Source organism: Cygnus olor, chromosome 15 (assembly GCF_009769625.2).
Source record: "Cygnus olor isolate bCygOlo1 chromosome 15, bCygOlo1.pri.v2, whole genome shotgun sequence".
Taxonomy (NCBI): Eukaryota; Metazoa; Chordata; class Aves; order Anseriformes; family Anatidae; genus Cygnus; species Cygnus olor.
Window position 1 is genome coordinate 497161 of NC_049183.1, and position 109698 is coordinate 606858.

The following is a 109698-nucleotide window of genomic DNA, read 5'->3' on the forward strand; positions in this document are numbered from 1 at the left end:
TGGTACAGAATGGGTAAGAATCCTTTGTAAGAAATATAAAGGTGGATCTCAGCACCAAACTGTTGGATATGATCCTTCTGAGTTGCTCTAACATTACAACTCTCAGGGTAAGGATGTGTGCTTGCCCTAGGGTGTTCATAGGTTGCTTCTTATTATTTCATGTTGGGTTTGTGGCAATTGAAGAGCAGCAGGTCTGTCCTGAGCTGCACACAAATTTTCAATGCTTTTCAGTAATCTTACCTGTCATTACAGGATCCTCAGAAAATGTAAGTTCTGGAGCTTCCTGTTTTGCTGATTGTGTTGGTGAGTAACACAAGACTGTATTCAGGCCTTGTATGTGATAAGGAAAGAGGGATTTGAAAACTTCCTTCTCTTCAGCAGGGATGTTGATTTATTAGAAGAATGATATATATGTCCAAGTGATATGCATTCACAGAAGTATCTGAGAAGTCCTACTGAACTTTACCATGCACAGACTGCCTCAAGTTCACATTCTGTGAACTGAGAAAACTCATAAACATTAGAGCTAAACAAACTACTAAGCCAGTGCAGGACAAAACCCAGCCATGTATGAATGTCTTTTTTCTAGCACCCAGTGTTAGCTCCTTTCATACTGAAATGGGCATGAAGAAAGACTTCTCCTTCAGTGACCATGCACAAAACTTCTGTTCTTTAAAGGACAGACAGACAGGAAGGTAGGATATTGAGCTGACCTGGAAAGGTTTGGTTGGATGGCCTGAAGTATAGTTTATAACTTTTGCATCTGATTTACATTGCCAGCAGGTGCTTGAATGTGCAGATTTTTATTTTTATTTTTTTATTTTTTTTTTTTAGTGTAGCAGGAGGGAAAGCATGTGGATATTCTGCTCACAAGATCTCACCCTGGCCTCTTAGCTTCCTACCCAGACAGTGCAGCTTAGAGACCCTTGGTTTGTTCAGCATTATTTCATCCTTGTGTGGCTTTGTCATTGAAAGTGCTTGAGTGTGTCAGTGCCACTGTGAGGCAAAGAAAAGGAAGCTCTATTTTATGGGAGTCACAGTGGTCATTTTTCCCGCGTCTTGTTGTCTTCACCTGAGGGAAGAATGTGTATTTTCTATGAATCTTTCCTCTTCTGCACTTCAGTGGTCCTAGATAAGGCCATACCATACTATCTTCTAGGGATATCATATTTGTTAAAATCTCACACACCACAGCCACCAAAACTTTTGGCGCTGAAGGTATTATGACTCCAATCCTCTCCTCCTATGAGGATACATTATCACCTGGTCTAGAAGAGAATCTCCTTCAATTAGAGGAATACAGACACTATGCAACATGCATCAGGGTGTCTGACATTATGTTCTCTAGAGGACAGTGCTGCTAATGGACGTTGCAAGGTCATGACAATGTCTTCATATACAAACATGAACAATCCCTGTCTTCCCATGCTTTCTTTTCCTCAGCCTGGATCTTCTAGGGTAGGTTTTCAGAACCAAACTTCTTTAGTTTGCAAAGGTCCAGCTTTGCTGCTCTCTGAAAGGTGTCAAGAGAGCATCGTGCCACAACTGCATTGCATTCTCTTTCTGCTCTTGGAATTAGCTTCCTGCCTTGATGGGAATTGTGAGGCTGTGAGCATAAGAGAGAGGGAAATTCTCTCCACCTTCCATATACAAGCTATCGCTTGCATGCAGGGTGCTTTCAGAAGCCCAGTTCTTTCAGTTGTAAGCCCAAGTGGGAAAGGAACATTTTGAAAATTTAGCCCCTTACTTATCTGTTTTTAGTGGTGAAAAGATTAAAAAGTATTTTAAAAAGAAAAAGGAGGAAAAAAACCTGCAACAGACAAAAGATTTTTGTTGTTTGTTTCCTAGGACACAGTGCATCATACTTCCCCCAAAGAGCTAGATACAGCTACAGGTATTCAGCAGTCACCAACACGTTCCTGCAGGGGAGTATTTATAAAAGCAGTGGCATCTCTTTGGAGAGCACGGTGATCATTGAAGTATTGGGGAACTGCCAGATGGTTTTGAAAGTGAGTATTGTCATAGTCTGAGTGATTGGGATGAGCTAACATGGAACTGTATCTTTCTATGGGATTACTGCTACATTTAATACATTTTTTTTTCTTATAATTAAAAGCCAGTTAGATCCTGGATCTCATAATCAGAGTTGCAGATTTGCCTGGATGCAACACAGCTTCAAATTAAATAGCTTAGAAGGCAGATTAAACAAAACATTTTCTTTCCTAAGTGGCCTGTTTTTGTTTTCATAAATTTCATTGTTTTGTTACATGAAGTGCAGAACTAGATAACGAAATGCAGAACTAGATATGAAGCTAATCCCTTTGAAAGGAATTTGTTTTATTTTTAATTACTTTCATATCTGTAGCTGTAATTTAAAAATAGCAAACTTTTTAAAGAGAACTTGAGAAACTTGTATGATATGCTGGATTGGTGCCTTTCCTAGCACAGTGTAAAATTCAGTTTTGTAACACTCCATTGATCTCAGTAGGAGATCTCTGTCTCAGTGACAGAGCAACAGACCATTTTCAGATTACAGACCTCTTCCTTGGGTGAGCCCTGTGGTAGGCAAGCTGAAGAATTACAGTTCCTAACAGGGGGAGCATGGAAAATAAACTTTCATCTGCCTTGATTTTCTTTGGGTTAACAAAGGAGCTAATTCATGGGTTCTGTGGGGGAGTTGACATACGTGTGCAATATACAAAAATACAGATGAAGCCAACAAAGAATAGGATAGTTATCTCTGTCCGAACATGGCCATGTGGATAAAATTAACTGGTCGGTGGTCCCCTGGTTTTGCATAAAAAAATGAGAATTTGGTTACTGTCTTCAGGTTGAATCATTGAGTTCTGCCTTTTTATATCTGTGTCTGGACTCTGCTACTTCTAGCTTTTTGTCTTAGTTGAGGCCTCGTAAGACATGCAAAAGAATCTGTAGTTAAATGCTTGTCTTTACAAAAATAAATCAGAAAATATTAGGGAAAAAAATCACTAGTGGTTGTAATCTATGCTGTATTTAAAAGGGGGACAGAGGAACACCATTCTTGTTACATCATTTGAGAACAGTTCTTCCTTAGTACTACCAGCCAAATTGGAAATCACTTAGGCATGCGTTTTCTTCTCTGAATTCAGTAAAATTAAACTATGAAATGGCTAATGAATACTGAGCACTTTACTGGGTTTAGTTGCAAGAATCAACCAACGTAAGTAGTCATTTTGCTTCTCCACAGGAGTAGAAAGGACTTATATTTATCCAGGCTCCTACTTTACCTTAGAGTAGGTGATTGCTTCTGGCTTGAAAATAAAAGGGTATAATTGTGCTGTACAGAATGCATTTAATAATCAGTGAAACTTCTTTGTAGAAGAAATTTCTGGAAACTGTCTCAGATATGTACCCTGAAGATGTGGCTATTGCAGTTGGCTTGTTTGCAGCACTGAGGCTTTTTTTCATAGTCTTCTTCTTCTACTTACATGTCCTTATGTAACAAAGTCCACGTGTTCCTAATGACATTGATATTAATTGCTCTATAATCTTTACTCCTAGGTGCAAGATGTACAGATCAAGAAAAGTCTTGCATCCAGAGAAGAGTCTCTGAAGGAAATGGACAGTCTAAGGTGGAAAAAATTCTAATTTGGCTTAGTTGTTTTTTGTTTGTTTGTTTGTTTGTTTTTGTTTTGATGCTGTATGGTTTAGCAGCAGATAAATCTGAAGACCATCAGGAAAATGGGGGTCATATGGTCCAAAAAGATTTTTTGAACTTATTTTTCATCCTTTGTATGTAAAAATATTTGAGGAGTAGACAGTTTAAGTGATTCTGGGTACAAACTATCAAGCCTCTTGCTGCCTAGCAGCATGTATGGATCACTCATTAGTTTTCTGAGTTGCAGTTATTACTTGCAAAGACTCTTGAGTTTTGAACTCCATTTTAGAAGTTCTGAGTTTGGAGGGGACTGTATTTCTTGTGATGTAAAATTTTTTTTTTCCTCCAGTGAAAATTCCATTTTCATTTAAATTTTCATTTAAATTCCATTTATTATTCTTCTAATGTCATCTTCTTCCACTTATGGTTATACTAGCTTACTTTTAATATACTGTCAGTGTGTAGCTCTCTGACAGGCAAAGGTATAGACACTTGTGAAGAATCCTATATAAAAAGAAGCCTCTTCTAACTGTGGAGGTCTGGTATTTTTCCAGAGAGCTGATGCTTCTTGTATTATCCAAAAAATAAAAATAAAAAAGGCATTTCTGTTGTCTGGTCTAAGCTGAGCCTCATAATCTTGTCTTTGTCCCGCTGCTTGGATTCTCAGCCTTTAAACAACACTGACAAGTGAGATAATTGATTCAATTCAGAGTGTCAAAAAGAGCAAGTTTGGAGTAAATGTATTGCTTTTTATGTTCATCAAGAAGAGCTCTGTGTTCCAAAATAAGAGTAGTGGTATTGGAATTCCAATCATTTATACAGGCACACATTCTTCTATACAGATATTTGTAGGACTTTCTTAGAGATAAGAGCAGTTGTCTTATTCTTTGCAGAGAAGTGAAAAAAGAGGTAGCAAAGAAAGCATTCAGTGAAGTCTGGCTATTGAAAATAATTATTCAGACCAGTGAACCTTATTAGCATTTCCCTCAGCCTATTGTGAATAACAGTGGTATAGCTTGTCCTCTGAACATGCATATAATTTCCACAGATAGTAACAAAAGCAACCTCATTTGCCTAGGAGTACAGAAACCCGTATCCCATGTACAGTCTCTTCTTCTGGAAAGACTTTCAATGCACTGACACCTGGATAATATTTTCCTCTTGCACTGTCTTTATGAGTTGGCTTGAAATGAATGGTTAGTTCCAATGTTAATGTGCAGAAGAACTGTGTATCTCCCTGTTTGGGAGCTGACCTTTGGAATACTGCAGAATTCTTCCTTTAGATGGCTTATTTTTCCCTGTTGAGAGGGAAAATAGATTATTAGAGTAAAATAAATGTTCAAACACAGTCACTTCTAAAAGTGGAAAATTCTGTACTCTCAGCCTGGGATAGCAAAGTTACTGAGTCAGACAACAAGGACTGGGGGATAACACTGGGATAGAGCCCAAGTATGTACACCTAGCAGAGCAGGAAGATAAAAACAAGGGGTTGACTGGAAAGCACTTAATCATGGTTTTGTGTGTATCACAGCAGAAGACAAATGTTTAGGAGTACATACAGCTGCATCACAAATGAGACATGCTCACCAATGCTGCAGGCACCCTGAATCATAAAATAAAATTGCTGTTTTACATTAAACAATACTTGTTGCCATTAAGTATAATTGCTTGTAAATAATTTCACAGGAAATTGCTTTACTAAATGTTACAGTTATGTTGAAGATGTTATGATTATCTTGATAGTTCTTTTTATTATTATTATTTTTGATTGTTTGTTTTGAAAAGGGGCTTTTAGGGTCAAAGCTAACTCATGAAAAGTAGAGGTTTGTTGTAAAGAATGGAGATACAGAGTAAGATGGATCCATTGTGGGGGAACAACTCTGTTCAGAAAATCTGAATCTAATGTCATAAACTGACTGGCAACCACTGTTTTGAAGCAAGAAGCATTGTTTAATTGCAGGGAAGTACTAGAACAGCATCCTCTTCACTTTTCTTTCCATGATGGGAAAGTTCTGAAGCTCTGTCCTGTAAGGAGTGAACAGACTTGGGCACTGAACATAAAGCGAGGCATTCTCAGTGTCCTGCAGACATCACAAACATCCACTGCTCGTGCTGTTGTTGAAGAGGTAAGACTGTTGGTAGAGTCATGCTCTAGACTGACTGTTAGCCTTTGTGCCTATTAAGTCTATCTTGTTGTTAAACAACTACAAATTGTTACAGCTTGATGACAGGCTAGCAGCCTATGGTGCTTGTCTGATTTCTTTTAGGAGTTAGTGTTATGAAATTATCTGTAATTTGCATTCTTGTTGGGGTTTGGAAGCCAACACGTTGTTACCTGAGCATGGTGTGCACTTGTTCTCATGCTATTGCTACATAGCATTGTTTAAATAAATGTTCCTTTATAAGGCACGGGTCATATGCAATTCAATTTCTTTGAGTAGAGTAGAAATGTTCTTCTTAGTTAATGCTTCTCTGCAAATACAGAAAATCTGGAATGAAAAAGCATATGTCTATAAATGATCTGATTAAAAATAACACACTGAAGTTAAACAAACCAACAAACCCTGGCTTTTATAAAACTTGTCCAAGATCTTTAAAATGATTGGGCTTTCTGTGGCTTTTGTATCAAAGCAAGTGTCCTGCAAGGTATAATTTATGTCTCTCCTATCTCATTACAACAAAGCAATGACTTTAAATCATTGTAATAGGCCGTAATACTTCCTAGTATTGTAGCATGCATGTGTGATTTCACACTTTACATTTGTTACCAGATGGATGTGCTGGGAATATGCCCAACCAGTTATCAGCGAAAGGGTCCTGTTCTTGTCAAAACAAGGGACTTAAACCTCTGCTCTCATCGATATTCTAGTTTTACTTCTGTGCAGTCTGTTGCTCTTCCTCGTATGTCGGTAAGTGTTGGGAAATGACATTGGTTCTTTCACAGGTCCTTTTAATTTCTTTGAAGAGTCTAAGGACCAGGTTTGCAATTCGTGTCAGGTACTTCTACTGGCAGGAACATTTTTAATAATGTAAATGAAAACATTTTGAGTAGTTGTTTATGCTCAATTACATTTGTGCGTGTCTGCCCAAATTTGAATCTTTAGCAAAGAAACGATTACTGTTGTTGTCCTTTTAATGCCTATTAACATAATCTGGTTTTAATGCAGATTTGCATTGTAGTTGTTGAGTATTATAGAATAAATGCAAGAGGTTACTATGGTGCCTGTATTAACCTCTGTCATTAAAATGTTATAGTGGAAACTGACAGAAGACCATGAAAGAGGGGAATAGAAAGAAGGAAAAGAAAGCTTTTCTAAAAGCAAAACTTACAATTTTTCACTGTTCATGGCAAATACTGTTAATGTTTGTATTTTGTATCACTTTAGTTAGGTGAAAAATAATTGTTCCATGTATTGTACTAGCTAGTCATCATTTACCAGCCTTTTCTTTTTCTCAACTTACTTGACCAGAAGGATCTGCTTAACAGCAGTGCTTTGCAAACTGAAATGAATTGAGACCATTTGACACTGAAAGTTAGTAGCAGTTGCATTTCAGTGAAGGAAAGTGTAGACTGAAAAAAGAACACATTAACCTACACAGGCTGGGGGCAATCAGAGGTCTAGACAGAAGACTTAACTACATCACAGAACTGGAAACCTCCATGAAGTCAGGAGTGAAAGGACTGGGCAGCCTGACATAGGTCATCAAGACTTTCCCTGAAGTATCTTTTCTTCTCAGTCTGAGCAGCAGATCCTGTCTTCTAAACTGGAATGTGTTCAGAGAGTTAAGGATGGAGTCCTGGCAGAAGCCAAATGTACTGAATCCCATCTCGTTGCACCATTCTCTCAGAAAGGTGGCAGGGCAAAGACAGAGACTCAGTCTTCGTTGAAACTCTTTCAAGTGGAAGCAGAGACACTGTACAAAAAAGGTAATAGGATGTTTCTGCTTTATCAAAAATAAAATTATTTCTTGCAAAATCAAATGATTTCCTAGAAGAATCTTGGGACTGCATCTTGCCTGTGAGAACTCCAGATATTTCTGGTCAAATATTAAACTATGTGGAAGGTAATGTTTGTACAGTCTGGGCTACTGACAGCTGCCTATTTTTTTGAAAGCTGGAGAGACTGATGTAACTGTACTTTGAGTGGTTATCTAAAAGTGATAGATTGAGCTCTAAATGTGAGGAACCTTTTTTTTTTTTTTTTCTGCTTTAAATATATATATATATATATATATATATATATGAATTTCCAGAATACTTTTTATTTGTATTTGTACTGATGTAAGATGACATGATCTTCCTCCTGAGGAAGAACCTTAGAGTCCAGCTATGTATTATTCTTGGCACCCAGATCTCCTATTGAATTTTGGAAGGCTGGGGTATGGGACAGAGTAAATGATTATATAAAACTAGAAAGGGCAATGATTATAAAGTGGCAGGGTCATTGTAAAAGGCATATTTATAGCAAATGGGATTTTTTTTTTCAGATGTATCTGCTTTGTTTTGTTTCTCTGAATTTCTTTCACACCACATTTGTGTTTAGGCCTTCATTCTATGACATTCAACCAGAGTACAGGCATACATATTCATCCCTTGGCTTTACTGAAACTATAGAGATTCTTACATGTAGAAATAAATGCTGAGAGTAACATTTCCCTAAAATTTGGTGTTAACCAAAGCAAATGGCCAGCAACCAGGTGTCTGATTTTTCCTTATGTCTTTCCAGTGGACTCCAAGGATCTGTATATGACCAGCATGCTCTATGAAAGGGAACAAACCAAGAAGGAGGTCACTGGTAAGGAAGTGACCGACCTATTGTGGAAGCTTTGCCTAGCACATAGTACGAGTTTTGAGGTGAGCTTTTACATGTAACCTCAGTTTCTAGTGGTCTTTTTGTGGTCTGAGAGTTCTACACAGACAGATGGTGACTTCCACTGGACAAGTTTAGAATCACTCTGGCACCATTCCTGTGTCCCTTCATTATCCTTCCGTAATCCATAGCATCAAACCTGTTCCTATGGGAATTGTACAATTTATGATGCAGCAAGAGAGTGTAACAGAAAGAGGGAGATGGGATAGTAAATGTAGTAGCCTCAAGGTTATGGAGGTCACTTATTTTTTTAACTGGGTGAATCCAAGTGTTTGAAAGCACTTAAAAAAAAAACTAAAACAAAAAACCAACAATGTTCTTTTGCTTACTAAACTGACTGGCTTCTTTCTACTTACCTTTTTCTATTACCTGCATGCTGTACTCACTGCCTTTGTTCTCCTTTCCCTATTATGATTTAACTGCATGTTTTAGTTGTATCTTTAAAACTTTGTATCTTTACAACTTTACAACTATCTTGGTATCTTTTGGTATCAAACATACACAAACTCTACTGTACCTCAGACAACTTTATATATAGGAGTTTAAAAAAATCTATTTGTGGTGCAGATTGGCAAAAAATTTTAAAAGCTGAAACATTGTGTAAAATGGAATTTGTGCATAATGGGTTGAAAAGTTTCTACGCTCTGTTATTATGAACAGATTTTCAATCTTTATTCCAAGTTAGTCGGAATAGAGGTAGCGAAGCAGAAAGATATGTCCCATTTCTGGAGTATGCAGGTAAAGCCCAAAGATGAATATTTACATTAGCATTTAGCATTGCCGTAAATTTCTAGTTATGTGGTTTGTTTAATATTTAAAATACCTACCTAACATATGAAACTAATGTGAATTTCCAAAAATATGTTTTTAAACATGATACATCTCTCCTGTGTCTTGTGATTTTTCACTGTTCTTGGGTATGGATTTATTGTTAGACATGTCAGAAGAATACTGGCTCTAGGTCCTTCCTCTGGTAGTTATATGTAGCATGGGCCTGATTCTAAGAATCAGCAGAAGTTTGTTCTAAGTAGCTCTGTGTGTTCTCCTAAGAGAACACATAGAGCTACTATGTTCTGGCTACATTATGCTAAATAAAGAACAGTTTTTGTAGCAAAATATTAAATTCAGTAGAAATTGTAGTTTTGATTTTAAAGGGCAGCAGTTTTGAAAATGCTGAAGCCTTGCATTGTTTTGGGAATGTATTAGTGTTGGATTACAAAAAGATAAAATGCTTTGAAGTGTCACTTTCATATATAAACAATAAATCAGACTGAAAAGATGACTTAAAAGGTCGTAAGACCACTGAATATTGGGCAAAAGCAATTTTGAACTGTATAAAAAAGTCTGGTTTGGGTTGACGCTGCAGTTTGTACAATTCAGCATCAAAAACTTTTTTCCTACATCTTTACTGGGAGATACTGCCCTTGGTAGTGCTATTGTTTCCACGTTTATTTGAGTTCCAAAGTTCTTCTCACATTGCCTCATTCCTTCAAAACGGTTTGCACATGAAACCCTTGCTGATGAGTCTTAAATGGTTTGTTCATGTGTTGCTGATGAATTCTAGTAATAACTATCATATTTTTTGGGGGTGCTGCTTGGGGCCAGAGGGAATCTCTTCTCACCTAAACCATTTTCACTGGTGATTGCTGCTAAGGTAGGGTGGAATCATGTAGTCACATGGAACATACAGTACCTTCATTTTTTTCTGTGATGGCCATCATTCTAGATGAGGGTCTGCCTGTCTTCTTAGATTGTTCAGGTCTTGACATTTTTATTGATACTGGAAGCAACTGCATCAGTTAGTATTTGTCACTGTCTTTGAAATGAAGATCCCTATCTTCTGTGAAACTCTGAGGTTATCAAGAACACCTGTTATATACAATAGAGAATGATCAGCAGATGATGGTGCTTAATCATTGTTGATGGGAGAGAACTGATGGCAAAACCTAAGAGAGAGAGAGAGAGCACTCCAATATCCCATTATCCTTCAGATTGAATGGTTCTTGCTGGTAATGGAGTTTACATATTGAGCAATCTGGAAGAAAAAAATAAATAAAAGAGAAGAACACAGTTCTTGTTTAAATCATTCATGGTCAGCATGTTACTAGAAAACTGTTATGGTCTAGTGGGGAAAACACTGAATTGAGCCTTGGTGCCTTCAAAAAGCTTCAGTCCTAGCCTAGGAGAAGGCACTCCACCTTCATTTGTGTAAACAAACACTGTCCCCATCTTCCTTGGGAAGAAGGGACACAGATACTCCAGTATGGGTACAGATGGCGTACAGGCTTTACGGGGACTGGAGAAGAAAACCATGGTGGATTAAAGCTCTGCAGGGTAGTGGTGTCTGTTTAGATATGAATATACTGCATATATTCACCTTTCTCTTAGTTTTAGCTGTGATTAATGAGCACAAGTAGGTGTTTGTGTAATGCGGCATGAGACTTATGGCAAAGACATAATATGGAGAAAGAATCACAGTCACAACCCCCGAAATGGGCAACTTTAGTTATCTATGATAAACGACAGCCCTAGGAGTTATTCCCAACCTACTAAATGGTGATCATAGCCTGACCTTGTATCACAGCCTGACAAAGACCTATAGCACTGGGCTGGGGAGCAAGCAGCAGGTGGCCTTTCTGAGTGCTGTTCTATGGGACACATTTCTGTTACTGAGCTGTAAGCAAGTCTGCCATCTTTTTAGCATGTGTGAGGGAGACTGGTGCTAAAGAGAGATAGCAGAGCTGTAAAAATAAAGGTTCTTGATATGTAGAATAAAATCAGCCTCTTTACTTATGATAGTGCTGAATTCCATGTGACTGTCATTGTAAACACAATATATAATGGCATTTAGGAACAGACTAGAGTGCTAAATAGTGTTTGGAAAATGCTGAAAAAAGAAATCATTGCAGTGAACCTGAGAAACTTTCTCTAAATCCTGCCTTCTTTTGAACACCCATAATTCAATGTCTTTGAAGGAATGGTAGATGATTTTTCCCAGTAACAGAGGGATGTCACTTCTGTCTCAAAAGGGGCCCCGCTGGCTTCTTGTGTGGGAAATTTGTTTTGTAAATTACTAGGATTAGCACAAGTGGTTGCTGTCTGTGTCACTGCCTAAAAGAGAGGTGAATTATTCATCGTAAGGCTGTCCCAGCACAGGGTTCGATTGGTCATCGGCTGTTTTCACTGTTCCAGGGTGTTCCTTCTTTGTGACAAGGCATTTCAAAAGGGATCTGTATTATCCCTCATTCCAACCAATAAAACGTCCTTTGGGCCAGGAAAGAAGTTATGGGAATGGCGACAGTGTTGCTTGGGAGACAGCTCTGCTGTTATGCATGTATGGCTTGTTTGTCCCCTTATTGTCTGACTGTGAATGAGGCAAGATTATGCATCTCTTTCAGGACCCCAAACAAAGAATAAATAGATGGGAGAATCTCAAACTCCAGTGAAAACAGTGAACAGTGGAGAAAATGGAGGTGGAGACTGTGTCATTTCCAAGGAAGCAAAGCTGTTTTTTAATTTTTTTTTTAAGCTATTATGAGACAAGATTGAATTTCAATGTGGATATAGATTAGCTAATGGACCATTAAGTGGACAAGCTGCATACTGACAAAGAATGGTCAAAGGGATATGGGGAGAAGTGACCCTCACTTGAGAGATTTGAAGGAAGGCTGTCACACAGCTTCTGCTGGGGGCTGCATTTACATATGGCTGTCTGAATTTTGATGCTGAACTGGTAGCTCTGGTGAATGTAGCTGTGTGCGCGCATTCAGCAGCATGGGCGAGGGTATGTCAGGCTCACTCACCCAACTCCTGTATCCCAGTCTGAGCCAAAAATGTTGACATATAGGGCATAGTCTCACTATTTGTTTTCTGTATGAGACATTCTATACACATGCACTATGGACCCATACAGTAACTAGTTCTTCCCATAAATATCCCACAAAAAGTTTTGTACAAACCCCAAATATTCTTCCCCTGCTTTCCATAATTAGCCCTGGTGGACTAATTAGTTCTGCCAGTAGACTTCAAAGAGAAGATTGTGCCACCTCCATGTGATATCAGACCTGTCTTTCAATTAAAGGAATAACTGGTTCTTTAGCATATGTGTAGTTGAAAAAAGAAATCAGCTGAAAAACAGAAGTACAGAAAAAAGACTATGTAATTCCAAAGAGGTATATTAAATTTGTTGGAGAGAAGGGCTCAAACTTTTACTGAGAACACATATTGGTAGGTGAAAAAAAATACGTTCATTGAACACATCAGAGTAACTTCCCTTGTGATTACATGGGGTTTATACTTGGAAGCAAATAAGGTGTCAAGCTTCCAAACGGTAAGTGCTCCTGTACATCATAAACAGAAGTATTTTATTGGGAAACATCTTACTACTATACCTTCTGATTTAAACTATAACATATCTATGTTTTCAGAGGAAAAAAAAATGATGGACATACAGATAAGTCTGCAGATAAAAGGAAAAACAAACTCCTGAGTACAATAAAAGCCGGGCTTCTTTATATTTCATTTAGGCTTGGGAGTGGTAGCCAAATTTGCATGTAGTTTCTGGTTCTGAAAATGCAAATAGAGGAATTTACAATGAGATTATTGTTTCTCTGACATCCCAATTTCAGTGCAACTTACCTTAAAAGTACAAACAGCCTACTTCAGCAGGCAGTTCATTCCAAAGCTTTATTTTGTTAGGAAATAAAAATAGTTGTTTCCCTGCTAAATTTTGTCCTGGGGTATTAGATTAGAGTTGGTCTAGTCAGCAGGTGTGAAACTGAATGAAGTTTGTCTACAGTCTAAAATTATGTTGCCTCAAAATATATCAGTCTGGAAATGATACAGGGACTGTGCTGAGGGCCACCTGAGCCAGGCCCAGTGCGGCCTACACCCGGCAGCAGCTGCACACGCAGCTCCTCACGATGGCCTCCACGAGGCCACGCACCTCCCCAGCTCCCCCCTTCAGACTGCCCACGGTGTGCTTACGTGTATAAAAATGGACATAAGGCCTGAATTTTACACATACTTTTGAAGAACTTCATTAAATAAAGTTTTCTGAATTTTACAGACTGTGAAATGTAATCTATTTCCCCAGCTCCATGGTGCTCAGGGCTCAGTGATTTGTTTTTAAAGTGGACCTTAGAGCTAATGCTGTAATACATGTTTATCTAGCTGGATTTTAGCTAGGAATTATAAATATCATCCAAATTAAATCCCAGGAAGTGTTTCATGTACAAGAATAAATGTCATTTTGATGAAATCAATACATTACTGCTGAAAAGAAGTCCCAAAAGAACAGAAGCATAAACAATATTTATATTGGATCTGAAAAATGATTTCCTTAGCCTATCAAACAACACAGTAAGAAATTACTCTGTCTTCTTACTGAAAGATAAATTCTTTTTACTGAAAATGTCTTGGCAGTCTTAAAAGAAAATTAAATGTTGGCACTGGGTTATTCCAATTTTTTATTACTTTTGGAAGCAGCTCCTGAGAGGAAGGTCAAGAAGCCCAAGTAGGTCTCCCCCCAGACCTTTGGAACTGTGGCTTAGCGGAATTGACTCTGTTTGTATGATATTTACACAAATAAAAAATTTTTTTCATTGGAACCTGAGCAGTAGAGCTGCATTTAAACCTTTCACATCTGAAGTGAATAAACAGTTGAAGTGAATCTTCACGATGTGGAGCATGACTAAAGCTTGCACACTGTGAAGTTAGATTAAAGTGAACATATAAGCTACTGTATTTAACATTCTCCTAATTTTTCAAGTAATGAGACTTATCTCCCATCTTGAACTTTAGAACAGGTCTCAGAGGAACATGTCTACATGCTATTTAGCCTTTAAATGCTTTTCTTGCCATTCCAAAAGCTTCTACTGAGACCAAGATAACGATGTGATAAATAATGTATATGCAAAAGAAAATAAATTGGGAAAATGAAAGAGGCTCCTCCTTTTCAGCAGAGGACAAGCTGGACAGGTATTATAGAGCCTGGTTTGAGTCAGGATGACATTGGCAGGTTTGTACTGCAAAAAAATAGGTTCATGTCCTTGGTAACATGTTCGGGTCAATTCAATTATTAATTTTATTTCCAGCATCGCATTTCAGAAAATAAAAATTATTGTTGATGTTGTAATACACATCCAAAAGTACCTTGAGATGGTAGTTTCTAAAAAATACTTGTTTCAGCTCATAGGAAACTGATACTGACATATAAGTTATGTGGTTTTGTGTCTGGTATTTTGGATGTGAATCCAGTACAGGTAGCCACTTCACTTGACATAAAAGTGTGGGTTAGATCTAAATTGCCCTTAATTTCTTTCAGCCAAGCACGTGAAAATAAATTATTAAAATTATTCAGCTCAGATTGAAACTTTTTAAAGTAGTAACCATAAAACATGTTCTTCAGTCTTATCTGCTTCACAAGAGCAAGGGGTAGCATGTGACTAGAGGGCTAGGATTTATGTACACTGACAAGTGCATGAGAATAACATCCTGCAGGTAAAATAGCAGCTGTATGTAGTAGCAATTCAGCAGAGAGGAGAGCAGGTATGTCTGGGGAAAAGCCATTAAGATGGGATATTGTCACACAAATATTAGCCAGAGCCACTTAAGCAAAACTTTTAAGTGTTGGTCCCCCTTCAGTTAAATGATCTTTCTCATAAAGTTCAGATTAAAATAAAGTTAGCTTGACTGTTGTTTCATTTTGTCATAGTTACGTCAACAGTTCTGGTCATGCACCAGGATCTCAAAAAGTCAGAGAAGATTACAGTCTTCTCTTCCAGATTGTTATTCATTTGTTTGGAAGTGGTGTGCTTAGTGGTCACTGATCACTGTTGCTTCAGGGACTGAGTGGTATCCTAAGTGAAAGCCCTTCTCCTTAGATGTTTGCAGCCCCCAGAGAAAAGTTGGGAGGGAAGGAAGACGGGGGCAAGCAGAAAAGAGGGGTCTTTGCTCTCAGGTTATGTCGCAAATTAGCAGCAATACTGTCACAATCCAAAGTCTCTTCTTGTTGTGTTCCGTTATCTAAAGCTGGTTTCTGCACAGCAGTAATACTACCTTTATCCTTGTGCTGTTTTGCAGGCTGCGGACCTTTTCATGACTCTCGTGTTTGAGCTTCGACATCTTTCTCTTGAAGCCTTAAAAACACTATGGCAAAGATCTTCGTTTAAGTGCAGAGACAACTGGTAAGATCCCTTTAGTAACTTCATTAAATATACATATATTTATCAGACAAATGTTTTGTAAATATTTTAAATGGATTAATGATCTAAACCTATGTCCAACTGTCGGATTTAAATTTGGAGTACTTTAAAGGAAGAATGTGTATTGCAGATCTTGTTTATGTGACAGACATGATATTCCTCCTTACCAAATTAACATTGTATACAAAATAGACTTTCCTGTCCCATGCATATTCCCAAAGACAGATTTCCTGTTTCAGGAAAAATGTGAACAGGAAACTTGAGTCATGGCTTAGCTGTAAATTAGTGCTGATGGTTGTGAAAAACTACTGCCATTTGCCACAAAAAAGCTTACCTGGTTTAGTACCTTTAGTGCCCTTAGTACTGGCTGAGGAGAGGAGACAAAGGCTTGGCTGGGAGTTACAGACCTGGTGGAACCATGTCATTCAGTAACAGCCTGGTCTCAGGATGCTTTATACTGATATTGAACTGCCAAGTTGAAGTTCAAGGTCCCCGCTCCTCTGCAGTCAGGAGTAATTGTGATCCAGTGGTTTGAGACTTTCAGGAATACTAATCTAGTATTATTAAAATCAGTACAATTTCTTTCTTCTTCTGAAATCAATGTCCTGAAAAGTGTATACAAAGAGATAAGTTTTTTACTGGTTTCAGTATGAAATGTCATCAGCTTATTTGAAATTCACCTAATGCCAGGCTTTTTTAACAATATTTTGTTTGTAACAATATTTTAATATTTACTTAACACAAAAGGGATAGATTTTTGTTTGGCTTAGGTTTGTTCTCATCTTCTGAGAAACAGTCATGTTAATATTATATATTAGAGAGCAATCTGAACTACTCTGCCTCTTTCTGTATTAACTTGAGACTTACTTACTCAGGACAAAGTCACTGGTTTTAGGAACTAAGAAGAATTCCATGTAGACTACTCTCTTATTCCGATAAAAGTGCTTTTACCCAGTTCAGTTTAACTGCTTCCTAGTTAATGTGTGTTCATCCACCAGTGTGTTAATGTGTGCTCATCCACCAGTACAGGAGGTAGGTGCAGACGTTTTACAGAAGGACTCCTAAGAGCTGAAATGTGTATTGTCTGATTGTCATGCTGGTGTAATCTTTCCACTTAGATAAGGTCTAAGACAGTGCAGGAAGGTAAAAAAAAAAAAAAAAAAAAAAAAAGTTAATACAGTTTTAATATTTTCATTTGGTATCGGTGAAACAAAAGAAAAAGAAAAAAAAACTTAATATAAAATTATTACTTTAAGATACTTTAGTCTTCAGAATTTTGGATCTCTTTGGATGTCTTTTAACTTAGTTTTCAGAGAAAGCAACCAAATATTTTGCTTAGAATCCTGGTTACAAAGAGTTATTGAAATACCAAAACATTTAATCACATCTTGGCTGAAGCTTATTTCCTTACAGTCACCAATCCAAAGGAAAATGGTGATTTCTATGGAATCTGCCAGTGGAGTGGACTTTTATTTACTTTGAAAGAAGCCGAACCTCAATGTGTTTGTTCTTTTATTCTTGAGTATTCTGGTCATCTTAGATTTGCTGTACTTTTTTCTTGTGTTACAGGCAGCCCTTAATAGATGCTCTCCCATCTTGTGCTACAGAAGCATGTGTTATCCTAATGAAAGAAATTATAGCTTCCAGAGAAGTTGAGGAAGACAAAATGGACTATTTCTTCTGGTCATTTTCATTCATTCCTAAGCCCACCTTGGGCATGATTGAATCTCTTGCTGTGAGCAGATCAGTTTTTTTTTTCTTTTTTTTTTAATACATTTATCATCAATATATCTGTCTCATAATTTTTTTATTTTACAGTAATAGTCTTTTTCACAGATTTACACAAATCTCCATCTGCAGGGGTTGTTTGAGCAATGTGGTGAAACTACTGGCTATTTTAATTTTATTTTCAAAAGATAATCAAGTCCTGTTTTGTCACTGGAGCTTGATATTGCATTTGTAGTCTAGAGACTTAAGAAGCAAAAACAAAGCAAAACAGAAGTGTATGAACTACCCTGTGGACTCTAGAGATGGGTCTGGGTTAATTAGTTTTAAGGTTCAAGGTCAGGTCTGTGTGAGGATAGGATATTGAAATTTGGCATTTGCAGGTTTATGGGACAGATATAATTATTTTCATTTTAAAATGGGTGCATTTACTAAGTTTTAAGTGCTTTTTGTGAAGTTTTTAGGTGGGATTTAGAGAAAATGTATACTGATGATGGTTTTAGTATTAAGCAAGGAATAAACCCAGCATAGGTTGCCTCAAGGGCATTGATCCTTCCGTTCCATTTATGACTTACTTATGTGGTTGATTGCATACAGCAACAGAAGTTTGCTTATCCAAATGTGTTAGTTAAATGCTAGCCTGCTGCCTTTGCCATTGAAATAATTTTTATATTACGTGTACACATACACTCTAAAGTTCATATTTTTTTAATATATATATGTTATACTAGTGGAAAAATTCAGTAGTAGCCTTGAAGAATACACCGCACTAGCAACTGCCATACTGCAGTAATAAATGGTGGAACTATCCTCAAATACTTAACTTAGTGTGATTTTGCGATGTGTTACAATAATGAACAGTGCCTAAAATCACAGATCTGCTCACTCTGTGCATTTACCTTTGTTACATCATATCCTCAGGCACCACCAAAGCAAGCATGGACTTTTAATAGTTTTACATGTACATGACCCACCTTTCCCTCTGTAAAATGCCCGTTTTCTCCTTCATTCCAGTGGCTTTTATTTTTATGTGGTCGTGGTACTTATTCCTCTGTCGTGCTGCTCTTCACTTTTCATCTCTTCATCTCCTCTTCTCTGTTTCCTGCTGTTAGCTCTTCGTCTTTTCCACTTGGGATTATAGCAGCTGCCCTCAATTTGCTGGCTAGACATGCTGTTATGGCAGCTTGTAGCCTTCTATTAAGACAAGAAATTGGACAGAAATTTGAAAAGCTGATAGTTAGGCTGTTACTGCATAAAGTACAGACAGGAGCAGCTTTGGTTGTGGTGAGTGAAAGAAGACTCTTTCACCAGATAGAACTTATTTGTTGTTATTATGTCCCAAAGTGTTTGAAAAGAGTCTGGCTGCTAGGTAAGATGTATATATTAACCATGTATCTTTTGTACAGCTACAGATGGCATGTTGTGAGCTAATGTAAAATATAAAATCACTAAAATTGTATGAAATTTGGCAGGTTCTGCAATAAATATAGGTTTTCCTTTGTCCTCCACCCTCCTTCTCATGTAATTTTTAGGAAGACAGGAGACTGTCCACAGATTTGTCTCCAATTTGGAATGTAAATGATATTTAAAATATTAATGTTTTCAGTCAAACTGGAACTGAGTTTTTGGCCAGCTCCAAGGATAAGAAAGCCCAGACTACATGTATGACAGGCATGAATGTCACAAATGCTCTGCAGTAGAGCATAGTAACCGGTCATTCCTGTTGAATGTAAGTGTTAGGGCATTGATTAGAGTTACAAGACTTGGACCTTGGAAAAGATACGTAACTACGAGATCCATAAATATCCAGTCTGGCTAATCTATCATTCATGGATGCCATATGCAGGTTACCAGTTTCAAAAGCATGTGCTACAACTATAAACATGTCATTAGATTTTATAGATGTTTTCAAATACTCTACTGTTGGACTAGGTAACTAACAATCACAAATAATTTAATTATCTGCTAATTATTTACAAGTAGCACAAGAGTATTACTTAAAAATAATTATTTATGGAAGTCTTCATCAAATCACAGCATATTGCGTAGTTGTGCTTCCTTGCACATTTTAATGCTAGTTTTTACATCCTCTTCTAAATTACTTGTGTGTCACATTGGGGATACTCAATTCATCATTTTGAGCATCCTGGAAAATAGTTTAGATTTGTTTTCTTACCCTTTCCTGAGCACACAGGGCATGATTTCTCGTGGAAAGAACTGAGGTCTGTGTCATACTGACATTACCTTAGCCCTTCTGTTTACATGTGAAGGTGGAAGAATTTTCCATTATTTCTCTGCAGGGTAGTCTGTTTTCTCCACCCCCCCACCCCCCCCCCCCACCTTTTCCCTCCCTTCCCCCCCCCCCTTTTTCCCTTTTATTCCTTAAAGGGCTGTTTGAAAACATGCATTGCTGAGATTGAGTTTTAGCATGTAAAACTTTGGATACATCCAGTTTCTCTTGTGTGTTATAGTAATTATAAGAAAGACTTTTCTGACGCAGCCTGTTTTTTTCGTGCTTGTTCACAGCCTTTGCTGAAGTCATCAGGAGCAAGCCAGAGCTGCTTCTTAGGAGTAACTGCTCTCTTACATAGGTTTTGTTCAGCTCACAGCTCCTGTGATGGTGTGCCTGCTGTGCAGAGTGTGATGAGGACACTTGGAGAATTTTTGGGAGGAAACTGTACCGTGCAAGATTCAGAAGGTTTGAGCCAGGTATCGATCATATAGATACCAGCATGTGGTATAATGCTTTACCACATTACCATTATGATCTAGAATATATTTGATGGAAATAGCATTCAGTGGGTTCCCAGAAAGTCATGAATACAAGTTTTTTTAATTCATATTCTTGAATAGGATGAGCAGATAAAATTCTGTAATCCAACAATTATTTCTGACCGATCAGCACAGACATTCATGTGTATTTAAAGAAGGAAAAGTCTTGGGTCTTTTCTTCTGATGAAGCAAACTTCATGACTTGAAATATGGAAGAACACCCATCACTCCCCTGTAAAGTGGCATGATGATGAGAGTTTCCTATTCTTTGGTGACTTCCTTTGGACATGGATTCATGTACAGTTGTTGTTGGCTATGATGTCACTGGCTAATAATTTCTATTGAGTCACAATGTTACTGTCTGTAAGCAAATTGTGGTTTTGGGAGAGTGTAATGGGAGAGCGTGTGATTTTTACCCATTTGTCTTCCAACAAATCTCATTAAAATTAGCCACGAGATTAGAGAATCAGAACTGGGAGTTGAAGTGCAGCCTCTTGAAACTCAGCAGCATGTTGCAGTGACATGCATAGGTATCTCTGATGAGGACAACTTTACTGAAAATGCTGAGCATTACAGGAGAGACCTGCCACCTGAGCTCTCAAATCAACAGTAAATGGAATCTTTGACCCATACTGTTATGGAAGATTTTAGAACATTTTCACCATGTTGGCTTCAATGTGGTTTCCAGGGGACTGCTGGCCCATATTACATAGAACTCCCTAGGCTTTAAAACTCTGGACTTCAGTACAGAGCTTTTAGCTAAAAAATCAGATTGCCAGCAATTAATATGCTTTCTGGATTCTGAAATGGCACAGGTTTCCTGTATGTTCAGCCAAAAAAATACCGTAATATTATGGCATCTGGTGATGAGTTATTCTTTTAAATCAGTTATTGTTTCCTGAACTCCATGTTAGATCACTAAAAGGTCCAAATGTCTGTGATCAAAATGGACAAAATATCAAAGTAGTTGAAAAACTTTTAGTGTACATCAAGTCCATGACTTCTGCTTTCCTATTGCAATGCAGGTTGGTTGGTTGCCAGATTTTACTTGTGTTACATGACATTAGAACACCAGTCCCAGTCCATATTCATAAAAGGTCTTGTCCATACATTAAAGCCAAGTATACCTGTTACAATAGGGTCTGCAAGGAAACCTCCCATATGAGCAGCAGTTATTTTAAACAGAGATTTTTGCAAAGAAAATGTTAATGCAATAAGTTTTCATGTACAGCTGACAAGATATGGAGAATTTTTTATGTTCTGCTCTGTATTTACAGATGCAACTGGTTCTAAAAGCCATTGGAAATGCAGGACTGGCAGCAGCTTCGCTTGCTCCTGTTTTGAGCCTGTGTGCTTCCCTCCAAAGTAATCCAACTGAAATTCGTCTAGCTGCTATCCAGGCATTCAGACGCATTCCCTGCTCTGTCAGGGTAAGTAATTTATTGCCAGCAGGCAAATGGTGGCTTCCTGGTACAGTCCCAGAGTTTGGACTTTCTGGAATAGGTAAGAAACACGCAAGCAAACAGGAAACAAATCTAAATGTGTCTTTCAGCAGAGCTTCTCTGCTGTTGGAAAGGTTGGTACAGCCACCTTAAAAATTGGACCTGTGGTAGGTTTTGCAAATAGCTGAGGTAACATATCTAGTGACAGAGATAATGTTGTGTGGCTTATGTCTATGTGGGTTAATGGTTAAAAACCCACAATAGGTGATTTTTCCTATAGCCTGTTCCACTGTATCTGTGAAATGCTGAGTACTAATGTGAGAAGCTTGCTGTGATTGACAATACACTGTCATAGTTGGAACATTTTGTTAATTGTTTAAGAGAAGAAAACACAAAACTTGTTTTTTCAAATATCTTCATACTAAAAACAATGGCAAAGCCCAGAGTGCTAGCCTGGGCAAAGCTGGCAGTTCTCCAGAAGTACAAGAGATTTGCACATGGATTTGCAGTTAGAGAAACATTTTGTATGGCTTTTTAAAATCTAATCCCAGCATGTGTTGGCGTACTTGTTCTGTAGTTATGAAGCTCAGCATTGCTTTTTAGAGTTGATGAAAATACGAAGTCTGTGACATCTATGATACACCCTATCATTGTCTAGCAAATGAACTGCTAAACCAAGACCCTCTGGGTGGACTGTGGATGTCAAATGCTAATAGAAATGTTACTGGTATTAGTCCTAAGTCCTTAAGTCCTCACAGTTCACCAAATAAACTCTTATTTGTTGATATCAGGGAAGTATTGAACAGAATAAATTTGTTACAGTCCTATACTTTGAAACCAGGAGTAATGATTTTAATAAACCATTAAAAATGTAGCCACTGTTGTCTGTGGCAGACGTGTGAAATATAATAGAAGAACTCTCCCCTGTGGTAGAGTAAAACTATCATTTGTACTGCGAGCAAAGTGAGGCTGTGTATTGGAAGCAGTCCTGCATCCTACCCTGAGTGGGTGTAGGATTCAGGTCATAATGACAGTTCTGGAAATTTGTGGATAGAGCAGTATAAAGAATACATGCATACATTTGCATACATATTGCATGAAGTGACTTTGTCGAATATTTATAGTCATGGATATCTCTTTCAGAAAGAAAAACCCGCCTATACCTGAAAGTGCTCACATGAGGTGTTTTAGGGGTGTAAATATAATAACTGTCTTTTTCATTCTCTCTCTTTTGTTTTTTTGGTAATCTTTTTGTCTTTCTTTTTCTCTTAGAATGCTGTATTACTTGAGCTGTATCAAGCAACTAGTGAAAATGTGGAAATAAGGATTGCTTCTTACTATATGGCAATGAAATGTCCAAATGAAGAGTTGCTTAAACAAGTACAAAAGAGTTTGCTAAAAGAAACTTCCAGTCAAGGTTAGCAAAGCATCAACTGAAATCTTAGGCATTCCTCAATGATACTTTGGTGTAACGTTAACTTTACAGGTGTAATGGTACCAATCTATTTCAATGTTTATTTAATTTTAATACTTGGTAGGTTGTTTTTAAAAGATTGTTTGTATGGTTGTCCCATTTTGTATTAACATTGTGATGCTGTTATTTTAGCTTTGTGAAGTTGTTATTTTAGCAATAGTGACTCTATTGGCACCATTTCATTAACTTAATGCCAATAAAGAGATGCATGGAACTTCTCTGATGTTTAGTGCATCCCAGATACAAATGAAGAACTACAAATTACATTTTGTTAAGTTGTGAAAGAAGCAAATGGCAGAAAAAAATATTGCAAGCTGCAGTTATTAATTAAACTATTTCTTAATTATGTTTTAATGCCTCTAAATCTCATATTTCCTATTAGTTTACTATATATAATATTTATTGCCATTATCTTTGTTTGGTCTTGTCCTCATTTGCAGTTATTTTATGTGTTTTGGTATGGTTTTAATATTGACAGCAGTTTAAAGATAGCATTAGACAGAAACTAAGCAGATCTGAAGACAGCAAAGAAAGGCCTGCTGATTTTCATCTTAAAATGCCTAGAAACTTTCAGGCTTCCCTGCAGTTAGTAAGAGACGCTCCATCACTGTGCCAGCAGTAGTTCTTCAGGTCAACCAACAGTCTTCTAAGGATCACAGTTTAAGAACTGTGCATCTAATGGCAAAAAATAAAAAAAAGAATGGTGTCAAGAAACTGTTTATAACACAAGAAAAAGGAAAATGTGGCAACTGGGACATATTTTGTTAGAAATGCTCTGAAAAGGATTTTTTTGAGGGGCATTAATCATATATCCAAACATATTTTGCTGGGCAACAGTGTAACAGATATTTGGGGAAAAAATTAACACAGTTAATAACCTCTTAATCGTTCATAGTTTGTTCTAATTAATGCTGTCTGCTTGTCTGGCTGTGTGACTGATTATTGCCTAATCTGAGACAGATTTCTGACATGAGAGACTGAATTGAGAACTGATGCCAAATAGAAAATCTTCTATGCTATGTTTAAAAATAGTATTTTAATGTAAATAGCTTATCTGAAGGAGAAGCTGTTTGGTCTAGTATGAAATTAAACTGTAGGTTCTATAAAAGTAAAGAATCCTATCAGCCCTTTATTACCAATGCACAGGGATTATTTAAGATAGTCCAATATTTTGTATGAAGAAGGGATTTTTTCTCAATAGTTTCAACACATTCAACAAAGAATAACTTTAGACTAATCTTTGGCTTTTAAATCTGTCAAAAACATGAAAGGATATCTATAAGGCAATTTGCAAGCAGATGAAAGCAGGCTCTGTTTGCTCTCTGGACCCCAGTGCCTGGACTCTAGCCAGCTCTGAACTTGAAGCTGTGTATCCATTTTGTCAGGATGTTGTGTCCAGACCAGTAAATCCTGCAGGGATTATGAGTTTAGGCTCACTATTGTGCTCACCTGAAGATATAGACTGTGGTTTGGAGGGGGCTTACGTTCCTTTTTTTTCAAGTTTAGACAAAAAGAAATTGCATCAGCCTGCAAAATACCATCAAGGCGCACCCTTAGTGACTCTTCTTCCTGTTCCATGTGAAAAATAAAATGTCTGCTAGCTCTGATTTACGAAAAAACTCTACAAGTTCATCTAAAATGTTATGTTTGAACAATTTAATGCAGTATTCCTGAATTTTGATAATTTCTTTCGTCTTTGGTTGACATAATAAATAATTCATATAACAGACTTTTGAGTAACAAGTGCTTTTGAAGGCATAAAGCACATTATTTTTTTTAGTTTCCATGTTCAGAAAAAAAAACAATATAAAGAAAGAAGTTGTATTGTGAAAAAACAGTTATATCAGTGTTAAGTGTCTGTGCGTTGAAATATCACTGGAGCCTAACGTACATTAACTTCAGGAGAAATAAAACCTCTGTTTGAGAACCAGACTCCAAAACACTTGGAATTTGTTTGCCCCCCACAATGCAGAACATAATGCAGCCAAGTCATGAATCAGCACAGTGTTGTGCAGACATAACTCTAAATCACAATCTAAATCACAATTGTGTATGCGCTTTTTTTTTTCCCCAAACTGTTTTTTGGAAATATGCTGCATTGCACATTGTAGAAAGAGTTTTCGTATTTTAATTTGTTTGCTGTATACAAAGAAACTTTCTTGCCAATTTTCTCTTACAAATTCACCTGCAATTCCATTATAAACCTCAGGGTACTTGGTTATCATTTGCCAAAGTTTATGTAGGGAATCTGATAACTAGAATTCCCTATATTTAAAGTTGCTTAATGCTTGGCATTAAAAGGCTTTGTTTACTGCTGCTTGTAGTTTTTAACTGTTTAAGATTTTTCATGTGCTTGCTGTCTATCCCAGACTTAATTTTCATGTTTCTGCACACTGGGTCAATGATTTGCTAGAACAAAATGAGCATTACTGCCAAAGTGAGAGTGTAAAACCATATTTCAAATAATTCTGTTGCATTTGTTCTTTGGAAAAGGGACAGAAACAGCCCTAAATTATTTGAGCAGCACAGCCTGCCTCTAATTTCTGTATGTATTGTATCTTTTTTTGCAGCACTCATTTGGATGTAGTATAGAAGACCCTTTGCAAACAGCAAATAAGTAGCTTAACATTTCTCACTTGCTTGCTTAGTTAGCTGAGAGGCATAAGTGAAATTAAGGAGTGAAAGGCCAATTACATTCCATACTGGAAAACAATAAGACAGTATCTAAATGAACTGACTATGGCAAAGATAGATGCTGAAAATGAGTGAATGCTCTTGTGATCAGGGGAATTATTTAGGATTAATTCTAGTATAAATAAAAAAAAGTTTCCTGTATCAGTCTTAAGAACAGTTTTATTTTTTCTCTAGTTCCCAAATGCTTTTCTTTTTCTAATTTAAGTGGGCTCCTTTGTTTGGAGTCATCTCTCTCAGCTCCTGGAGACAGATGATCCACTGAAGGAACACCTTCGAGATTCTATTCCCGATGATATCCTTAGCAGAGATTTTGACTGGGAGACATGGAAATACTCCTCATATTCAGATGTCACATTCCAATCAGGTATGTGGAGTTTTAGAACTTGATGCTTTGGAGCATATGAACTATTGAAATCCCATGTCTTTTTGGGTTCTTTACACCTTGGTGTGGAGATTTTTAATTTCTAAGAGGTAATGGAACCCAGTACTCAAATGGAGGCTTGATTCTGCTCTGACCTTAATTGGACTATTACTACTATCAATTGTAATTCCAGTAAGCCAGATACCATGCAATTTTGCGCACGTGGTTTGTGAGAGAGGAGAACCAATGTGGTGGTTTTTATTTATTTCTTTTAAAATAATTTTTATGAACACCAACTTTTAATTCCTTAGTGAGCTTCCTCTGCAGCAACAGAGCATTGGGATGTGTTTTTTCTTCTGATATGTGTGTTTTTCTTGTTGTAAAACTCAGATTCCTTCCTGTTTTATTATCTATTCATTCTTTGTTTTCAGGGAAAAATCTAGAGAATATTTTTCAGAGTAACATTATGATTCATCCATCTCTTCCAACATAGTTGTGTGAGATATGTGTTCTAAGTACTCTTTTTTAAGGTTAGATAACAGGCTTTCAGTCATGTCCATTAAAGTCTTTGCTGTACTAGAGTTAAATAATTTGTCTTGCTGTTCTAATGTTTTACTCACCACCATCTTAAAGGGCAGAGTTGCAATTTCCCAAAGCATGATAAGACTTGAAAAGTATATGAGAATAGCTCATCTCTGACTGACATCTGATATTTTATGTTGCAGCTGGTGCAGGTGCAAATATGGAAGCATCAGTGGTCTTTTCTCCTGAATCTTTTGTACCACGATCAGTCATGACAAATTTGACTGTTCACCTTATGGGGCAGGCTATAAATCTACTGGAGGCAAGTTCTGGGAATTTTTTTATCCCTCTACTCAAGGGACACTTGGTGTATTGAAGTACAAAATATTTCCTGTTTTCCCATTACAGTTCCTTTACCAAGCTATGCTTTTCATTGCTGCAGCAAAGTTGCCTTCAGACTCATGACTCCTTTGCATAACGGACTTAGTCACAATAACACCACTGTTGCTCTGATAGTACTGTATACCAGTATGTATGCCAATTGAGTTATATTCAGTTGTTGTTGATTCAGTTGTTGTTGTTGAAATAAAAGATGAAAGCCAGTGCTGTTGCTTTCTGAAACACTGGTCTTAGCTCCTGTTTAGGATGGTAGGAATCATCTAGTTGGTTTACAATGGAAAATGCATTAGCTTGGATATGCCACTCCATTAATACAAGAGATAAAGAGTTTTATATTTCAAAGTGAAGTAACTGTTCTGGTCCCACTGGCCGTACTATAGTTGGGATATTTAAATGGCCTGCCTGCAACCTTGTCATCTTTAACTGTGCCTCTTCTGTGCCTCTAAGAGAAAGGAATGCTTGGCATATGGACTCTTTTTATTGCAATTAAAAATGTGTACACAAAAGAGAGAATTTAATTTAACCTTCAGATTTCAAGTGAAGCTTGCATATTCCCTGGATTTGTATGTGTTAGTAATACTATTTTAGTGAAACTTGCAAGCAGAATTTTGTTTCAGGAGCAGAAAATTGGTATTTTTTTGTCATAACAACCAAATTACTGTTTGCAAAGTGATAAAATAGAAATAGCTAACTGTCCTGTCATGGTGTAAACGAACAAGTACCTGAATACAAAAGGATTTTTATTTTGTACTGAGCTTCACATAGTCAACAAACTAAAGTGTTTTTACTAGTAAGATTTAGTACTGAAATATCCAGTATTGGATGCTAAAAGAGGTAAGATACTTTATAGACCCCAGTGATTTTGTATGGCAAATTCTCGTTTGTACAAAAACCTAAACATTTCATCTTGATGTATTTTTAGTTGTGTTTCTGCCTGTAGAACTGTACATTGCTTATGCATCTCATTTTCAGCCTTTGAATGCTGTATGCTTTCCTGTAGGTTGGTGTACGGTTAGAGAATGCTGAAGCTGTCATGCAGAAGATTTTTGGGCAGAAGTTTGATACTTTTGGTGACAATTTTTTTGCAAACAGCAATGAAAGAAACCACAAGTCAGGACGCCCCATGCAAACAACAGGAAAAGTCAAGCAGAGGAAGCTGACTTTTAAGCAATATAGCCCTGCTGATCATCTCGTAACTACGGCTAGCAAGCCAAAGTCGAGAAAAGCTAACCAGAATTGTCCACGTCAAAAGTATAGCAAGATGAGTGAGTTAGTGAAGAAGGTAATTGACAGTGTCATGACTTGGAAAAATTCTTAACATTACCCAGTTAACCATAGGTCCCCATCTAGTATTGAACGGTTGTTTTGCATTAATATGCCTCCCTTGCAAAAAGCATACATACCCTTTTCCATTCATACAGCATTTAACAAATGCATAATATACAAAGCACAAAGGGCCATATCTTCATTTTTTCAGATTGTGTTATTGTCTCCAAACAATGACTCTCAGCCACAGGAATGTATTGCCTGTGTTTTGGGCTTCATCTTATTTTTTTGAGTACTGATAGTCTCTTTACTGATGTCCTTTTGGCTATTGACTTCTGTGGCACTTTATACAGTTGCTTGATCCTGAGTCATGTTGTTTGTGATCTGAATTCCCAGTTTGTGTCAGATGTTACATTGACCCTTTGTGCAATAACTCATGAACAACTAATGTTTGGAGAGAGCTATGTTTATGACAGGGAAGCTTTGGAAATTTACTTCAATTGTTGATGTATTGTCTGGAAAACTTGGGGGCTGTGATTTCTTTAGTTTGTCTTAGACCATCTGTCCTTTCAGGATTCATCTTCTTAGAGTTTCTTCTTACAGTGTGATCTCATGTTCATGTTGTGTTCCTGTTGTATTAATTCCTACAGAGGGAAAATGATTTTATTTTTTTTAACCTTTTAGTTTATTTAGCAATCATGTTGCTCATAATGGTATGTTAACTGAGATTGTATTCCCTGGTATTTTTTCAAAGTTTCAAATATCTGAGGGTATGTACTGCAATACTTATTATTTTGTTCAGTCATCTTAGGACTAGATGTTACCTGTGTTCATAGTGGAAGTCAGCTTGTGTGGTATAGAGCCGAGATTTAGCTGGAAAGAGCAGGTATGGATCAAGGGTCTTAAGTGGGCTTGAAATATTTATAAAAGGCAGCCTAATGTCTGCTTATTACTAGCCTAGCCTGTACTGAGGAATTGTTTATTATAGACTTGAAAGAAATTTAATATAAACATCCTTCTCTTCCTGATTTATTTATCATGTCAGTTCACTGAGAGAAAGGTGAGAAAGGAGGAGATGAAATGTGAGCTAAGCATGAAAATCTTTGGAAATGAAGTTAGCTTTTTGGATTGTGAAGATTTAAGAAAGCAAATGAAACATTATTCTTTAAATCTGGCTGAGCTTGCTGTCAAACTTCTGAAGGTAAAAGGAACCTTTTTGTTATTTGAAAGTAAATGCTTTTAGAAAGTACTTTCTGACAGATACATGAAAGATACAACATATTACTTATTGTTTCTCTAAACTGAGCTCTAAAAGGCACTAGTATATATTGGGTTTAAACTGTGTATGATTAATTAGGGAAGGATTGGTTCTGCTGTCTGATGGTTCTTACCTCTTATTTTTCCTGTTCCAAACCATCCGCGTTTAAATAGAAAATTATTTCTTTAAACAGGATAGAACTAGTAGTGAACTCATGCCCTAACCAGATGCTGGCTTTGGGCTGCTTTCTACCTAATTTCCAAGATCAGTTCAGTTTAAAACAATTTCGCAGCAGAGAAATGTGTTGGGTAGTTATGTCTGGAAAAAAATGTGCATGTTGGCTTTATTATGCAAAATAGAATTCTGGGATTTTGCATGTGTGTATGGTTTTTGTTTGTTTGTTTGTTTTTCCACTACAGGGGCAAGAGATCCAGCTTAATAAAAGGCTTAGTTTGGCCACGGAAGAATTGCAGTTTCCAGTAATTTCAGGCTTTCCTGTTCAACTGGCAATCAATGCCTCAGCAGCAATCAATGTTAAAATGAAAGGCAATGCAGAGTTCAAAGAACAGTCAAATTTCTTTGTAAATGGCTATATCAAGCCAAGGTAATAGCTGCTGCAAATGCATGTCACTTCTACATATTACTGGTTTTAAGTAGTAGCTCCTGACCTGAAAGTTCTGTGTGAATGCCATTGTAATCAGTTAGGAAATTCTTGAAGAACTTGAACAGTCAACCTTACATTGCTGGGTGGTTTCTATGCAATAAGGACAGTTGTGATTTCCTATCCTGCCAATCTGATTTTGAACTTCATTGCTGTGCTTTTCCAGATCTGTTTCAAGCTGACCATTCTTCCTACCTCTAAATCAAATTCCTAAATGTTTGCATGCAGATGACCTGTATGCTTTACCTGCTACAAGGATAGCACCTTGAATTTTTCTCAGGACCAGATATACAGTTACAGCTTATGGATCAAGAACCAATTGGATGATTTAACCCTACATTTCCTTACCTGGCTATTGTAGTTTTTTGTGCATACTGAATACATTTACTAAACTTCACTATGGGCAGCATAATATAGATAAATATAGATAGGTAAATATAAAATATAGATAAATATAAAAGATAAACTTACACCAAACCACTTAGTCCAAATCACTTTCCCTTACTTGATATTTCATGCTGAAGTCTGGGTTCAAATCCTTTAGGACACATATCTCACAACACTTAATTTTACTGTTGTTCTTGTTAGAAAGTGTGTGTCTGTGTACACACAATATCTTAAATTATTTCCTGAAACAAAATACTCATTATGATTTTAATTCTAGAATATACAGTCTAGAGCACCAAACACTATGTATTTACTGAAGAGGATAAGAAGACTATGGTTTAGATTAAGCGCTTTAAAAATAAAGTGCTCTTCATAGAATAATGTATACCTGAATTTTTCAACAGTGCATTTATCCAGATTTCTGTTCAAATGGGAACTATGGGGACTGTTGGACAAGCTGGCCTAAGCTGGTTAACAGGAATAAGGACATCTACTAGTCTTGATGGGGGAATCCAGGTTAAAAAAGGGCAAGAACTCAAAATTGTTTTGAACACCCCAGAAGAATCTATGGAGATAATTAATTTCAGGTAAGCAAGGTCATCTTCCTAAATTAGTAACCATGATAACTTTCTTGAATCAGAGCTTGACTGGCAGGCTTATTAACAGAGCAGAAATATATTCTGTCAGCAAACTGTTTCAGTCTGACTGTTAGTCCAAATCCGCTATTCAGAAGAAAAGGAAGGGGAAATAATTCTGTGTTTTACACTGTTTTAACAAAAAAAGTACATCCTTCCACTGAAGTAAAATGCTCAAATTAAAACCTTGTGATAAAAAGATGTAAATTATTTTTTTCCATACTGCTCAGTTTTTCCCTACTGAACGTTAGTGCTGTTTCTGGAACCTTACTCTTAAAGTAATCTCATTCAGGGCATTAAAGTGGTGCAGAGAAACCTTAGCAATACTTTTTCTACAGATGGTATTAACCAAACCCAGGTATAAAATAATATTTAGCAAAACACTGGAGTAATTTGGAATATAGTACTAATGAGATGTGCTCATGCACTTCTGGTGAGTTTTTACTTAGGTTCTTTAATGTTAAGTAAAGATTAGAGGTTACAAATACATACTACCACAACTGACAGATGTTAAGCAAATTAATTACTTGTGCTAATGCAAGCTGTGCTTTTAGGCTCTTGGTTTTTCTTTGGACTTACAGCTTTGTTAGAAGTTCAGCTAGAAGGCACTGAGGTCATCAGTGTGATGACATTGAAAACCACATGTAAACTGCATGGCTCTTACGCATGACTATGGAATCATGAAGTGTTTTCAGTATGTGGATTGTCATTCCTTTGTGCTTATTTTAATTTTGGACATTGCAGTGCTACAGGATATGCAGTTCAGGAAAGACTGTGGAGTTTAAATTTAAACCATCCATTTCTTTAGGACTGCTGGAAACTTACTGATATAATTCTGTTTCTGTCAGCTAGGATGAATGACAGTCCAGAAGAGTAAAAGTCAAAGTAATTACAAACCTGTTTTGTCCCTTATTTGAACAAAAGTCTGTCTGTAGAGCCTACTGGATATTTCACTAACCCTCTTGCTCCCAACAAGGACAGATATCGTGGTTCTTGTACTAGCAGTTTAGTGAAGTTTTGAAAGAACTTCAGGACTGGAACAAAATTCATGTCTGTATGTACCCTAAGGGGAAAAAAATAATAATAATTAAAAAATAAAATCTAGAAGCCAGAAGGTAAAGGGATTTGCAATAAGCTGACCATACCAAATTTCTCAGAACAGAGAGCTCTAATTGTGACTGTAAAAAGATAAAGGATCCTACAGAAGGATCTCATGATAGTAAGAAATTAAACATGGAAATTGTGGATAAAAATTAGTGCTAATTAGTGGAAATGTAGACTGAGCTTAGTAGAATTTGATTTTTCTTGTGTTTCTTATGTGGTACAAGATGACATGTAACTAAGAATTCTGTTTATATATTGTTGTAGCTTTAGCATAATTGGTTTTAAGTGACTGTTTGAAATTCTTGGTTGTAGCTCTAAACTCTTCTTCATAATGGTGGATGAGACTGAACGTGTTGATATTTTCCAAGACCACACAGAAAGCAGATCTTGTACTGGGAAGGAAGGTAGGTCTAACTATCAAGTTTGTCTGAGAAATCTTGATCATTCTGAAATATCCACAACAGATGTTTTATTCACTAGAATTACTTCTTTACCATATTACTTCTAGGGGGTTCTTCAGTGCTCAATGTGCAGTATTCATTTGTATGTTTTCTTTGCTTGGTGTTCTAACTGAGTGTTCAACTGTTGTTTTCCACTAGTGTCTGAGTTTACTGGTTGGCAGCTGTGTTCTGAAATGTCATATCCTGACCCAGCTAGTGCTTTGTTTTATCCTCTTGCTGGACCTTCAAGAGTGGCTGTCACATTAACTAAGCAAGACAGAGGCCTACAGCAGTACATTGTAGAAGCTGCATATAACTATGTTCCTCAGGTACCATTATGCTGTGTTTTCCTTGGCTTTTGTAAGTTTATTAGTTTACTTACAGTGATGAATGAATGGTATATCTTAGCACTGTATATTCAACTTGACTAATTTTCAGTCTGTGGTGTTATTACTTTAATTCCCGTTATATTGGAAAAAGATGTAGAAAACAACTAATGCTGACAGTGGGTGAATATTATTTTCATATATAAAACAGTGCACAGGTTTTGTTTTGTTTTTTTTTTGGTTAGATGAGAGTTACAGGACTAAAGCATCTGGCATCATTTTGATGACTTTTTTTCTGTTTGTGACAAAAGACAGAACAACAACAACAAACCCTCCCGAATTATTAGTTTACATTAACCACCTTATTTAAAAGCAAAACTTAGGCTCCAGTGGATCAATTCTAGAAGGCTGCCAGTTATTTTAATGTGTTCATCTGGGCAAGCCCATGGAAGGAGTTGTTTTCACTGTCTGCAGGGGACAGCAAAAATATATGGCTTTTTCTAAAATAGTGTTACATAGTTGTGGACTTAGGTGCTACACCTGACCTATTATCATTAAATGGACTATGAGGGGACTAGCAGCCTTTCAACTACTGTGTGCCACTGGGCCATAGTGGGACAATGTACCCCTAAGTCATCTGCCACAGGGGCTACATCTGTGGTATGGTTGCTGAAAAACTTGAAAAGCAGATAGCTGAAAATGCTTTATAGCTGTAAAGGTCGTTAGGATCATATGATGTAACTCATTCTGACAGACTGTTTTGTAAATGCTTTGCCACTTGCAAACGTGGTTATCCTTTCTTTCTTTCAGGAGGATTCATGGATCCCAAGCGAAGCTGTCCTTCACTTCTTCATTGGGACTCCAAAGTCAGAATTGAAAAGGGATGTTGGTGTTGACCTAAACTTTAATGTCCCGCAGAAGAAATTTAGAATCCAATTCATACAACCAAAGAAAAAAATTGAGATCGATGGTAGGTTTTTTCACCTAAGAACCAGATCATCAGTTAATGTCAACTAGGAGAGCTTCGTTAGAATTAATAGAGAAATGCCAATATATTTCAGTCAATAATCTAATGCTAAAATTAAATTATTGTGTGATAGTCATTCAGTTTACTGCTTTAGATAACACTCATTCCCAGTGGTTTTTGCATTTCAGACTTCCTATTTTTGAGAGTCAGCTTTTCAGTACAGGGTTCACAAACTCACATTGTATTGTATTCTGTTAGTTACGGTGTGAAATTACTTGTTGCCAAATGAACTAAGTACTGATTATAATATTGCTGTGCATTATAATCAAAAGTAACATTTCAATCATAGTGTAACAAAAAAAATAAAATCAACAAGTATATAGATGAAATATGAAGTGATAAATGTATGGTAATAATATAGGCAATATATTTCATCTTCTTTGACATGCTGGTCAAGACATCTAGATTTATACAAAAATGTACTGTCTGCCAAAGTCAGATTGATTTATTTTTTTAAAATTTTTATGTATTTTACCAAATCACATATTTAGAATTTGTTTGCCCTTCCAGATTTTATTTATTTTATATTTGTAATCCCAGTTATTTTCAAATGGTTTGCACGGAAGATTAACCTATACTCTGCAAAGGTTTGGGTGAGAATGTCTCCACAGCACAACACAGCTTATTAGTCTTAACAAAGGCCTAAAGGAAGTGTGTAAACCACTTCCAGAACTAAGCTGGTTTATTGGAGACAGCTTGGTTGCCTCTTCTCAATGAGAATTCTCAGAATGTCCTTTCAAAAGGAGGTATGTATTCTGAGAATGCTTTGATGCCTTTGTAAACTCTGTTCCTAACTTTTTTCCTTTGCTCTGATATTTATTACATTTTTGCAATGTAAATATGTTGCTCACAGAAACGGCAACCAACATTTTGGAATATGTTTTTATGAAGCATTGCTAAATGGTGTATGTCCAGAAAAAGTAAACAGTTTTATTTCTCTCTAAGGGAAAATTGATTCTTCTAAATATTCACGAATTGGATACCTGGAGTTGATAGTAGATGACCAAGATGTATATTACATTAAGGTATGTTTTCAGATCGTGAGCTGTGGTACTAGGATGAATACTCAAATAAAAGCATGGAAAAGAGAGGAAATTAAATACATGTGTTTAAAAATAGTTTTGTGAGCAATCTGTCAGAGAAATTAACAATACTCTTTATTACATATATTTGAGATAGACTCTGCTAAATTGCTCTTTTTTTTTTTTTTTCTAAAGCTTTTAAAGCATGGCTTCTGCAAGTAACCCAAAAAAATTTTTTTTACATTCAGATGTATTCAAAACCTTTGGGTTGCTTCCAATGTTAAGTCAGTAGAGAAGATCATATTGACTCCTGTGGACTTTGGCTCATTATGTGCATATGCAGTCACACAGTTTTTCAGACCTGTATTCTGGCCGTGCGTAGAGACTCTGAGTAAACCTGGGCTAATATCTTCATGTCTGTGGAGTCTATAGATAGAAGAATATATAGAAGAATCTGTAAGATATTGTTCTTTATATCATATAAAATTTGTATTTTTTTTAAGCATTGGGAAATAAGCAAGAGCATGCCAGTGTTCAAACTCAGAGATGAAAAAGCAAGGAAAAATGCATGTGGGAGTTAATAACTGAAATTCTACTAGCATTTTTGTTTCTATTCCAGGACTTGAGCAATTTTTTTAATTATGCAATTGACAGCCACAGCAGCATGCCATGCATGTCTTATGTGGGCCTCCAAAGTCAGTTAATTTCAAACACTGTGTTTTCCTACAGTGAGCACATTACTTAAACAGATTTTTTTTTTTTCTTTCTAGAATAATGTTGATGTTTCTCCTGGTCTTCAGTAGAATAACAAACCCAAACACTAATTAGTGTTGCAGATTGTTGCATTTGCATCTAATCCAACCTAAATCTGGTTCCCTACTATGAGGCTGCCAATATTTTCAGTAATACCATATTATTTTTTGGCCCAGTGTTACAACATTCTTTGTGATTTCAGTCACTACTGAAACCAGCAGGAGGTGAAGGAAATCAGCATCTCACACCACTGTGATTTTTGTATAATGGAAAAATAAATAAAAATAAATCCATCCTCCTTCCCCATTGCTTGCTAATGACAAATTTTATGCTGTTTTTGTTTGTTTATTTTTTGTTTATTTGGTGGGGTTTTTCCCCTGGGGTGTTTGTTTTTCCCCTGGGGTGTATAGGAAAAATTCTTTTCTTCTTCTCTCATCTCATTTCTGAAATGCCCAAGTCTTCTCAAATCTTAATCAGTTTCTAGTGCTGAGTGGCTTGGGATTTTGTTCTTCGTTTGTTTGTTTTAGGGTATGACAGATTTGCAAATACTGAATGGAGAGCAGAGATACATGACCCAAGTGGAGTTAAAGCTGATAAAGCAAAGCAGTCCTATCATTCTGTCAGGAAACATCACTAAACAACTTGGCAAGAAGATAGCTTTTTCAGTATTCCTGAATAATTTGTTGAAGGATGCTGCATTTCTATCAGGTTAGAGGACAATAAGTATTTGCCATATAAATGTAAATTCTGGAGCCCTTATATATTAAGATTGCCTGGGCTTGGACATGCATTTCTAAAGTCTCTTTCAAATCAGTAAGACTGCTTTTTAAAATGATTTTCCTTTATAAATTAGTGCTAGTATGTATTTCAGAATAATAGAAATTGTAGAATAAATTATAAAATAAATATCTGTTTCTAATTACTGTTGAAGAGGGGGGAGAAAATAAGTTGTAAGGAAGCACTTAAAACAACAAAAACAAAACATCAAAAATGGTTCTCACAGTATTTTCTATTGTTCACTTGTGTTAGTACAAAGCAGTGCAGAGATGCAAATATGTAGCTCAGCTCCAGATACTCTCTATTTAGAAAATCTTAAATCTAAAAATCTTAAAATCATTTTTTTCTCAAACATACAGTAAGAAGAAAATGTAAGAGAAAATACCAGAAAGAGGACTTAACTATTTATATGACATCAATTCATTAAAACGTAAATAAATACTGTGAAATAAACCAGTGTCATAAGACTAAGGCTCTCATTTTATCCTTAATATTTCTTACTGTAGTCTCCATGTGGCAAAGACATTGCAATGTTTTACCCAATATTTTCAAATAAAACTATCTTTTAAGGAATGGATTTAGGAAGATCACCCTTTAGTGAAATATTCACCTTAACTGTTACATGGAGTGCCAGTGACTGCATCTAAAAATGGTGCTGATCTGATTTAAATTCTTATCCCCTGAGAACTAGTTGCACCAGCTCTTCTGTTGCAAAGCCACAACCTTGCTCTGAGTTAATGTAGAAGTAAATCTCCACGTTAGCTGTTAGTTAATTAAAAGATCAATCTCTTAGAATTGGTTCCCGTTTAGAAACAGCTTTGGCTGGATTCATTTCACGAAACTTTAAGCAGTATCTGAGAAATGTAGTCTATGTAAGCTGTATATGTGTTCAGGGAAAGAGTGTGAACATCCAGCTCTCTTTTTGTTTACTACACAGGGAGTATGTGGGATTCCTCAGTTAGACTGGGTGAAACAGGACACATTTGCGTTTTCCCCAATGTGGTATTCCATTTTCTAGCTGAAGTAACTACATATCCCACCAGTGTATCATTGCTCCTCTCTTTTTGTAGCATTTCTGGAGAAAAAGTTTGATGATAAGCTGAGGCAATACTCATTGGAAGGGAAGACATACCTTCCAGGTGTTCTTGGAGTTCACGTCACTGGTCTTCTCCAGCAACGTGACGGCTTGTGGTCTCATGATCTGAGGATAAAATACGGACTTCTAGGTACAGTGAAAAGGAAGGAAAGTAAAAACATTCTGTTTTTCACATTTTTCTGCAATTAACTTGCATTCAAAATTCACATAAAATGTGTTTTTCACAAGTATGTCCAACATTGATTTAAATTTCACTTTTTAAATAGGAGTTGTTCCTAATTAATTGACATTCTCAGGTGCTTATGCAAAGCAAATGGGTGCATGCATTCATTTAAAAGTATGAGGGGTTGTTTCCAGGAAACAACTGTGTTTTCTTGGCCACAAGGTATAAACTGTTTTAATTTTATTGGACAAAGCAGGTAAACATTAATACAATTATATCAAGATATTGAACAGTTGTAGTAGCTGGTCATGATGTGCAATGTAGGGTGACTATATAAGTAAAGTATGTTGCACATTCAGAGAAGATGTATAACAGTATGAGTAGTAAAGTTTTCCTAAACCTACACAGGTATGACCCCATCATTTTGCTAATAATGGCATGCTGATTAAAATATTTTACACACGCAGACAGAAACATATGTGAACACTTATAACAGTATTAGGTGATGTCTAGCTATAGCTGTATAATTATGCTTTTATGTACTTAGAGCTTAAGTCATATTTTGATATATGCCCAGTCTGGCAACTATTCAGCAGTCAGAAAGTGTTTTCTTGTAAAGTACTAGATTTTTGAAAAATAAATTAGTCCTCATACTCAGTGGTTGAAACTTCAAATTCATTATTTTAAGCTCTTCTCAGGGGCCACAAAGTCTAGAAGTTCATTTCTGTTTTTTGTTTGAGATATAGTGTCATGTCATGATGTCAGCAACTGAGTGGTAACAAAAAATCTTCGAATATTGTGAGACACCAAGAAAAGTGCAAAAGTTAAAAGTGATTAGTGTATACCACTTTTGTTTCACTTAGCTAAAAAACAATGTAAATAATAAATCTATTCTGTTTTTAATATATTTATGTATTTAATTATTTACTTCTAAAGGAAAAGTGAAAGAACCTGCAAATGTGGCAGAGTAAACATCTAAGCATAGCCTTTGCTTCTTTTAAACAAAATCAGCCTAAATCATTGGATTATATTCATTCCATTCTTAATGTAAACTATCTGTTTCCAATTGCCTAAAATTGGAAATATTTTAATTTTTTATTAGAGTATAAAATAAACACAGGCCTAAACTCTTATATGTAGAGCCTGTTGCTAGGATTTGCATTTCTAGTATAGCTTGTGGGGGAAAAATAAATAAATTGTAACTGATAATACATTTTTTTTCCCCAAAGTCTTATAGCATGTCTGCACTCAGCAGTGCAAAGCTGTTGATTGTTGTTAGGTTGGATATATGCTGACTAGCTGGAAAATAAGCTCAGGTATCAGAAACAGCGTTTTAACAGCAATATTGTAGTCTTTAAAATGTGTCTAGGTCTTAGGCAGTTATTGGAGATGATTGTTGAGCTGAACTTCATGGTGCTGCTATTATACCAATATTGGTACTGATCTTCACAAACTTTGGTCAGTACCTTTAGGCTGCAGAACATACTGCCAGACCTTTTTACATTAATTAGATATGTACTTGACTTTTGTTCACTACTATGGTAGTGTTTTCATTTTCATCATGTAATTCACTCATTAAGTCATCTAGCAAATATAAACTCACTACTCTTAAATGCAGGTTCATTAAAGGTGTGCTTTCCTTTGGATTCCTAGGATAAATCAACAAGTATTTGTCTGTGAAAACAGATGAATTTCACTTCAATATTTTTTGAGGAAAAAAAAAAAAAGAAACATTGAAGCCAGCTCTAGATTTCTATTATTAACATTTATATGCTTACTTTTGAATAATTTGAACAGATAACTTTGTGATTTAACTTGAACAGGAGAGGCAAAAACCCTTCATCACGAATGCAGGATGGGGCAAAAAGTTGAAGAGAAGACAGGTGCACACGACTTGTACAAACTTGATGTTGGCCATGAATTTCATTGTATGCAGACTCCAACCTATAATCACAAGGTAGAGGTACTGACCAAAGCACTTGTTTATATGTGTGCTGAGTAAATTTTTGTGTCACTCATGTACTGAGGGGCTTAAACAGAGCAATGTCCAAGATGTCATTTTTGGATCAGTCGTCTTCTTCTCATCTTTTGTTTCTTTTTTCTTTCTGTATAGACATAGGCATCTAGTGATGTTGCTAATTTGTGCAATCCATTGCAGCTGTAAGTGATGGAACTGTTCAGTGATGTCATTTTTAATGTATAAATGCACAGAGCTTCTGCAGAATGTTTGCTGTGGAAGTTTTTGTTTTATGTAAAACAATAGTATTAATAAGTTTGTGATTTATCTAATTTTTCAGTACTTGTAACTAAAAGTCAGAAACTCTGCTTATTAGAAGTCCTATGTCTTGAAAATAACCTGATTTTTTATTAGTTTTCTGGTTCAGATCTGGATTTATTCTTATAAATTTGAGTATGTGCCTCTGATGCAGAAAAGCAGATCTGTTTAAAATCTTTGTTTGCAGACTGTACAGAGACAAAGGTTAATGCAAAGGGAAATTACCACTAATGCTGGATATTCACTGCAGATTAGAGAGCTGGATGGCAAATAAGCTTCTGAATTAAAGGGAAATTTTGTATCCTTTCAGCTTTGCTTTTCATCCAAGTTGGACTGAAGCCCACGAATGTTAAGATTTCCAATGTAGCAGGATCTTGCCAGACTCTGCAGCTGCACAGTGAATCCATGCAGGGCAGTCCATTGGGAGTGCAGTTGCCTTAGCTTTTGAGAATAGCAATTTGAGAAGCAGTGAATGGACAAAAATTTTTGGGATTTGTAGTCTGAATTGACATATTCTGATGGAACTTGATTTTTGCTTTGGAAAATTTGCAACCCTTTCTTCTTTAGCCTTGCTTGCTACTTGAGAATATTTCTACAGCCAGTTAACAACAGTAACTAAATGAGAAAGCATGGTTTACAGGAAAAAGACAGATTTTCATTCTTCAGGTTCACCTGAAACATGATGCGAGTGCATCTTGGCTTTCCTCCCAGATGGAAGTGAACTATGGGAAACACTGGAACAAAATAAACAATAAGAAGAAACTACTGATCAGCCAAACATTAAAGAATAGTTCCAGTTTTTCACTAGTCAACTATTTCATGGAGGTAATCGTGATTGTTGAAGAGTAAAACCTTCATTTCTAATATTTAACAGATGATCTTCTTTCAAAGCGCATTCTATGGGCTACCAACTGAAAGAAAATAATCATTTATATTGGCATATCCTGTGATGTTTTATTCATAGGAAGTTCTTACAGAAGCTATTCATGTAAATTTTTGTGTTGTTTCTTAAAGTAGCAGATCTCCTCTGTTACTGTATTAGAATAGATGATAGTTTTCTGAGGAGGGTTGTCATTATTCTATTCCCATAGAGAGCACCTAAACATAAATTTTATCTGTAATCACAATATGGGCTGACATAGAATTATGGACATTATTGTTTTTAACCAAGTAAGTGATCCAAAATTTAGTGGAAAATATCCTTTTTGAATCCCCAGTAGATAAAACAAATGCACGTTAAAGAAATTTCAATCTGTAATTCATCAGCATTCATGAAAATCTGTAAAATGAATGGCAAATGTCAAGAGCAGAGGTGGCAGTTGTGACCTTCCTGTTACTGTGTGTGTTAGCTTAGATAGCTCTGAAGATGGGATCCTGTTTTTATTTAAATTTGCTTCACTTGTTTTCCAGTTTACTGTGCAAGTTGTGGAAAAGCAGATGAATTACAGAACCCAGCTGCAGCACTCGCACAGCTCTCAGGGTTATTTGCAGAGCAGCACCAACTTTAAGGTGCAGTATAATGACCGCATGCCATTTTTGGCTGGACTGCAATGGAAAGATCTATCCAGAAATGGCCTGAAGAAGTGGGAAGGTGAAGTACCACAAACCATTTCCAGTCTGTGCTTAGAAAAGCATGCATGCAATGTTACAGCTGGGATTTTATGAGGTAGTCACATATGGGTGTAACAGAATCATTGAAATATTGGTTGGACAAGGCAGACCCTGGAGGTTATCTTGACAAGCTTCCTGCTCGAAGCAGGACTGTTCTTAACAGCAGATCACATCTGCTGTGGCTTTGTCTAGCTCAGTTTTCAAAACCTCCGCTTTTCCCCAGCCTAGCTGACTTAACCTCTTCCAGCAGTTCCTGAGGCTCTCAGTGTGCAATTAGTGGCCATTGTCCTTGTATTGTATGCCTGTGTTGAAGGGTTTGTGTTTCTCATTTTTGCCATTTGCCTTCAAGATAGCTGTAGGCAGCTATCAGATCCGCCCCATCCCTTTGCCAGACTAAATAAGCCCAGTTGCCTCCCTTCTTGTCACAGGTCTTGTCTCTAGGCGTTTTATCGTCAGAGCAGCCCTCTGTTCTGTCCTGTCTGGTTTCTCACTGTCTGCCTGGCTCTGGGTGGTCCAAAGCTAGATTCAGTGTCATAGGCAGGGCTTCTCTGGAGCTTTGCAGAGGGGAATAACTCTGTTTGATAGCCGTGCTCCTAATGTAGACTGGTATTGTCCTAGTAGCTTTTGACTGAGCTAACTGACCAAGATGTGAGCCATGTTTTATTTATTTATTTTTTATTATCAACTTGATTTAGAAATAGTGATTGGATTTGTAAATACATTAGAAAGTGGGACACTGAGATGAATACTAATGGTATATCTTAAGCTGTAAATTAAACACCTGTGTATGCATATGGATGTGAAAATCACATTTCTTTTTGGTCTTCGATTCATAAAGTACAGCAGGGAGTAGACCTTTATTATTATAAGCTATATTTTACATTTTTGGACTTCTTTCTCAAATAGAGATTAAATTACCTGTAGCATGCCAAGAATCAATTTTCTGATATTTAGTGCTTAAAATGGATTGAATGACACTACTATTTTATGCTTCAGTGGATTACATGCTGTACAAATCAGGGCAATGATCGGCTCAGTGACTAGATATGCTATTGAGATACATTTTTCAAAGCTAGTATATACTATGTGTGCCAAAACTTGGATCCTTATTAATGCAAAACAACGAGCTTGATACAGTAGATTAATTATTAACTGTTGTGCTTTTCTGCTTGTTAAAGTGAAATGAACTAAGGTCGAATTAATTCTGAAGTCTTAAAAATGTGGAGATTGTGAGTGACTGTCATAAAATTGTGCGTTTCTGAACTATATTGCAGTGGGTGAATGGCATAATTTGATAAATAACCAGTGAAATTTCAACAGTGAATTTTCAGCACCTTGTCAGATATAAACATTCTGAGCTGTCTGGAAACTAGTTTCCAAAATAGCCTACCAATCTTGTTCAAAATTTATGTATTGCAGAATTTAATTACTATGTTGGCTTGTGTTGAAACAGCTTTGATAAAAGCCATTATAGTAATTATGTGAATAATAGCTACAGAATTGCAGTTCAAGTAAAGATTCCACATATTGTTGCAGGTCATGCAGTAGAACACTTTTCTGGTGTAATTTAAGTACCAAGTTCCATAAATTTCCATTCTTGTAAATGGCGCTGTGTGTTAAACTACGCAGTATGTTACATTAGTGCAGGACACTCATTTAACTATGTACCATCCAGAGATTTTGACAACTCTGAAGCCAATAGTAGCAATTAGTCTCATTCCAGAAACCCATCTTTGTTGCAGAATTAGAAGCCAGGTAGCTTGAAATCTCACATTTCTGCCACCTTTAATTTATATATTCCTTCCAGGAGAATTAAGTATGGACACCCCATGGCTATATCTGCATGCAGCTCACAAAATACATCAGCCTCAGCATTCTGCTTATTTATTGACTATGGAACTGACAACTGGCAAAGTTCTCTCCATTAAGAATCTTGTAGTGGAACTATTCTGTAAAGATCAAGGCAATGAAAAGGAGGGGAAATTTCACGTTTACACACCAGCAACCACATACCTGCAGGTAAGTAACATGATGTTTCCTATAGTGTAGAGCTTTGATGATGCAGCTTTGTGACGGGTACCTAACTAAACTGTCATCATACTGGAATAACACTTGCTCAGCTTGTTATGTGAAGTAGCTTGTTTGAGAAACTAATCCACTATGTGCCAACTTATAAGAGAGCATCTTGAAAAGCCGATGTTCATCTCTTTCTTGTGCTGGAATGACATGCTATTCTTCCTCTGGGGGCAGGCAAGTCAAAACAGGCAGGGTCTCTTTGCTGTCTTTGAAAATGTTAGGGCCCGCTATCTCTGCCTCTATTTGGAATGGAAGTCCATTTATTCCTGCACAAAGCCCAAATATTTCATGTCAGAATTCTACCTAGGAGTGTACAAACAACTAGAACTATTTTTAAGTTCTCTCTCCTCTCCTTCACTCCAAGAAAATGAAAGGTTATTTCTTTTGTTGTGACTCAGTTAATTCAGTCTCCCATAATTCTGTGTGAGAATTTTCACTAGTAGATTCTCAATGGGTAATCTTCAGTCTTTTTTATAGGAATTCTTCCACCTTCTGTGAAAGGATTAGATATCCCTTGGGTGGAATCAGTGTGCCCTGAATCTATGGATTCTAATCTTCTTCCTAACTTATTTTCAACTGTGCCATGCAATGGAGATTTTAAAACCAATTTCATCACCAGCTGCTATGAATTAACAAATAAGGTTAACCTTTGTCACCATGCAAGGTGTAGATTTGCCTCGGAGAAGCTTCATTATTTTCATTGAGGTAGTCCTTATCTGTCTCTGTATAAATAAGAAGAGTCTAGAATTTTTGCCTTTCTTCTAGACATTCACAGTAGATTCTAAATCTTATTTTGGTTTATCCTTAAGGTTTTCCTTTATTTTGAACTGCAGCTTTCCCTTGTTAGATCACTGATGGTTTAGGCACAGTGAAGAAGATTGTGAGAAACATTCTTCAATGAGAAAGGAAAAAAAGTGTTCATCAACTATTTTCTTTCCAACTACTTAGCTTTCTCTCTCTCCCTTGCTTGAGGGGATAAAATAATTTTTGAGATCTTTATGGAAATTCAGATTATTTGGATAATGGAAAAGCTGATGCACTATTTCTAATAGTTATTGTAATGAACTTCTCCAAGACAATGCATTCTTTTCAGCTCTGGCCTGTGATGCTGGCACAATAGGATTTTCTCTGTCCCAACTCAGCCTGACTACTATGTTCCCCTTTATTTTTAGGCCTCCACATTTAATCATCTTGAGAGAAATGTTCTGCACAGCTATACTGAAATGGTATCTTCGTGGAATCAGCCTGTGAAGAATGAGATTCATTTGGAGAATAATGAACAAGCCAAATTTCTTTGCTTTAAGATAAAGAGCACAAAACAGGACTTTAACTTCACAGCCAGCTATCAGAATATGCCAATGGTAAGACAGAAGTACAAATGCACAAAGGTAATTTCTCTGACCCAGTGCTGTGTTTTTCAGGTCTGCCACCTTCCCCAAAGATGTCTTTGCTAGTGGTGAAGCTTAAACACTTCCAGAGCTCCTTCTTTTTCATCTGTTTTGACAACCTGCAGTGTAAAGCTAAGTTTAAAAACAAAACCAACCAACCATACCCCACCCTCCAACGTCATCCCCCACAATAGTTTTGAGTCCTATGCACCTATCTGGGATGCCAATCACAGACAGAAGGGCAGGGAGGAGAGAGCAAAAAGATATATGACTAGAAATAGAGCTATAGATGTGATTGCGTACATTCTTACATTTTGATACAAATGGCAGGTATGGAAGATTATACTGTCATAGGGAATCAGCATGTTTTGCCTATGAGCGTCCATAGTAACAGCCTTGGGTTATATGTCGTTCAAGCCTCTGCATCCTTTCCAATTTATGATAATGCTTAAAATCATGTTTGCTTTGCTTGGTGCCTACAACACGGGAAACGTAAAAAATAGTTTGTCTCCAAAGAGGAGTAATATATTAGTAAGGATGTTTGTTGTCTGACACATTCAGTGGTTTACTATTAATGTCACTTTTATTCTTATGTAAATTGCGATCAGGATTTAAAGTGGTGCAGAAAGGGGATGTTCTGTGAAATGACAGTCTCACTGCAGCCTGTTAAGCTGCGTGGTTTCTGTTTTGGTGTTCCTGAATATGAATGCAGCAAATCTGATGCAATTGTCCTTTTCTCTCCTGGTGTCATGATTTGACTGCAGCCTATGAAAACAAACTTCTCTGTGAAGGCTGTATGGACAGATTATAATAGTCTGCCTAAAATTCTTCAGTTTGAAAGTCAGATAGAAGAGCTGAAGAAGGAGAAGATGCTCTATCAAAAACGTGGAACCGTTTATTTCAGGTTCAGTAGTTTCATTCCTATCTCTGAAGAAAATTTTGGTCTAAATTTAATGTGTATCTTGATGCCCTCAGGAAAAAGTTGTGGGCTTTACAAGATGTATGTGTCACATGCACAAAGCCTTAAATCTTTCCCACCCGTCTCTGCACTTCCTTGAGCACACTGCCTCCATGGGCTAGTTATTTGCATCCACTTAGCTTTCACACCCTTTCTTGAAGTGGTAGAGAATAAAGTCGTCAAGGGAAACAGGCAGTTTGTGCTGTGACAGTGTGTTTGTTGGCAAATCTGTTAGACTTAGAGCCTTCTTTAACATCAGAATTCATGGTGTCCAAATGTCCAAGTGGTGAGAAGATCCAAAATCTAGATCTGATCCCCTGTGCCATTCAGATATGGTAGGAATAATGGAAGCATTCTAAAACCAAATATTTCCCTCTTAAAACACATAATAAATAGTCTTATTTATGTTTTAGAAAGTATTTCCATTTGGTGGTGAGAATGATTGCACTGCATCTAGATATTGGCTGTCTCCAAAGTTTCTCTTATTTTTGAACTCATTATCGAAACATAGCTTGAAGCCTCTGGTAAAAATGTGTTGTCAGACCTCAGAAATCTGTATCATCTCTAGAGATATCTCAGCTTTCTTAAGGAATAGTAGGGTCAATCGGAGTGCACAGGCTCCCTTAGGAACCACTGTGCATCTTGGAAATAACTTCATATATATATATATATATATATATATAAAAATAAAAAATGAGAAATGTCTTTTCAGTGACGGAAAAAGTATAGAAATGAAAAACGATAAGGTATACCAGACATCCAGAATATATAAAGGCAGTCCAATATCTGATTATAAAAGTTAATGCATTTTTCCAAGACTTCCAACTAAGTAAATGCAGAGAAATATTTAAGAAAGTCCATAAAATGTTGCACTGAAGTAGTAAATTGAACTATATATTGGCTGAACATCTGTTGCATAGAATTCTTGGCATGCAGTTATTGTTTCTGCAGGAAGCATGAAAAGTGTTTGATAGCTGATACTTTGAAAGCTGCCCTAAGCTTTTGGACACTGTACCTGTTTGAAATGAAGTCTTGGCCATGCAGGTTTATAAAACATATGTACTAGTATGCATGTCAGAATTTTAGATCATCCTCTCACCTGGTCTTCCAAGCCTTTCCTGAATCCAGGCTGGAAACTCTATCAGAAATTCTGGTAAATGGGTATAGTTTGTATGAAGTTGTAATTACACGATTTTTCAGAGGTCCTGGCTGCATGTGTTTTGCTTCTGTATCTGACACCCTGATGGCATCTGCAATTGAAGATTTGGGAATTCTAGTTGAACTCTGCATAATTTCTCATTGTGGCTGTCCATTAAGGTCTTTTATGGTTTGTTCATTCCTTGTTGTGCTCCAGGCATCCTTTTAAACTGCCGATTTTGCAGACCTTTCTTCTGCAGGAGACATTTACTGTTGACAAACAGCAAAAGCACTACTTCTTGGAAACAAAAGTTTTGATAAATGGGCTGGAGGAATCAATTCAAACTCTTATACTTGGCTACCAACCTGAAACCCCCTATGTGAGTTATGTAAGAATTTTTCTTCTTCTGGCATGCTGGAAAAAGCCAGCAAGTGAGTGATTTAATGTACATATCTTATGTGCCTTCTATTTTCTCTGATTTTTTTCTAGATTTGTGCTGGCTTAGCTCATCCTTATAACTACAGTTTGTTCCCCAGAGATGTTGAAATATGCATTTTAACTCGAAGTCACCAACCTGTGAGTAAAATTACCATTAAATTTCATTTAGAAAGAGACATTGATCACCTCTCTCTGTAGATTTCCAGTTTATTGTCCATTTAGACCAAATTTGCTCTAGGTCTCTAGTTACTCACCAAGTAAATGCTGTACACAAAAAATTCATAGCACAATGATGTGCTTTGTGGCTGACTAATACAGTGTTTCATACAATAATATATAATGGTTTGTATGGTAATACATAATAATCCCTAATGTGATCTTTCAAAATGAATTTTAAGTATAAATATCATTATAATTAAAAAGTGCGGGGAAAGAAGGGATTCTAGTCTATATCTAGGTGTATCTGTTCATCTTTCTTAACAAATGCTTTTTTTTTCTTTTCCCTATTTTTTGCTCATTTTTCATTCTGTGCCACAACGTAATAGCTCTAAACTGCAATGACTTCTCTCATCTTTCATAATATGTAGGGTTAATACCTGATGCAATTCACTTATTCACATTCTTAACACATAGGTGAAGCATGAGGTTGAGACTACCTTGAAAGTCAACAAGCAAGATGTTCTCAGCTTTCTGGGAAGATACCAGGACAAATCCAGTGATGTAGACTTCAGACATCTTTTACACGTGAATATGAGGCACTCATTCCAGGTATTGATGCTGAAACTGGTTGTTATTTTACAAATTAAGGAGAAAATGTGCCTTCCTCCTTTCCAAAGAACAATTTCTCCATGTTGGTTTTATTTATGACACTTTAATTTTTATGTCTTGGTGGCTCTTTTACTGCATTGTCTTTAGAATTATAATTGTTTTATGCATGTAAGAATCCAAATTCAATAAAGGTCAGGTTCTGACAAAGGCTGCTGGGTGTATAACAGCTGATCATCAAATCATAATTCCTGTCAATAATGTCTTGTAAGAAACACAATGAGCATTTGTTGTCATGTGTTTTTTGATGCATTTGATTTATTTTTCTGTGCCTTTGGGTAAAATTGATGTTAAAAAAAAAATTATATACACATGAGTTTATGCTCATCCTCCACTTCATGCTAAAACTTTAGATGGCAAATCTCTTGAAGCAATTGCAGTAATTATGCGTTTTACTTTGTCAAATAGCTTGAATATCCACAAGCAATGGGCCTAAGTGGGGAGCTATTTTCTAGGCAGACCAAACCAGAACACTTCGATTACAGCGTGAACGTAAAAGCCATCATCAACAAGACCGTGTCTTCACAGGTCAGTTCCCTATTTACCACAGTCTCCTTGCATGAACTTTCAGGCAAACAAATTATTCAATTTAATTTTTTAATCCCTCTGACTGAAGTATTTTAATGGGTTCATGAGACTATCAAACCTTGTTTCTGCCTACAGTCTTATTCCTCAGAATGGTATTTCAGTATGATTTCATTATGTTGTTGGTGTTTTATTATGATTTGGGATTCTTAATGACCTGTTCTCGATTTTCTCTATGCATAGGCCCAAGCAGCACTGAAGAGTTATGATGAAAACAAGCTCAATGGCTCTCTTTACCTTCATTCTAATGAAAGGGATGTGCTGATGCTGGAAGTTGATATGAACAAAGAAAATAGGAAGAACGCTAGAGGTGTTGAACTGAGGGCTTTCTTCCACCAGGCAATCCTTACAAACCCTGAATCAATACAGCTCCAGCTCATGTGCAAAACGTTTCCATCGAGGTAGAGAAATCAGAATCTTGGTTAACAGAGGAGCTGAACTGTGTTCTGTGATAAATATCTAAATGTAACTATCTTCATATAGCTGCAGTATAAGCCACTGCCATTTCATGCATTAGTCCTGTTAGTGAAACACTCTTTTTTTTTTTTTTAAGAATTGATAAAGGAAAAAATTCAATCTATACAGTTTTCAGTCACTGACCAATGAAATGAATATTACTTTGCTGACATGTAGTTCAATTCTATCCAACAAGTGAATTTTTGTTAAGGTTTTACTTGTTATCAGTCTTTTAAGAGGGTTCAAATTTTTAGGAAGGATCTCAAACACTCTGAAAATAGGATTGCCTCACCTTAAGGTATACTGCGTAGTATACTTGATTCCAGAAAGTCAGATATTTCAGTGGACAGTTTGACAGAAATTTGCAAATTGTGTCTGTCTTGTACTTGAAACACTGAGAACTGAACTTCTTGTTTTTCCAGTAGATTTCCCTAAAAAGATGTGCTATGTTTCTCCAACACCGTTCAGCTCAGGGCTAAGATGCAAAGAAATGATTGTTGGTTCATTTACCAAACCCAGATGTTGGTGGCTGTTGTGGTTTAACCCGGCCGGCAGCTAAGCACCACACAGCCATTGGCTCACCCTCCCCCCTCCCTCTCTTGGATGGGGGAGAGAAACGGGAAAGTGAAGCCTATGGGTTGAGATGAAGACAGTTTATTAAGACAGTAAAATAATAATAATAATAATAATGATAATAGTACTACTAATAATAATGTGTACGAAACAAGTGATGCACAATGCAATTGCTCACCACCTGCTGACCGACGTCCAGCCTATCTCTGAGCAGCCGGCCACCCCCATCCTGGCCAGCCACCCCTATATATTGTTCAGCATGACGTCAGATGGTATGGAATACCCCTTTGGCCAGTTTGGGTCAGCTGTCCTGGGTCTGTCCTCTCCCAGCTCCTGCTGCACCCCCAGCCTGCCCGCTGGAAGGACAGAGCGAGAAGCTGGAAAGTCCTTGGCTTAGTGTAACAAGCACTGCTCTGCAACAATTAAAACATCAGTGCGTTATCAGCACTCTTCTCATCCTAATCCAAAACATAGCACCCTGCCAGCTACTAGGAGGAAAATTAACTCTATCCTAGCTGAAACCAGGACAGTGGCATTTCAAATTATTGTTAATGCTGAATTCTCAATGATGAGCTTTATAATTCTGTTTCTAAATCAGCATTGAAGAGAGATTTCACATTGTGGCAGAGATTAATTCATTTCCAACTCTACCTAATTCTGTCCAACTCTATCTTCTTCTTCCATCTGCCAATCTTTTAGACTTTATTGAGTATTTTTTTTAAACATTTGGTGAATATCACGTACTGTTCCAATGCATCTGACTCACTGATTCACAACACTGGAGCAAATTGCCCAGAAAGTCTGCAGAGTCTCCTTTGTTGGAGATACTTAAAACCTGACCTTACACAGACCAGAGCACCCAGCTCTTGTCAATCCTGCTTTGAACAGGGTGGGGGTGATGATCATGAAATAAGCATTATAATGGGACCTTACTGGCAGTTTTTATCTCTGTCTGTTTAGATTTCTGATATCTTCTGTGATAAAATTTAATGAGAATGGGCTTCATGTGGATTTCATGGGAGCCAGACAGCAGAAAGTTGGTTTTGTCTTGTCCCTAAATGGAAGAGTCCAACACACATTTTCTGGATTCAAGACTATACCTCATCTCCTTTCTCTGAATGGATTACTAAAGCACAAAAACAACATTCACGATGGTATGTTCTTACTTTGTGTTTTGCTGCAGCTATCCAAGAAAACTTCTTAATATATTCCTTACTGAAGTGCATTTGATGCAGAGAGTATTTAACAAGCAAAATGAACTATTGGTCGTTGGGTTGAAACTACTTCTGAGTGAATTCACATAGATGCAGTTGCATTTTTTTTTGTTTGATAGTTTTCATATTTTTGTTAATTGAAGGAAGTAGTGGGAGGCATCCTTCCTATGCAGTCCTTCTGAAACACAGAGGGAGACAGACTTGGGACCCTTACTCCTCTGAATGGTTCATGGATGCAATAGGTCACTGCAGAGTTCCAGAGGGATTGTTTAGCTTGGAGGCATACGAGTAGCCTTTGTGATAGGTCACAGTCCCTGTGTAAGTTTTCCCTCAGAGAGCACTGATAGTGTAGTCTGTGGCCTAAAGGGTCAAGGAACTTGGTGAGTAAAAAGAAATGGTTGTCAGAAGTACCATTATGTAATTTGTTTTAAACACAGACACTTCTAGTAGTAGATACACTCTCTCTCAAGAATAAACTGTTTTCTATCTGGATTCGGGTAAATTATCTATTATAATCAATGGAAATTCATTTACTTCCTCCTGGTATTAAATAAATGTTTAAGATGTTGCTCGTCAAATCCTGGTTACTTCTGTCCCAAAGGGCACCTGTCTCCAGTAATCATTTCTGCTCATTACAGGTAACATCAATCTGATGATCAACGATGCACTGTATGGATTCCATCTCAGGAGCAGAAATGTGTTTGGGAATACCACCATACGCAATATCACTTTCACTATGTTTCAGAATGGCAGTCAGGCAATCCCAGTGGAAGCAATACTGAAAGGACAACTGGAGCTGAGTAAAGAGATGATAAGAAGTCTAGTTAGCTTCCACATGGATGAGAAGGCCCTTTTTGTAGATTTTTCCAAAGTCATGAGTCACGGACACAATAGAGTCACTGGGACTTTCACACATAATATCAGCTCTTTAAAAAACGCAGGTATGAAGAAATCTCTGACTTGATGGTGTGATGTAACAAGATGTGAAGGTGGGCTTGTCTAAATGGATGCAGATCTGTAGAAGTAGATGAGTTGCATTTGTTCACACCAGAATAAAGTTTGATTCACTCTTGATTTAGCAACATTCTTTTTCATGTTAAGAATATACAATAATATGTGTAAAAGAATATTTAAAAACTATTTGAACTGCTTCAGAGTAAATTATTTCTCATTTGTACATCTGTATTCCTGCATGCTGATCCATTCCTCTAAGCATATTTTTATGTCCGCTTTGGTTTGGGCCATAGTTGAAAAACTGAATGTCATTGAATAAATCACCCAGTAAACTATTTCAAGTGCTGTTTACTAAACAAAGCCAAGAGTTTTCATGAACTGAAATGATTTTGAAAGGATGAATTGTCTTTGTCCCTTTGTACTGAAGAAATCAGTTTTGAAATTTTCTAACAGATGATTACTGGAGTTGCACACCATACACATTGCTAGATATCCTTTATTAAAAAAAAGAAAAATCATTTACTTCTAAAGTGCATGCCACATTTTAATTTAATAATCCTTTTTTAATGTGATTTGTATATGGTAGGTAATGTCTTTTCTTATTGTAAATATCAGAAAGTGCAGCTAACTGGAGGATAGCACTTGAAAAATCTGTTTCTTTTTATGAAAAATGATAGCTCTTCCTTAATCTGTAATACAGTTTTTCAGTACAATGACAACCCAGCAGTGTTGATTTTGTTTCCTTCCCTGTCAATAGGATTGCCCTCGGATGGCATTCTCACCATGATATATGAGCACGGAACAGGAAATCACACAATTACTGTAGTCCTACAGAGTGGCAGTGAAAGAATTTCTGCTGTGTTTGGAGGTCACAGACGGTCCACAGAACCTCCTAAATCCCATCTGTCTGTGAGCTTAAAGCACAATGTCACAAAGATAAAAAAACATGGGATCCCTTTTATTGTGGAAGCTGCTGGCTATTATGAGGTAAGAAAAGTTCAGCCTATTATTATTTAACTTCTGGCAGAACCATTTCTAATAACTGTAGTTTATTCCTGTGCACATTATTCCAAATACATCTGCATTTTTGAGAAGTACTAAGTTAATATGCGAAGCAAAGGTGCATGGATGGTTTCTTGTCATACGGTGTACCTGTTGCCCGATGTTTTGGATCTGAATGTAGACTAAATGAGATTTTAAATTCACTTCTGGTTTCAGTGTAGTGCCTTGCTACTACAAGGAGTATTGTACAACAGGAGTATTGTCCAATTTTATTTTTCCCCTATAACTGTGAAGTTATAACTTGGAAGTGAACAGGGAGGCATTAATGTATGTAGCCATCAAGTAACTGTCAACAAACCTCGCACTGCATTGCATCTTGTACTGGGATTTATCTAATTCTGATGTCATCCTTTGGATGTTGCTGAAGAGAGGAAGAGTGCTTAGCATTTCTTTCCATTTGGAAATTTCTATCCACAGCAGCATCACAGATCATGTTTCCTGGTACGGTGTTGCTTGTCTACTCTTTTGTCTATCTGCATTTCTGCTGTAGATCTGTGAACAAGTTATAGCTCTCTTGTATCTCAGATTATCCTTTCATAAAAGAAAAAAATAAAAAAGTTCAAATATTTTTCTTGTTCTTATGTATGCTGGAAGGCTCAAGTCACTACTATACTTACGTTTGTGGTGGGTTCAGCCACTGTGGTACAGTGAGCCACAGAGTTGTGCAGAGGAAGAATTTTATACCAATCCCCCTGGCCCTGCTGACCAGTAATTTCACTGGTTTCATCAGGTATGCCTTAGGACTCAAATCTTCCTGTGTACTGAATGCTCTCAGTATGTTTTAAAGCCTGAAGGCATCATTGGCACACAGCATTCAGAAGGTATAGTATGACAGGAAAATCTCTCTTTGAATTGAAGCTATGTTCAAGAATTTGTACTAGTATTTTACCAGTGCTGCTGCCCTGACACAGGCTATCATGTTTAAGCACCGTGAAACAGACTCTGCCTTTGCCAATTGTTGCTGGGATGTTATTTGTTTCTTCCCATTGTTTGGTTTCTTTTGTGCTTAGAATTTCACCACAAAGATTGCTGCAGGGCTAACAACCACCATAGAGACAGAACAGCTCAAAATTGAAATAGAGATGAAAACCACTGGCAGTGCCATGGAAATTTCTCTTTCACTTCACCACGATGTGGGAGGACTGATAAACATCGTTCCATGTGTACTACAGGTAAGCAGACATCCTGCTATGTGGTGTATTTGATCTAGCTTTCTGTTGTGTGTCAACTATTTGAATTTGCGTCGTGAGAACAAGCTAGCAGGTCAGAAGAGAGGGTGAATTTTGTCAAACAAAGCTACCACAGAAAGCCTAAGAGTTGTTTGCAAACATGCGTTTTACTGCTAAGTAAAATGTGGTGGATGACAAAAGTATTAATGTCATGAAATCAGAATGGGCATATATCCAAAAGGGTGCTTGCCCAGGGCCAGTTATACGCAGCCCCTACTTTTCCATCTTGATACAGCAGGGTTTTCAGGTGGATCACTTTACTGTTTGTGGGTGTGGTGGTGCTGATGGCAGAATGAATAATAGCAGTAGTTTTCATGCAGCCAACAGTGCTTCCCAAGGAATTCACTTTCTGCATTTGGAATACTGAACATCTATTTGTGACAGTGGTATTTTCCATTCTACAGATAAGAAATACCATAATCTCCTGCTAAAATCGAAAGTCAGAGTATCAAAAAATAGCTCAGTCTAGCCAGTAGTGGTTTCCTACTGTTTGAAGATATATTTCTGTCTTTATCTATACTGATAATATTTTGGCATGATAATGTAAAACTAAAGGTGTCATTTTCCCTTAGATCCACTAAACTGTTTCTTTTTTGAGATTTAAAAACTTTAATCTTATACATATGGTTTAACATATGCATGCTCTTTATCCTGAAAGCTGCCTTTTACCTCACTCCTTTGTATTTTAGTCCTCTCTGCTTTTCTCCTTGCTCTGAATGTGCTTTTTTGGTATGCCGACAGGTTACTTGCAGTGGAGAATTTAACAAACAGGTTTGTGGCCTTTGCAATGGAGAGATTGCATTTCATCATTTTGAGGTACTGGCTTCATTCATAAACTCTGCTGTCAACTACATCTTCTTGTAACTACCAGTAAGGGAATCTAAATGCTGGAAGGTGTCAGAGATGTAGAACTGTAGCTGGAAGTTTTGCACACACATTAAGATATTCTTAGTTCCTTAATATTCACAGGTTCATACAGATCAGATTACTTGTTCATTAAAAACCGAGTAAGTCCATGGGGAGGGTTGCATTCAGTTTCATGCACTCTTGCAGAACGCAGCATATATGGTTTTACTCTGTTGTTGAGCAGCCAACCTGAAATGAAAGGAACAAGCGAGCATAGGAGACACAAGCTGAGAATTTCATAGTTTACTTCTTACTCTTTCTGCTCTTTCTCACTAATAATTTGCTTGTGAAAGTCCCTATGATACTTGAACTGTTCCAAAAAGATACACTTTATAATCTGACATTTTCTTAAGAATGTGTTAAAAATGTCTCCTGTGACTGATGTTATATAAGATTGTTTGTCTCTAAAAAGATAGTAACCATAGTGACGGAGATTGCCATGTTTCTTCTAATGGCAAAAAAAGACAAATGCATTTCAATTCTGCCCTCATGTAACGTGGGTCCAACCTACATAACACTAGTCATTCCTGCTGAGGTCTGGGGGAATAGAACACATTCTCACATTGCTAGAGCTGTATTTGTTTATAGTAAAAACAGAAGTAATGATAACAGAAACAGTAGTAGCTGATTTTTCTCATATTAATAATTGTTTGAACAGGCTTTTTTTTTAATTTTATTTTATTTTCTTTTTTCTGTTATTGTTATTGTGGAACTCTAACTAAAGGTTTTCAGCCTTTTCTCCATTTGTTTAGGTATTTATGAATATGTAGGGTGAGTACCAGTATGTTGGCAGGCTAGTAGGGAAATAGTTCTCTTTTAGTAACATGCACATTTTTAAAAAGTATATGATCTGACAGGAAAACAAATTTGACAACATTTTTTCTGTAATTTTTCAGAATCCAGCAAGGGTTTCCCTGAATGGATCAATGATTACCAGTGACTTTACTGTCATCATCTCTGGACGCATTTCCTTTAATGACATGTTTGCCTGCCTGCAACTTCATGCCACCACTAACATCCAGCCACATTTGGAAATTGACTTCCAGCATTCCTTGCCTCATCTTCAATCTCTGGGTATTTCCAAAGAGAATCAAGTGAAAGTGTCAGCTATCAGAAGTGACAAATATAAGGGAATTATTGATGTCATCCTCGGGCCTTGCAGTTTCAAAGCTGATGGAGAAGTGAGCCTGACAAGCAATGAAACAGAAACAGCATGGGTACTTACTTTTACAAACAAATGTGTCAGCCTAGAGGTAAGCATCAATTGTTTTCTGTATGGTGTTATAGCCTCTCTATTTCAAACCATCAGGAGTTACAGAGAACTCTGTCCTGATGCAGGAGTATCTTTAATGACAGTTTTGGTCATTAAAGTAGTTCTGGTACAGCACTGAGTGAGAGTGCTTGCAGGGGGAGTGTATTTAAAGTTGAGAATTTAGGGTAGTACAATGGCAGATGTTACTGCAGTTGCAATAAAATAGTTGCTTAATCATAGTGTTTTAATTAAAATAAACTTTTGTTTTGGAATCTAATGAAAAGCATGTACTTTCTGTTTAAAATTCTGGAGGCTGTCTTTGGGGTTATGAACTTCTTCTACAGTACTTCTTAAAGGGTTGTTTTAGCATTTTTTTTTCCATTCTGTTTATTTTGGGGGTAATTTCTGATTTCTCTGTGAAAAAAGCTGTCTTGGATGGTCCTTTCCAAAAGCATATTGGTTCAGAACGAAATGCTTTCTGATTAATTAGGAGGACAGTTTTTAAAATTTATTTGCTTTAAATAGTGTCATCTTTTCTGTTTCAGAGAGCGGGACTGCCGCATGCTGTAGCCTTTGGGGGCTCATTTCAACAGAACACCTGCAATATTGGCTTGTTGATGAACCTCCAGTGTGATGGCAAAACAGTTGATGTGCAGATGGATACTTCCTGCGAAAACAAATATGCCTTCCAAGGGATGCTCAGGCATTCAGTTCCCTGGATGAGTCAACTTGGGCTGCCTTTTGAAAACTCTGTCCTGTTCTCTGCTTCCACAGACTCCACCACTGAGGGCATTTTGTTGCTGCAGGCTGGCAAATGCAAACTTAAGGCTAGAGGTGATCTCTGTATTCAGAATAAAGCTGAATGGACACTGGAAACAGAAACAGAATGTCAGCTTCTGCAGGTAGCTCTTGGAGGCTTTTAATGAGAGACTTGGGATCAAATGAAGGCCATGTAGGGATTTAGCTAAAACAACAGTGAGTGTTGGAAAACCACTCTAAAGACATATCTGTCTTACTGCATTAGGCAAAAAGGTATCTAAGGGATCCTGTTGTTCATAGATGTTCTCTGTAAGCTAAGATTATTTCAGTGTCTTTATTGCTTGTTGTCCTGGCAGGCTGAGACTGCCCTTATAATTCTATAGCTGAACAGCAATTTTAGTTTTAACCATTTGTCAGAGAAATGCTTTCTCTGGTGTCTCTTTTTTATCATAGTAGAAGTTGTGAAATTTCCTTGGTTTTCACATCGAGCATCTCTGACTGCATTAGAAAGAATGACTATTGTAAGACTGGGGTTTATTTCCAGATGTTCATAGGCATTTATGTTTTGCTTTTAACTCCTCAGTTTTAGCTTACTCAGCTGCAAAGTAGCAAGATTAAAATAAAAATGATGGGAATGTGTTTATCATTGTATTTTCATAGTCACGAAGAGGGAATGTAAACCACTTAAAAAATTAAAAATAGTAGAGTTTTCAGTATCTTTGCAAATATTTCAGAAAAATGAGAGGAAACATTTCATTTGGGATGTTACATAGGACAAACTTGAAGTTTTAGTATAAAAAAAATCTTGGAACACCGGATGCAAGAAAATCTGTTAGGCCTATTATTTTGTGGGTGTTAATGTGTTCTGAAAATTGAGATTGGTCTGGTCTGAATGAAGCAGAGGATGGTCAATAAACCTTGCTACTCTGAAGAAAGAGGCATTTTGCATTTTTGTAAATGTGTAAAATTTCATATAAAGAAAGAATTTGTAAATTTTGCAGGGCAGTCCAAAAATCTTCCCTCAGACTTTATTCAGGCCAAATAGTCACCTTATCATTGGGAGTGAGAGAAGCAGGAGTGCAGGGATTGCAGGTTTTGTCTCTGATTTTGTAGCATAAGATCTCCTTCCTTGTGTGCTGAAGGGAAAAGAAAAATTAATCAAAATTGACTCATCTCAATGTGTATGTATAATCAAATGGATAATTTTTTTTTTTTGTATCTTGGTAGGATCTTAGTATTCCAACTCAGTCACGGCTTGCAGGATCTGTTCAGAAAGACAAGTGCCAAGCAGAACTTCTCTGTGTCCTTGAGACAGAAGGCAAGACTGCCCATCTTGAAGTAAGAGCAGAGTGCAGACCAAAGATCACACTGGAAATTCAATTCAGGCATGATCTCCCTCAACTGAAGGATGTCCCAAGGGAAAATAAGCTGTCCATAACTTCACGAAAACAGTTAAACTATCAGATCGGCTTGGGAGTGAAATCAGGTTCTTGTGAGCTTCAAATGAATGGGGACTTCCACCCTGAAAAGAAGCTTCAGTGGAAAATGTCTATAGAAAATAAATGCAAAACAATTCAGGTATAGGAAGGAATTTTTTGTATTACTCTTGATTTTATGCTGCTAAACCAGAATCTTTGCACCTACTAAAGTAAAAAGAAAATAGTCTAATGATTTCAGTGGTAGCAAAAAAACCAAACCAAACCAAAACAAAACATTCTCTTAATGTTACATTTTACTTTTAGAGCCAATCATTCACAGTAGAATGCCTTTAAAAGGTTTAAGCCAAATTTTATAGGAATCAGTGCCTATGGTAAATGGACTTGCTTGTACTAGCTCTGGTGTATTTTTTTAAAAGGATGGCTGAGAAATCTGCTTGATTTTAATCTTGAGAGAATGAGTATTCAAAGTTGTCCTTGGTCTCACCTGTGATTGTAATTTCTCAGCAGTTTGACAACAAATCTCTATAGTAGTTTAAAAATATATCAAGTAAACTGGGAAACAAAATGAAAATATAATTTAAATGAACAATCTTAATGTCAGAAAATTTTCATTCAGCTTTACAGGAAAACGAATTTGTTAGCAAACTGATGTGTAATGTATGAAAAACATTGTGTAGGACACACAGAGCAGAAGAAAACCACAGCATTAAACAGCAATTGCAATTTCCTGGGACACCTTGATTGAGGAATATTTGAGGGGAATTTTGGTTGAAAATCAACAATGACATTTTGAACAAGCTGTTTTGGACTGCCCTGGTGAGGCATTTTTCTGTGGTAATTCTTGAAAAGCTGGCCATACAGTTACCACTGAGCTGAACCTTACTATTTAGAGTGCCTGACTAGCACCGCCAAGTCACACCTTCTGCTTCATTAATGAGATTAAACTTCTAGGTGTGGTGAGAATCTCACTATAGACTCTAAACAGCAACAGTAGTAGTGTCTTTGTTGAAAAGATTTAGCTAGTAGACATATGTAATGAAAACTGGAGATCTGTGGAATGACCTCATATCGCACACTTGAAATGTTGTCCATCCTTTGCAGTACAGTCTCATTGCTGTACAAAGCAAAGGAAGGTAAGCCCTGTCCTGGGAATAATCCACCTGGCAGGCATCAGACATCCTGGGAGTCCTCATCTCAGAAGGAGTTCAAGTGCTGGTGCCTGGGAGGTGCTAAGAGAGCTGGGCAGTGAGGCAGGTTTCAAAGCTCCCTAGGTGAAGAAAGGCAGAGTGCTGTGACCTTTCTCAGCAAGTTAGTGTTGCATGCTGAGCACATTCTGCCTTTTGATGGCGGTGTGAAAAAGTGGCACTTCTTCCCTCAGTTCTTACTCATTAGTTTGTTTTCTCAGACTAGACTGTTGTAGGAAGGTGGAGGGGGAGAAATTCTGCAGCAGGATTTCCTGAAGTAGCAGTTTTAAACGTAGCTGGATTGAGCACTGAATCTTCAGACTGAAAAATTATATTGCTGTTTGAAATCATTGCATTGTTATACTAGGCCTCTCACAGACCCCACCAGTTAGTGCTGCACAGCCAGGAAATGGAAGGGACAGAATTGTGTGGGGGGAAAGTTTTAGTGAGATGTTATCACAGAATGAGCCATGGATTCAATATGCACATCAGGGTAAAATGGAACATATAAAGATGAGATTTACCTGCCCTCTCCTGAAAACAAAGCTGCCGTAATCAACCTGTGTAAACTGTATGGTTTCACTGGATTTATGGATGCTTTGTGTCCTTGGAGCAATGCAATGCATAGGAAATTAATTGACCGTTCACTCAGGTAGGAAGATCTGTCAGGTTGTCTTGTGTCCTATTTATGGTAGCTCTCTTATTGAAAATATATCTGACATCTTCAGAAGAAAAAAGAAAAAAGTGGATGGGTATACTACCTGATGTGCTAGATTTAGAGCTAGGTGCTATTATGGCTACTTAAAAGGAATAAAAAAAAATCTCAGGTATATAACACCTGTGGGTAAGCATAAAAGGGGTGAATTTTGGTGTTTTGTTTAGTGTGTGTATTTTTTTTTCATTATTTATTTGTTCATTTTACTTCTACAGGATCTTGGAGCACCAGTAAAAATTGATGGTTCAGGCTATGTTTTAATGGATAAAATGAACCTAGATTCACAGACATTCATCATTGTTGATGAAAGTAAATTACAAGGACTCCTTATACTAAACATCACTGATGTGAGTATCCTGCAGACTATTAGATTGCATGTGCAAAGTACTGGATGACATACTCTAAACTATTTTATTGGGAACAAATAGACAAGCTTTAGTAACAAATGCCAGAATAAAAATTAAATCTTTGGAAATTTGACACCTGTAATATACAGTAAAGCACATAGGATAATATGATACAGGCTGTGGCACTTCCTGAATAATTTCCTTATTATGTTCTTTGTCTGCATATATTTTTTTATATTATACTATTTGGTATTTGTTATATTGTACATCAAATATGATACAACATGCAAAAACACAGGTGCTGATCACACCCCAGGTACACAACAGGTCCTCCCAGTATTAACACTCTTCATTCATCATGGAAATACACAGCAATGCACAAGAAGAAAAAAGGCTGTGATTTATAGAGTGATCACTGTGATTCACAGTGCAAAATAATAGGCAAGGATTAATTGTGGCACTGCTGTTTGTTTCTTCAGTAAGACAACAACACAAGAAAGGCTGTGAATCTCTTGCTTTCCTGTTGACAATTACAAGTTTGACTTCTCTTGTCACCAGTGCAGGAGAGAAGAGTACACACAGAGAGAAGTACATGAAGTTCCTTTTGATCATTCTCTTGCTTGCCATAACTGGTAATTCCTGGGTATTTTGTGCTGTAGAGAAACAGATTGCTAGTGGAAGTTTTTGACACGAGAGGGAGACGTTTGCACTTTTTGTCTTGTAATTGAAAACTGTTTTTTATACTATCTGTCAGGCTTAACTTTTTTTCTATTCCACCCCCCCCATCCCCACCCAGTGTAAATTCCTTAATTTCAGTGCAATTGGCTTTAACTAGTGTTAAGTGTAGGACAGACAAATATACTAAATTCCTGTTTTGAACTATATATGGCAGCAAGCTTTGGAATCTACACATATTTTTCTATATATGTTGTGAAATTTTAACAGGAAAGACAAGAGCTGGATGTCATGCTAACCCATAACATTCAAGAAGCTGCTGACATTGGAATTCCTATGAAGATGTTAGTTGATGTAATATCAGAAAAAAATAGTGACTTCTATAGAAGACTGACTTACTTCTGTGTGAACAACGAGCAAGTGAGTATCTTCTCCATGTTAGGAAGATGTGAAATAGAGGTTAGCGTGAGCTGATTGGTATGGTAAAAATTGCTTTTCCACTTCAAATAGCTGTGCTTGAGGCTCTCCTAGGAATACTCTTCAGGGGCTGGTTCAGTTTTAAAGGTCTTAAATGAAGCCACTGTCTTTCAACCACTCCTGTGCCAACTGTTTTAGCAATAAATTTGACTTCAGCAGTGATCCATGATTCCCATTTGCAAACTGTATGTCCTGGTTTCAGATGGGCTGGAGTTAATTTTCTCCATAGTAGCTGGTATGGTGCTGTGTTTTGGATTTCAGATGGAAGTAATGTTGATAACACGTAGCTGGTTTAGCTGTTGCTGAGCGGTGCTAACACAGAGCCAAGGACTTCTCTGCTTCTTGTACTGCCCTGCCAGCAAGGAGGCTGGGGGTGCACGAGCTGGGAGGGGACCCAGCCAGGACAGGTGACTCAAACTGGGCAAGGGATGTCTCACACCGTGTGGCCTCATGCTCAGCAGTAACACGGGGGGACTTGGCCAGGGGATTGCCACTGATTGCAGACAGGCTGGGCATTGGTTGGCTGGTGGTAAGCAATTGCATTGTGCATCACTTAATTTTTAATATATATATATTTTTTTTCAGTCTTGTTAAACTGTTCTTATGTCAACCCACAAGTTCTTGCGCTTTTACCTTGGTCAATTCTACCCCCATCCCACTGGGGGGAAGTGACCAGACAGCTGCGTGGTGCTTAGCTGCCTGCCAACTTAAACCACAACACCATGTCAAACCTTTCTTTTCAGGCATCAGCACTAGGTGCCTCATACTCCCTATTGCAGTACAATAATGTGACATAAAAAATTAGACACGTCACCTTAAATTTTTGTAATTTTACTCTAATGTGTAATTAGTACAATAATTAGAAATAATCAGGGCAGTGCCAATATCAAAGATGCACCACAGTTAACTTTTGTTATATGTTATTTGTGCATAACAGATTAGAGAAGAACTGAGCCTTGTCCAGAAGTTGGGTGTTGTGTCTCTGAACTACAAACTTACTCATAACATAGAAGCACTGAAGGCTTTGCAGATAGAAGACAGGATTGAGTTGCAGGTGAGTTATCAGACACTGACAGGGGAGACACACACCTAGTCTGGAATCAGGCCATGAGATAGAAGCAGTAGCTGTGGAAGTCAAATAGCAGGGGAGTCCAGAAGCTCACTTTGTTCTCGAGGGGCTGGAAGAACAGCTTGCTGGACCCGAACTTTTAATAGGAATAAGAGCTTGGAGGCTTGTTCCCAATCTATGAACAACCCAAGCCACAGATGAGCTTGCAGCATTCCCTACCTGAGGAGAGGCAGTGAATTTTAGCATATGCCTTGTCTGTCTGATAGATCTTTGGTGTGCCATGTATAGACTAGACAGAGTTGAGTACTAATAACAATTTCAAGGTTTACATTCCAAATGGTATTTTCCTTCCAGCCACTGATTATCTGACATATTTTTATATCTGAGATACACAAGCCTACAGCACAACACTAAAGCTTTATTAATCACATAACTGCTTGAATAGGGTTAAGGCATGGCCATGCTGCAGAATACTTGTTAAAATCTTAAATTTAAAAATAACAGGTAGCTTTCTTCAATATTTCTAACTAGTCTGTGTTACAAAATGATATGAGATGAATTTTTATTTACACGTCTTTGAGATTGATGCTACCTGAACCAAAGATGGAAACCTGATAACAGGAACTTTGCATTTTACAAAGCTGCATTTTCACAAATTATCATTGTTGTTTGCAGGCTATTTTGAACCTGAAAGTGATCAAGAGCTTGAGTATTAAAGTGCATTATGGTGCTCACTTGACAGTTCTTGAAGGGCATATCCAGGAGTCTGAAACAAGTACCAATGTAACAGGGAATTTCGAGCATACTTGGCCATGGTTGATACAAGCCAGAATCCCAACATCTATACAGGTAGTTTCAATTTAAAAAAATGTAAAAAAAAAATAAAATTATTATCCTTTATTGTAATGTATAGACCATGGCTAAAATGAGAACTACAATTTTGTAAGATGAGACTTTCTGATATTAAATAATATGGATGGCTAAAATCTGGACTACTGAAATAGAAAATTTATTATTAACTAATTTCTGGACCAGGTTATTCCATTCTGATCAGTGTTAGTACAATGTGTTTTACAAATATTGCACATCAACGGCAGTATGGCATCAGCACATTGCATTGTGAATTGGAATATTGCTCCTGATTTTGTTAATAGGAATTTAATACTTAAAGAAATAATTATTTAAGTACTCTTTCAGGGAAGTACTGGAGTACCTACTCTCTGGTAAACATTGGCAGTATGCATGGGTCAAAGATTCTTTATATAACAGGAGTCATGTTTTTCATGTTTTTGTGGGATAAAAGAGAACTAACGAGAATTTGAGATAAATAAATGAGACTTAAGTGATTCGAAACTCAGTTGAACAGATTTGCTATGGGAAAGTCATAGATGATTAATGAAAGGATAAGATTTTTTTTTCTGCTAATGGATAGATTTTTAAAATAAGTATAGACTAAAGAGACTTTTCACTTCCATTTGTCTTCTGTTTTAAAATGAAATGACATTTAAATGGTATTTCAAAAACATATCTACATGTTATTTTTTAGGTAGATGTGTTTTTTCAAGGAATAAATGCTACTCAAGAAAGATATATGCATATTGCAGCTGGAGAAACATCAATCACATACATAATAAACTCTTATTATGTTGGTCACCAAATGGATATCTTTTGCCAGAGTGTTCATAATAATGAGGTGCTACAGGCATCTGGCTACCCTAGGGCAATCAGTTTGATTCTCGGTTTACAGAAATCAGGTAGGTTCCTGCTGTTCCATGTGGCATTCTTGTTGAACAATAACTCTTTGAGGATGTTTCAACTATTTCTTCAACAGCTACAAACTGATTAATATTTTCTCTACTTAAAAAGGGTCCTTTTTTTTTTTTGGTATGTGAATAAAATTGTCATTCTTAAACTACATCTGTTTTTAGTTATATTGCATTTGTTTTTTTAATTCCAGGAAACATCTCACGGGGTACAACACCTGGTAAAACTGGTGATCCCCAGGATACTTAACTGCATAAAATAAGAAACTTCATTTTCCAGATCACACAAAGAAACTGCTACAGAGCACAGAAATATGAATTCCAGTGTAATTTTATGCAGTTTTTGAAAATAATTATAAATGGCTTTTATCTGTTGACAGAATCATCCTGAATAAGCCAGTCTGTCCTTAAAATGTGTCCTGATGTAAATCCTAACTGCATTTTCCTCAGCTGGTGATTTCCTTTCTGATCAAGTAACTCCACTGCCCACACAGGAGAATATTTGTGGTGGTAGTGGCAGACAACTGTGTAAATAAAACCATAGAGCACCAACAAGTAGGAATTATTGAGGCCAGCAGGCACCGGATCAATACTGTTGTTAGCTATTCTGAAAAAAAAAGCAACAGCAAAAGGTTTTTGGGACAGCCACCAATGATGACTGTATGATTACATGCATGTCTGTGATCCATTTTCTCCTAAAGATTTTTGAGATTTCATATCTCTCATCTTATTTTTATTTCTTAGCAGTCTGTATTTTCTCCTTTTTCAAATACTAAAAGCTGGTAGCAAAATGGGAGAAAGGTCTTAAGTTGTGCAGTTTGATTAGTGTTGTTTCTCCTGTATCTGGAACTCAGTCCCTGGAGATAAAAACAGCTCAGAGCTCTTCACTAGAGGGAATGGGTACTATGTGCCAAGTGCTATGCTTGGTTGTATAAGCTAGTCAACTCTAGTCACAAAAACACATTACTGTTGGGAACTGACTTGTGACTTAATACGTGTTCATGGGTACATGCTCTGTTAAGACTGGATAAGTTCAAGGACATCCAAAAAACTCTGAATTTTGCTTCACTCCTCGAACTCACAGGCTGCAGCTTATGTTGTCACAAATGGATGACTTCTTCATGACGAGTGTCTCAATCCAAAAGCAGGATGGATTAATTTTATACAGGCACTACTGAAATTCCTTGAAAATGAGCCCTTCAAAATGACACTATTTTGTTATTGCTATTTAGAAAACAAAACCAGGACTATCTGTGAAGTCCAATATGATGACAAAGATATAACCATGAATATGGATGTTGATACCGGCTTTGAGCTCTATGGTTTATTTGAATTCATGGCAGAGGTGAAGCATTCAATATCACTTCTCCATCATCTGGGACTCCCCTTCTTCCTTCAGGTAATAAACCATAGATCATGTACTTTGATTAGACCTGTCAGTTAAGTTGCACTAGCATGAATCCAGAGCACCTCCAACAGACTCAGTGAAATTACTCCAGGTTTATACAAGGTGCAGATGAGAGACAACTTGGTCCAATGTATCAGAATCCTTCGTCATCTTAAGTACAAATCTAATGGTCTCTTTCTAAAGAAACTCAGGAGGTACCTGAAATCACTGATTTCAGGATCTAATCATTTCAGGAAGGCACTTGTTTACTGTCACTTCCTGGCTGATTTGGGTTGCTAAAGTAGGAGCTTTAGCAGTAGTAGCAGCTGTCCTTCATACACTATACATAGAGAAGTCCCGAGCTCTGTTAAACCATCTGTAGCACAAATACCTCAAATATTTCATTGTTGCTCAAAGCACAAAGTTTAATGAACAGAAATAGATTTGTATTCCAAACTACCTGACAGGATCAACAAAGGCTGTTCCTGTTCATCCTTTGGGAGAGTTGTTAGTTGAAATGTCTCCTTGCCTTTTGGTGGGTAGTGTACAGAACAGCACATCCAAGTCATCCACCTGTCACCTTCTCTTCTAATAAGAGGATATGTAGCTAGAATACAAGATTAAAGGTAGACTCTTCTGAAAATACATGTTATATCAATATTAAACCTGCATATTAAGTGTCAGTGTTTGAAATGTATATTTAATGCCAACATTTTTATTAAAAGGTGTTAGATGTATGCCCTGCTTCTCCCACCTTGATCATTAGTGAAATGTCTTTTATCTTCTAAATGTTTGAGTGAAAAAAAGAATAACAGAGATGTTAATTCATTAAATGCCTTATTCATGTGTAAGGTACAAGTGTAATCAAGGGACTTCAGAAATTATTGTTTCCACACACTTTAGCAAACACGACATGTGTTGATATTTAAGTGAGAGACAGTAATCATCTTCCCCAGGGGGAGTCTTTAGCATTTCAGGATAAAGCTGTAGATGCGCCAGCAGCTGTGGGAGAAAGAAAATACACTAGAGTAAGAGGTTTGTGGAGCTCCGCCTGTTTCATCAAAAAAAGAAGGAGAGGCAGTTTATTTACAGCATATGAAAGACTGGAGGAGGCATAAACAAGAATCTAAGGCTTTAGATTTAAAGTAGACAAGGGTACGTTAAAAGTAAGGTTATTTGTCAACGGTGCAAATAAGTAGCTATGGAAACACAGAAATAAAGGAAGACATCTCTTTATCGTTTTGAATTAAGTCTAGAAAGCATCTGGAAGGCCTTTCGGGAAGATAAATTTTTTTGGTCAGTCAAGTGACTGTGGTCAGGTTAGGTCAAATATTGTGTGGAATCTATGGAGTGTGGTTTTTTATTTGCTTCCTTGTTGTTTTTTCTTCCCTGCAGATGACAATTAAAGAAGTCCTGACTGAAAATGAATTTGAAGGAGCTCTGAAGCTGACCTATGAACAAAACAGAAACTTCACCTTTACCATTAGTAGGAAAAATGACCAGCAAGGGTAAAAGGGTCATTCTAAGCACTGAAAAAATGTCATTAGACCACTGTAATTCCATGGAAAAAATTACTGCTTTCTTTACCAAAGCACTCTGTAAGTTTATGAAGAGCTGGAGATGCCCAGCCCTGCAGTTTGGGGCATGCTTGTCTTTTTGCCTGCCCCCACAGCATCAAAGTGCAGCAGACAGTGAAATAATGCAGGAAACTCAAGCTGAGCAAGACAAGAACTTAGAAGTATACCTTAACTTGATGTTGCTCTTCAAATCTTAAGTCATTCTAGCATAATTGAACCATGTAAAATAATGGAGACTCTCAGTTTTGTAAATTGTTATCAGTAGGGCTGTATCTGCTGTGCTTTATTTCCCTATTTTTTCTTTTAAAAATTTAAAAGTTATTTCAAGAAAAGAAGAATGAATAGAATATGCTGCAAAGTGTCTGATAATCGATGCCTAAACAGAAAAATTTGGTATAGCATATATATATATATATTAAAAAAACACAACTGTAGGCTTTTGAGGACGTTTAAGAGATGTAATATTTTGAGCTTTACAGTATTTCAGGTATTTCTAGATTAAGTTTCTAGTAAAAGACCTTTGTGCTGAAAAGTCTTGTAAGTTCTGTTAAAATGTCTAATAATGGTAAATTCTAAAGCTGGAAACCATGGCAATGCTTGCAAAGTGAGATTCCAAAAATATATATATAATTTTAAAAGAGCTGATGCATTTACTATGACAGCCAAAATAATTTTTGATCCAGCAGGCCACATTCTGTCCCTCAGATACATACACAGGTTTTTCACTGAGGTCGGAGATGGCACTGCTCTTTAGTTTCCTTTCCCTTTGTATGAATACATCAAAAAATGTGAGCTGGGTAAACTTTCAGTGGAAGGTACTGCAATTTTTAACTTTTATAGCTGTGGTAGACTCAGAGACTACTCAGCTGAACTTGTGCTGTCAGTGAGAATAGACTTTCTGAAATACTGTTGAACAAAAGTCCATTTCTTCCCTTTAGTGAAGAGTTGAATATAAAAGCACTCCAGAATCTTCCCTTCTTTCTACAGTACTTCCCCAGTGCAACAGAACTATCTACTAAGGTAAGTATGTGCAAGTTATCTATCACACATCACCACAAACTAGACTTACCTAGTATTTTTGGAGTCAAGCTGTATTATTTCTAGTGCTACTATCTCTGGCCTTCTTGTTGTTGAGGACGTTGATGTTTTCAAAGATGCCAGCAGTCCTGATGGAAAGGCTTTGTTCCATTTGACTCGCTTCCATGCATCTGCATAAATTACGACTTCTGACAGAATCTCCCCCGGAATTTTTTTTAATTATTCTGGCTACTAAGAAAAGGGAGACTGGGCAGAAAACAATGTTGGATATTGGCTGTTTGCAGTGCAAAAGTACACAAGAGTCAAGGCAGATGAATGGGGTTATTTGTCAGTCACAGAATCACAGAGGTTGGAAGGCACAGAGGTTGGAAGGCACCACTGGAGGTCAGCTGGTCCAACCTCCCTGCTCTACAATGGCCAAGTAGAGCAAGTTGCCCAGGCAGCTTTTGAAGATCTCCAAGGAGGGAGGCTTCACAACTCTCTGGGCAACCTGTGCCAGTGAAGTCAAATGCAGAACACTGTTACTCCTGAAATAACTGGTCACATACAAACAAAGTTCTTATGCGTGTTATTCAGTATACGCTATTTTGTACCTGTCTTCTACAATGTGAACATAAGGGAAATTGACAAGTCAGATCTGTCTAAGGTCTTGAGGACCATAACATAATATACTGTGACAAGAATGTGAGCACAATACTCATCTCTCTCTCTCTCAATCTCTCTCTCTCTCTCTCTCTCTCTCTCTCTCTCTCTCTCTCTCGCTTTGGGAACTTTAAAAGGTAAATTCTGACATGACTGAAGCAAAAGGCAAACTCTACCTCAGTATGGAAAAGAGGGATTTCAATGCTACAGCTAAGCTAACTTTCACTGGAACCAGCTACACTAATGTCATTGAAATAATACAGACAATGTCCCAGGTTGGTACCATCAACTCAAATGGCAAAAGGCAAGCTGTGACTATCTTATTTCTAGAGCATGGCAGTCAGGATGCTGGCTGCCAAACCTTGAAGGACACATACAGCTCTAGTTGCTATGAGGTGCTTTGCCCTTGATTTCTTCAGTAGCATGAGCAAACAAAAATTTGAATGACTGGATTAGCTTGCGTGGATGACAAATGATATAAATTGTTGTTTGGTTTGATATTTGTGTGCTTCTATAGACAGAGTATGTTAATACACAGATACCTAGGAAATAAGAAAAATCATATATTAAAAACTGAACTATTGCTAATTTTTTATTATACAGGTAATAAAAGGAGTGATCAGGCATTAGGGTATCATTGTGCTAGACCTTTTACAAACACATTTCTAAAGCTAGATTCTAAACAGGTAATTTTGGGTATAAGCTATAAACTCCAATAGGTTTTTAACTTTTCAGAGAACTTGGGATTTAATGTTTGTCCTCTTTCATTTTTAGTTAAAAAATCTTCCAGTGCAGCTTGTGTTCATGACGGTTTACCAAAAAGGCAATAGAACACGTATGCTGAGGCAAATTGCTCTGTGGGATGGCAAAGAGGTAAAGATAACAGGCATTTACACTGGACTCTTTCCAAAGTTGCATGGAGGTCATGACATTCAGGGTAGGTTTCTAAATTCTTTTGTTGATAGCAGACTATACAATAAACTGTCATATCCATATTCAAATTGTCTCAGTCCAGGCCTTACAAGATCTTATTTGCTTCAAATTCTTGAGAAGTTTGGCTGTTAGAAACGTCCACTTCAGAGCCATATTTCTGCTTTGTGAAGCATGTGAAACTTCAATAACCTTTAGTAGTGCCAGGAAAAAGTTTAGCCAGACTGAAAAGTCGTCAACAAATACAAATGTCTATTGCTATTTTACAATAAATTTCAGAAGTGCTCTGAATTAAATGAAACATTTGATCTTATTTTTTATATTTGCTTTTGAATATTTTAAATATTTAATGAAGATCAAAAACATAGGAACTAGTATTGGAGACATAAACAGACTTAGATACCATTTGTAAACAGAGAAGAGCGTTAAAATATTGCAGCTACTTTCTTTCTAGCGAGGGCACTAGGACACATAGCTGGGAGGTGGCCGACTGAGGTTTGCATCTACGTTCTGCCTCATTCAGAGTAGTGATTTGAACTAGAAATCCCTGTTTAGGTGTTGGGCTCTCGCTCCCTTCTTCCTAATGGTTCCATTTTGAATATAATAGCTCCTTAATTGTGTGCCAGTGAATGCCTCATTTTTCACAAGCACAAGCAACCTTGGTGGGAGAGATGGAGAACACGTAGTGTGAGCAGCAGTACACTCTGCAGTGTACATCAGGGTCTTGGTTCTGTAGTTTTACAACTTAAGGATACAGTTGAAAAGTACTGGAAAAGAAACATATATATTTCCTTCCTAGAGAAATCAAGGTGCTGAGGAGAAGCTTTATAGGATCTGTAGACTTACAACTCGGTGAGGTTGTCATTACATGTGTACACACGGGCTTGCACGGACATGCTTGAGGAACATTCAGCCTCAAATGCCCAGTTATCCAGTGGCGAGGGTTGCTCACTCTGAAGTTAGTATATAAATGCAAGTCTTTCACAACTGAGAGAAGGAAAACATTTCAACATCTCAGATGTGGCATATAATGACTGCACCAGAGACATATCCTGCAGATAACATTTTTTCTGAAGGCTGGCCAAGTACCCTTTTGAATTTGTAGTTGAAGCATTTTGAGTTCATTTTTGTTTATTCTTCTTTCTTCTTCTTCATGTGTTTCTTTTTCTCCTCGGATAAAATTCTAATTTTTGTTGTTTTATTGTCACATGGTTCTGAGGCTTCTGTCAGAAACTGTAGTGAATTCTGTTACCCTAGTGCACTGGATTGCTGCAGGGAGCACTGGTGATACAGGCCACTACCTTGAGGTGCTGAATCTGTATGCTGAGGCTGTGTTAACTGAAAATAGAGAAAATAACTGCACTTACTTGTTTGAGAATTGTAAACTGTTACATAATGGTAAAGTCATCCCACCTCCATAAAGATGACTTCCCTGGCTGTTACTGCGGGAAGTTGCTTTGGGTGTAGATATCAATCTTCTGATGATTACGGATAATTACTGATTTGCTGGTAAATAGAAGACTCTTCATTTCCCTTATTATTTTTTTTCGTATTCTGCAGAAATCAGCACACTAAAGTCACTATGGCTGTTGGGTAGGGGTGCATGCATGTGTGTGAACCAAGACCATGTTTTCTCTGTGAACCAATTGTTGCCCCGTTCCCTTTGGGAGAGCATATCCTGTACCTTCTTCTTTATCAGAAAGTAAACAGTCATGATTCATGGTGAGGAGAACTTACTTGTGTTTTTATTGTTGGTGGTGTGTTTTCTTCTTTTTTTTTTTTTTCTTTTTTTTTTCCTTTGTAGTGGAGCTTTTCCATCCTCTCTCCATTACCTTCCCGTGGCATGTGAGGGTGAAGTTGTATATGAAGCATTCAACACGCAGTCACTGGGATGACCTGACTGTCATCTGGAAGGAGAAGGACCAGGTACAGCAGTCCACAGAAGATATGTGTGTGGGGAATTACAGGAACTATGAAGTTTGTGGATTTTTTTTTTTTATTATTATTATTTTTTAAGACAGTATTAAGCAAGCCAAAGAATTCAAGTAGGAGTCAAACTGTCCTTCTCAGATGTATAAAATGCTGTGACTATGGAACATGAGAAGGCCATATACTTGTTGGGAGTATTTTCAGGCCATAGTATTTTGTTTGCAGTAACCCCACAGGTTGCTGCATAACCAAAGGTAATGAAATACATATTGTAACTAACTATGCCAACTTACATATATGTCTGAAATACAGCATCTTGGCTGAGTATTACTTTTTTTTTTTTTTTCTGAATAATGGAAAGAGGAAAGACAACGTGTAAAATGTGTTACCATAATAAAACATAAATGTGCCTGCAAAACGAATCAGAATTCCTTTAACAGGATCCATTTACAAAGTGCTAAAATTCCAAATTTTACTTTAGAATTTGTATAGAATGTATTTTTGTGTTACTGTTCAAATTACCAAAACTTTAAATGCTGCCACTACTTAAATTATCACAAAAAATATTTTCAAGTAGTGTATGATACCTCCCAGCAACATTACAGAATTTAGTTCCTGACTCTGCAAATATTTTTGTTTGTGCTTGAATTTGCAAGCTCTGACTAATCATTCTGAGGCAGTGGAGCCCAGTGTGCCTAAATATGAGATCAAACTTAAGCCTCAACAAACTTAAGCATGGTTCATCATCTTCATAACATGCATAGAATAGTATTACTTTCAGATGTGTCATGTAAGAAATTCAAGTAGCAAGAATGTCCTTATTTAAACATCAATTTGCCTAGCTACTTTAAAAATGACTTTATTAAGCACACAGTTCATCTCAGGAAAAGGTACAGAAATATCTTGCTGGACGTATGTTTGAGGTCAATATATGAGAGGTATTTTATTTCACAAGCTTCTTTTACATCTGTTTATATTGATAAGGTATCAGTGTCATCTTCTCTGAAGTTTGGAAGAGACCGTGTGAATTACAGAGCCACTGTTGCCCAGCCATTTAATTACACTTTGAGGCAACTGGAGGTTCATTCCCTGTCAGAAAGAAGAGCCAGAAAGTACAACCACCAGGTGAGATAATGTGTAAGAGCTACAAAATACAAAGCTGAAATACTATATTGACTGTTAGTCTTCTTTTCATCTCAAAGAATTGCAGAACCAGATATCATCTTGAAAAACTGAAAAAGCACAAAGTGCTATCATCTACTTGTGTTCAAAACACGAGTGTTATTTCCATTTGTAAGCATAACTGTTGCTAGCTGACAGTATCTTTCTTGCCTTAGCATTGACCCACTTTGGATGGTAAGAAGCCAGAAACACACGAGAGCCAACCTAGCAATGAAATAAGGCAAATTTTGATGAACAAACTCCCATTCTTACAAATAAATAAATAAGCTAGAAAATAAGCCAGAAACCCTTTGATAAAGTTTTTTGTTTGTTTGTTGTTTTTTTTGATAACCTAAATTTTAGTACCATGTAGGAAATTGCAACACAAGTGTGAAAATGTGTGAGACCAGAAAGGCTTTAAACTAAGATTGTTATGTATGCTTGCAAAGCATAAAAGGGGCAAAAAGATGAAGAACTCCTCAAATCATCCTTCAAGTTCAAAGATGACGGAATACTTTTTTATCTGAACATTGTATGCATAATGCAGTACCTGTATGGCATGGGCCTGGACACTTCAGTTGCTGAGGCTGAAGACTTTCTGCTCAATAACAAGCTGCACAAACTGTGCAATGTTCTGTTTGTTCATGTGAAATATTTTGGTTGTCATAGTCGTGCCATCGAGAGCTCTCAGTAAGCCAATATGTCTCAAATGTCATGTTCAGTGTAATAAATTCTCTTGTAATGTCATTACTCCACTGTTACCATTAATTGCTATGCATGATAGACCAAATGCAGCTTCCCGAGAAGATAACAGAAAAGCTTCTATTGCTTCAGTTGTAAAAGTGCAGTTTCTCTGTGCATTTTTCTAAGGCCTTCAGCTTCCAGACCACACGCAGTTCAATGGAGTCTTAACACTTTTCTCTAGCAGTTTTAATTGTGTTGCTTTTTTTCTCCACTGGCTGGAGATCATTCTGCTACATTGCCATGAAGGCTCTTCTGCTAGTTCTAGTCCTGCTTCACTAGACAAATCCTTGTCTTCTGGTTTCAGCTGCAGCTAACGTGGAATGGTGGGCAGCCTACTGACATCCAACTGACCCTGGAGGATAAATCAAGGACAAACATCACTGCCTGGGATGGGTGTGTGTCAGGCTCTTCAGGACAGGTATGAATCTTTGAGTCAAAGAAGGGCAGGGTGTAACCGATACTGTTTTTCTGTCTCAGAATGATTTTTTTCTCCACCTGTTATTATATGAAAACCTTTTAACATTTTTTTTTTCCTGCTGCTGCCTCGAAGGAAGAAAAATAAAAGCTCTGAAGAGTTCTGTTTCATGTTGCCAGATATTTTTGTGTTTGGGATGCAGTTTTTTCCCAGGATAGGATCATCAACCTCTTAGAGACTAGAAGAGTATTTTATAGATATGGACTGTTCAGGGCTTCTCACAGGGATGTATTTTGCCCAGAAAGCATAGTCCTCTAGAAAGGCTGATAATACTGAACACAATTTTTTTTTTAATTACTAATATGTCTTTTTTTTTTTTTTCCTCTTCCAGCTTCAGAGAGTATTAAGTATAGAACACCTTCATGCATGTGGGTCTCTAGAGCAAACATCAGCATCATTTAAGGAATATCTAGATCTGAACTGGGATGACAAAAAGTTCAAACACAATTTAACTTATGAGGTAAAAGAAGGCTGGTGTATCTGCTAACTCACCATATTTTTCATGGAAGTTGTTCTTAAAAGATGGAAATTTCTTTAGTTTTTATATGTAATTTTGAATGGCTTTTAATAAAGCTTATGTAAAGCACCATGTTCTATGAAATACCACTATTTCATTTTACCTTTTACATCTTTCTCTCCATAGGAAGAAAAGTGAATGTAAAATAAGTAAGAAAAATTGAGTTCTTATAAGCCATACACCTCACTTGTACCCTAAATTTGCAAAACTGTTGAGTTAATTCAGTAGGATGGGGCCTAACAACTGTGCTGATAAACCAAAACATTGCCAGGTGGAAATGTTATGTAAAAACACTGAATCTGAAGTTGAGAGCTCAGGCAAAAGGGTCACTGAGGAGTGTCTAAAGTTCTGTTGTCATATTTTAACTTTGCTTTCTCGGTTAATTGCAGAGAAATCGATTCCTATATACTGATAAATTTCAGTTAGAAGCTGTTATGGAAAACATTTTCCTGACCTCATGCACCAAACAGAATATTCTGGGTAAAATAGAAACAAACTATTCATCTTGCCTGGACTATTACATGAGCTTTGAGTTCTGCGACATTCCAAATGTAAGTCTCACATAAACATATTGAACCTACTTCACTTTAAACTTAATTTCTGGTTTGGAGACTGAATTTTCCTCAGCCACAATTTTTCACAAGAATTGCCTTACTTACGTAATTTAACAAACCATAAATAAACAATGCATTTTGATGGACTGCAGAGAAAGGTTATGTTTGCCACTGTAGTGTTACTTCTTCTTAGTGTTACTTCTTGGGGGGTTGGACCCGATGATCTTTCGAGGTCCCTTCCAACCCCTACAATTCTGTGATTCTGTGATTCTTTTTCTGTAGGCCCTATTATGGTTGTAAGCATTCCCCTGTCCTCTATGTTCTTTCTTTTCTATTCCTCTCTCAAAGGTCTTTTAAAAAATTTCATGTTTCTGCAGAATACTAAAACAGGCTCATGTGTGATCAAAAATGAAACTAGACCTTACCCTGTAGTCAAAAGTTTACTTTTTATTTTATTTTATGCCTGCTCTGCTGGTAGTGATGGACTTTTGAACCTTATAGTTGTCATTTATTTTTATGTTACTCAGACAAATTGAAAACCCTTCCATGACCTTCCTTAGGTGCAAATTTTGACACCAAATTGCCCATAGATAGTCACAACAATAAAAATCTTTGAACTTGCAAGAAATGTGGTCTTTCTTTCCAGTCCCCAGTGGCTAAAACACATCTCAGTTTCCTCATTTACTGTCAGAGCATGTCACACCCTTTTGGGAATGAGAAACAGCTGCCAAATTCTGATGCTAGTGAAAAACTTTTTCCAAGATCAAGATGTGTTACTCCTTGTTTATTATGGGGAAAATGTATATATGTGTCACTTTAAAATCAGGTGCCTCTTTATTTTTTGGATCCTTTTCTTCAAAATACCTACATAGGGTAGCTGAGAAGCAAAAAGGCAAACATAAATTTGTTTTTAATATGGTTTTAATGGAATTTAGTTACAGTACAGCTGTTCATCATCTGAGATTGTAATCAGTGAATATGCATTATTGTACCACAAAAACTGAAGATGTAATGAAGTAAGCACTGGGAGGAGGAGGCTGTGTTGATTTCTGAAATTACAAGTTTTATTCATCACTACATTGTGTAATTTCATGGGAATGCCAACACCCATGTACAGCCTCTTATTACTCTACGAAGAACCCATTTCTTTGACAGAATTAAGCTTTAACACCTTCTTTGATTATACTTAGGTAATTGTTTTCTCTGGAAAACACCAGCTCAACAAAGGAGACATCATTTTGCAATCAGAGAGCAGATTCCATTTTTCTGATCATGGGAGAGATGAGGGATTGATTGGAGTATCCTTAAAAAATCAGACCACAGCTGATGTGAAAAACTATTCTCTGGAAATTGAAGTGAGTTTTTATCTTATTTTATTGGTAGTGGATTTGCGGGGGTTTTGTTTCCTAAAGACCTACTGCCATCTATCTTCCAAAGTGCTCAGGTGCAGCCAGTGGCTTGTAAAACAGCAGGAAAGTACAGGCAATATAAAGTATTCTTGATTTCTTCAGTTCTGTTTTTAAAGGAGCAGTTATGCAATGTACAAGCAATATGATCAAGACAGAAAGGAAGGCAACAACATTAGTTATCTGCAGAGCTCAGTGACAAATGTAGTAAGTGTATATCAGCTGGAGTATATAATTTTTTCAGAAGCTGTGTGTTGTTATAGCTCACCTTCTTCAGCATGATTGGGCTGTTTGGTAAGGCATGTAAAATCACCATAGCAAAAAGAAAAAGAAAAAAAAAAAGAAATGAACTGTAAGATTCAAAGCATCATTTGCCAGAAAAAAAAAGAATTGGCCTTCTTAAAAAAAGGCACAGAACAGCTAATACAATGCTCATCTTGAGGCAAATCTCTTCCTCTTTCTCTCCTCTATTCTGCCTTTACTCTTAATTCTCTGTGATATGAATAACATAAACAAGGTGATGGTAGCAAAAGAGTGGGACAGAGGAGTGATGTGGTCAGCACTGTCCAAACTCTTCATTAGGAGGAATGTGGGTAGTTAGTCATAATTAACTGAGAGAATAGGCCATCCTTTAAAAAATAATCATGATTTAATAAGTAACAGGCTAAGACAAATACTACATAATTTTTCACTCTCTCTAAACTTGCTCTGCTTAGCCTTTCTCTATTCCTCGTTTTGGAATAAATCGCACAAATTAGCAGCCTTACAGGGAATTGACTGTCGGAGTATGTTTCTTTCATTGCTACCATTAAAGGATTGTCCACAAGCCTGGTCCTATCCAGTCATTCAGCTCTTGAGCCAATCATCCTCATGCCTGTGCCTCTCTCGGTAACTCCTATGTAAGTGCATAACCATTGGGAAACATTTCCCTCACCACTTACTTACCCCTCTGTGGGAAGCACTGATAGTTGGGCATCATCTCTGAACATGGCTTCATTAATTCTGTGTGGTGGCTTTGAACAAATGTTTTTCCTTTATGGCTGCAGTTAAAAGGCTCTGAAGACACTTGGCTAGGCCTGACAGGAACTGCTACTTCCTCAGCTGTTCAGAGCCGAATCCTGGTGGAGGGGATTATTGATCAAAAAGAGAAAGTAAAAGTAGCTGCTTCTAAAGGAAAGGAGTGTTTGCAGTACTACATGGGGTATTTGAAAGGTATGTACCTTCAGAGCTATCAATGGTATGAAGATGCAGGAGGAAAGGTTGTGTCTTAGTTTGTAGGGCCAAGCTAGCTTCAGTTTCATGGCAATCCAAAGCTATGGTCTTTCACATGATGAAAAGCTGAAGTTTAGAACTTGTTACACAGAGGTCAGTTTGGTGGAGACTTTTGTATGATTACTGCCCAGGGAAGGATTATAACGGTGACTGAAGATAGGATTCATTTCACCTTGATTTAGCCATCTTACAATTGTGTGTCTCATTTAAGATAGTCCTTATATTCCAATTTCAGTGAATGGAAAGAGAGAGGCACCTTTAAGAGGCTGGCTCAACCCCATGCTGAAACAGATGTATGAAATCACCCTCTGCAGGTCTTCCAGTCAGAAATCATTAGTTCTGACTGACCAGGGAGAGGAAACAGGGCTATCTCAGACTGTGCTTGGCTTTCAGATGACTGAAGTTAGGTGAAATGAGACCTGCTGCAAGTGCTTCCTGTTGTGACTCATCCACCTTTTGGACTGTATTAGATTTATTTATGTGCAAACCAGGCAAATTTGGTGGTATGACAGTTGCCTCAGGCTCATTTTGTTGACTATCCCAGTCCTAGTTTCTGTTATGGATTTGCCTTCACACGCTTCTGTTCGCATGCTTCTGCAATGGAATTGCTCTCATGGTCATGTCCTCACTTGTAAGTGCTGTGATCCATTTGCGATGAAGACCATTAGTTTATGGATTGTTGAGGTCACAAGTTTGTAGAAATAATTCAGCTCAGGTCTCTATACACAGATTCTGTGCACACCTCACCAGCTGTTTCTGCTTATTAGTACTTGGGCAGAAACGGGTAGTTGACTGATAATCTCTTAATTTATCACTTTTAAACTTCAGCAACAAAGGATAGTGGAAGACTAAAGTAGAAAAAGGCCTGTGAATCACTGTCTGAGAGGATTATTTTGCTTTATAGTAATTAATTGCTTTCTTTGCAGTAGCAAATCTGTACTTCTAAAGCATTTACAAGCCACAAAGAGGAGAAAATCAAACATTGATGCTGATCTAATTTTCTCATGTTTATCTCTTTTTTTCCCCATGATTACCTAACACTCAGATACTGATTTATCAGCTAAGTAATTAAAAAGCTGTCTTTGAAACAATGTCTGTCAGTGTTGTTCCCGTAAATGAAGTGCTCCCTTTTAATTTTCCAAGGGGATCTGGAAGAAGGAATGGAAGTCAGTGCTTGTACTGATGGGCAACAGATGGCTGCCATTAATAGCTATCTCAACATTAATGGTGAAAGGCAAGAAAACATGGGACAAATTACTCTAACAGCTGTTAATGAAAGCTTAAATTTTCTGGCGCATGGATGTGGGGATCTAATTCTTAAGGCTGAGGTAAGAACCTTCAGTGGCAGTTAATTGTGGTGTGGTTTTTCCAGAATAGTGTTTAATCTTGTCAGTTGTAGCATCTTCTAGGCAGGCTTCAGTTGTGAGTTTTAGTGAGTAACCAGGGGAATATTGGTTTAAATTTTAAATTTGTAATAATATTATTTTACAATTTGGTGTGAAAAGATACCATGTTGAGAATTAAATAGTTCAGCTACACCTAGAAAGCATAGAAAATATAGTACCCTTTCTTAAAAGGTCTATTCTGTGAAAAGGGTAAGTGAAGTGAGAACAACGCTAATTTGCCAGGGCTGCTCAGCACATTGGTTACAAAACTGGGATTAGAATTCTAATAGGGTTTCACATACCTACTGCTTGGAGGACGCTTTACGGTTTTTCATCCTTAGACTCTTCTGATTCCATTTCTAACCATTGAATAACACAAAAGTCATTTCACCCTGATAAATGGGAGGCCATGTGGATTTTTGCTGGTGTTGAAACTATTACAAAATTTAAGTGATTTAGACCCAGTACAAGCATTTCTAAATCATAAATTCAAAGTTTTTGTTCATCTTCTCATAGGACAAAATTAATGAAATTGGGAGTATTCTCAAAGCCAGACTGATTGAGAAGATAAAGAAGCTTGATGGATATATCTGGAGACTCAGGAGATCAGTAAGTACCTCCACAGCATTTGTGAAAGTATCATGAAATGTTCATTCAATGTTAATAAAAAATCATTAGGTTGTATACAGTTGTTTTGGTTTGCTCAAACATTTAAATGGCTAATCAGGTGCTAAACTGCAATTCATACATTGGCAAAAAGAACATTTCTTGGTCAAGACCTTATATCTCTGCACCTAACACTGAGAAGTTCAGAATTGCCTTGGAACGGAGTTAAAGCTTTGCTTGTGATCACTGTGTATTTTGATATTTCTTCTTTATTGGGAACCACTCCAGGTGCAGCAAATTGATTTTCTGTCTGAAGCAGCTGGTTGGCCTTCAATAGCCTCACAAAAGATAGCAGGATTCCTCCACCGTGTTGGTAGAGCTTTCACCCAAGTGTGGAAGCAAAGTGGAATCAAGCAGATACTAAGAAGCAAGCTCCCACTTTACCTGAATAAAATTCAAGACGCTGTCCAGCAAATGCAGATGGAATTGCAAAGTAAGTAAAACCATGCAAAGCAAGGAGAAAAACTGCACAGGGCAATGACAGTGCAGGGGGTTATGGGGGAAGGAGTATAAAAGATGCTGAACTGCACAAATGTTTCTATTTTGATCTAGCAAAAGTGACCTTTGCTCTTACACATTACAGAGAACGAGCCTTGATACAATCAGCTCTAAGTAACCCCAGCATGGCTATCCTTCTAATGAAATCACTGAAGAAGCATTCTCTTGGTCACAAGAGTCTAGGTTCAGTCAGATGAGAACAGAGACCTAATTCCTTAAGCTGAAGCAGTTATACTAACGGTTCCCTGGCAAGCATTCCCTCCCAAAGGGCTGTTCATATCCATCCTTGAGTTTTGAATGCTTGTACTAATCAGATTTCACTTGACCTGTTGTTTTCAAGTCTATCCAGTAGCTAGTATTTCTGGATTATGGCCCATGTTGAAACCATTGAGAAACATGGTCAGCCATAATTATCTGTGAGAACCTTCAGTTTTCAAAAATAAGAGTAACATCTCATTTTGAAACATCTGACACTAGACTCTTTCCACTCAAAAACAGGATTTAGTTGATACACCTAATATAAGATGTATAAGTGGAACAGGGTTATAGCTAAATGCCCACTTCAGTTTTTCATGACATGGTGTCCACACACACACAGATGTGAAATATGCCTAACTGCTTAAAGCTAAAGCTGCCTTTTCCTGTTTTCTGTGTCCCTCCTTATGTTCGAAGCTGCAAGGATTTAAAATTAAAAACCAAATTGCTCTTGGTTATCACTTTGTAACATGTTATTTAAGGATTGTTTCATGTAATGTTTGCTTCAGACCCATTAGCAACTTTGAAAGATGCCTACTATGATGTAACCTTGAAGCCACTGGATGAAGTTTGGCAGGAGAAGACAGAAGAGTACATGAAAAAAGTCCAGGCATTTTTGCCCAGGATTATAAAAGATGTTTGGCTAATGGAGCCAATCCAGATGGCATTAAGGACTGTTAAAACAGGCTTGGATATGGTTGGTATAATTAATTTCTTAATTTTTAATGTTTTGAAGGAAAAGGCTTACAAATTTAAGTCTTAGCTTTGAACTGTGGATACACAAAAATAGTTAATGTTTTTATTTATGGAATTGTGTGGTTATCTTCCCACATAACAAGCTTATGCACAGCTAATGTACTGTTCCTGAAATATCTAACTTGCTTTGACAGTAGTGCTTCAGTAGGACAATAGGAGAAGGATTTGCTTTACTGGTTTGGTTCAAATCAACAGCAGTGAACTGCTGCCATTCATGTAGCTTTTGCATTTTCTGTGCAGAGAGGAGGGATTGCGATTCCAACGAACAGTGTACAAACAAACAGGTTTGGGCTCCTGTAGTTGAAATGATAAAGGACATATCATGACAAAAATTTATATTAAGAAAGATATCAATCCCTTTTTAAGCCCCTGTAGCACATTAACTCTGTGAAGTATTGGTATACAGTAAGTAATGTTCTTTTAGGAAAGATATATATTTCTGTCCACTATTTGTTGCTGGAATGACTAAAGTCTGTCTTCTGGATACTAACCACTAAATGAAAAAGTGCTGTCAGGCAAGTGATAAATGCAAGAGAGGTTAAAGTGCAATTTCACTGATTGTTGCTTTAAAACTCATTATCAAGTACTGACCCCGCACTAAAGCCGTACAGAAGAGTTTTGTAATCTCCTTTTCTGGCTCTCCAATAGACCACACAGCAGATGCTCAGGTGGGCAGAGGCCATGGTTTCTAGAGCTGTGAGCAAGATTCGGAAGCCCTTACTCAACCTTTACAGTTTTTCAGCCAGGTAATTGTTTTATTTGGAGGACGTCTGCTGCTGGGTACCATTCTAAATGGATATATGTGTAGTTAATCTTCATATTAGCTTATATGCTTCAGGCTGAAGATAGCAACCTGGCCATTCTTTGCTGTGGGCACATCATATCATGATGTTCATGTTTGCTGTCTACTAGGATAGTGTGCATTTCAAAAGAAACTACTCAGCAGCAAACAAAATAGCAATAGCTATGATAACTTGGCCTTATATGGCATGTTTTTTTGTCGGTCTTAGCAATTGTACATCTTTGTTTTGCTATTCTAACCAGACTACAGTTCTTATGAATATTTCACTTCCACATTTCTAATATAGCAACTGCATTTCATCAGTTTAGCAGTTAAGGAGCACATGTTGTTTTGCTTGTATTCTGCAGGAACTGTTCAGTGGCAGTGAAACTGCCAGTACTTCCTAAAGCATACTGCTCCCTGGATCTGGCAAATATTACTAATTATCTCATTGAAGAAAAGCTAATGAGGCCTCTCAAAGATCTCTACAACATCAACATGGTTGCAGAGTATTACAGATTCAAACGAAGGATGATGGAGAGTCCCTTTGAACGTAAGCCCTTTCAAAGTGATGCTTTTGTTTTTTAGCTGGGTCAATTTCCAATTCATTCTAGTCTACAGATCCTATCTGGAATAGTGGTTTACATAGAGATGGTCTCTAATTTATAATTTGCCTTTAAACTTCTTTATATATAGTATTTCTTGTAAATCAGTGCTTGTATGTATGATATTCACATTGTGGCTAAAGCTGTCACGCAAGAAACGCTCCTCTACTTAACAGTCATGCAAATTTTGAAACTTCACATTTCCTACTGTTGAGACTATAAATCAACAGGTGGCGTTAATCTGTCTTAGAATCATAGACTGGTTTGGGTTGGAAGAGACCTTAAAGATCAGCTAATTCCAGCATGCCTGCAGGGACCCCTCCCACCAGACCAGGTTGCCCAAAGCCCAATCCAGCCTGGCCTTGAACACCTCCAGGGATGGGGCACCACAACTTCTCTGGGTAACCTGTTCCAGTGCCTCACCACCCTAATAGTAAAGTTCTTCTTGATACCTAATTTAAATGTACCCTCTTTTAGTTGAAAGCCATTATCCCTTTCACTACACTCCCTGATACAGTCTTATCTATATGTTCTTGTGATTTGATTCTCCAGTTCAATGCTAGTCATAGAGTCATAGAATGGTTTGGCTTGGAACATCATCTAATTCCAACTCCCCTGCCATGGGCAGGGATACTTCCCACTAGATGAGGTTGCCCAAAGCCCCATCCTGCCTGGCCTTGAACAATTCCAGGGATGGGACATCTACAGCTTCTCTGGACAACCTGTGCCTCACCACCCTTGTAGTAAAGAATTTCTTCCTAATATCTAGGAAGAAATCAATATCAATTCAATCTATATCTACCCTTTCTTAATTTTAAACCATTACCCCTTGTCCTCTCACTGCACCCCCTGACAAAGAGTCCCTCCCCAGATTTCCTGTAGCCCCCTTCAGGTACTGGAAGCCACTATAAGGTCTCCCCAGAGCCTCCTCCAGGCTGAACAACCCCAGCTCTCTCAGCCTGTCTGCACAGGAGAGGTGCTCCAGCCCCTCGGTGGTCTTCATGGCCCTCTTCTGGGCTTGTTCCAGTATCACCATATCCTTCTTGTGCTGGGGGCTCCAGAGCTGAATGCAGTAAATGCAGTCATACCTTTTGACCCTGGGCCTTCTTGTGGAGGCTTTATCCATACTCTGAATCTGGTAACATCACTTCTGCTGACTCTAGGATGAAAAAACAGCTCTACCAAATCTTGAGCAGCAGTATTGCCTGAAAAGCACTGCTAAATACTAAAAGACTGCATTAACAGTCCCAACTGTCCCTTGTAGATAATGGATCTTCCAGAAAGACATTTTCAATGGCTTCCTTCCAGTAAGCAGACACAATGGAGGGCACTAAGAGTGGGTCTTAGTGACCAAAGAGTCTAAGTAATGTATCAGGAGTGCTTCCGGACTGCAACTGTGTTTGATACTCTGTTTTGGCAGGGTATTTTTTGATACAGTTAATATTCTTGCTCTTTCCTGTGTAGGAATGTGTATGTGGGGGGGAAGGGGGCACTATAACTATGATTATCAAGTAGCATGACTGTAAATCAAGGTGAGCTTTGAATCCTAACTCATATTTGCCTAAACTTTAGGGCACTCATGTGTCTTTATAATGAAAAATAAATCATTAGATCATTTTCTTTCCTGGAGGAATTTTTGTTGCAGAGCAACTTTTGACTAATTAAAATGTAATAATAGCTTGGAAAATTCTTTTATGAGTAAACCAGTGAGAAGCTGGTCATGTTGCGATATGCAAGTAGCAGCACTTGCTGCTCTGTGGACAATTCACTGACATTTCTTCTGAAATATCTTTATCTAGATCATGCTATGTTAATAGGTAACAGGCACCTTATGACTTTTGATGGAAAAATTTATGATTTGGCAACAAAATGCAGTGTGCTTCTTGCCAAGGATTTTCTTCACAATACTTTCGCTATAATACTAAATGAGGAAATCGGTGATTCACGATCACTGTATGTGGAGATGAACCAGAGAGTGATCAATATCTATCCAAGACTGAAGGTAGGAGGGCACAGTCACACATTGTTCCTTTCTAGACCAGATATTATCTTCCACCTCTGCCCCCAAAAAGTCTTTGAAGTATTAAAGCTCCAAACATAGATCAGAACATTTCTTGAACATAAGTGCCAGGAAGTGCACTGATTGTTAATCAGGAAATAACTCCCCAAATCAAAACCACTTTTAACTTAGGGGCTGCCTCTTTTCTGTCTTGGTATTTAGAATGAGAGAGGCTTGGTGAACTTTCCAGCTTTTCTCTTACCTGGTCTAAGGGAATAGCAGTTAAAGAGGTCTGACAGACAAACTGGGCCCACAGCCTCAGTATACATGGGAGGCTTTATGCTTTCCTGCTCTCTCAGAAGATTAACACAACCCAATTCTTATTGCCTCACTCTGAGCTGAGCAAAATTGACACCACCTAACCTGCAAACACAGTCTGAGCATGCCTTTCATTGGACTTCCATTGTGCCATATTTGAAATTGCATTTTCACTTTAAAACAGATGTCTAAGGTATCTGTGGTAGAGAACTGCCAAGGACTGGATCAATCCCTTGAAAAGAATATCACTGATACAAGGAAAGAAACCAACAAAATAGAAATATCTGATCACAAAGGAGTTTCTGTCTCTTGTGACTTTCAGTATGATCTCTGTACTGTCACTCTGGCTGGATGGCACCATGGTGAGTATCAATCATTCAGCTTGTCAGCTGTATTTTTCTGTACCTCTGGAGTATCCTCACCTGTACGGGGGTTGTCTTTCCTTTGCTTTTCCCCATTCATTTATACAAGCCCAGGAAATGGCATTCAGCATTCCCAGTTATTATCAAATAAAGCACTATATATGTCCCTCCAGTAAGGACAGCAAGTGTTTACCCAGGTTACACTATTTCAGCACAATAGAGCAGCAAGCAATAGGAGTTAGATGTAATGCAGTCAGCCCAACCTCAAACCTGTCTGAGAATCACTGTTCTATAGCAGGCTTATCTTGTCATACCTGTAAGAGCACAAAAGAGGGAGGCCTAACATTCTCGGGGAGGGGGGGGTTGGAATACATTCCTATCCATGTGCCTCACTCTATTCTAAAACTCACTCCGCTGAGATTAGCAGAGAATTAACATGATGTCTTTATCTGGTCAGGAGAAGCAAATGAACACCTAACAAATTAAATGCCATTGCAGTTTGAGGAAAAATCTGTAATGGATGCTTGGGCATATTTACCCTCTTCAGCATTGCAGCTGAGCTCTGCTGTGTGGAATAATCAGAGCCCAGAGAAAGCTTCTGAAATTTTCCAGTGTCTACTCGTGACAACTACCATTTTACACCATTTCAATTTAATTCCAGGTATTTCAGCTGGACTTTTTGGTACCAATGATAATGAAGCTGGAAATGAATGGATACTTCCTAATCATTCCTTCACTGATAATGTGCAAGAATTCACACAGAGCTGGCAGGTAAGGAGCTGAAGGGTTTTTTTTTTACGCAGATTACCTATGGTGTTGGAGCACAAAGGACAACATTTTACATGCTGTTTTGTCTTACCTAGATGAACTGAAGCTAGACAGAGAAAACAGCAGCATACCCTAGATACTTTGTTTTTTCTGTGTTTAACTGGGGCAAAAGTTGCATATATTTGCTAAAAGCCATCCAAGAATAACCAATGCATAGGTATTGAGCATTTCTGGCATAAATGGTAAGGTAAAACATGGAGGTTGCTTCTGCTGTTAGAAGAAGAAACTGATGTTGCAACCAAGTATATTTGATGTTTTCCTGTTTACAACACCTCTGTGGAGTACAGAGCCAGGTGGTACTGAAGTTTGCTGTAAGTACCACAAGGCCATGGTTTGTACCAGGAGCCCTCTTACATGATGGGTCTGAAGTTTTCTCCAGAGCTGGATGTTGTTGCTGGCAATGCTGAGACTCTTAATCATTTTTTGGTGTTCCTGATTCTCATTTATCAAGAAACAAAACTTTAGAAACCAGTAACTGGTAAAGTTGTTCTCTGCCCATGTGCCATTAAGTGCGAAGTTTTTTTCCAGAGGGTTAGCAGCTACTGATTCAGTTATTAACTTACATTAAAGAACTTTCTCTATTTAAGAAATTATAACATTAAGTAAATAAGTTTTACTCTCTTACCAGTAGTTTTATACCTTTTTGCGTCAAAGAAACTTAACCTTAATTCATGTAATGTATCATCAGATAAAAATAATCTAAATATGAAAAAGTGCATGTACACATGTGAATGCAACTGACCAAAATAAAATCCTAGTCTTAACACGCTCTCAAGCCATGCTACAGTTCTTCTAAATCCCTTCATGCATAATTTGAGAATCTACTAGAAACAAAGAAAACAACATTGTATTGCTATTAAGATTTTCTGATTCTGTTTACTTTCGAGAGAAAGGACACCAGAAAGTGTCCAAGTTCTGGGCACAGAAATACTACTATTCTCATCTTTATTTCAGTACTTTATGTTAAAAAACAGGATTGCTTCAAGTCTCTTGTACTTTTCCCTGCTATTGGCTAGTTATATCTAATAAGTTTGCAGCCTGTGCCTGTGGGACCATGACATGACCGACTGTTGATATAATTTTCTTAACTGCTACAAAGATTAACTTCTAACATATTCATAAAAATGCAACTATCTAATGCAAAAGTACCTGGAGAAGTTGAACTACAAATAATAACCAATTAAAAACAATACCTAATGAAACTTACTGTCATAAACAAGCTGGGGAGTCATGGATGACGTTCTTTAAGTGGCTGTTGGCATAATGGCTGTGCTTACGCTATTGATTAGTACATTTTATTTGTAGGCCATGGCATATTTGAAGTGCTGTGTACCGCCAAGAAAAATTTATAGATGACTCTAGCTGAACTCTGTGCTGTTTGCAGTCATATCCCGTTCAGTAAAAATGTAATAAAAGGATTGACTTGCCGATAATGTACTAGTGTCATACATCATTAAGGGAATGGCCGGAAATACAAATGTGCCAAGTCAGGAATTCATACAAAGTCTTAGAAACTTTTATAAAGAGGTAAGAAGAGATGATATGGTGGAAATAACCAGTTCAAATAGCCAGCTTTTGCAGATGTGCTGATAAAATAGAGCTTGCAGAAAATCCTTCCTGACCAGAAGTTTTGGCATAACTGTACGTGATGCAGAAAGCAAGCAAAAGAATCAGGTTAAATCTGACCAGGTATCTAAGCCTGAAGAAAAAGCAGTCAGTCACCCTGAATTCCTGGAGTCACCTCACATTGCACTACACACTCAGTCTGGAAACTCACTACCAGAAGCTTTGCTACAGCTACCTCAAACACCACCTTGCAGATAGTCAATGAAGTTCTTGTGTTACAAGACCACTGGCTGTCCAAAATGAGGGGATTAGAAAATTAACTTTGCAAATGTGTGACTCCTGCAGGAAGAGAGTTACCTGAGAGATTAAACTGGCAGTTGAAAACTTTTTTTCAATTGAGTTTGTTTGCTTAAAGAACTTCTAAACTCAGAGACGTGCCATCTATGGAAACTACTGATTAAAAAAATGTGTAAGTTGCTGATTTGATTACGAGTCCTAAAAAGTGTTTGGTCAAAATAAATCATAAGAAATGTTAGTAAATGCTGTTCATTAGCAGTTCTGTTAATATTTAGTATCATCAGCTTTTGACTGGGACCATATTTAAACCATGTACAACAAAAATCCATTCGCATTTTGTTGTCCAAAAATGCTCATTCTTGTAAGGAACTTCAGGTGTGATTTTTTTTAATTTGTTTTCTTTTGTTTTAAACCTTCTTGCTGTTTATTATGTATGAGTAACCCAGTGAGGAGATGAAGATTCCCCCCTCCCCCCCCCCACAAATCTAGTAAAAGCACAACTCAAATCTGTCATATACAATAAAGTTAAGACAAGCCAACTATTTACTGTGTCAGCAGCCACCCACTAGAATCCTTTAGTGAATAACAAAATCAATAGAAAAAGGAAACAATGTCTGTAATCTGTGATATTTATGAGACACTTTCTTCATTTATGAAGAGTACAAGGTGCTTCACAATATTAATGAAAAATGGATGTTATTGAGGGCTGTGTACTGAGCTGCCCATATCTTCCTTCAAATCACTTCACATTGTAAATCTGAAGAATTCACACTACTACACTGATGTTTATATATATATATTATTTTCCTAGGTGAGCAAGTGCAGTCTCACACAGAAGAATGTGAAGCCATGTCCAATTACAGATAAGGAAAAAGTCTGTAAGGAGTTTTTTGAAGAAGCACATTCTTGTCTCAGGAACTGCTTCAAAGTTGTAAGTATAACTGTGTCAACCAAGGACTACCCAAGTACTCAAATGTCATACTTCAGAGCAGTACACAGAATTATTGCAAGGATATAGAAGTTTAATTGCAGATAACTTTAGAATTAGAACAATAATCCAGACAGGAGGAAAAAAAGAAAAAGTTGTATCAGCAGAAACATGGAGTGGGGTCCTTGAGATCTACAAAATAGTGACACGACTTTGCAGCACTCTTCAGCATACTAGTTTAGCATTTGTAAATACAAATAAAAGCCTCAAATTCAGGATGAGAATAAAGATTTGTGAACAGTCCTTACAAGGGAGAGCTGGGGGGAGGGAACCAAAATCCAAATTTCCTTTTCAATTCACTTCCAGGTGTATTGCCAGATCACTCTCTCTAGAACAGATGTATGCTTGTACGCTGTACGCCAAACAAGTAAACATGCTCCCTTTCTGTTAAAGGTGGACCCCAAACCATTCTACATCATGTGTATATATGACACATGTGAATCAAAGAAGTTGAAGGCTGCCTGCAGTTTAGCAGCAGCTTTTGTTCATTTGTGCCACAGAAATTTTGTTCCTGTGGAAATTCCTCCTCAGTGGTAAGTGTCCCTTCTTTTCATTCTGAATATTCTGACTACATTGTTCCAATATTTTTGTATCTGATATTCAAGATCATACAAGAAAATGAAGCTAATGAATCTGACTACGGAGTGAGTAAAAATAGTCCTATTCCAGGATTAATTCTTCTTGCTCCTTTTCTATCTTATCTATCCTTTCTGCTGCTTACTCAGAAGCACAGCGTAACCTATCTGATTCATACTCTAATGGCTCTTATTTCCTCCTAAATTGCTTTGTAGAAGGAAGCAGAGGGGATACTTGTAGTATATAAAGGAATTTCATCAGGAGTTCCAATTCTCAGATACTAATTTTGTTTCAACCTTTTTTTTTGGTCTAAATAATGCATGTGGATTCATAGTAACAGTAATAAGTATTATATAAACATACCGAATGTACTCAGTGACATATTTTTGTACTTTTCATTCTCTTATAGTGAAACGATCTATCCTCTTTAAACTTACCCTAAAATTTCAAGATTATCATTAGGTATTTTAATGCAGATGTCATCTAGATAGCTATCTTTTGGGAATCTGAAGTTAGCAAGCTGAAAAGCTTGAAAGAACAGTAATTCTAGTTTGAAAATTTTGGCATTGCAGTCATTGCATATTTCATTGCGCATTGCTGCAGAATCTAGATTTAGGACAGTTAGTACTCTAAAAGTGACTGGAGTCATGTGTTTTGCTAACTGTACCTGTATTATTTGGTAATTATTGATAAGCGCAGAATCTTAAGGAATGAATTCTTGTTAAGTAAAGAAAAACCTGTGTAAGCCCACAATCCAAAAATATTGTAAGAAAGTTTAGTCCCTTCCTGTTCACTTTCTTCAGAGTTACTGTATTACAGTAGTTACTGCACCATACAATCATACAGTTACCATTTCGGTATTATCCTATTCCAGTTCAACTTAACTCTTTTGCAATATACGTACCCAAAGAACAAACAGCAGTCTGTGCCAGGGAACTGCAGTAATCAGAAACACTTTACCATACAAAGATTACAGCACCTGTACATTTAGGCATTTTCTGTATTACATATATTCACTAATTTGCACCACACATCATTTCTACATTTTTTAACCTCTCTCTCCATTGGAGCATCTTTTTTGAGTTATGCTATTTATTGACTACTAATTGTGATAGAATGGTATATTGACAGTGATAGTTTGTACTACTTGAGCAATATGTGATTAGTCAACAATATTACTGTCTTAATAGAAATTACCATAAACTAAACTTATGGTCATGAACTTTATGCATGATCAAAACTTGCTCTTTTATTCACCCATGTGACATTATTCCTTAGTTTAGGCAAAACAAAATGAAAGGACAAAGCCTTCTACAAAATTTGTTATATGCTTTTATCTTTGCACTGAATGAGAACACTGAAGGAAACACACACATTATTGTCATACTAATTACTGCCACATTTGCCCAAGTAATAATTTAAGATATATTTTTACAAGACTGCAATGAGAACACTTACTGCAAGTGACAGAACCATGCAGATGAGCCAATTACATTTTTTATAAAAGTTTAAATTCAAGTGTTTCATTTCTAACTTCTGTGCTTCATGCTTTGCTAAGGCTTGGTAATGAGAAAATAAAGATTTGTTTTGGTGGTGGTGGTGGCTTTTTTGTGTTTTTTTTTTTTTTTTTTTTTGATATACACAATGCAATGTTACTCCTTTGCATTTGTAAACAGACCACCACCTCAAGAGAGTGATTTGGTGACTACAAGCATATTTGTGGTATGCTAAAAACTATTTACTAGTGTTTGCTGGATCTTTACTCACTACCAAAGGGAATGACTATCAAATATTTGTAGATAATTGTGTAAGCCATAAAATATAAGCCTAGAAATCAAACATTCAATATACATATAAGTGCATTACATACATACACTCCCATATGCAGTAATAATGCCACATGGCATTATTTGCCTTATTTATTGAGTCTACTCTATGTGTAAACAGTAGATGGCCATGAAATTTCAATCTAGGTAGTATCTTGCAGGCAGTAAGTAGTTTTAGCTCTAACAGTTTATATAAACAACTCATCGACATATGAATACGACATGTAGAGACAAACTTTGTTAAAATCGTGAGCCTGAACATTCAACTGATGTTGTGTCAAACAGAGTTTTAGAATGGCTTGGTAGCGAAAAGACTGAAGTCGGTCAGTGCTACTAGTTTACATTATCCCATTTCTAAGAAAAGGGACTGGAATTACTGTGGATCACAGGCTCAGTTAACAACAACAACACAAGTATGCTACTAAAACAAGTAGAATACGCTGGGATGCATGTATGAAGAAACACATTTAAGATAAGAAATAACTATTATCTATTCAGCTTATTTCATACATTTATTTTTGGACACAGTTTTTGAGTTAAGTTGTAGACCAACTGAGAAAAGACCAGAGGTCTCTCTGTGGGGAAAAAAATTGAAGAGCTGAGGGAAGACATGAGTTAAGTCTTTAAATATGTAAACACACTAAAGAGAAGGAAGTGTAACAGACCAAATTGCAGTAAGGGAGAATTAGGTTGGATATTGTGAAAGAGATTTAAGGGCTAGGCTAGTCACGCATCATAACAGACAGCCATCTAAGGTCATGAGAACAGAAGAGATGATCTCAGTCAGTAATAGCTGTATCTGCACTATTTTCTTTTAGAAAATAATTTCTTTCTTGTCAAGAGTATTCCATTAGATAGATGAAATACTCTTAACAGTCCTTATTCAGATCCCTTAAACCTGAGTAATAATGCTCTTCTTTTCCTCCTAACTGTGAATGTATCATCAAATATGAAGAAAGAACTTTACATTTTTATTTCAGTTTGGTGTATCTAGACAAAGCTGTAACTAAAACACTAGAATATTTTTCCACAACTTCTTGAAAACATCATAAATATACATGGTTCTATTTCTCCCTTCATAAATTTATTGTACTTCAGCATAACAACTTTTATTATGTATCAGTTGTTAATTTCTATCCTTTAAGTACTTACCGAAAACTTAATCGGATTTCATCTCTTCTTCGTTTCAGCTTGAGCCTTTTTTGAACAGTAGATACCAGCCCTGAAGATGGAAGAACCCCTTCAGCATCCAAAATAAAGTAGCTATTTGGATAGCAATGCTAGGGAAAACAAGGGGTGTTAATGAGATAGTGTTATGATGATAAATATAATAAAGCATAAATAAAATAGAAAGCATAATAGGGCATATAGTATAAAGGGAAAGTCTTTCACCCAGAAACACCTGAGGCCAGAGTAATCACTTCAGTACAATGACAAGAAACTATAATAAATCAGAAGGTATTGGATATGAGAATATCAGTTACTTAAAAATAAAAAAATCTTCCAGCAGGTAACAGAATTATTTCCTCAGAAGCCTTGACCCATAGCATGAATACATTTAAAAGATGACAAAAGATCTTTTCCAGTTCAGATTAGTACAAATAGGCTACTTTGTGAAAGCAGTGTACGAGCTTTGAACCTGTGCAGAGATGCTGACAACTTTTTCTCCAGAACTGAAACTCAACTGTTCAATACATTCTGGAGAAATTAACCTTTTTCCAGGGAAGTGCCCCACCACACATGAGGTTTAAGCCAAAAATAAGATGGCTAAAAAGATACAAAGGAAAGCACTTAATCATTTTCATGCTGGCTGATTTTTCCCTTATCAATGTACTCATTGTTAAAAGTGAAGAAGCCTTCTTGGTATCTGCTCACCAGTTTCACGTTCTCCCTTCGTGTCTTTAGGAGTCCCTTCTTGGAAGTTAGTTTACATGTTGGGAAAAGCTCTGGTATTCATAAAGTAGTCTTAAAGTGTTATAGATACTGTTGTGTAAAAGTATCTCAACTGTTGAATTATTTTCTATATTGCAAGTCTATTGATTAAAAAATGCCTAACAGAGAGGCATACATTTCCCTACACAGTACCAGGAATGTAATTATTTAGTGAAAGGTAACATTACAAAATCCTTCAGCTGTCTTTGCATAAGAACATACTAACATCAAAATAACAGTGTTCTTAACTATGAAATGTTGATAAATAGTTGACTTCCTCATTTTTATGCTTCCCCAATTTTTATTGATTATTCATAAGAATAACGTTGTACTGATGAACAGTTAGAACTGGCTGAGTTTAAATGGTTCCTGTAGTTGTTCACAGAGCTGGCCTCACTTACCTTGGCTTTGGAATGCAGTAAATTGTTTAGTATCATCATCACATAGTCTCAAAGCTGCAATCTGGAATTCACCTACATGTGCACATAGCAATTGCATAGCTGGCTGAAGGTAACTGACAAGGATCAGAAGCGATAAAAGCATTAATAAGCCTTTAAAACACAAAGTCCTTTACTCTTTCTCAAATTAGGCTGCTCGAAGTTGTTTTTCACATGCATAGCATGTGCAGAATCTTCCACTGCTTACCAAGAGCAACACTTCCTTTTGAGTACAACTAGTCCAGCCACTTAGATGGGTGCTTTAATAATGTTATCAGCTGGGGTTACATACAAGATGTTGCAAAGGGTACTGAAATCCAGAAGGAGCAGGTGCATTCACTAAGATTGATAAAGAATTAATTCACAGTGTAAGAAAAAAAAAAAAACCCTCCACAGAATCACTCACCATCTCGCAGTGTTTTTTTTTTCAGCTGGGGAAGCATCTGTTGCAGCTCATCTGTTGCAGCAAGGCCCTGTTGGCACAGGGAATTCCTAGATGCTCCTTGCAAACACGTGCACTTCTGCAACTCTTGCAGCTCTTGCTGCAAAAGACCTTGCTTCACTCACTGATACTAGCTTTACTTTTTCCCCTGAGAAAAATCCCAGCCTGTTAGCCCCGTCTCTCATTCTGAACACTGCTGTACACAAACGCCACTCCTGGAAGAGTGGCACTGCTGTGGCACATAAGGCTACATGTAGCATACCACAGGTGATAAAAACTCATTTAAACACCAATAAACATTTTAAACTACAAACATCGCACTCAGCAAGTGCTAGGTGTCGCTGAGCTGTTCTCTGCATATGCAAAGGCACGTTTTTTGAGATCTTGACTTTAAGGATGGGGCAACCCAAAGAATGGAGGAGCGGTGACCTCAGATGACCCCAAAGGTTAATCGGTGACCTCAGATGACCCCAGAACCCAAAGAATTTAGCGGTGACCTCAGATGACCCCAGAACCCAAAGAATTGAGGAGTGGTGACCTCAGCTGACCCCAGGGGCTAATTGGTGACCTCAAATGACCCAAGAACCCAAAGTTTATTTTTTGTTATGTTAGGCATTGGAATGGGCTGCCCAGGGAAGTGGTTGAGTCACCATCCCTGGAGGTCTTTAAAAGATGTTTAGATGTAGAGCTTAGTGATATGGTTTAGTGGAGGACTTGTTAGAGTTAGGTCAGAGGCTGGACTCGGTGACCTTGGAGGTCTCTTCCAACCTAGATGGTTCTGTGATTCTGTGAAAAAATGTCCCTCAAGCCAAGTAAAATATGCTTCTGATTCCTCACAGACATGATCCTGCAGAAAGGATCCCCTTGTCAGGATGTGACTGAATTGTTTCCCTCTCAGGTCAAACCTTCAGTTTTAGTACTGCAAAACTGAGATTTTTTCTGTGTGCTACCCATGGCTTTATCTGGACTGAACTTGTACACCTGATAATACTGCACATTTTAGAACGCCTTCACTGAAGTTGCTTTCTGTAAGACTACTGAAATGTATATGCTTCATTTGAAGGTAAGGCAATACACAAACTGGGTTGTCCTACAGAAAACGTGTACAATCCATTTAAGAAATAGCTCATGGCTCTATGTATCAGACAATATAAATGACTGACCTTGCCTCCTGGCTCACTGGAGACCAGGAGCTTCTGCATCTGTAACTCCTGCCAATCAGAGCAGTTTAAGCACAAACACACAAGCCAACTGTCCTTAGAGGAGAATAGAGAGACTAAGTCATTCTTCCAAGCACAAGTATTTCTAGTGCCTACCACGCACATTTATATAGGTCTTATACAGAGACCTATACTTAACTCCAGCTCTACAAGTTCCCAGATGTTTATGTGTACCACACAAATTCTTATGCCCCAAAACTTAGTAGCAGAATTGAGGATTCGAGCATCTATCAGAGGCTGAGAAAGCTGGAAACACACCGGGCCTCACGTTTCTGCTGGCTGAGCTCCATGCTGAGATAAGCCCAGATGCATTTGTTACGGCTGCTAACATGATATGCACAGAAGCCTTCCAGCCATCTGTCCCTGCCAAGGCCCAAACAGCCAAGCACTCAGAACAAGATTCCAGCTCTGAGCTCCCCCTCTGCAAGGCAGGGATGGAGAAGCCCTACAACTCCTTTGGTTATGTACTCTGCTGTGCAACAGCCACAAACCCACTGAACTTGAGACACGAGTTGAGCTGTGGAAAAGGCAGGACCTGCAGGCCCCAGCAGAGCCCTACAGCGCCTAACAGTCTCCTCGCACACAGGAGCGAGCCCATCTCTCCACCAGACAGGAAAGCCAGAGACAGGCGTTTTGGGCAAAGTCTGGAACCTAGGGAGCCCGAAGTGCCATCAACCACGTGAGGTACAGCACAGCTAAACACCAAGTCACAGCCGTCACTGGAAGTCATTTGTTTGCAGGCTCAACGTTCAGCTTTGCTGAGCTTCTGCTTTGAGTTCCTAGGAAAGCACTTTTTAAGGTGAATCGTCATAAAAGCATCCAGTCTTGGCTTTAAAACCCTTAAAAGTTATTGTTTTTACTAATGTAAGTGTAATCCTTTCTGAAGCACTGCTTCAGCTAAGCAGCAGATCTCTAATCAACTGCCAAGCGACATTTATAGCTTTAGACTGATTAAATATGCAAAACTTTCCAGAGGGCCGGAACCAGAGTTTATGCCTGGGTTTTTAGTGTGTTCAAGTGTATGCTATGGAGCCAAACAGATAATGAAACACCCTAACTCAAGTAATGAAGAGATCTAGGTCTTTATGCTTAAGTAACAACATTGAAATTGACTGTTAGAAAGCAAGCAAAGAAAACCCAGGTACTTAATTCACTCATGAACCTCTGGGTAGGGCAGGGTGGTAAAACATGCAAAGAAATCCTCTACAAATCCAATCCAGCAATATTTAAATCGACCCTAGGTAAATGCAACTATTCAGACATGTTCAGTGAATACACATCACTGCCTCACTGCCAGATGGCTCAACAGTAGGTTAATCCTCTCCTCCTATTTGCTGTATTGCGTACTCATTATGACAGGGTCTACAAGCCATATTTAACTGCTGCTGATTTACTGGCACAGGCAAAGATGCAGCGGGGCTTTTAGCTCGTATTTCCAGGGTTTTATTGCCTAGTTAGAAAGCATAAGATTAACTTAATTGGAATGAGCTTCAGCTTTCTGGCATGTGAAGCATTCAGATGAAAGAGTATCTATCACTGGATGAAGAAGGTTGCCAACCAACGTGTCACCGTGTGGATCATTTCTGAACGGCCACAGCATTCCTCAGTGGATTTTTCCCAGCACTGAAAACAGAAAACATACCCAGGCTGTCAAAATCCTGTTTGCTCTGACATTTCATCAGCAAGCTCTCTGAGCACAGGACCTCCATTACACTGCTGCCACTGATGTTGCCTCATTTGAAATACTGAACCGAAGGATGGAATTGCATACCTCTGAAATCCATCTCTTAATCTGCAAAGATCTCACTTCAAGATCTACTTAATAGATACTTAATTTCCATACGCTGTGGGATTGTGTTTGCAAAGCTTTAAAATATAGTTATTACCACCGTGTTCTCATCTTGAGAACACGTGTGCACCAATACAAGTACTTATATTTCCAGTTCTTTAGGCACAAGAAGTATCTAGGGGATGACTCTCATTTTATAGAGAGCATCTTTCCTTCGTGTATGCAGAGGAAATGTTAATTAACATAACTCGATTGCTGAACAATACAGTCCCAAACTACAAACCTACACCATATGGATAATGCAGTGCTTTCTTTAGGACTCAAACTCTTTAGACAAGATGGGAAATAGTAATATTTTTCAGAGAGTGCTTTTTAAGGGTTTTTGATTTGATTTAGTATTTTTTTCAGGAGGAAAGATAGATAAACGTAACTAGAAAGATACCTAAAAATAGCATACACTGGAACAAGAAAGGAAACCTTCAAACAGAAAAGTGCACTTAAGCACAAGCACAAGTTTTCATGAGGTGGTGAAAGTATTTGCATCTTGAACCTGGAGAACCTATTCCAAGGAATTCTGCATCACATCTTTTCAGTTAATTTCACTTCACTGGAACACATGGGTTATTACTGTACCACTTTCACTATTTCAGAAACACAGAAACCAGAGAGGTATTTAAGTACAAGATTATGCTTACAGTTAGAAAGAGACATCTGTCTTACAAGTAAAGTTTACTGACATGGTTATTACTGAAAGAGAAAACACAGACCAAGATGCTATTTCCAGCCACATCTAAATGGACTAAAACACCTTCTGCCTTCATTCCACATATCATGCTCACCCTGGTAACATGAGCTGTATGCAGATCTTGCTGCCACGAATGCATCACTCTGGGAATGCCTGCCTAGACACGTGCTCCTAGAAACAACGGCTAACACAGGCAGAAACGTGTCACATTCATAACAACACTGGCAAGAGCATCAAGTGTTTCTCAGATTAATGCGGTTTAATCTGTTGGTACAAGACTGTGAAAGAAACGAGCACCGTGATTACTGTCACATATGCACATTTCCCTCAACTTAAATCCAAGCCCAACAAAATCCAAGCCCCCGCCAAAAAAAGCCCGAGTCTTGTTATACTCCAAGGGTGTTGTTGGAAATCACAAATACCCAGAATGGCCCAGCGCAGTGCACCAATACGTGTGCTTATATTTCCAGGTCTTTAGGCACAAGAAGTATCTAGGGGATGACTCTGTGCAAATCCTCCACTTCGAGGCTCCACATATTCTCATGCACCGGATTTTCAGAAAGATCCGTCATCTTTATTGCTCGCAGCACAGGCTCGGGGTTGCAAGACCGCACCACGCCCACCACCATCACGTACTTCCCTGAGAGAAAATACAACAAAAGCAGCCAGTCTGAGGCCCCATCGACCTTTACGTCTTCATTTCATTTCTAAGGCGGGCAGCGAAGCCTTTACGACCACGCAGAGAGCCCGAGGTACAGTTCGGGGCTCCGGCCCCGCTCCGCACCCGCCTCCCCGAGGCCTCAGGGGGCCGCCAAGCGCCGCCCGGCCCCGCGCCCTGCTGCCGGCGGCCCCGCGGTACCTGCACTGAGGCACGGCCGCCCCTGGGGCACCGCCTCCACCCCCAGCACGGTGAAGGCGCCGCTGACGTCCCTCAGTCGGGCCGAGCCGCCGGCGGCGCCGCCCCGCGCCACCTCCAGCACGGTGCCCTGCATCCACGCCGCCTGCAGGCGCAGCGGCCCCCGGCCCGCCTCCGCCCGGCCCAGCGTCCACGTCCCGCCGGCGCCCCGCACGGCGCCCCGCAGCTGGGCCGCCAGCACCTTCACCGGCGGCCCCGCGGCCTCCCCGGCCATGCCCCCGCCCGGGCCCTCGCCGCGCAGCCGCTGAGGGACGGAGCGAGAGGGAGAGGGCGGGAAGCGGCGTCGCAATCCCGCCTCAGCCGCCTGGCGCCGCTCGGCGGCCGGCAGACCCGGGTCACGCCGAGAGGAGGAAAAGGCGGTGCCCGGCCGCGCTCCGGCTCCCGGGGAGCGGGGCTGTGGGGCTGCGTGCGGGGAAGGAGCTCCCCACAGCAGCCGGCCCGGCCCGCCCCGCTGGTGGCCGCCGGTCAGTAGGAGCCGGTTCTCGCTTCGCCTCAGTTCACTGGTCCCTCACCTGCTCCCCTGTGGTGTAAAGACACGGTGTAAGACCCCGGCCCGTGCTTTGACCGCAGCGCAAAGTGCCTCCCCGGGGGGTCGGCACCCTCCGCAGGGTGAAGGCGCACCGGGTGGGCACGTCCTGGCCGCAGCCCGGCTGCTGTGGGCAGCCTGGAGCCGGCCCGGGTGCTGGTCCCTGGGGCATTCCGTAACCACTGAGCAGGAAAGGAAAACGTTAATGGTCACTGTTCAGTTAGCGTCCTCTGCTTCGTGAGAAAAACACGCTGGTTTGTTCAGGGAGGCTCTCAGGGTAACATATATATATATGTATACACACATATATATGTGTATACACACACACGTGGAAATCTCAAGCACTACGCACAGAAAGCACACGCAGCCCTAAGCTGGGAGCCTTTAATTCCAAAGCCTTTCAGCATTACTTTTCAGTCTGTTTATATTCCAGCCAGGCTAATTTGCTTCACTTCACTTCGAAATCCCTGAAATACTGTGGTCTGCTTTGGGTGGGTGGGTTGGCACTTCATTTGGAAAATATACCAAGAAATAGGCCAATGGAAAAACAGGAGAATAGGACAAACAAAAGCAAAAGAATCAGGAAAATTGTGGGGACTGTTTCCTCGGGTTCACAAGCTCTCTGTTACCTACAAAAATGCAAAATGTGTAAAAATACATAGAGAACTGACTTCTCTCCAATCATTCTTTAAAGCATGTTTTGTTCTCCATTGAAAGAGCCATTACTCTACTTTAAAAAATCCAGTTTCAAGTAGCAAAATGCATCAAAAGACATTTTTTTCCCTACTCACCCATCATATTATGAATTATTTATTCAGAATATCTTTTCTCCAGAGATATTTTCTGTTTAGAGACATTCTGTAAATGGGACTTTATTCCTTTTATAGTGTAAGGAAGCAGTTAACGTTTTGTTACCATTTACAGTAAGAATAAAAGATAATATTGGTAATAACAATAAAAACACTGACATCCAAGTACACCCATTTCAATACAGAATCATGTAATCTGGCAATCGAATCATATGGGTTACAGGAATAGAAAGACATTAGGTGGTTACTGTATATGAATACAAAATTTGAGCTAGGCTCACTGGAGAAGAATATTTGTAATTTATGCCCCTAAGCTACAGTCTTTCGACAGCATCAATATTTAGTTTCACATAAAAAAAAAATAACTTGTGCCAAATATTGATAAAAGTATTGTATTCCTATTTGTTACGGTATAATAGGAGGGTCTAATGCTTATTAAACCATTAAATCTACGGATGAAGGCAAGACCCCTACAAGAGAGTAATCTGCAGGAGAGACTAAAAGGTCCCTTTTAAAAGATTTTCCTTGGAGAAACTTATGAGAAGAGGGCTGGAGTACTGGTGATCTCCACCAAGTAATGGGTTTGTTTTCCAAAACCAGAAAATCCTTTCCTTTCAGCAAAAAGCAAAGTTATACTGAACTATCTGCAAAGTTCTTATCAAAGAGCTGGCTCAGCATGGAGACACAGTCTGGGCTGCAGGAAGCACGTCTGATGCCTCGACAGACGGCGGTGTCTGGAGGTGGTCCCACAGCTGTCGCACCCAGGTTTGTGGCAGCAGAGGAAGCTCAGCACACTCTTGGGATGGGAAAGGCAGTGAGCTGGTGGCTGGCAGGCTGTAAATTACACTGGATTAAGTTTGAGTGCACATGCTGAGAGTATGCTGGATGATACAGTTTTGGTTTGTGGGGAATAAAAATGAGTCAGTCTTCTGTCTGCTGTTGCAACATGTGCTTTTCTTTAGAGCAGTCTTCAAGGACGTTACTCCTCACGCTGACATGCATGTGAGAGGTGCAGTTACAGTGTGGGTAAGAAAAGGTCAGACAGCACACTGATAAGATAGCCCTTAATGGAGCCAGGTCTCCCTGTGTTAGGCTGGCACTGGTTTGTTTGGTCTCAGGAAACCTGGAAAAGAATTTGACCCTAGTGTTGCCTGAAGAGATTTCCTAAGAAGCAGAAACTTGAAATGTTCTGTCCAGTTCGTACTTTGTCACCCTCTCACTGACACTGTGACTTAAATGGAAGCAATTCTCTGCTTTCTGCCTCTAATTTTGGTGAAAGGCTGCTATTACACAATAAAAAAAAATTCTTCTTTGCAAAAAAAATTTAAAAAAAAATCTGGTATTTTACAGTCCTTCACCCTACCCAAAATAATTTTAAAGAAAAGCTCTGTCCCAGTCCAATGACTGTCTAGAGAAAAGTTTCTTCAGTTTCTCTTTCGTAGTACTGAGAAATCCCTAAACGGACTTCAGACAAACTTTAACACTGCTTTCAGCACACACAAGGAACTGTCAAGTTTCACCTTTGAGAGATCCACCATAGTTTATGCTTGTTTTCTTATATTGCACACAGAACTAAAAAAGGCAATCACGAGACTCTATAAAATTCAGTAGTTCCCTGCTCTTTGTTTTGTACCATATAAAAGGTGCAATGTGGACATGCTGACATAATTAATGATTTTAAATTAGCAGGCTAATGGGTTGGAAGTACTGGGTTGAAAATCAGACATATTTGCATCCCTAGATCAAAGTTCTGCTGCACGCTTTGGGACTGACCTGTCTGGCAGGTGGATGCTGAGTTGTTTCACCAGCAGTTTCACAGGGCTGGGAACCAGACAATGCTGAAACAGGAAAACTACAGCTGGGGCCTGCCAAACTTAGCAGGTTGCTGTGGGTAAGTGACGCTTTAGAGGTGACTTGAACCGAGGCATCATGAGCAACAGATGTCATCAAAACACTGCTAATAGCAACTACGGTCTGGGCTCTCCTGTGGTGAAGTCCTGCCAAAACTGCATGGCAGTCACCCCAAGGTAAAAATGAACTAACTTCTCTGGCAAATGCTGTCAAATAAAGCCTTAGTAAGGCACCCTTTGTGCTCTTTTTTTTTTTTTTTTCTGGAGAACCTAGCACAGGTGCTATGCACTGCACGTGGGTCTATGCTTATCACAGTCATTAGAGGATTTTGGCCAGAGTGCTGCAGCTGTGAAGTAGCTGACAGCTGCACCCCGTGTGTGGCAGAAGGAAAAACAGCATTTGGCTCAGGCACCTCTGCAGGGAGGGTGAAAACCTCAGCTTGTGCAGCCAGCCTTAACATGAGAAATGATTCCTTCGCTCTCACTGTCACGCAAACTTAACCAGTTCCTGTCACTCACCATGCATCCCTACCACTGGTAGCCTATGGACGATGAAAGCAGCACAATGCTCTCCAGCTTAGCTGACTCATTTCATTTACAAAGAATACTTAGAGGAAATGCTTAGAGAGCTCCAGTTGTGTTCTGCAGAAGTGGGTGTCACCTGTTTATTCCTTTCTATGCTATAAATATGCCTGGTGAGTAACTGAAATAAATCCACGTTCTATGGAATAGGAGCATGGCATGGTGAAAGAAGAAAAAAGGAATAAATCACTGTATTTACCCGTACTGCTTGCTGCCCTGGAAATGGTCTGTGAAGCTGGCTTCCAGATGGGCTTACACAAACTGCTGCATCGACATTAAAAAAAAAAAAAAAAAAAAAAAAAAAAAAAAAGCTCTTTAAAACAGGAAATATGAATGGCATCCAAAGCGTGAGATCTCAGTACTGACTGAAGTGAATCCAGTAGCTAGGAGACTTTAGAGGTTCAGCTTTGTTGACTTCACTTTGCTTCATAAAAGAGCTGGATGTTTAGGAGTAGCTTAACAAGACTGGAGAGCCCCTGTCAGCAGTGCAGGGGAATACAGATCGCAGCATCCTCCCTGGACAGCTGCTGCTGGCGTGCTATAAATATTCTCCCATGAGCATCACCAGCATCCAGTTTATGCACTGAGAGTGAGAACAGAATCATTTTCCTAAAGAAAAGCAACAAGAAGAGTGACATTTTATTTTCAAAATCTTAAAATCTGCTATGTCAGATACCAGAAAAATACATAAAGGCCAGTGAGGATGAGAAGTTACATTCAACATGGAGCACACCTTGGCGTGGTTCTACAATATTCAAGGTTTGTTCAAAAGGTCATGAAATAACTTCCTTGAGCCTATAGGGAAAGGTAAGACCTTGAAAAATTGTTGAATTTTCAAGCAGGCCAGGGCTTTCTCAGGTCCAATCAAAGGGAACCTCTACTGCTACAAGCCTTACCTTGCTTAAACTGAAAACATTACAGCTACACCATCACCAGTCAGGCTAATTTAAATTGGTACAATGTTAGAACAAGATTAAAAGCAGCTCAGAGTTTTAATATAATGACTCAGGGATTTTATAGCCATCTCCCATTCAGCACATACCTGCATTCGTTCAGGAAAAAATGTTTTGGAAGTTTAAGACGAATGTCAAGCTCTTTGAAGAGGAAAGTTTGAGGTGAGCCTCCAGGAAGCCTGAATAAGGAGCCTGAACAGAGGAAGCCTACGTGTCTGTTGCTGCATCAGGGAGGATTTTTGCAGAGTCTTCAGGAGACAGACATAAAGTAGACACCAGGTTCGGTACCTGCCAAGCAGACCAGTCAGCTGGTGTATTATCTGTTTCCTAGTCACTGAAAAGTTGTAGAAAAAAGTGAATACTCACTACTCTGTGTGCTTTAGCCAGTGTCTTGTACTTGTATTCCCATCCTGAAGTAGGGAGTGAAACTAATTTTTTAAGTGACCCATAGATCATGGAGTAACATCTAAGTCACAAAATGGGGTGACTCTCCTTAGCTAACCACATTTTGCTCTGAGATCAGAGCATCTCCATGTAGAATGTCTGCACGGATTCTCTATGGAGCTGTGACCAAAGCTTTGCCTGTGTGGTTGCTCGGGGATGCCAGACAAAAAGGATCCTGCCCTGTACACTGGCACGAGCAGCTCTGGAGTCCTCTTTGGAAACTGTTCATGAGGGACTGCTCTCCTGACTCCCCTGGCACTGGCAGTGATACTGGCAAGAATAGCAGAAATGGCCTCGTATGGGAAGAAATGTGCTAGGTACAGGCTATACAAAGCCTATTTACCTCTTAATATGTCTGAGAGAAAATACGAAATGGTAAATAAACTCACAGATTTCTTCCTACACAACGACATACAGTGTGTAGTTGCTGAAATGTTTTCACATTCTAAGGCTTCTTTAATTTATTGAAAAATCAAAACACATGAGGTCTCATGAGCCAACTGGGAGACATCCCATTAGTTCAACTTAGAAAACCTCTGCAACTCATGTGAAAATGTCACATTTTAAAATATAATTTGACATTAAAATGTCACAAACTGCCTCCACCTCCTGATTTAAGTCATTTTTGTTCAAAGGTTCTAGTTTGTATTCTGCACAGCACCTGACATTAAACACTATACTGAAACTCTCTAATTAAGACCCATCTTTTTCCACTAGGTCCAGAATATACAGGTTCAGATATGAGTTTGAGGAAATGAAGGTCAGACTTTTATTGTTGGCATTTGAAATCTTGCACAACCATCGCTGACAACTTATCCCTAAGTACCTCATCTCATACATTATTCAGAGACAGGAATTTGGGGGTTGGCACTCAGTTTTGCTTAAGGTAGATATATCTACTGGTTTTAAAAGATTCTCATCAGCTCATGCCAGTGAGACTCTAGAACCCATGTTATGAACTAAGTAGGAAAACAAAATGAACCAGAGGAACATAAACAGAAATTGTGAAGAGGACCCACTGCAAGGAAAAATGATAAAATCACTTATGCACGGGCGAGCTGACCTTTCTGCTGGTTGTGATGAAGACTGCAATGAGGCAACAATATAAACATTGATTTATCTCAATAAATGTCAAAAATTAATAATGAATGGTATTCAAAAATATGTTTGATGGTTTTGCCAGGTGGTTAAAATGTACACAGTAGTGTAACACAGTGGTTGTTTCTAAAGGCACCTCTTCATATAGCAAACTAAATAACGAAACTGGGACTTGAAATTCAAAGATAATCAAAAACCAGAAAGTGATTCTTCAGGGATTCAAATATATTGAAACCAATAACTAAGCAAGCTTTCAGCTTGTCATGAAAAGCAACAATAGATGATAAAGACCAAACCAGCATGCCTTATTTTCACAACCTGAGGAGGCCATAAAACCAGACTTGCAGTAGAGAACTCCATTGCAAAAGCCAGCAGTGCTCAGTAATTCAAAACAGAAACTGGCAATACTTTAAGAGCCAACTAGGGGACATCAGTTTGGTATAGATCGTGTCTAAGTTTCATGGAAATGTCATATAGAGTGTCACATAAAGTGACTGTGCAGAGCAGGCATGAAAATGTGTGCATGTTTTTGCTTGCACCTTTGGAGTTTTGATGTTCCAAGCATCAAACACTTATATTCAATAATTACAAATATCGTCCAGGAACATCTGAAGCTCTGTGGCTTTGCTACAGTTTCAGCCTGTATGAATTTCAGGCAATAGACACTTTAGAATGGGAAAGGACAGCACGCGACCTTGGATTTGCAAGGCAAAGCTCATCAGAGTATTCAGGCCTCGTTGCCGGTTACAGCCTCATTTACGAGAAATGCACAGGGTGAAAGTGAAAGGTGCAAAGCAGTTTCTTTCTCTTACCCACAGACCTCTGTACTCTGACTATGCTTTACCTAAATTCTTTTAAAACACAGTACGGCGATTACTAGCAAACAATCTTAACAGATGTGGGTTAGGTATTTTCATTTTCATTGTTTACATAGATATTAAGGCAGAGGGAGAATTGTGATCTTCTAGTTGAACGTACTGTTTGACAGAGACCACTGGTTTATTTGCATTTGGGGACCTCTGACTCTTACTTGGCTGAGAATTCAGGGGTTTTGGTCCACGCCAGGCCATGAGAACACCAGGGGGAGTAAGGAGGAGGGAGCGCAGTCAGAATGGTCTTCACGGTCCCTGCCATTTGGGCCAATCCCTCTTACACTTTCCTTGTCCGAAGCAAATAACTGGGTGAACATCTGGGCAATGGCAAAAATATTCTTCAGGTCCTTTTTTTTTTTTTCCTCCAGCCAGAACGGTTAACTATGGTTAACCATACTGATAAAGGAATTCATAGTTCAGGGCAGACATAAATGCCAGTAGGCTGGCCCCAATCACTCCCAAGTTGTACTGCTGCACCTTTCCTGGTAAAATTAAGCATTCAGTCATATAGGTTAGATTCAAAATGTATAATATTTTATGGATAGAAGAAAGAACAAAACAAAACAAAACAAACAAACAAAAAAACCACTTTGGCTAGCCCAGTTAATTACAGTAAATGTTACCTGCAGAACCAGCATTGCTTGGTATCAATCTACTGATTGAGTCTTCTGCCTTGGGACCTGTTCTATGCAGTGCTGAGAGATGCTACATACTTTAAGCCATCCGTGGTATCAGCCTGATTGAGGGTTGCAAGTGACTTGCAAAATCAAGTCTGGTAGGGACAGTCCTAATTAAGAAAGTCCCTAACTTCACACTCAGAGGAGTGAGCATTCAAATAGCAGCACATTTTACTCATAGGTGGCAGTATTCAGTGAATGCCCCTTTTGTTTGTGGCTACTTTCCCTTCTGTTTCTTATAAATGTCATTGTACTACCCTGGATTCCATCTGGACACATTATCTGGGGAAAACAGAAATTCCACCAAAGGAAACAGAACTGAAAGCAATTAGAGAATCTTCTTCATTCATCCTGTGATCTGTGAAATAGATCGATGTGTTTCCTTCTGAAGGCTGCATTTCCCAGCTTTAAAACAACAGTGCTCACTCCACCACTGCTTCTGTGGTCTTCATCACACAGCTGTGGAGCATTGCCAGCTGATAACATTTGTAAAGACTACTTGTAAAGTCATGAAACAGACAGTGCTGCATAGTTCTTACTCCTAAACTGTGGTGGAAGTTTAAGTTTCTGTTCTTGATTTCAAAGGGGTTTGCATGTTTTGCAAGCTGCAGTTTAACTTATCTTGAACTATAGAGTTTATGGTATGTAATTGTACATTTTATGGCCTGTAATCTTGCATTAAGCCGTGTGAAATTCCTGGCACGAGTAGGAAAGGGTGTATTGTTGCTTTGTTGCTTAATCAGTATAAAGTAACAGTCAGGTTTTAGCAGAGCTGCTTTAATCTTTCCCAGTAGCCCTCTCTCTTGCAGAGAAAACTAAAGGATCAGTTTCCATCACGGCTTCTGTTTTGCTGGGTTGCATTCACACTGTTGTAATATCTATAAACATCTTGAATATACAGCACCTCAACCTAGTATCTTGGAAGTCATACCTTCTTGTTGCAGCTCTAAGTAAGCAGACTGTGCATTGCAGAAGGTGAGAAATGATCAGGCTCTGCAGAACAGACCTGTGGCAGGTGGCAGGTCACATCCTGGGGCAGCCCTGGTTGTCCGTCCTGCTCAGGCAGGAGAGAGCTGCTGCCCCCTGTTCCCAGCTTTTACCCAGTGCTACAGCTTGAATTGCCACAGTTTGGCCTCTGTGGAAGCAGGTTAGCTCTGATCATAAAAGCACAAGGTGAAGGTGGGATGAGACGTCTGGATTGCAAATGCAGACCTAGAAAGCTCTGAGCTTTGTCTAAGCTTGGCCAGATGCCTCAGGAGGAAGGAGAGCTCCCCTGATTGCAGAGCAGCCTCTGATCATGCACTGCTTGGGACTGAAGTACTTCCTGCTTCCTCTTTTTTTTTCTTTCTCTTTTCTTCCTTCAGTGCTTACAGACCCTGCAATAAAGCGGTCTCATTAAGAAGGAAAAGGAACTCTTTTCCCTCTGCTGCAGTTATCAAGGGACAGATGACTTAAACCTGGGAGGCAAGGCAGCTGCATGTTTCAGCAGACAGGAAATGTTGCATGGTCACACAACATTGCAAACACAAAAACCGGGACTGCTTCTATTTAAGCCTCTGCCTTGGTTCTGTGAAGAGGTTAGACATAAATCCTAAACACAGGCTTGATTTGCTAACTTCCCTAGAACTTAGAGCTAGACTTCTTTCTTGCTCAGACCTGTTGTCAATTTTAGCATTTATTGGC

General features: G+C 38.0%; 2 protein-coding genes and 1 long non-coding RNA gene across 3 annotated transcripts; 1 reads left to right on the top strand and 2 right to left on the bottom strand.

Moving 5' to 3' along the window:
* The first annotated feature begins 263 nt into the window (after positions 1 to 263).
* LOC121078631 lies at positions 264 to 95160 on the top strand. Its single transcript, XM_040575017.1, has 74 exons — positions 264 to 303; positions 1849 to 2009; positions 3541 to 3611; positions 5598 to 5763; positions 6409 to 6546; positions 7376 to 7565; positions 8365 to 8492; positions 15592 to 15695; positions 17283 to 17448; positions 18783 to 18807; positions 19939 to 20147; positions 21488 to 21640; positions 22925 to 23069; positions 26026 to 26184; positions 26907 to 27025; positions 28103 to 28384; positions 29414 to 29569; positions 30046 to 30230; positions 31079 to 31261; positions 32726 to 32817; positions 33013 to 33182; positions 33990 to 34149; positions 35152 to 35231; positions 36509 to 36689; positions 37829 to 37984; positions 39841 to 39974; positions 40959 to 41117; positions 41703 to 41883; positions 43711 to 43922; positions 45152 to 45340; positions 46132 to 46271; positions 47680 to 47842; positions 47953 to 48039; positions 48535 to 48669; positions 49135 to 49254; positions 49495 to 49712; positions 51301 to 51494; positions 52193 to 52495; positions 53266 to 53495; positions 54581 to 54742; positions 55541 to 55615; positions 56602 to 56958; positions 57503 to 57859; positions 58944 to 59294; positions 61270 to 61401; positions 62347 to 62496; positions 63491 to 63607; positions 64298 to 64471; positions 65169 to 65376; positions 66618 to 66784; positions 68168 to 68280; positions 69288 to 69369; positions 70167 to 70304; positions 70804 to 70966; positions 72764 to 72885; positions 73873 to 74013; positions 75098 to 75211; positions 75600 to 75728; positions 76175 to 76336; positions 77530 to 77835; positions 78765 to 78957; positions 79460 to 79648; positions 80161 to 80345; positions 80919 to 81011; positions 81297 to 81501; positions 82331 to 82518; positions 83226 to 83323; positions 83727 to 83911; positions 85763 to 85965; positions 86465 to 86642; positions 87304 to 87413; positions 90145 to 90264; positions 90715 to 90854; positions 93914 to 95160. Exons 2-74 carry the CDS (start codon positions 1998 to 2000, stop codon positions 93927 to 93929), a joined length of 11718 nt encoding a protein of 3905 aa, XP_040430951.1. The 5' UTR covers positions 264 to 303; positions 1849 to 1997; the 3' UTR covers positions 93930 to 95160.
* Positions 95161 to 99535: 4375 nt separating this feature from the next.
* Positions 99536 to 100458, bottom strand: RMI2 (RecQ mediated genome instability 2). The gene is made up of 2 exons (XM_040574598.1): positions 100148 to 100458; positions 99536 to 99928 (listed from the first exon to the last, which is right to left on the bottom strand). The coding sequence occupies exons 1-2, from the start codon at positions 100416 to 100418 to the stop codon at positions 99780 to 99782; spliced, it is 420 nt and encodes a 139-aa protein (XP_040430532.1). The 5' UTR covers positions 100419 to 100458; the 3' UTR covers positions 99536 to 99779.
* Positions 100459 to 102013: 1555 nt separating this feature from the next.
* On the bottom strand, positions 102014 to 105318 carry LOC121078419. Its single transcript, XR_005824559.1, has 3 exons — positions 105014 to 105318; positions 104171 to 104235; positions 102014 to 102662 (listed from the first exon to the last, which is right to left on the bottom strand). It is a non-coding gene; the product is annotated as an uncharacterized LOC121078419 (long non-coding RNA).
* Between the last annotated feature and the right edge of the window lie 4380 nt (positions 105319 to 109698).

Excerpts from the sequence above, each read along its gene's own strand:
- LOC121078631 (XM_040575017.1), top strand. Across the intron at positions 57,860-58,943 it reads CAGAATGTCAGCTTCTGCAG|GATCTTAGTATTCCAACTCA; the intron begins GTAGCTCTTGGA and ends GTATCTTGGTAG. Across the intron at positions 75,729-76,174 it reads AACACAATTTAACTTATGAG|AGAAATCGATTCCTATATAC; the intron begins GTAAAAGAAGGC and ends GGTTAATTGCAG.
- RMI2 (XM_040574598.1), bottom strand. The coding sequence starts at position 100,418 with ATGGCCGGGGAGGCCGCGGGGCCGCCGGTGAAGGTGCTGGCGGCCCAG. Across the intron at positions 99,929-100,147 it reads GCGGCCGTGCCTCAGTGCAG|GGAAGTACGTGATGGTGGTG; the intron begins GTACCGCGGGGC and ends ATTTTCTCTCAG.